Source organism: Sturnira hondurensis, unplaced genomic scaffold (assembly GCF_014824575.4).
Source record: "Sturnira hondurensis isolate 20B ecotype Veracruz unplaced genomic scaffold, ASM1482457v3 Scaffold0011192, whole genome shotgun sequence".
In the NCBI taxonomy this organism is placed as follows: domain Eukaryota; kingdom Metazoa; phylum Chordata; class Mammalia; order Chiroptera; family Phyllostomidae; genus Sturnira; species Sturnira hondurensis.
The window spans coordinates 1,593,443-1,737,621 of record NW_028083823.1 but is presented as its reverse complement, the minus strand read 5'-3'; the positions used below and the strand labels follow the sequence as shown (position 1 = coordinate 1,737,621).

At 38.0% G+C, this 144,179-nt stretch overlaps 1 protein-coding gene and 1 non-coding gene across 2 annotated transcripts; one reads left to right on the top strand and one right to left on the bottom strand.

The window, feature by feature from the left end:
• Positions 1-46,667: 46,667 nt before the first annotated feature.
• On the bottom strand, positions 46,668-120,662 carry OTC (ornithine transcarbamylase). Its single transcript, XM_037059565.1, has 10 exons — positions 120,477-120,662; positions 107,977-108,115; positions 105,298-105,379; positions 99,654-99,741; positions 72,934-73,087; positions 70,758-70,880; positions 63,917-63,970; positions 63,694-63,843; positions 58,405-58,542; positions 46,668-46,852 (listed from the first exon to the last, which is right to left on the bottom strand). Exons 1-10 carry the CDS (start codon positions 120,551-120,553, stop codon positions 46,793-46,795), a joined length of 1,065 nt encoding a protein of 354 aa, XP_036915460.1. The 5' UTR covers positions 120,554-120,662; the 3' UTR covers positions 46,668-46,792.
• LOC118996261 (U6 spliceosomal RNA) lies at positions 97,924-98,030 on the top strand. The gene has a single exon (XR_005068454.1). It is a non-coding gene; the product is annotated as a U6 spliceosomal RNA (small nuclear RNA).
• Positions 120,663-144,179: the final 23,517 nt, after the last annotated feature.

Genomic DNA, 144,179 nt, shown 5'->3' with positions numbered 1-144,179 from the left:
AGCAGGCAAAATGTAACCAGAGACATTGAAATTAAGAACAAACAGAAAGTAAGCAGATGGAAGGGGAGAGGGAAATAATTCAGGAAAGAAGAGAAAGGGTCGTAAATTAGCATGTATAAAGGACCCATGAACAAAGCCAAGAGGGGGTAGAATTGAGGGTGGGAGGTGGGGTGGGTCGGGTGGGGGAAAGTTGTGGTGGGAATATGGAGACAACTGTATTTGGACATTAATACTAAAAAATAAAAATTTGTAAAGCATCTTTCATATCAAATTTTAGCAATCAGTGTTTGGAAAGTCATATTTTGAGGGTTTAAAAAAAACTAACTTCCCAAGATTCTTATTTCATTCCTTCACCACAGCTCTCTTACAGAAGAAACAGGAAATAAAACCCACATCAATTTCCTTTTTTGCTACTGTGGGTACTTTTTAGGACCTCCAAAGCTTAGTGAGAAAGAAATAAGAAACTACTTGTTCTAAATAAGTTTTTAGTTTGTATGTGGATTTTGCAGGCATATACTGGGTCTATGTCTCATTAGCAAGGATAATTAAATGTTAACTAACAACACATTTGTGAATGAATAGTCTTAATTAATTGCATTTATTGATTAACTTTGTTGTTATAGCCAAATGAAATGTCTGCAAGAGCTCTTTAAAGAACTAAAAATGTCATTATGTGGAAGGCATTATTCTATCAGTGAAGGTTTATATTTTAAAACAGAGAGAATTCTCATTTTCTTGGGATGATTTGGTTCAATGGGTTTTGAGTATTTTTTAACCTGAGAACCATTTTAGGAAACGAAATCTTACATGGAAATTCAGTAGATAAAACAAGTTAAAGGCCAGCTGCTTGAGTTGAAGTGAAAAGAGATCATTGAGGTGGAGATGAGGGCAAAGTGGCCATGCCCTGCCTTTGAGTGCACTCCTCATCTCTTTCAGGGTAAGGGCAGGGGAAGAGAATACAGGAGTAACTTTGAGCTCAGGAAATCTATATTGTGTTCCTACTTTTAGTCCTAAATTTTTACAACAGTCCAAAATATTAGTTTACTTGCATAAGCTTACATTTCTATTGAGGGAGGATAATAAATGCTACCATCTACCTGCCATTCAGTGATGATATGTGAACAAAAGGTGATAAATATAGCATGCTTTATTTCTTCCAATGACAGTTTATATAAATATAAAGTGCTTTAGCTTTGTAAAATAAAATTACTACTAATTATTATAAAAGCAAGAGGCCTAAAGAGAAAAAAGAAAACAGAAGTTGGGTGTTGAGCTAAAGAATATTTTAGCAAGAATTCACCCTCTTTATATCTTATGTTATAAAGCTGAAGTGACAAGTGTACAGTTTGTTTTGTTTGTTTGCTTGTTTCAAATTTTTGTCTCTCACACCCGTTTGACCATCAACTGGTGGATGAATAAACAAGTTGTGATATATCCACACAATGGAATATTATTCAGTAATAAAGATAGACTTTTGTTACACACAAAAACATGGTTGAATCTCAACAATATTATACTGAATGAAAGAAGCCTGACACAAAAGACCACATACTCTATGATTTCATTTATGTGACATTTTAGAAAAGACAAATCTAATCCACAGTAAAAGAAAGCAGAGCAGGTTGCCTGGGCTGGTGGTGGGGATTGACTACAATGGGACACAGGGCTCACTGAGGGGTTATGGAAATGCTTTGCATCTTAGTTTGCATCAAATTTACAAGTTTTTAAATTTGTCAAAACACATCAAATGATACACTTAAAGTGGATGCATTTTAGTTTATGTAAACATGTCAATTTAGTTGGTGAATAAGTTTTATTCTTAGTTCTTGGCACTGATGCCAGTGGAAGATGAAATATTATATTAAACTATTCCTGTGCAAGATATAGATTAGTTGGCCCAATTTTATCCCTTGGACACTATTATGTCTGATTCTAGAAGCTTAACTTTAGATATGAGTATTAATACTGTATCTACTTTTATGTTTATTCCTAGTTTCACTTTATCCTCTGGTTTGTTCTTTTACCCCATTTGTAATGCTTATATATTTAATGTTAAGATGCACCCATGCAAATTATGTGGAATCCTTTCTAGTACAAGGTAGAGTACAAATTTTAAAAAGGGAAAGAAAATAAACTTATTTATTTTTATTATAGACAAAAGTGATATGTATTTTCACCTTTCTATACTTACACACATACTTGGTATATACACAGACACACTTATTAACCATTAATAGATTTAGAAAGCCAATGAAGTTGATGGATTTGAGAAGACAGTTCTTAACTGCGATATGACTAAAAAATGAAATTTTTGTTGCTTTCTATGAATACTCTCCTCAAATAGGTATAAATTTAATAAAATATGACTAATAGTTGACACCCTATAGTTCAGAAAGCTGGCAAAAAGTAATTTTAGACAGCTCATTATATATGGTGTGGCTTTAGATATTGATTATTATGTTAATTTTAGCAATAAGAATTAATAGCAATAAGCCCTCCTATGGTATTTAGAAATGCTCAAAATCAGTGTTTATTTCCTGGAATCAAAGCTGTCTCATGGCATCATTGACATGTGTTATTTAAAGGAGATTTGCCATTGAGAAATATGCCCAATATGCCCAAAGAAAAGTAAATAAATGAAGTTTTAGAGAGGTAGCTGATGAAATAAATCTAGGAAGAAACTTTATTTAAGCAGTTTCATTTCCTTTATGTGAAATATACAGTATTTATAAAAGACATATGTCTCTATAAACTAAGAATGAGAAATTTAGGCAAAAACACACAACTCCATTTCAAGGTATAGATGGTGTCCAAATGTGATTGTGATAGGAATGGGCAATGCAAATATGTTTATGAAATTAAAATTACTTTAAAAAAGTTTAAAATTTTCTTAAAATCCACAAAATGGAACTAAATAAAAAGTGAGTAGCACAATATAAAAAGTAGAGCAACAACCATCATCTGTAATTTTTGTATCCATTAAAATTGGCTTTGTTGTAAGTTGAGTACCCTTCTTTAAACTTTTTTATTTTTAAAAAATATTTTTATTTAATTATTGTTTTTTTATTTTTTATTTAATTATTGTTCAAGTACAGTTTTCTGTCCTATATTCCCGCCCTGTCCCCTGACCAGTGCTCCCCACCTCCCTCCCATTTCCACCTCCCACCTTAGTTATTGTCCATGTGTCCTTTAATACTTGTTCATGTGAGTCCATCCCCTTTTCCCCTGTGACTCTCCCCTCTCCCCTCTGGTCCCTGTCAGCCTGTTCCGTATTTAAGTGTCTTTGGTCATATTTTGCTTGCTTGTTTGTTTTGTTGTTTAGTTTCCTGTTAACTGTGATATCATATGGTATTTGTCTTTCACTGCCTGGCTTATTTCCCTTCTTTAAACTTTTTCATAAACACTGATGCATTATTGGCAAGTAAATTAATTTCTTTCTCTTCACTATGAATATTCATAAAGGAATAATACTATCACATAAGCATGTTTTTTCCATAAGTTAGAAAAACTAAAATTAAGTTTCAAATGTTGAAGATTTACAGTAAAACTGTGGCATTAATACAGGTGGGCAAATATATGTTTAGTGTTATGATACAGATAAATAATACAATAACAAATAAATAATAATGCAAGAATAAACTCTGTTTCATGTACTCACAACTGTAAACCTACTTTTGCAAACCCCTATATTATGCCTGCTTTTGACTCTTGCCAAAGTGTTGTCCAGTAACATCAGCATCACCTGTGAACTAGAAATGCAGACTCACATGCCCCGCATGACCTCTTGAATCAGAATCATGTTAACAAAATATCTAGCGAATTTGGATGCAGTTTAGTTTGAGAAGCCCTGTCCTAAACCATCAACATAACCAGTTATTCAAGAAATTGCTAATATGACAACTATCTGTTTTGCCCTAGACTGAGGGATTACCCTGGACTTAGTACTAAAGTGTTAAAGTCTCAGTGCTAAAACCAAGAAAGTCCCAAACAAACCAAGATGAGTTGTTCACTCTTAAATTTCCCAAAGTTTAGCTTTAGATTTGTGGAGGGAAAAAATATGGATGTGGGGAAATTATACTCTGAGTCAACTTCCATTAGTGTTACTTAGCTCTTCTCTCATAATCTATTTTTAAGCATTAAGAAAATAAATTATTCTATAATACATTATCTGTATATTGCACTGTGCGTTCACCACCTAAAGTCAAATCTCCTTCCATCACCATATATTTGACCCCTTTATCCTTTACTACTCCCCATTGCTCCCATTATTACACTCTGGTAACCACCATACCATTGTCTATGTCTATGAGTTTTTATTACTTTTTGTCTTGTTCATTTGTTACTTTCAGTATTATAGAGTTGTATGCTTGAAATATGCATAATTTTATTAACCAATGTCACCCCAAAAATTAATTTAAGAAAGAAAAGAAATGAAATGGGGAACAGCTCTCTTTTCTCTAAGATATTGAGAACTTTCAGCTCCTTAGGTACTCCTGTGAATCAAAACATGGGAACCAGGGTCAAAGTCCTAAGAGGTCAAATCTGTTTGCCTTGTCAGTAAAGTTGCCATAGGGGTAATACACTTGATAATTTACAAGCAAGGAATTTTGTTATATTCCTTCCCTGATTTCACCTTCAGCATTGTTGAACTGCACCTCTGGCCTGTGTGCGATTATTGTAAACTTGCAAAGCCTCTAAGCAAGGCCACCTGGGATACAGCTGTTTGCTCTCATTAGCTGAGAAAACAAGGCTTTGTTTATTCCTTGTGCTGGTGTCAGGGGGACCCTGGTTTAATTCCAACACAGGTCTGGGTGTTGATTTTACACAAAGGGATTAGTTTAGGTAGCTGTGAAAGTTCTAAGGCAGCCTCATAGGAGCCATCTAACTCAACGCTGTGTGATTGGGAAAGCTGGGTGTACAAAATAACATCATAATTTTCCTTTAACACATGTGATTAGCAAAGAATTATGAAGTTAAATCAAGTAAATGAAATGCCAGTTATGCTTTCTCATTTATCACAGGTACTGGCCTGATACATGTCCCTTTTATAAGTGCTGACCCCCTACGAGTGTAAGATGTGTAGTTATCATTGAAGCAGATTCTGCCAGTGCTCTGCCATAGGCTCTCCAACCACTACCATTTTCAATAGCTAGTACTTAAATCTCTAAGTTGGCTGGCTACTCTCAGTCAATTGGAGACTAATTTGCCTGGAAACATAGAAAGTTGGAAGTGCCTGAGAATCTGTATTCCCTTAAAGAAGCCCTTAACCAGTGAATGATAGTGAGGAGAATTAATATTCAAGCTTCCTTGCCCACTACTGAAGATGATTCTTAGATGTGTTTCGTACTGTCTCCATAACTTCCCTATGAGATTGATTCAAAGCAATAGTCTATGGAACTTTGCTTGCTATCACACCCTGTCTTGGCCTCTTTTCCATTTGTCTTGATTCTCCATTTGCCTACTGCTTTTTCATGGAAATAGCTCCTAATAATTTACTTTCACATGAATCCTTGTCTCAAGTTCTACCTTTGGGTCACCTAACCTAAGACAATCATGTTACATAATTTGCAGAGCATCTAACCTTTCCTGTCTCAAAGAGTCAGAGGTCTCTGACATTCACAAACAAATGAATGTGCAAATGGCCCCCAAGCATATGCAAAGGTATTCTACCTTGCTCATGATAAAAGCAATCCAAATTAAAACTGCACATAGATATTTTTCACCTGTCAGAGAGGCAAAAAATTTCAAGGGTTGAAAATTCACTCCATTGGTGATGCTGCAGGGAAACAGGCACTGATCACAGAGCTGGGAGATCTGTAGCTTCTTTGGAGAATTTGTTACATCTTTTAAAAGATGCATATAACCTTTGAACAAGCAACGTCACTTTTTTAAATCTAGCAAAAATACAAGATGACATATATAAAAAAACTATTCATTTCACCACTATTTGTAATAGTAAGAGATTATATATAACCTAAATGTTCCTAAATAGGAGACTGGTTGAATAAACTATGTTATATCTAAACAATGAAGAACAGGTCAGTGTTAAAAAGGAGGATTTCTACATAGTTCTAGAGAGTAATTGCCAGGATATATTATTAAAAGAAACACGAACAGACTTAAAATGTATTCCTTTTACATTCTTTGAGGAACATATTCTAAAGACTAAAAAACCTCAAAGAAATCTTATGATGCACTCAATAGTCTTACTTTTAACAAAAATAATGTTATTCTGAGGCCGTGGTATGTAAATTATGATCAATCAAATTTTAATTATGTTAACTTAATTAGAAATAAATTTTTCACTATAAGAGAAAAGGGATACAAATAAAATCAAATAAGTTACAAATCTTGAAAGCTTACATTTCGTAGACATAATCAGTATAAACCCATAATTTGTTTTTCACTTTCTGAAAGTGTACATATTTTCTAATTCTGTTCACTGAAAAAGTGTAGAGGCAATGAAAATCTGGTAGAAATGAAGACCCCATCACAATTATGGTCTCTAAATAGCATTTGCCACAAAAATAAATCAAATGCCTTAGAGTACTGTTTAGATCCAAGTCTGGAGCAGCAAACGTATAAAAGGAATGGGAGACAATATGTTGTTTTAGAAAGCAAGGAAGGTATCAAAATCTATTGAGGACATGACAAAAAGATTCCTGCTAATAAAAGATAAGACAATTTGAGCATCAAAAGGAATAATAAAGCATACAAAATATAAAAATATCCCCATGAGTTCACAATATTTGAAAAAAAGTGAATTTTTTGGAAGCTATTGAAATATCAATTCATCCTTCTAAAAATTGATTAATAAAGAGAAATAATCAAATATTTATTCTGTTTCCTATATAAGCTATATTTTAGGATAACTACATAGTTGATACACAGCATTTCTAGAACCAGTCATTGAAAGTTCTCAAAATTATTAGGTGGATATCAGTGGGGATCTTTATACTGGAAAGATCAAGCTAACAACACCTGAACCCATTGTCATAATCAAGTCACAGAAGGAAACCATATGATTATTTTCATATAAGCCAAAGAAGATAATTGAGAAAATTTTAATGAAAGAACTATTTAACAAAGTGTGGGAATGGTAAAGGGAAATCAACATGGAGTGAAGTACCTTAGGATTAACATGAGCTGGAGACCATTAACCCTAGGCCTGAAAGGATAAAGAAAGGGAGCAGTTTGTGGTAAACTAAAAAGAGAACTATAGCTATAAGGAAAGAACCCCAATGAGAGCTGTGGCCTGTGATAGAGAAATGTAACCTCTGCCAACTCATGTCAAACCAGCAGGGAGGCAACCAGGGGAGTAAACACCTTGACTTTATAGTCTTCCCATCCTATGATTATAGGCATCTGCCATTGCATAACCAGGAGCCAGAGCACAAAGTCTGTTGGTGCAGTCTATAAAACTCAGCTCCTGGGGCTAGAGAGTAGAATGGAGAAAAATGGAGAGTAGAGCTGGAGGGATAAAAAGAGTATATGTGACACACAGAAATCCTTGCAGCACCAGTCTGATTCCTTTATAGACCTGAACAACAGAGCAGGCTTCATAAGGATGCTCCCAGCATTCAGGATTTCTCAATTTCATTCTCATGTTGAAAACCAATAAGAAGCAGAATGGTGTTGCAATCATTTCCAACAGAGTCTTCAGGATGAAGGCTACAGTGATCCTGCTTGTTCATTCCATTTGCCAGATGGCAGACTGAAACACCTACAGTGAGATTCAAGATTTGGTTAGAATTCTGAACTCCAGGGACTCTAGAGAAGGATAAAACCTGTAACAAATCCAATCTGTCTGGCCCCTTGCAATTCTTTAAGTTGATTGTAAACATTAACCCTCTTGAACCAAATCTTGCTAAAACTCCAAATGCTCCTTCCTTTCTAATACCTCCAGAGCTCTTACTTTTTCTATCCATGAAGAAGCCTACTGATTTTTGTCACTTAATAACTAGGGTACCATTATATACAGTTCAATCATATTGTGAATCGTAAGGATGATTAACAGATATCATATTTCAAATCTGCCTGGTTACTAAAAGTTATTTATAACACCAAAATCAATACTAGTGGTGCTTTTGCTGTCATTTCACAGATATGCACAGAATGGTTAAAAATTTGACTTGCTTACTCTATATGAATGTTCCTAGCAAAGGTTTAACGTGGTGATGTTCTGCCTTCTTGTTTCAGCTCTCATACTATAAACAAGTGTCCTTTTTGAGGTCTATTTAGTGCCACATCTTTCTCATTTTTGTGCTTTTTTGTTGGAGATTTTACTGTTGAAAATGGCCTAAAACATGTAGTGCTGAAGTGCTGGCTAAGCCCTAGAAGGCTGTGATGTAATTTATGGAGAAAATACCTGCACTAAACAAGCTTCATTCAGTCCCGAGTGATAATGTTTTTGGCCATTAGTTCAATGTTAATTAATCAGCAATATATGAAGTCAGGTATCTTTAAACAGAAACACAGATAAAGCAAAGTTATGTATTGATCAGTTAATGAAAATGCTGTGGGCTAAAGGCTTGCAGGAACCTAACCCTGTAATTTTCTTAGGAGCACTAGTTCAGTATTTGCCAACTCAATCTTCATGACTTTATAAAACATAACTACTATAAACAACAAGAATAGACTCCATGAAATACAAGAAAATATCCAACAAAGTAAAAGATGGAATACTTAGATAAAAGGGGAAAACTGGGGCTAATAACCAGCTCCCACTAGCTTACAGAGCTGATTGTGTGCATGTCTTCCCAGTACCACATTCCTTGATGCCACATTGGCAGCTTGAAATTGGCCACTGTAGCCGTATTTACACAGTGAAAATTGTCAAGTCCGGCAAATTAGAGCCAGTTGTTACATTTGCCTGCATAGTGCTGACTATAATTCTTCCTTTCTATAATTTCCCCCCTCAAATTCGTTTTGTTTAAATACAGGGAACACAGTGAAGCTGCCACCAATTATCTATGTTGCCTGTGCCACTGGAGAGAATAAATTCTTAGGTGGATGACTGGAAATGTGTGACAAAATTCTGTGCTTATTGCCTTTGTCTACTAATCCCCATGTGCCTGCCATTGAGGAATAATAGGTTTTTCCCTCATTCCACCTTTAATTTCTCTCATTGAAAAATCTAAGTGGAACCTTGATAACCAATGAATCTGGGAAATACAGTTTCTAGGCTTTCAGTCCTTGTAGTATAAGGGAGAACTTAGAAGGTGGAGATGATACTGAATATCAATAAACCCTATATGACATGAAGGGAAAATAACTCTAGTATTAGTGAATAATATTCAAAATATTTCCTATGTGCCAGATACCATGCTAGGAGATTTCAAGAGATAATGTTCAAACTATGGGTAAAAATCAATAATAGGTTGTGACATTTATTATGGCATGTCCAATGTTATTTTTAATTGAAAAAAGCAGAATAAACCAGAAATAGAGTCTATCACATGTACTATGAGTAAATATTGTTTGTAAAGCTTTTATCTAAGATAGATGGATAAATGTATATCTACTTGTTTACAAAATAAATGCATCTCTTACTATTGATTATAGTTAAAGTTTAAAAACATATCTTTAGAGCAAGAACCAGTAAACCTTTTAAGTGTCAAATAGTAAGTATATTCAACTTTGAAGGCCATGTGGTCTCTCCTGCAACTACTCAACTCTACCTGTGTAGGGTGAAAGCAGTATAGATAATGAGCAAATAAATGGACATGGCTTGTTCCAATAAAACTTCATCTACAAAATCCCAGGCTATATTTTGCAACTCCTAATTTAGAGCAGTGCTTTCTCAAACTATCTGTGGTAAAACACTGGTGTTTTGGTTTTGTTTATTCCTGTCCAGGACAAATATACAGCTTGTACCATATGCAACTCATCCAAGTGAGTTCAACAACACCCAATCTGGCCTAGGCATGGCTCACAAGGTGAGTACAATGATCATGCATTTAAACAATATATAAATGTTAATTTTTATGAAAGATTATAAATACATACTCTCAGTTTGTGTACTTAACTTGTTGCAGACTGCACAAATAGTTCACATAAGAGGGACCAAATGCATGTCCTGGCTGGTGTAGCTCAGTGGATTGAGCACGGGCCTGTGAACCAAAGGATCATGGTTCGATTCCCAGTCAGGGCACATGCCTAGATTGCAGGCTATTTCCCAGCAGGGGACACATGAGAGGCCACCATGCACTGGTGTTTCTCTCCCTTTCTCCTTCCCTCCCCCTCTAAAGATAAATAAATAAAATCTTAATAAAAAAGACTGATTATCAACGTACTAATTAAAGTAGTGCCACTCTTTAAAAAAAAAGAGGGACCAAATGCAGTCTACAAACCACAATTTGAGAAGTTCTGCTTTAGAGAATACAAAGAAATAAAAGATACTGCCATTGTATTTAAGAGATTTATGGGCTAATGGAGACAAGCCTGTTAACAAATAATAATACAAGGTAGAATACAATATGTACTCCAGTACAAAAACTGGTTCATAGCACATGAACTTATTTTTCCCAAACCTGGCCTAGTTATCTGAAATGGCCAATTGTATTTAGTGTGTGTGTGTGTGTGCATGTTAAGGGGGAGGGGAGAGAACAAGATTCCAAAGAAATTATTTAATGTGTACCAACCATTATTAAAACTTTTTATTTGATAATAATCTCTGTGTGTATCAGATTTTTTTGTTTTGAACAATGCTCTGTGAAATTTAAAAGGAAAAATTTCTCTCATAGGCATCATTATGAGCAATTCTTGGAGAATGAAAACTTGGAAAACCTCCAATTCAATTACTGCTGGAACTGCGGCTGACCAACTAGAGACAGAGGCTATTGTTATTTCCACGTCAAATGGCTTGCTTCTCTCTCCAATGAGAACTATTACTCTTCATGTGCTAGTAGTGGGAACCATTTAGGGAATGTGTTAAGATTTATAAATATGTAATATGGTAGATAAGAACCAAATCATAGTGTGGTGGAATCAAATTTCTTGACTTGAGGGTTTCTGGCCATTACTCTCTCCATGCCCTTTAAAATGAACTGTTTTCTTGCTCTTTCCTTTTCTTGCCCTCCACAAAGGGACTTACAATAACAGACTAGCTTGAGAGCTCTGTGCTGGAGAATCACAATAAAATGGTAAAGTCAATTGTATGTACAAAAGTTTCATGGAATCATAAATTGGTGGATATCAATGTGTTGGTTGGAAGGAGAGACATGGGGGAGCAACTGTCCTGTATGGGAGAAGAATAAAAAGGGGAATTGTAATGCATATTTCTGAGGATTGTGTGTTTCAGTTCATAGAGTTGCTAAAATATAAGTTAAAAAAACTTCACCTACTTAAAATTTACTTTTAGTTGTATAGAGTATGCTCTTTTGAAAACAACACCATTTGAGGAATGGTTTTATAACACTAGCATTATCGCCTTTAAACTAGTAATACTAACTACTAACATTTTACTCTGTTCCTTTCCCTCTCAGAGTACACAAAGAATGTTTGAAGCTGGGTCTTCAGAGTCTGTGAGAGCTACTAGGTATTCATTTGGTGAACACCAAACAAACAGAAACAATGTTGAAAGATTCCCATGAATCAGATTTGACACTTTAATTGTGTGGCGGACCCTGGCCAGCAGAGTCTGCCTGTTGTGGCTTAAGGCGAGAATGAATGCACAGGCGACAACAATCCTGTGGAGAAAAAGGGAACAGGCATGACTACTCTCTCAAGGGAAGAGTGCCTATAGGTGCCTCGGCCACTCCCTCAAGAGGCGAGTGCCTCAACCCTTGCCTAGACAGGCTTTTATTGTTTTCCTGGGGTCTTACATTGCAGAAAGATTTATTATCTATTACATAGAATATTATTGTCTACATTTTAGGTACAATCAAGAAAATGAAAATAACATGCAGAGGGGAGTGGCGATGAGCTGATTAGCTCTGTCCTTGGGAAAACTCATACAGGCTTTGGAAATTACCTTGAAGATAGACAATACACGCCCTGGCTGGCGTAGTTCAGTGGATTGAGTGCGGGCCTGTGAACCAGACGATCATGGTTCGATTCCCAGTCAGGGCACATGCCTGGGTTGCATGCCGGTTCCTTGCAGGCTAACTACCAGCAGGGGACGCATGAAAGGCAATCATATATTGATGTTTCTCTCCCTCTCTCCTTCCCCTCTAAAGATAAATAAATAAATAAAATCTTAAAAAAAAAGATAGACAATACACATTCGTTGCTTTAGATCAGGGTGATGGAGTTTTAGCAAGAGCAAGCCATAACAATCTGTTTGCATATTGTAGGCCTGATTCCCACGGGAAAATTCAGTTTGAAGGTCTGGCTTCTGCCTACCACTTTGCTTCCATAGGTTTTCCATACAGAACTGAGTCACATTTGCCAGGCCAAAAGAAAGTGGTCCCTTACATATTTGGGCTATTATAACTTGATTTAATTAAAATCAGGCCATCTTTCCACTTTATAAGAACTTATTGAATGAGGAACAGATAGGTAACATTATTTTAGTTTTACAAATGGGTAAATTTAGGTGCAAGATATTAGATGCTTGCTCCAGGGTCACTTGGTGAATTGGTTCACCTTATTAATTAAATTACAGAGATGACATGAATTTTCAGTATTTTTTTTACCCTAAGAGAATATCCAGATGATTTTGGTAACTGGATCAGCTACAGATATAAGCCTAAGGGTTGGATCTTATCAACCTACTGTTGTTCTAACACTTTCCTCATCCTAGTATCCTGCCATGAACACCAGAAGGCCCCCCAGACACATCACTCTCCAGGAAGGATTATTTGGTACTTTTTTGTGCCTTGAAAATGGCTTGACTTCTGCTTATATCCTCGACCTCAAATCCAGCCTCTCTTCTCCCTACACATTACCCTAGAAGAATCATACCCTCAGCTACTTTAAGTTGGACTGGCATCCGGAGAGATTTCAGATATTGAAAGTTTAGAAAATAAGATTGTTATTTTGCTGTTTTGAAGGGCAAAGACCCAGGAAATATTATTAAGAAGCATTATGCTGAGTGAAATAAGCCAGGCAGTGAAAGACAAATACCATATGATCTCACCTTTAACAGAAACCTAAACAACAAAACAAACAAGCAAGCAAAATATGACCAAAGACACTGAAATAGAGAACAGGCTGACAGTGACCAGAGGGGAGAGGGGAGGTAATTTCAGGGGAAAAGGGGAAGGATTCACAGAAACTAATATAAAGGACACATGGACAACAACTAAGGGAGGTGGAAATGGGAGGGAGGTGGGGAGCATGGGGGGGTGGGGTGGGGGATGGAAAACTGTACTTGAACAATAATTAAATAAAAAATATTTTAAAATATTTTTAAAAAAGACAAGAGTGGGACAGATAAAGGACAGAGTATGAATTTTGGTCAAATTTATTTGTCTCTTCATTACACTATGAAAATAGAAAGTTTAAGATTATTCTTTGTTTAAGATTTTATTTATTTATTTGTTTTTAGAGAGAGGGAAAGGAGGGAGAAAGAGGGAGAGAAGCATTAATTGGTTGCCTCTTGAACACCCCCACCTGGGGACCTGGTCCACAACCGAGGCATGTTCCCTGAATGGGAAGTGAACCAACAACCTTTTGGACCACAAGCTGGCACTCAAGCCACTGAGCCACACCAGCCAGGGCTGAAAGTGTTAGATTATTCTTGATAACATACCCATGAATAAATGGATTAGGGTGGAGTGCTCTAAATAAGTCCTGTCACTAATAAGAGAGGATGATGTCATCAGCCTCTTAAATATTTTGCTTGGGTAACAGATCCATTAGGGAGATATTGTCCCTCTCGCTGCCAGCGGAATACAATTAATGTCATGGAGAAAGCTCAAGGGTAGTGGGGGAACACACATTTTATTTTTAAAAAAACTGTCTAAAACTGAAATGTATGTATTTAATTTTCTCCAGACATGGTTGGCAATTATCTTTTCTTGTCACTGAATTTTTCAGTATGGAGAAAGCCATTGTGTGTCAAGTTCTTTGAGTGATTGATAGCACTGTAACTTGGATGACTCGGGAAGGATTTTTATTCTCTTTAATGTATTATTTTAATAAGTAAATTTAAGGCAGCCTATTCCTCCAGCTTAATTCATTTTGTGACATTCCATTGAGTCCTGGTGGTTTATATAATAAAAGACTGACTTTGTTGGAAGGGTGACCTGCTTGGCCAAAGGAAAGAAAAATCACTGTTGGGCCTAAACTTATTCCTGGCATTCACTCATCTTCCCAAATGCATCAGTACAATCTTATTCATCTTGATCACAAATATAGCAAGAATGAGACCATTGATCTGAGTTAAGAACTTTACCAAACTCTGTTCCTGGTTCTTCCCAGGCAGGAATGTAAAATCACATCTGACAAATAGGTTATAACCCTTTTTTTTAGGTCACAGACCTTTTGAGTATCTGATGAAGCTGCATTGATCCAGGTCCACTAAAATGGGATTCACTATGCAAGAAATTCATTGAGAGAAAGGTTTGTGAGGGAAAATGTGTAGGGAGGCTAGGAAAACCATTAAGTCTGAGAAAGATATCTGATCTGAGCCACTGTAGAGGAAAGGAAAGAAGGTTTGATGGAAGTGCCTTAGACTTCATAGCAGTTTTAAGAGAGTTCTACAAGGGTCTCAGAGTGCCCTACAACCAAAATTGCCTGTTAGAGGAGTCTCACCACTCCCAGGACCATCCCTGCCATGCTCACTCAGTGCCTTGTGATTTTTGGGGGGCTCTCAGTCAAATGCACTGCTGATAGTCAGAAATCTAAGAGAGGCATTTTCATGGCCACCAATCTACCCCTTGCACTGCACAGATCTACTCCACACAAATTCAGGAACAAATCCTGCATGGTTCCCATGAACCTTTCTTCCTGAGGGGAAAACTCAGAAAAGGAAGGCTAGTGGGGTGAATTATAACCCTTGTTGCTGCATTTGGTCTTGGAGCTGCAATTAGTACTCATCCTTTCTCTCCTCTACTATTTATTCCAACTTTCACCCATAGCTATCACTTCTGTAGGTCTGGCTCTACCTTGAGATAAAACCCCATATTTAATTCCTGAGAAGTCTGAGGATGCATCTGCTACATTTGCTCATTCACTGTTATACTTGGGTAAGGGAGTAGTAAATTGATCACATGAGTAACTGCCATTCCTCCCTACTGCCATTATGTAAAAGCAATCATGCTCCCTCCTGATGATCAGCATCAATTACCCTTGCCGTAATTGTGACTCCTTTTCTTGCTTGCTGGTCCCTGGACACAAGGAATCCAAAGTGTCCTGGTGGTGGCCATGGCTTATAGTTCAGTGGGATCTTTTCTGTATCCTCTGGCAAGAGTGTGCCCTCTTTGGGGACAATGACCACCAACCCTGTCATGCCCTGAGTTGATGGGACTGGAAGTATAGGGTCATCATGTGTTAGGTGGAGTCACTTTGACTTCCATGTCCTGGTCTCTGGATCCATGTATTCTTCTTACTGGGGACACAGCACCAGATAGAAGTCTCTGATATAATATATATACTGTGTCCTGAACGGCACATTCTTTTTTAAGAGTGTTGCTTAAAAACTGATGGTTTAGTTACTCCTTTCAAAATCCATCCCAGTGTCCTATGAGGCTAGCTGGCTCTGGATAGTGTGGTATGTGGTACCAACAGTAGATGCTGTAAAAATGGGCGCACTCCCACTCTTTCTTTGCTGTGAAATGGATCCTCTGGTCAGATGCTATGTTATGTGGGATTTCATGCTTGTGGATCAGGCCTTTCATAATGCCCTGGATAGAGGTACAGACTAAGGCTATACTGACAGGAAAGGTGAACCTATACTTGGAATAAGTGTCTATCCCTTTGAGGACAAGCTGCTGACCCTTCCAGGATAGAATGGGCTCAGTGTTGTTGATGACACTATGTAACCAAGAGATAGTTTCATATCTGGAAGTTCGTATGGCTCTCTGTTGCCAACAGGTTGGACATTCAGAGACAGCAATAGCTAGATCAGCTTTGGTAAGTAGTAGTGAATGTCATTAGTCACCAATGTTATAGGCCAAATGTATGTTGGTAACCTGGCCACTTCATGAATATGCCTACCATGCCAGTTCTAGGGTGGCTGATGACAAAGGCTAGCTGCTGAGTCATTTTGTCTACTTGGTTTTTCAGTGCCTCTTATATCATAGATGATTTCAGCTGGACATTTACATGTGATACAAAGATCTTCATATTTTGTATCCATTCCCATGTTTCTATTCACATGTCTTTAACTCAGAACTTCTTGTGTATGATTTTGTAGCCTTCCCTTCCAGATGATTGGACACTGCCCATGAATCTAAATATTCTCACCTCAGACCACTGTTCCTTCCACATGAAATGGGTGACCACATGCCCCACTTCATCTCCAGCCATTGAGAAGATTTTACCTCTGATTGTCATGTAGGGCCAGTCCTGAATGTGGTGTAATGTAGCTGTCATCCATTTTCAGCTTTATCCACACACAGCCCAACCATCTGTAAACCAAACAAGAACTTTATTCTCCTCCTTCAGCTATTTGTATGAGAACCCTCCCCCATATAACTATGGGATTCAAGATTGAAGCTTTGGTGTGGCACTGATAAACCCTTTATGGGTGAAATGGGGATCTGGGCTATCTACGTAAGCAGATAGCTTGTGTCCTCTGATCTTGCCTGGGCCTCATCTTGGAGATACTATTTCCACATTATTATGGACTTATATTAGGGGTCTCTGACTTTACAACTTGACAATTCAGAAAGAATCCAACTCACAATGGATAGCTTCAGTCACATGGTCACTTGGTGCCTGTGGTCAAACGTTCTATATCTACCAGGGCCCAGTAATGTTCTCACCAGGACCTGTTCCTCAAAAGGCATGTAATTTTCCACAGTGGTTTGCATGCCTTTGCTCTAGACTCCCAGGGCCTCCATTGTTTATCTTGCCATAATCTCTGTACTATAGCTTTTCCCACAGAAAAAAAAATGAGTAACATACACATCTAAAATGTGTATAATTTCATGAGGCTTATTGGCTCTCTCAAGTTCATTACTTATACTACAGGGGTGATTAAGAACACCTGTTTTCAGAATTGATTACTCAAATCATTTAGCAAGAACTGACAGCTTTTATTTGAAAAATAAACAATACATCTTTAGAAGACACTATACATTTTGTAAGGATGTATTATAGCCTCTTCATTAAAAAGAGGGGGCCTACATCTTCCTCTTCTTTTTTTAATATATTTTATTGATTATACCATTACAGTTGTTCTATTCCCCCCCTTCATTCCCCTCCACCCGCACACTCCCTTCCCCCACCATTCTCCCCCCCTTAGTTTATAACCACGTGTCTCAAGTTCTTTAGATTCTATATTTCCCCCACTATTCTCGCCCTCTCCCCTATCTATTTTCTACCTACCATCTATGCTATTTTCTGTGCCTTCTCCCCCCTTCTCCCACTCCCACCCCCCTGTTTCTAACCCTCCATGTGTTCTTCATTTCTATGGTTCCACTCCTGATCTAGCTGTCCTCTTGGTTTGCTTTTGTTTTAGGTGTGGTTGTTAATAACTGTGTGTTTGCTGTCCTTTCACTGTTCATATTTTTCATCTTCTTTTTCTTATATAAGTCCCTTTAACATTCCATATAATAAGGGCTTGGTGATGATGAACTCCTTGAACTTGACCTTATCTGAGAAGCACTTTATCTGTCCTTCCATTCTAAATGAAAGTTTTGCTGGATAAAGCAATCTTGGCTGTAGGTCTTTGGATTTCATGACTTAGAATACTTCTTTCCAGCCCCTTCTTGCCTGGAAGGTCCCTTTTGAGAAGTCCGCTGACAGTCTGATGGGTACTCCTTTGCAGGTGACTGTCCCCTTATCTCTTGCTGCTTCTAGGATTCTCTCCTTCATTTTAATCTTGGCTAATGTAATTATGATGTGCCTTGGTGTGTTCCTTCTTGGGTCCAACTTCTTTGGCACTCTCTGAGCTTCCTGGATTTCCTGGAAGTCTATTTTCTTTGCCAGACTGGGGAAGTTCTCCTTTATTATTTGTTCAAATACGTTTTCCACTCGTGGCTGTTTCTTTCCCCCTCTGGTACCCCTATAATCCGGATGTTGGAATGTTTAAAGATGTCCTGGAGGTTCCTAAGCCTCTCCTCATTTTTTTGAATTCTCATTTCTTCATTCCTTTCTGGTGGGATGTTTTGTTCTTTCTTCTGGTCCATTCCATTGATGTGAGTCCCAGTTTCCTTTCCATCACTATTGATTTCCTGGACATCTCCCTTCATTTCAATTAGTTTAGCCTTCATATGTTCCTCTAATTTGTGACTGTGTTCCTCTAATTTGTGACTATAATCTACCAGTTCTGTGAGTATCCTGATAAATAGTGTTTTAAATTGGGCTTCTGAGAGGCTGGCAATCTGTTGGTCACTTAGAGTTATTGGCTCTGGGATTTTGAGTTCTTCTTGCACCATCTTTTGGGCTGTTCGTGCCTGTTCCGTATCAGGATCAGAGCCCTAAAGTGTTCACTAGAACAGGGCAACTAAGTCGCTGGGTTGTGACGTTGTATGTGGGGGCGGGGTCAAAGAGGGAAAATGGCTTCCCTCTGCCGCCTGCTGCCGCGACCCCCACCGGCACCGCAGACACCACCGTCACCAGGCCCAAGGGGTTTGTTCCACTGCACTCGAGCGCGCCACAGCCGTCAGCCCTCCACCACTGGGTTCGCCCCCTGGGGCCTGCGTGGTCCGTCTCACTGTGCGCGAATGTGCAACCGCGGTCAGTCTGCCCCACAGCCCGACTGGTTCCGGGCTGCCTGCGCGTCCAGGTCGGGGGATCTGTCCTGCCAGACCCAGCTCCGCTGCTGGCTCCACCTCTCTTACCGTCCATGTTGAACGGTTCGTAGTTGTCGGACTTCCATATAATTCCGTTTTCTGGTCTTTGGGTGTATCCTAGTTCTCCAGACCTTTGTTGTGTCCAAACTTGGTTGTGGGAGAAGGCACAGTGTTTCCACCCATGCCTCCACCTTGGCGGAAGTCGGCCTACATCTTCTTAATATAATTCACAGTACTATACACATTGTAGATAATCTGAATATGTTGGATGTGTATCCACTAATGATTCAGCCAAAATAGTCCCATTTAGGGGATAGTTTTAGCAGTAGGATTGGGAAGTAGCAATGGCTTCTCAGTTTTGAAGCTCTCTCTTGTCTAGCAGTTTAGTAGATCAGAAATTTCCTGAATCCACCAATTATAAAAGGTTCAGGTGTTCTTTCTTTTCTTTTTTTTTAAATTTTTTATTTAATTCTTGTTCAAGTACAGTTTTCTGTCTTATATTCCCAGCCTTGCCCCCCACCAGTGCTCCTCACCTTCCTCCCATTTTCACCCCCCGCCTTAGTTATTGTCCATGTGTCCGTCATACTTGTTCCTGTGAATCCTTCCGCTTTTCTCCTGTGATTCTCTCCACTCTCCCCTCTGGTCCCTGTCAGCCTGTTCTGTATTTGAGTGTCTTTGGTCATATTTTGCTTGCTTGTTTGTTTTGTTGTTTAGATTCCTGTTAAAAGTAAGATCATATGGTATTTGTCTTTCACCACCTGGCTTATTTCGCTCAGCACAATGCTTTCCAGTTCCATCCATGATGTTGCAAAGGGTAGGAGCTCCTTCTTTCTTTCTGCTGCATAGAATTCCATTGTGTAAATGTACCATCGTTTTTTTGATCCATTCATTTACCGATGGGCATCTAGGTTGCTTCCAGCTCTTGGCTATTGTAAATTGTGCTGCTATGAACATTGGTGTGCATAGGTTCTTTTGGATTGGTGTTTCAAGGTTCTTAGGATATACTCCTAACAGTGGAATTGCTGGGTCAAAAGGCACGTTCATTTTTAGTTTTGTTAGAAAATTCCATACTGTTTTCCATAGTGATTGTACCAGTCTGCAGTCCCACCAACAGTGAACTAGGGTCCCCTTTTCCCCACAACCTCTCCAGCACTTGTTGTTTGTTGCTTTGTTTATGATGGCCATTCTGACTGGTGTAAAGTGGTATGTCATTGTGGTTTTCATTTGCATCTCAGATAGCTAGCGATATTGAGCATCTTTTCACCTGTCTCTGGATCCTTTGTGTGTCCTCCTTGGAGAAGAGTCTGGATATTCTTTCTAATAAAGAAGATGCTTGATTTACTTAATCAAAAAATGTTTTGAAAATGTAATTCCTCTTTGGTAAGTAGTGCCATTGAAGTAGTGTAGTTGGATACATTTCCAAATGCAGATAAAGGATGAATTGGACAACTCATTTAATTCATGTGTTTTAAATTTCCCTACCTTCATTTAATGCTTAAAATCTAAAAGCATTTTTTCATTTTAATTGAGATAAAATTTACATTTTCCAAAGTGCACAAATATTAACAGCTTGTTGAATTTCTACATACACTTCATGTAACCATCTTGAAGCTATAGAACATTTCCAGGAATCCCAGAAATCTTCCTCATGCTCCTTCTCAGTCAGTACCCATCCACATAAAAGTAACCACTATTCAGACTTCTATAACTTTAGGTATATTTTGCCCATCCTTAAACTTTATGAGCTTCTTTATGTCTGACTTGTTCCACTCTGCATTATGTCTGTGAGATTCAGCCATGCTTTTGTGGATGACCATATTTAACTTCATTTATTTTTATTGCTGTGTAGTATTTTATTGAGTTAGTATACTGTAATTTATTGACCTATTCTACTATTAATGGACATTAACTTACATTGTCAGTTTGGGGCAGTCATGAAAAAAAGCTGCCGTGGATTATTTAACATGTCTTCTGGTGGACATAAGCACTTATTTCTCTTGAGTACATATCCAGGAGTGAAATTGCTGGGTTATGGTACACATATATGTTCAGCTTTGTTAGATATTGACAAATAGCCCTGGCTAGTGTGGCTTAGTGGATTGAGTGCTGCTGGACTGCGAACCAAAGGGGTTGCCAGTTCAATTCTTAGCCAGAACACATGCCTGGGTTGCGAGCCAGGTCCCTAGTGGGGGATGTGCAAAAGGCAACCACACATTGATGTTTCTCTCCCTGTGTTTCTCACTCCTTTCCCCTCTCTCTAAAAATAAATTAATAAAATATTTTAAAAGGCATTGCCAAATAATTCTGTAATATAGTTGTACCAGTTTACACTCCCATCAACTACGTATAAGACTTTTAGTTGCCTATCTTACTTTATCCTCACAGACCAGGTTGTGTAATTCCTTTAAATTTCAGCCATTCTGGTGGGAATTTACCACTTTTAAGTAAGACTACCTGAGCTATTATCAGTCAGAAAAAAGGCATGCTACTGCTCTCAGAATCTCTTAGATACTTTGGGGTGGTTTTACCCTGCTAAGATATACAGGGTTGTGATGTGTATGTATTTTTTGACTATTTGTTACAGCATTCTTGATTTTTTGGAAGTGGCCTACAGAACATCAAAATAAAGAGTTTTATAATTACAAAGGCCCTTAGAAAAGCTACTGGAAATAATTACTGGAAACTGAAAATCCAGTCTATTGCCCAAATTGAAGTGGTACAAGAAAGGAAATGACCACTTCAGGGAGCAAAGAAGGGGTTGATTCCCGAGGAAAAAGTGCGTGATATATTTTATACTAGCATTAACTGTCCACTCTTACTCAAATATGTATAAATTCTTCTCAATGACATTTAAAGTATTAATAATTTAGTTATCAAAGAACTTGAACTTTATTAGATTGAAGAAACAGAGATGTGCACACCTGTAAAATTCTGCTGTTACTGAGCTTTTACTGATGACAAAGGAAGGACAAGGAAACCATTAATAATTACAACTAAGTGGTTTGCCTTTTTTGCTCTACTCTCAAGCCTGTGAACAGGAAATACATTTGTTTGGTCTATTAATCTGTAAATCAAGATTTGAAGAAAAGAAATATAGGTCAAGCATCTTCTTTAATCCTTTTCCTTAACTATTCTCACCCTATAAAACTACCTTGATTAGTCTGTGGGGCTCTATTTTGAAAGATATCAAGATAATTAAAAGTGAAAAAAATTAATTGCTTTCCTTGTACCTGATAAGGAAGTAGGGGTCTTTGCCTGTATTATCATATTTATGCTTCACATCAAGTATCTTAAGTTCTTCTCATCCCTGTGAAGCTAAGAGATTATATTTTATTAATGCTGCTTTAAAGATAGAACTATTGAGGCCAAAAGATGACATGGCCTACTCTTTTTTTGCTATAACATTTTTTAAATTGTTGTTCAAGTACAGTTTTCTTTTATATGTTTCATGATAATTTCAAGTTTAGTGTTTATTCTTTATCTTTGACTTCTATTTTTATGTTGATATGAGCAAATATATATATATATAAATTTTTTATTGTTTTTCGATTACACTTGTCCCCATTTCCCCCCAAAACTCTCCCCTGTATTCTTTATCTTTGACTTTTAGATTCAGCTTCCAAGGCTTGTTAGTTTTCTCCTGGATCAAGTGTTTCATTTCTACAACTGCTACTCTACTTCAGGAAACAAAAGAGCCATGAGGCTGGTTTCTGAAATAAATGTATACAGTATCAACAGATCAATATTGATTAAGCACCATGTTCATCCTGTCCCTCTCATGATAAAATGTTCAATGGCTCCTCAGAGCTTGCAGGATAAATTCCAAACTTAGTAGCTTATTGACAAAGGTGCTCCTCCATTTGAAACTAACATAGTTTTCCAAATACACGTACACACAGATCCTCCATTTCAGACAATAGTGGACTATTATTCACTGATCATCACAGAAGAATTCCCACTTCATACACTCCCATTTCACATACTGCTCATTGTACTGACAACTTGAATACCCTTCTGCTTTTTCACTGAATATCCAGATGTTTCCAGTCCTTCAATGATGGAGTGATATTCATCCACTGACATGAAGTCCCATAGGTGGTATTTTCTCCCCATTCTGAAGTACTGTGGCATTTCACAGCTCTGTTAAGCAGACTGAAAATTATTTACATAGTAACAACAGAGTGAAATGTGGCATGGAAAATTCAAAAATAAACTATATGCTCCTATATAAATTGAAAGAGCTCCAAATGTAAGATGACAATATAAATGAACATTTTAATTAGAGAATTAAAGATATACTAGTAGCATTTTAAAGAATGTACTATGTAGTAGACCATGCTCTATATTTTCCTGGAGAAGTACATTTGTTTCTACAAGTAAACTGTATTATTATACTCTATTTACAAATGAGGAATCTGAGGCTTAGAGCTGTTATAGAAATTAGCCAAGGTCATTCAGCTAATAAGAGGAGAAGTAAGATTTAAATAACCCATATTGTTATCCTTTAAGCTATAGTTCACTTAACATGTCATCTCAAGTTCCAGTTGTCTGGGAGAAACACAGGGAGACTAGGGGAAAAACTAATAGGAAAATGAATACAAAGAAGTAGAAGAGGGCACAAATTAACAACGGAGAAATAAAAAGATGGAGTGAAGCGTGAAGTCATTAAAATGTGGCTGAGGATTCTGGAGCTAGATCTGGCAACATTTGTCTTCCAGTGTCTTCCTTTTATAAAAAGATCTATTTTAGATTCATTTTTTCCTGAAGATGAACAATTTTAGATATTTTATTTATTTATTTTTATAGCATTTTTTATTGCTGTTCAAGTACAGTTGTCTCCATGTTTCCCCCACCATTTTTCCCCAACTCCACCCATCCCCACCTCCTACCCTCGATCCTCTCTCTCTTTTGCTTCATCCATGTGTCCTTCATACAGGTTCTTTGATGACCCTTCACCTTTTTCTTCCTATTACCACTCCACCCTCCTTTTGGTTACTATAAGTCTGTTCTTTATTTCAATGTCTCTGGTTATACTTTGCTTGCTTGTTTGCTTTGTTGATTAGGTTCCACTTATAGGTAACATAAACTATTTGTGTTTCACCACCTGGTTTATTTCACTCAGCATAATGCTCTTCAGACCCATCCAAGCTGTTGCAAAGGGAAAGAGCTCCTTCTTTCTTTCTGCTGTAGAGTATTCCACTGTGTAAATGTACCATAGTTTTTTGAGCCACTCATTTACCGATGGGCACTTAGATTGCTTCCAACACTTGGCTATTGTAAATTGTGCTGCTATGAACACTGGAGTGCATAGGTTCATTTGAATTGGTGTTTCAGGATTCTTAGGGTATAATCCCAGCAGTGGAATTGCTAGCTCAAAAGGCACTTCCATATTTAGTTTTCTGAGAAAATTCAATACTATTTCCCCCAGTGGCTACACCAGTCCACATTCCCACCAACAATGTATTAGGGTTCCCTTTTCTCCACAGCCTCACCAGCACTTGTTGTTTGGTGATTTGTTTATGGTGGCCTTTCTGACTGGTGTGAAGTGCTATCTCCCTGTGGTTTTAATTTGCATTAAATTAAAATGCAATGGCTCTGATGGCTAGTGATGCTGAGCATCCTTTCATATGTCTTCGGGCCCTCTGTATGTCCTCCTTGGAGAAATGTCTGTTCAAGTCCTTTGCCCATTTTTTAATTGGGTTGTTTGTCTTCCTGGAGTGGAGTCATGTGAGCTCTTTATATATTTTGGAGAGCAAACCTTTGTCTGAAGTATCATTTGCAAATGTATTTTCCCACATGGTTGGTTCCCTTTCCATTTCTCTAATGTTTTCTTTAACAGTACAGAAGCTTTTCATTTTGATGAGGTCTCATTTTTTTATTCTTTCCTTTATGTCCCTTGCTCTAGGGGATATATTGGTGAAAATATTGCTTCATGGAATATCAGAGATTTTCTTGCCTATGTTCTCCTCTAGAACTTTTATGGTGTCACAACTTATATTTAAGTCTTTTATCCATGTTCAGTTTATTTTTGTGTATGGTGTAGGTTGGTGGTCAAATTTCATTTTTTTTTTTTGCATGTAGCTGTCCAGATCTCCCAACACCACTTGTTGAAGAGGCTATTTTTACTCTATTTTAGGCTTCTGCCCCCTTTGTCCAATATTAATTCACCATAGAGACTTGGGTTTATTTCTGGGCTCTCTATTCTGTCCCATCAATCTATGTGTCTGTTCTTATGCCAGTATCAGACTCTTTTGATTACCATGGCCTTGTAATACAGTTTGATATCAGGTATGGTGATTCTTCCTACTTTGTTCTTCTTTCTCAAAATTGCTGCAGCTATTTGGTGTCATTTGTGGTTCCATGTAAATTTTTTAAATATTCTGTATCTGTGAAATATGACATTGGTATTTTAATAGGGATTGCATTGAATCTGTACATTTGGGTAGTATGGACATTTTGATGATGTTAATTCTTCTAATCCATGAATATAATACATGCTTCAATTTGTTTGTGTTTCTCTTAATTTTTTTCTTCAGTGTTGTATAGTTTTCTGAGTATAGTTCTTTTACCTCCTTGGTTAGGTTTATTCCTAGTACTTTATTTTTCTTGTTGCTATATCAAATGGTATTCCCCCCCCCCCCCGATTTCTGGTTCTGATGTTTCATTATTGGTGTAAAAAAATTCACTTAATTTCTCAGTATTGACTTTTATCCTGATGCTTTGCCAAATTCACTTGTTAGGTCGAGTAGTTTTTTTGGTGGAGTTTATAGGGGTTTTTATGAACACTATCATGTAATCTGCAAACAATGACAGCTTTGGTTCCTCCTGTCCACTTTGGGTGCCTTTTATTTCTCTTTCTTGTCTGATTGCTATGGCTAGGACTTCCAATACTATGTTGAATAGAAGTGGTGAAAGTGGATATCCTTCTCTTTTTCCTGGTCTTACTGGGAAAGCTTTTAGTTTTGCCTGTTGAGTATGATGTTGGCCGTAGGTTTCTTGTATATGGTCTTTATTATGTTGAGGTATGCTCCCTTTACTCCCACTTTGCTTAGTGTTTTTATAATAAATGAGTGATATACTTTATCAAATGCTTTCTCCACATCTATTAATATGATTATGTGATTTTGTCTTTTATTTATGTGATGTATTACATTTATTGATCTGTGAATATTGTACCATCCTTGCATCCCTGGGTGAATTCCACTTGATCATGGTGTATGATCTTTCTGATGTATTGCTGGATTCAGTTTGCCAGTCCTTTGTTGAGGATTTTAGTGTTTATTTCATTAGCAATATTGGCTTGTTGTTTTCTTTCTTTGTTGTGTCTTTGTCTAATTTGGGGATTAGGATAATGTTGAACACATAAAAAGAGTTTAGGAGTCTTCCCTCTTCTTGGTTTTTCTGGAATAGTCTGAGAAGTATAGAAGTTAGTTCTTCCTTAAATATTTTGTAAAATTCTCCTGCGAAACTGTTCATACCAGAGCTTTGTGCACCATGAGATTTTTTATTACTGCTTCAATTTTGCCAGCTGTTCTTGGTCTGTTCAGGCTTTCTGCATCTTCTTGATTCAGTTTTGGAAGATTATATTTTTCTAGAAATTTGTCCATTTTACCCAGGTTTTCAAATTTCTTAGCATATAGTTGTTTGTAGTAATTTCCTAGAATCCTTTGTATATCTGTGGTACTTTCTCTGCTTTCATTTCTGATTGTGTTTATTTGGGTCCTGTCCATTTTTTTCTTGATGAGCCTGCTTAAAAGCTTGTCAATTGTGTTTGTCTTTTCAAGGAAACAGCTCCTACATTTTACTGATCCTTTGGATTGTTCTTTTAGTTTCTGTCATTTAATTCTGCTCTGATCTTTGTTATTTCCTTTCTCCTACTGCTGTGGGCTTTGTTTGTTGTTGTTCCTCCAGTTCTTGTAGATGTAGAGTCAGGTTGTTTACTTGAAATCTTCCTATCTTTTTTAGGTAGGCTTGTATTGCTATGAAGTTCCACTTCAGGACCGCCTTAGCTGTGTCCCATAAGCTTTGGATTGTTGTGAGTTCATTTTCATTTGTTTCCAGAAATTTTTTGACTTCTTCCTTGGTCTTATTCTTAACCCATTCCTTATTTAAAGCATGCTTTTAAATCTCCATGAATTTAAGTGTTTTTTTTTTCCTTGAAGTTGGTTTCTAGTTTCAGGCCCCTGTGGTCCGAGAAAATGCTTGATATGATTTCAATTTTCTTGAAATTGTTGACACTTGTTTTATGTCCTATCATGTAGTCTATCTTTGAAAATGTTCCATGTGCATTTGAAAAGAATGTGTATGTTGTTTCCTTGGGATGAAAAGTTCTATATACATCAGTTAAGTCCATTTGGTGTAGGGTATTGTTCAATACCACAATATCCTTGTTGATATTTTGTTTGGGAGATCTCTCCACTTTTGACATTGCAGTGTTAAAATCCCCTAGGAAAACTGTCTTGCTGTGTATATCTTTCTTGAAGTCTTTTACGATTTTCTTGTATATTTGGTGCTCCTTTCTTGTGTGCATATATGTTTACAATGTTTATGTCTTCTTGATAGATTCTTACTTTGAGTATTATGAAGTGTCCTGGTTTACTTTTTGTGGCTTTTGTTTTGAAGTCTATTTTGTCTGATATAAGTATTGCTACCTTGGCTTTTTTTTTCCTGTCCATTTGCTTGGAATATTTTTTCCAACCCTTCACTTTCAGTCTGTGTAGGTCTTTTGTTCTGAGGTGGGTCTCAGAATAGCAGCATATGTGTGGGTCATGCTTTCTTATCCATTCAGCTACCCTACGTCTTTTTTACATTTACATATAAAGTTATTGTTGATAGGTACTTCTTCCTTGACATTTTATAACCTTTGTATCTGCTGTTTTCTCTCACTATTTTTCTTCCTCTTGTTGAAGCAGTCCCTTTAGCATATCTTGCAGTGCTGGTTTCATAGGGGTATATTCTTTCAGTCTTCTTTTGTCCAGGAAACTCTTTATTTCATGTTCCATTTTAGTTGAGAGCCTTGCTGGATAGAGTAGTCTTTGTTGCATGCCTTTGCTTTTCATTTCTTGGAATATTTCTTGCCATTCACTTCTGGATTGTAGTGTTTCCACTGAGAAGTCAGCTGTTAGCTTTCTCAAGACTCCCTTGTATGTTACTTTCTGTTTTTCCCTTGCTGCCTTTAAAAATCTGTCTTTGTCTTTGAATTTTGCCATTTTAATTGATATGTCTTGCAGTGGGCCTCTTTAGGTTCCTCTTGATTGGGACCCTCTCTGCTTACTGGACTTGTGTGCCTTTTTCTGTCATCAAATCAGAGAAGTTTCTCTGCATTACTTGTTCAAACTGGTTTTCCATCCCTTGCTCTACTTCTCTTCCTTCTGGTATCCCTAGTATACAGATGTTGTTATGTTTCATGTTGTCCTGAATTTCCCTTAACCCCTCCTCATTCTTTTTTAGTTTGTTTTCCTTTGTTTGGGCTTTCTGGGAGTTTTTTTCTACCTTGTCTTCCAGCTTGCTTATTCAATCCTCTACTACATCTAGCCTGCTTTTGACTCCTTCTATTGTATCCTTCAATTCACAAATTATATTCTTCATTTCCTCTTGGCCCTTGTTGATAGTTTCTATGCCCCCTTTCATGCTGATATAGTTTGCAGTGAGCTCATTGTAGTTTCCCTGTAGTTTTTGTTAATGTTAATTCTCAGTGAACTTATTGAGCTTGCTTACAACCATTGTTTTGAACTCAATATCTGATAGTTGACTTGTCTCTATTTCATTTAGCACTCTTTCTGAGGATTCCTCCTTTCCATTCATTTGGGGGTTGTTTCTTTGTTTTCTCATTGTTTGTGAGACTCTTCTTGTTTGCTTCTGCTTCTTAAGTTTATCTATTTTGAGTCCCTGGGTTTGTGGTGTGAACTTCTATGATAGGTGACCTGTGAGACTCAGTGGTGCAGTCTCCTTGATCTCCTGAACTTTGATGTTCTTGGGATGCCCTTTATGCCAGTTATGTTGGCTCAGTAGACGTAATTTGGTTTTGATTGTTGTTGAGTCTTTCTTTGGTGGGTGCTTCTCTCCAGCTGGTTGACTGTGGGGTCACTGCACCCAACATGTCTTGTATGTTGTTGTGTAGGCACTGCCAGAACAAAACCACAAAGCCTAGGAAACAAACCCACATCCACAAACATAGCTCCCTTCCTGCAATTCCACTATAAACAGCAAATGAACCAGTACTAATAAGAGTGAAAAGAGATTGAGATTAAGACTATTATAAGAAAGGAGAGAGATAATCTATAGTATAAAACCTAGTGCCTTAATATGTACAAAATTGATGGACAAGAAATAAATGTTAAAAATCTAAGCAGGAAAGAAAATGTTGCAAATCATGAAGAAGAAAACAGTGAATTTTTATCTTGGTAGCATCTATTATTTACTACTGTTTTTTTTTCTTTTTGGATCCATCTATGGTGGTCAGAAGTTGACCCTGTATGACCTTAAGCAGCCTATTCTGAAACTGCCAGTGATCTGCTGTCTACAGTTGTCTCTTTCAGTTGTTAATTAGTTACTCTGCACTCAGCAGTGAGGCCTAAACCCCATAGGGCAGGGCAGAATTTTTCCTGGAGTCAGGGCTATTGTTTCCCCTCAGGGTGCTGCTGCTAGGAGGGGAGTGATCTGCCTGAGCAGGATGTCTGCTGTTCTAGGGGTGATGACTCAGCACCAGGATCCCATGGCTTCTCTCTGTTTTCTTCCCAAAGCCTCCGTCTCCAGTCTCTCCTCAAGCATCTCTAGTCCGCTCTGCACTCCCTTTTCCAGGGATCTACTCTCTGAGTGACTCTTTCGGTTGTTAATCTAATCACTCCACACTCAGCAGTCAGGCTCAAGCACCACAAGGCAAGGGCAGAGTCCCTCCTGGGGCCAGGGCTATTGTTTCCCCTCAGGCTACTGCCATTCATAGTATTGCAGAATGGATACATGACAGGGACAAGATATTGTTACCCAATGTACTCTGCTCTCTCCTGGGGTCTCTCTGTACTAGATTTGCCTTGGCTCCCACCCTTAGTAATTATGGCTACTCAATGTTAGAGTTTGGTGAAAAGGAAAAGAATTATTTAGTCAAAAGTTATATAGGTTTGGAATGATGGCAGAATGTCATTGTTAAATACTCCAAGTCACTAAAACATCCACAAACACACAAAGTCCTTCCTTCCCCACTTTGCCCAGTCAGGCCAGTCAGGGGTTCCATATCTTGGGGAAAAAATAGAAGTCCATAGCTCAGCTAGTTCCCAGTTCTTCCCAGTAATCCGTGCTCAGCTGGTAGGCCTCCCATAGTTCCCAGCACCATCAGCTGTGTCACCGCCATCTCCAGTTCTTAATACAAAAACACACGGCACCTTCTTATGGCTCCTTTCACTCCTGTCCTTCCTGCAATGTTCTGCATTCTTCCAGTCTGCTCAGAGAGAGTTCTGCATGGTTGCTACATCTTGCTTTCCTGCTTCCTAAGCTGTGTGGTTAGGGGAGCCCCCTCTCTACCCCTAAAACTGCGTGGTTCCCCCCCACATGGCTGCCATGCCTGGGTTTAAATCCTGGGTGAATATTCCTCTGCAACCCCATTTCCAACTATACACACAATCAGCTACATCTGCCAGTGTTCCTGTATTTTTCTAGCCTTTATCGGCTTCCACAGTTAGTCCAGGCAGGCATGGGCCCTTGGTATGGAATGAACTATCTCCAAGCTCTCACCCAAGAGCTATAACCAGAAGGAGCTACCTCCTAGTTATGTCATAGGTCAAAGTCACTCCCATCTCTCTGGCTCAAAACTTGCCACGTATACTTAACATATCTACGAAGCTAGCCAGCTGTTATAGATATGTAAAATAACCACTTTTCCGTATCTGGTATGAAGCTGGCCAACTGTTGATATACAAAATAACTCTTGGTGGCCCTGAACCACATGTCCCATCCCGCAGTCCAGACTTGTGGTGTCGAGGATATCCTATATGTTTATATTTCCTGAACACCCCAAGTTCTGGACCCTGTTACAAATCCGTTTTTGCAGAGAGTTTTGGCTGTACTGCATTACATTATGGGAGTGGTCTGCCTTTACACAATGGCTGCCACAGTCTGGGGGATGACTCAGCACTGGGACTCTGCGGCTACTCTCTCAGCTCTCTCCCCAAAGCTTCCATCCTCAGCCTCTTTTCAGGTGTCTCCAGCCCACTTGGCTCCTGCCTTTCCTGGAGCCCAGGGTAAGTGGCTACAAATGAAAATTTGAGTGTTGGCCCTTTAAATGGCTCTCTGTGTCTCCAGCCACCTGTCCCTGGCAGAGAGCAACCCTGCCACTTTTTGTCACTGTTTTTTATCTGTGTACTTTTTCTGCTCTGGTGCTCTGGGCTGGGAATCCTAGCTTAGAGTTTAGACCCCAATATTCTTCAGGGTTTCCAACTGGTTGCTTAATTATCCCTTTGGCGCTACCACCTGTGAGTGCCTAGCCAGCCCTCTGCAATCTTCACATCACTCCTTGCCAGTCAGTTAGTGCTGACGCTGATTCTTCTGTCTGTCCAAGGTATAAGTTTTCGCTCTCACTATTGCTCAGTTGTTTGTTCTGGGTGATTTCACCACAATTTAGTTGTAATTCCAGATTAGTCCTGGGATGAGATTAGTGTGGCTTCCATTCCCTACTCTTCCATCTTGCCTCCCCCTGTTTTAGATTCTTAAATGGATCAAATTCAGTCAGATATTTGCTTCTTGGCTTTAAAGTTGTGGAAATGCAATTGTCTTGGTTTGTCAATAGTTGAGTAGACTTTGAAAACCAATTCAACTAAACAAATATCTAAAAGATGGATGGATAGACCAGATAACAGTGTATTCATACATGCTAATGTTTATTTTACAATACATTCTACTTATAGCTATCTTTTCAGAATACTCCTAATAGATACATCCTATCAAAGGCTTCCCATTGCATTTGCAATAAAACCAAAATTCTTGCCTTAAGTTCAAAGGCCTAATTACCTTAAATCCTGTTAAACTTTCCAGGCTTATGTGTGTTCCTCTCTTTCTTGCTTACTACACTCTAACTATGTTCATCTTTCTCCAATTCTTTGAAGAAACCAAACCCTTTATCACCTCAGAGCCAACCTGTACACTATTTTCTCTAAATGAAATATTCTTTTTTTCATTTTTATGGAAAAATGGAAAAAAATCACTTAATTATGTAGAGACCAGAAATTAAACACCTTAGTTTCTTTTACTGACCATAGTTGAAGAAGTGTAATTTTTACAATATTCAGTGAGAAGCCTTGAGAGAAGGTAATCTTAGCATTAGTAGTTTGAGAATTAATGCAAAGTTCCATGATGGTTTTACAAGCCTCAGAAGATAGCAAAGAGAAGTTAGAGAACATTTACATTCTATTGACCACATTAAAAGGAATGGTTGGTCAATGGCCAGTAGGACATAAGTTTTTAAAGATAAAGATATATGCTCTTTTTGTTTGTTAATGGAATAAGATCTTCAGTGAAATGTTTTATGACAAGGCTTGTAAATACAAAATGTCTATTATAACTTCTCATAAAATATGTTTATTACAGGAAGTTGTACTTGCTCACTTAAGTGGTAAAATATTTTTGTAATAAGAAATGGAATGAGCTCATTTAAGCAGTAAATGTACATAACAGCCCTACAGTACAACATATAGCTATAAAAGAACTGGCATCACCTCAGACAAACCTGAGATTTAAATCCAATGAAAACCTTGGGTCTTCCAATTATTCTCTTTTTTTAAAAAAAAATTTAATTGTTGATCAAGTACAGTTTTCTGTCTTATATTCTCAGCCCTGCCCCCCCCCCCACCAGTGCTCCCCACCTCCCTCCCATTTCCACTCCCCACCTTAGTTATTGTCCATGTGTCCTTTATACTTGTTCCTGTGAATCCTTCCCCTTTTCTCCTGTGATTCTCTCCACTCTACCTTCTGGTCCCTGTCAGCCTGTTCTGTATTTCAGTGTCTTTGGTGATATTTTGCTTGCTTGTTTGTTTTGTTGTTTAGATTCCTGTTAAAGGTGATATCATATGGTATTTGTCTTTCACCGCCTGGCATATTTCACTCAGCATAATGCTTTCCAGTTCCATTCATGCTGTTGCAAAGGGTAGTAGCTCCTTCTTTCTTTCTGCTGCATAGAATTCCATTGTGTAAATGTATCATAGTTTTTAGATCCATTCATTTACCGATGGGCATCTAGGTTGCTTCCAGCTCTTGGCTATTGTAAATTGTGCTGCTATGAACATTGGTGTGCATAGGTTCTTTTGGATTGGTGCTTCAGGGTTCTTAGGATATACCCCAAACAGTGGAATTGCTAGGTCAAAAGGCACATTCATTTTTAGTTTTCTTTTTTTAAAATATATTTTATTGATTATACCATTACAGTTGTTCTATTCCCCCCCTTCATTCCCCTCCACCTGCACACTCCCTCCCCCACCATGCTCCCCCCCTTAGTTTATAACCACGTGTTTCAAGTTCTTTAGATTCTATATTTCCCCCACTATTCTTGCCCTCCCCCNTAATGTAATTATGATGTGCCTTGGTGTGTTCCTTCTTGGGTCCAACTTCTTTGGCACTCTCTGAGCTTCCTGGATTTCCTGGAAGTCTATTTCCTTTGCCAGACTGGGGAAGTTCTCCTTTATTATTTGTTCAAATAAGTTTTCCACTCGTGGCTGTTTCTTTCCCCCTTCTGGTACCCCTATAGTCCGGATGTTGGAATGTTTAAAGATGTCCTGGAGGTTCCTAAGCCTCTCCTCATTGTTTTGAATTCTCATTTCTTCATTTCTTTCTGGTGGGATTTTTCGTTCTTCCTTCTGGTCCATTCCATTGATTTGAGTCCCATTTTCCTTTCCATCGCTATTGGTTTCCTGGACATCTCCCTTCATTTCAATTAGTTTAGCCTTCATATGTTTCTCTAATTTGTGACTGTAGTCTACCAATTCTGTGAGCATCCTGATAAATAGTGTCTTAAATTGGGCTTCTGAGAGGCTGGCAATTTCCCAGTCACTTAGGGTTATTGGCTCTGGGACTTTGAGTTCCTCTTGCGCCATTTTTTGGGCTGTTCATGCCTGTTAAGTAGCAGGATTGGAGCCCTAGGTTTTCACCAGAGCAGGGCAACTCAGTTGCTGGGTTGTGACGTTGTATGTGGGGGCGGGGTCAAAGAGGGACAATGGCTTCCCTCCGCTGCCTGCTGCCGCGACCCCCACCGGCACCGCAGACACCACTGTCAACGGGCCCATGCGTTTCGTTCCACTGCACTCGAGTGTGCTACCGCTGTCGGCCCTCCACCACTGGGTTCGCCCCCTGGGGCCTGCGTGGTCCATCTCACTGTGCGCAAATGTGCGACCTTGGTCAGTCTGCCCCGCACCCCGACTGGCTTTGGGCTGCCCTCGCGCCTAGCGCCTAGGTCGGGGGATCTGTCCTGCCAGACCCAGCTCCGTTGCTGGTTCCGCCTCTCTTACCGTCCCGTTGAATGGTTCATAGCTGTCAGACTTCCGTATAATTCCGTGTTCTGGTCTTTGGGTGTGTTCTAGTTCTCCAAAACTTTTGTTGTAGTCAAACTTGGTTGTGGGAGAAGGCACAGTGTTTCCACCTATGCCTCCATCTTGGCGGAAGTCCTCCATTTTTAGTTTTCTTAGAAAGTTCCAACCCTGGCTGGTGTAGCTCAGTGGATTGAGCGCGGGCCTGCGAACCACATGATCGAGGTTCGATTCCCAGTCAGGGCACATGCTTGGGTTGCAGGCCAGTTCCCAGAAGGGGATTCACAAGAGGCAACCATACATTGATATTTCTCTCCTTGTCTCCTTCCCTTCCTCTCTAAAGATAAATAAATAAAATCTTAAAAAAAAAAAGAAAGTTCCATACTGTTTTCCATAGTGGTTGTACCAGTCTGCAGTCCCACCAACAGTGAACTAGGGTTCCCCTTTCCCCACAACCCCTCCAGCACTTGTTGTTTGTTGCTTTGTTTATGATGGCCATTCTGACTGGTGTAAAGTGGTATCTCATTGTGGTTTTAACTTGCATCTCTCTGATAGCTAGCGATATTGAGCATCTTTTCATGTGTCTCTGGATCCTCTGTATGTCCTCCTTGGAGAAATGTCTGTTCAAGTCCTTTGCCCATTTTTTAATTGGGTTGCTTCTCTTCTTAGAGTGGACTTGTGTAAGTTTTTTGTACATTTTGGAGATTAAACCTTTGTCTGAGGTATCATTGGCAAATATGTTTTCCCAAATGGTAGTGGGTTATCAGAACTCAACTAAAGTTAGTGTCAATTATTCTCATAAGTTAGAACTCAGTTTTAAGGTCACCTCTGAAACGCTTTCTCTGACTACTGTATTTAAAGCAGCAGCACTCAAATTTTGGAAAATCACATAGTAAAACTACAAAGACCCAGGATATCCCCACTTCGATAAGCCAGGACCTCTACATTATTTATTAGTTCTTAAGGTGATTCTGTTAGTCACCTAAATTTGAGAACAACTGACCCAAATGTCTACCTTTTCTTTTGTCCCTTTATTTTTTATTAGAATGTCATATCTCTTTCCCTCACAGCTCTTATGACATATGGTTGTCTGTCTCCCCTACTAGACCATGAGCACCATGCAGACAGGAATCATGTTTTCCCTGTCCATTACTATATCTCCTAATGCCCAGCACAGTATCTCGCACAAAGCAGGGCCTCCAAACAATAGACGACTTGGTATGCACAGGATGAATAAATGGAGATTTCAGTATAGATTGTATCTATACTTAGTACAACCAACACTTGCTTTATAGAAGTGTTGTAAACTGTTTTATTTCCCACCAGAATCTTTTGGGGGAATGCTATAAATATTGCAGTTAAAATCAGAGTAGAATCAACTATACTAGTTTAATTAGGAATGGGTGTTCCAGAGTTTTTCCCCCTCGGCCTCCCCTGGAACCCTGGATCCCTGGAGGTAGTACAGGGCCTTGTTGGTTCAGTTGGTTCGAAGAGGGTGGAACAAAAATGTTGGTAGGTAGAACTGCTGACACCTTAGCACTAAGGCAGTAGAACCAAGTCATTTTATTCTTCCCTATCACATACAGGCAAATGTTATTTTATTTTATTTTTATTTTTTTTACATATTTTTATTTTTTAAATATATTTTATTGATTATGCTATTACAATTGTCCCATTTCCTGCCTTCCCCCCCTTTAGTTCATGTCCGTGGGTCATACATATAAGTTGCTTTGCTTTTATATTTCCTATACTATTCTTAAACTACCCACGTCTATTTTGTACCTACCATTTACACTTCTTATTCCCTGTACCTTTTTCCTCTCTATCCCTCTCCCATTCACCTGCTGATAACCCTCCATGTGATCTCCATTTGTGTGATTCTGTTCCCGTTCTGGTTGTTTGCTTAGTTAATTTTCATTTGCTTTTGTTTTAGGTTCAGTTGTTAATAGTTGTGAGTTTGTTGTCATTTTACTGTTCGTAGTTTTGATCTTCTCTTTCTTAGATAAGTCCCTTTAACATTCCATATAATAATGGCTTGGTGATGATGAACTCCTTTAACTTGACCTTATCTGGGAAGCACTTTATTTGCCCTTCCATTGTAAATGATAGCTTTGCTGGATAGAGTAATCTTGGCTATAGGTTCATGCCTTTCATGATTTTGAATACATCCTTCCAGCCTCTTCTTGCCTGCAAGGTTTCTTTTGAGAAATCAACTGATAGTCTTACGGGCACTCCTTTGTAGGTAACTCTCTCCTTTTTTTGCTGCTTTTAAGATTATCCCCTTCTTTTTAACCTTGGGTAATGTAATTATGATGTGTCTTGGTGTGTGCTTCCTTGGATCTAACTTCTTTGGGACTCTCTGAGCTTCCTGGACTTCCTAGAAGTCTATTTCCTTTGCCAGATTGGGGAAGTTCTCTTTCATTATGTTTTCAAATAAGTTTTCAATTTCTTGCTTTTCCTCTTGTCCTTCTGATACCCCTCTAATTCAGATACTGGAACATTCAAAGTTGTCCTCGAGGTTCCTCAGCCTCCCCTCATTTTTTGAACTCTTGTTTCTTCATTCTGCTCTGGTTGAATGTTTAGTTCTTCCTTCTGTTTCAAATGTTTCATTTGAGCCCCAGTTCCCTTCCCATCACTGTTGGCTCCCTGTACATTTCCCTTTATTTCACTTTTCATAGCCTTCATTTTTTCCCTCTAATTTGCAGTCATACTCAACCAATTCTGTGAGCTTGCTGATTACCAGTGTTTTGAACTGTGCATCTGATAGGTTGGCTCTCTCTTTGTTGCTTAGTTGTATTTTTCTGGAGCTTTGATCTGTTCTTTTATTTGGGACATTTTTTTGTCTCTGCACACCTGTTATGTAGTAAGGAGTGGAACCTCAGGTATTCATCTGGGCAAGGTAATTGAAGTCACTGTGTTGTGATGCTATCAGTGGAAGAGGGGTCTGAGAGGCCAATGCCACTTGCTCAGCTCTCTGCCAGCTTTCAATCACTTGAGGGCTATCCACAAGCAAATTGGGCCCTTCTGGTGCTGATTCCTGGGTGGGTGGGTTTGGGTACATTCTAGCACCCCGTGGGTCTCACCAATGAACTCTTCTATGAGACTGAGAGTTTCTCCCAATGCCACAACCCTCACAGGTTTTTTCAGTCAATGGTTTTGAGGCTTTATTTCCCCACACTTGGACCCGGGGTTGTGTGGTCTGTCTTGCTTGCCAGTTGTTCCTCCCCGTTTATCTGCATGCACATCTGGGACCACCAGCTCTGGGACTGCCTTGCCTCAAGTCTTCTCTGCCCTGGTTGCCCATCTCTGCCCCTGCTACCGGTCTGGATGAATGTTTCTTCTTTAACTCCTTGGTTGTTGGACTTCCATTCAGTTTGATTTTCTGTCAGCTCTTATTGTTTTTTGTTTTTAAATTTGTTATTGTCCTTCTTTTGGTTGTGCAAGGAAGCACAGTGTGTCTACCTATGCTTCCATCTTTGCTGGAAGTCCTACAGGCAGATTTTAAAAGCCAGATTCACTTATGGATATCCTTGATGAAGCAGTAAAAATTATTAATATTAAATTTCAACCCTTGAGTACACGTCTCTTTAATATTCTGTGTGATAACATGAGAAGTAAGCATTAAGCCTTTGTGTTGCACAAGGAAACATGGTGATTGAAAAGTGCTGTGCAATTCTCTAAGTTGTTGAACTAGCCACTTTTTGTATGGTATACCAGTTTTAATTGAAAACAATTTACATACTATATTATTAGGAATTGGGTATTTGGCAGACGTCTTGAAAGTGAATGAAATGAACCTGTCACTTCAGGAAAGTAACTGATAGCTTTCAAAAGAAAATTAGAATTGTGTAGAATTTTATCTGCTTTACAATACTTAATTTTTTTCTAATGAGATAGGTAGTTGTGTTAGCCATTTCAGCTGCTGTGACAAAATACTGGATAGCTTGTAAACAGCAGACATTTACTTGTCACAGCCTTGGAGGTTAAGAAATCCAATATCAACCCTGGCTTCTATAGCTCAGTGAATGAGCACTGGCCTGCAAACCAAAGACTTACCAGTTTGATTCCCAGTCAGGACACATGCCTGAGTTGTGGGCCAGGTCCCCAATAGGGAGTACATGAGAGGCAGCCACAGATTTATGTTTTTTTCCCTTAGTTTCTCCCCCCCTTCCTCTCTCTAAAAATAAGTAAATAAAATCTTTTAAAAAAAGAAGTCCAAGATCAAGGTGCCAACATGGTAGTGTTCTGGTGAGGACTGCCTTCCTGGTTCACAGCTGGAAACTTCTCACTGTGTCCTCACATGATGGAAATGGCGAAGGAGCTCTGTGGGGTCTCTTTTATAAGGTACTAATTCCATTTATGGGGCCTCTACCCTCATGACCAAAGGCCCCACTTTCTAATAGCATAATCTTTGGGGATTAGGATCTTTGGGGACATATGAATTTTGGGGGACACACAAACATTCAGATCATAGCAGTGGCGATATTAACAAATATAATTTCTTAGAAGATTTTATTTATTTATTTTAAGAGAGAAGGAAGGAAGGGAGAAAGAGAGGGAGAGAAACATAAATGTGCAAGAGAAACATTAATCTGTGGCCTCTCACATACCCCCAACTGGGGACTTGGCCCACAACTTGGGCCTGTGTCCCAACCAGGAATCAATCGGCAACCCTCTGCTCTGTGGAACAACACCCACTCCACTAAGCATGCCAGTCAGGGCACAAATGTGATTTTTATAAATTTGATATAATGTAAATCATTTGGAATTTCTGCATAATTCAGTGGACTAACATTTTCCAAATAACCAATATGGAATCACACCTGGGTAAATGATCTACTCAAAGTGCAAGGTAGACATTAAGTTTAACTTTGTAGAAAAGTTCAGAGATGAGGTTTCAGATTTCACATTGCAACTAATGTTTAAGGAGCTATCAGTTGTGGAGTTTCAGTGTAACATCAAAGAATATCCATGATTATTTGAAAAGCCTATTAAAATAGATCTCCCTTTTCAAATACTTATCTGTGTGAGGCTTGATATTCTTCCTATACTTCAAACCACCTGTGCTCCTGATGGAATGCAAAAGTACATATGAGAATTCAGCTGTCTTCTATCAAGGCAGGTATCAGATGTGCCAAAATATAAAACAGTGTCAGCCACTGCATTTGTTAACTTTATTTGTTTGGGAAAAATATACTTATTTTTCATAAAAATATATTATTTATGTTGACCTATAATGGGTTCACTATTGTCATTTTAGAATTAACCAATAGGCAAGTATTCCTAAAATTTCTCAGTTTTAATTTCTAATATGGTAAATACTGATAAATATATCCCACAGAAATAATGGTTCTGTGAGATCTTCATAATTTATGGGTGTGTAAAGAGGTTCTGAGATGAAAATCTTTGAGAACTGCTGCCTTAAGAACAGTTTCAAAACTTCTTCCTTTGAGCAGTTAGTTCTAGCTTCATACAAAGATGGATAAACCCTGACAATTTTTTTCCTAATCCCTTTCCCTTTTTACCTGCTGGACCCCAAGTCCAACAATTTCCACATGTCTTTGATTTATTTCATATAAATGTACACTCCTGCAATGCGTTGACAAGCAAAGAATGTAGTCACCTTGATTAGATTTTCAGACTTGCTGGCTTCCAGGATGTCTTTTGGCAAAGAGCCAGGTTGATCACCTGGGTAGCACATTCACAAACCAGATAACAGAAAGAGATGGCCTCACTGAAGTATCAGCTTCTGAGTTCTGCCAAATTCAGAAGGCAAGCTATGAGGTGGACATTATAATTTCTATTTTGGAGATAAGAAGGACAGGGTTAGATAGCTGTTATATAGCAGAGGAGGGATGAAATCCAGGCCACAGTGGCTCCAAAGACAGATTAATACTCAGATGATCTGGATTGTGTCAATAGCTTTATGATGGTACTTTATGGATGTGAGGATGAAAACATGTCAAATAAGTCTTTAGAATTGTCTTAGGCCAATGATTCACAAAGCGTGGACCCTGGACCTGTAGCATCAACATCTGGAAATTGTTAGAAACACAGATTCTCAGGCCCTAATACAGAACTACTTACTAGGCAAGAAGTTTTGGGGGAAGCCAGGAAGCCAACACAAAGAGCAGATCAACTAAACAGCTGCAAGAGTTGACAAATTGAAAGGTACTAAAATGTCACAGAAATACAGAACAGGCTGACAGGGACCAGAAGGGAGAGGGGAGAGAATTTCAGGGGAAAAGGGGAAGGATTCACAGGAACAAGTATAAAGGACACATGGACAATGGGAGGGAGGTGGGGAGCACTGGGGGGTGGGGTGGGAAGGGAGTAAAAGACAGAAAACTGTACTTGAACAATAATTAAATTTAAAAAAGAAAAATAAATCAAAAATATTGTGTCAGTTAAATTGTATCTACTCTTCTCTGGGGAAACAAACTGGTCTCATTCCATGCAGTTAATAAATTCCTTGTTATAAATTTGAATATGTGACAGGAAAATAATATTTGTTTTGTATAATGTTCTGCTTCCTTCTAAGAAAAGCTCATCCTGATAACCAGAAAAGTTTTTGCTTGCTATGCACAAGGTTTTCGCCATTTGTCCCCATTTGGCCTTTTACTTCCCTATTCTACCCTTGATGCCTAAAGGATAAGCAGTATAGTACAGACCTCTAAAAAACCTTTTTATGGATCGTCTTAGATCAAATCCCCTTGAAACAGAGCCTGAGGTAGGGATTCTTGTGCAAATAATTTATTGAAGGAGCACTCTTAGGAGAAGGGGAGCAAGGGAAGCAGGTTAGCTGTGGGGAAAGCTAAGGATGTGGTCTCAAACAGAGTTTAACTTTAGCCTGATCCCATGAGGAGCTCTGGTGCATGAATTTCACCACAAAATTGGTCTAGAAGGAAGGAAACCAAGTTTTGGTACACATTTCTATCATTCATTGATTGTGGACTTCCAGTGGTGGAATAAGTGTGAGAGTCTCTTGGGCTAAGTGGTTCCTGGTGGCTGAGGGTAGCTCTTTACAAAAAGAAGTGACTGTGAGCAATTAGCAGCTAACTGTGACAGTCACTAAGGGAATAGGTGAACCCAGGTAAAAGAGATCTGGATGGGGTACCAACAGCATCTACTACATGGATTTCTTTTTGGATCTCTGTTCATATCCCTGGATATCTGTACCCATTCCTGCCTCAGGTATGAACTCTCCTCTCTGTCCCTTAGCCTCACAGAACCATAATTCTAAATGAGGCAATTTCCTATTCCTCACTCAGCCTATGATGTAAATCAAATCATGTTGTTATAGTTGGAGGACCCCAGGTAGTTTGCAGTGGGGTGTTGAATAGATGCATTATCCCTCCATATAGAATACATTTCTATCCTAGAAACATATTGTTGTTATTTCCTATTTCCTTTTCTTGTAAAATGAAAGGGTGGTCTGAATTCTTTCTATATCTTACTCTTACTTAAAAAGCATTGTCCTGTACACCAAAAGGTTGCAGGTTCAATTCCTGGTCAAGGAACATACCTAGGTTTCAGGTTCAATTCCTGGTCAGGGTATATACAGAGGGCAACCAAGTGGTCTCTCTCTCTCTCTCCCCCTCCCTCCCTCCCTACCCCTTTCTCTCTCTGTAAAATTAATTTTTTTAAAGATTTTTATTTATTTATCTTTAGAGGGGAAGGGAAGGAGAGAGGGATAGAAATATCAATGTATGGTTGCCTCTGGTGAGTCCCCTGCTGGGAACTGGCCCACAACCCAGGCATGTGCCCTGACTGGGAATCAAACCGCGATCGTGTGGTTCAAAGGCCCGCGCTCAACCACTGAGCTACACCAGCCAGGGCTGTAAAATTAATTTTAAAATATCCTCAGGTGAGGATTAAGAAAAAGAAACTGAGTCTGGTGTCATCAGTATAAGTAAGACACTATTAAAACTGTAAAAAGATTTAGTCCATATCAGGAAATTCATTTCCATATGATCTGACCAAGATTATTTTATCAATAATTGATATCAATTTTTCTGGACAATTATCAGGGGTTAATTTATTTTAAATACTAAATAATTACAGAGTTGATCTCAAATTCCTGCTTTAATGATCTGTGTCATGTATTTGCCACATAAAGATGGACAGATACTCTTATTTCCATTATGGATTCTTAATGAAACTGTGGCAGAAACTGAGGCAAGACACCAAAACCATCACTGAAGTTTCCCTATATGTCTCCTTTTAATCAAATAAAAGGTGACATTAAAAGATTACTGATTAAAATTGTTAATAATCGGGCCAGCCCTAGTAGATACTGGCCCTTTGTGTGACTTAAAACAAAGCACCTATTGAAATTTATTCTGAAAACTGTTCTCTCTGGGTGGACAAGTTACAAAAACGTCACCCCTTTTTATTTTAATGCTGTTTTCTTTAGCTGCGCAGAAGCTTTTTATTTTGATGAGATCCCATTTGTTTATTCTTTCCTTTATATTCCTTGCTCTAGGGGACATATCAGTAAAAATGTTGCTGCGTGAAATATCTGAAATTTTCCTGCCAATGTTCTCCTCTAGGACTTTAATGGTGTCACGGCTTATATTTAAGTCTTTTATCCACCCTGAATTTATTTTGGTGTATGGTGTAAGTTGGTGCTCGAGTTTCATTTTTTTGCAGGTAGCTGTCCAGTTCTCCAAACACCATTTGTTGAATACCCAGCAATTCCACTGCTAGGATTGTATCCTAAGAACCCTAAAACACCAATCCCAAAGAACATATGCACCCCAATGTTCATAGCAGCACAATTTACAACAGCCAAGAGTTAGAAGCAACCTAGGTGCCCATCGGTAAATGAATGGATCAAAAAAAAATGATGGTACATTTACACAATGGAATTCTATGAAGCAGAGAGAAAGGAGCTCCTACCTTTTGCAACATCATGGATGGAACTGGAAAGCATTATGCTGAGTGAAATAAGCCAGGTGTTGAAGGACAAATACCATATGATCTCACCTTTAACAGGAAGCAAAACAACAAAAGAAACAAGCCAGCAAAATATAACCAAAGACACTGAAATAGAGAACAGGCTGACAGTGACCAGAGGGGAGAGGGGAGGGCATTTCAGGGGAAATAGGGGAGGGATTTAGAGGAACATATATAAAGGATACATGGACAACAACTGAGAAGGGTGGAAATGGGAGGGAGGGGGGAGCATGGGAGGTGGGATGGGATGGGAGTAATAGACAGAAAACTGTACTTGAAAAATAATTAAATAAAAAGTACATTTATATCTAAAAAAAACCAAAAAAAACAAAACGTCACCCCTTCCTCCTGGCTGTAAGGACTATAAGGGGGCACAAGACTTGGTAACTAAAGTACAGACCAGGTTTCAACTTCTACTCATACTTTTCACCTGAGACCTTTGCCCATAGCACAGCTTGCATGTCAATATATAGTATTCCTGGTTGTGGGAGTCTGATCATTGTGACCTGACTGTTTTTTAATTCTTTGATATGACCTTTCATATTTGTCAAAAGACATCAATCCTACAAAATTGCTGAGTGGTATCATATCCCAAAACATGCCTCAACCATCTCCATAATCTAAACATTGATGAGAGCTTCCAAGACAAAAAGGCGCCCTCCCAAAAAAAGAATGTGTTGTGGATATGCTCTCTGTAAGTATTTGTCAGTTGTTTTTATCATGTGAGAAGACTTGTCTTGAAACTTTTGCATTGGACCAAGGGGCCCCTGCCATTTTAACTGAGGTTCTAGTGTTGCTTGCATATGAGGTCTAATGTGGCATTGCCATGCTAATCTGTGCAGATCTTTCTGCCTGGGGATCTTACAAAATCAAATCATTAGCACAATATTCATTAGAAATATCTGACATTGAATTATTTTACTAAAGTTCTTGGAAACTTATCACTGAAGCATACAAACAAAAGATGATTCTTCCCTGACATTGAAATCATTGCAGTGTAATCACTTGATGTTTTTACTTCCATTGTTACAGTGGAAAAAGCCTGGAAGCAAGAAACTCTTTTGCTAGTTATAGTAATAAAATAGATAGGATGTATTGTGTATACCAGAAACCCAACAGTCATTGCTGGAATTTTTGTTAATCTTTGTTGTTGCAGTAGTTACATAGGAAAGAGAATGAGGGTGGAAAGGGTATAAAGAAACAGGAGACTAAAAAAATAGTTTGGAAAAAATTAAGCCTACTTTTTCCTTCCTTGTTTTCTTTATTACTGATATTATAAATAATGTCTTCCTAAGATAAAAAATTAAGAAAGGAAGTATATTCCTACAGATTTGTGTTGAGAAAGGTATTAAATTTCATATACATGAAAAAGAAAGCTCTAGGATTTTTTGAGGTAAAGTGACTATATGTTAGCAAGAAAATGATTATAAGTTTTTTCTTATTGAGGGATGGAGATTATACTTCTACTTGATTCAAAGAATAACTAGTAAAAACATCAGCTCATTACCATGGGGGACCGTTTAGAAAGTGGAAGGATACTCAGGATTATGTCCTTTACATGTAGGCACTTTGAGGTAGAGGCTCAACAGTCCACATGACACTTTCTGGTTAAATCATTCCTATACACTCTGCTGAAGGAAGATAGTCCATTAAACTCCATTCTTTCTTTCTTAAGTGCTCCTTATAAATTACCACAAACACAAAAATCACTTTTGATATTTACTAGGAAAAATGATTTTCCCCTGTAACATTCTAAGCCTTTTTTTCCTACAAAATGTTTTATTGCAAATCTAATGTGTCATTTATGTCTTACTCATTTAAGTCATAGATATCTGCTGAAAAATATCAGCCAACAATCCTGAAAACATTCTTCTAATGGGGGAGGTAGAATGTAAAAGTAATTACTTTTTTGTTCTCTGTAAAATACAATATTTTTTCTCTGTAAAATATATTATTTTAAGTTCCAATTATGTTATTTAAATTTTAACTAAAAGTTTTCTAATTATATCATAATAATTCAACACTTCAAATTTTAGTCACCCACAAGAGACTCTAGCTTTAATTGCAGTATAAAAATCCAGTAGTTTACTGACAGGCACCTAGGTTGCTTCCAACTCTTGGCTATTGTAAATTGTGCTGCTATGAACATTGGGGTACATAGGTTCTTTGGGATTGTTTTTTAGGGTTCTTAGGATACAATCCCAGTAGTGGAACTGCTGGGTCAAATGGCAGGTCCAATTTTAGTTTTCTGAGAAAATTCCATACTGTTTTCCATAATGGTTGTACCAGTCTGCAATCCCACCAACAGTGGACCAGAGTCCCCTTTTCCCCACACCCTCTTCAACATTTGTTGTTTATTGCTTTGTTTATGATAGTCATTCTCACTGGTGTGAAGTGGTATCTCATTGTGGTTTTAATTTGCATCTCTCTGATAGCAAGCATGGGAGGGAGGGGGGAGCACGGAGGTGGGATAGGATGGGAGTAATAGACAGAAAACTGTACTTGAAAAATAATTAAACAAATTTTAAAAAATCCAGTAGTGCAAATTTTATTATCTTGAAGAAAACCTGGAGAAGTATTGGGCTACAATATGGCAAGTAGTAGATTTATGAAAATATCTAGTGTGTGGTGTAAGTAGATGTACAAGAAGCACAGATGTGAAAAATTTGAAGTGCCCCTGCTGAAGAATCTGAACCTACAAAAATGTCACTCTAATGGATCTTACGTTGCTAACTAGGTATCCATGGTTTTACCTATGGATAACCACTGTAAAACCAATGTAAACCTATGTAACCTATGTAAAACCACTGTTCACAAATGTTTCCTTAGTGTTGTAACATTAAGTATTAAGTACAGAAAAGAGATATGTGCTCTAGAAGGACCATCCTTCCCACAAATGACTGGAAAAAACTCCAGAGTTTGGGCAGATTTATAGCTGTTTTCTAAGAACTTCATCATTTGCCTCCACAAGCAAATGTCTGTTTACTTCATTTGCCTGAAAATTGCAATATATCAGTAAGATGGTTCAGGTGGCTTCTTTGTTGGTCCTGGGGAATATGAATGCAGCCCACAGACATACTAGCAGCTGACCTCTCTGGTAAATGTTTAATTACAGATTTGTTTGTGTGATAGATTATTAGGTAAAAAGCATAGATTACATTTAATGATTTACACATTACATATTATGAATGCAGTATTTTATGTTTAGTTGATATAAATATATATGATGATTAACATGATGACAAAATGTAACTCATTAATCATGAATTAGTTAAAATCAAGTCAAGGCATGTATTATGGTGCATCAATACTTAAATTAAGGAGTTCAGGAAAGTTTCAAAATGGCAAAGCAATATCATATTGTTCATCTATATCATGTATCAGAATTTTTTTGTTTCTCTTAGATTCTTTTCTCCTTCCCCCATAAACTGATTCATTCTGCTACAGAGGAACATTGTTTCTCTTTTGACCAGTATCACAGCATTAAAACTTTGGCTTCTGGAGCTGAGGTGAATAATCTGTCAACAGGGACACCATCACAGCCTAGGATGACACAAGAAAGAAAGGGGAAGAAGAAATGGTATTAGCAAGAGTCTGCTTTAGGACCTAAGGGAGAGGAAGTGGGTTGCAGCTTTGAAGGCCTTTGGTAAAATATGTTTTTCCAAGGAAATGATAAGGGGCTATTTCAATCTAATATTTATTTTTACTTAGATAAAGGAAGATCAGGAGGAATCAGACTGACACAAATGTATGCACAAGCACTATACTTACTTAAGCCTCATTCCAGGACTAGTTGAAATGATATATCATGGTGGTAACCATGATTACATTTTCTAGTCATAAGTGAAACCTAGGTATTGCCTAGTTTTAGAGAAATATGATCCCTCCCATCCTCATGTTTACACTGTGGTTTAGTCATTTGTAAGCTAAATTAGATGTGGAATAATACAAGTAAATCATTGGGATAACAAATAATGTCTATCTGAATCTGATTCCTCATGAGAAAATATTTATAGCCAAGAGTACAACTTCCCATTAGGCTGTCAGCCACAAATAGTAATTTTCACTTTCACTTTTCCCAACTTCCACTATAATGGTAATAGTATTAATATCAAACAATGATTGCAAATGTTTATTGAGTGTTATGTGCCAGACTAAGTGCCTTATTATGTGTTAGTGAGTTAAGAAATATTTGCCAAGCTCTATGCTAGGTGCTGTAGTGAGCTAGAGAGAAATATTTATGCATTATCTCATTTAATGCAACAACCTTCTATGGTAGCTTCTATTATTATTTATAGATGAACTCTGTCCTGATAATGACAGATAATACAGAACTGGGTTGGGACCTAGATTTTTCTTACTCCACTCTTAAGAGGTAGTTTCACTATTTTTCGGGTACTTGCTTTCCTTTCCACCATTCTCCATATATGTCCTTAGCCTATATTAGAAATGGAGGTCTTAAATTTAAGAGGTGTTCATTGAGCATATTTATTGAGCAGTTATCATGTGTTGGGCCCTGTGCTGAGTGCTTTCTGTGCACCCTAACATTTAATATCCTTTCCTACCATGTGAGATGATAAGGGATATAAAATACAGATGAGGAAACTGAGGCATAGGTAGTTTCCTGAGTGGTGGTAGTAAGGGATGACTTGTAGCTGCCTGTCCCTAGACCTTGACCACGATGCTCAACTGACTCATCTTATTTAATCCCTGCAATCTTATGAGGTTGTTTCTATTTTTTATGCCCACTTTTATATGAATAAACTGGGCTTTGAGAAATTACAGTACTTGATCAAGATTACAAAGAGAGCCATGATTTTAATCTGATATCCAAAGCCTATGTTCTTGAAAAGGTAATCGATATTGCCTCCAGGCTACAAAAATATATTGAGCACATATTCAGGGTATTTGTCAGGCACCATTCTAGGTATAAAAAAGAACATTAAAGCCAAAAGCAATGCTTTGATGCATTGTTCATTACACAGAGTGGGAGGAGTGGGCAACAAACAAAATATCACATGGTGACAAATATCATTAGAAAATAAAATTTTAAATGTTATAAAAGAGCCTGGGTAACCACTTAAGAGTGGTTGGCCAGGGAAGACCTTATTAAAGGAATGACATTCAAGTTAAGATCTGAATGACATGAAGAAAGTAGAAAGGCCAAACTCTGGTATAAAAAACAGATTCCAGGTAAAACATTTTAAGCTTTTTTATAGATTCCTGGGACCACATTTAAGGCGTGGTTTTGTTCTTAATTGCCATTACATGTATCAAATTTATTTTCAAAAGTAAAATCTTATGAAGTCAAGTTGAAGTAGAGTTTCCAGATTTAACTAAACAAATAAAAGTAGACAGGCAGTTAAATTGGCATTTTGGAAAGCCAACAATTTTTTAAAATTATAAGTATGTTCCAAATGTTGCATGGGACATTAGCTATACTAAACAATTATTTGTTTATCTGAAATTTCATTTTAACTGGATCTCCTTTGTTTTATCTGACTTCTAATATGGAGACTAGTTAGGGATTATAAAATACTGTGAATTATATTTGTATCTGACCATGAGGCTGATAGCAGTGCTTTGAAATGTTAGCTGTTTTCAGGGTCCCTTTAAATTACTTTAGCTCCACAGTAAAATTTGTAGTCAGAGGAAGAAACCCTCCTGATTTTGTGAGTTGTCAGCCTTACTAATTATTAAAAAATATAAAAACAAGCTTTTGGTGAAGGAGAGGGTATATATTTTTTTTTAAAAAAGGCCTCTGCATTATGGAGGGAATGATGTGATTACTAGAGTGTTCTGAAAAACACTGCTGGAAATCACCCAGCATGGAGGCCTTAAAAAGCCTTTGAGTGCTGAAAGAGTACACTTTTACTTTGTAAAAGTTACATGCTTTCAGAACAAGTACTTCGCCCTATTTAGTTATATAACTTAGTATATATCAATCATTATGGACATCTCAGAACTTGAAGGTAGGTTCTATCTTTCTTTCCTCCTTCCAACCTGATTTTAGATGAACTGTGTGAAAATCATTATTTAGACTGTAGTGCTGTTCAATAGAACTTTCTGCCATGACGGAAATGTTCTATGTCTGTTCTGGCAACTATAAACAGTGTACCCACCAGCCAAGTGTGGCTACTGAGCCCTTAAAGTATGGTTAGGAGCTTCTGGCCAAAATGGAGGTGTAGGTAGATATCCTTCACTTCCTTGTACAACCAAAAGAAGGATAACAAGCAATTTAAAAACAAGCAAAAAACAACAACAAACAAACACACACACATACAACACCCCCCAAAAACCCAACCAACCAGAACTACCAGAAAATCAAACTGTACTGAAGTGCAACAACTAAAGAGTTGAAGAAACATTTATCCAGACTAGTAGGAGGGACAGAGATGGGGAGCCAGGGTGGTAAAGATGTGCAAGAAGTACCTGACTGGCAGACTGGGATGGGTGAGTCTACGGCTGGCAGATGGGGTGGTCCTATATTGGGTACCGATAAGCCAGGGAGAACAACTGTGGAATAAGACAGACTGTGCAACCCATGGTTCCAGCATGGGAAACTAGTTTAAAAAAACTGGCCATAAAAATCTATGGAGGTTGTGGCAGTAGGAGAAAATCCCAGTCGCACAGGAGAATACATTGGAGGGGCCCACAGGATCCTAGAATATACATAAGCTCACCCACCTGGGAATCAGCACCTGAGAGGGCACAATCCTCTTGTGGGAAGTGAGGGAAGTGACTGAAAGTGGGGTGAGAGCCAAGTAAGCAACATTGTTCCCTCTCTGACGACTTCTCCACACAGTTCCACAATGAAGTAAAGTGGATTGCCCTGCCATGGAGAATACATAAGGCTCCACCCCTTATAATGTAACAGGTGTGCAGAGACAAAGAAATATGGCCCAAATGAAAGAACAGATCAAAACCCCAGAAAAAAAAAAAACGAAGTGATGAGGAGATAGCGAACCTATTAGATACAGACTTCAAAACACTGGTAATCTGGATGCTCACAGAAATGATTGAGTGTGGTCAAAAAATAGAGGAAGAAGTGAAGGCTGTTAAAAGTGAACTAAAGAAAAATATACAGGGGACCAGCAGTGAAGGGAAGAAAACTGGGACTCAAATCAAAGATTTGGAACAGAAGGAAGACATAAACATTCAACCAGAATAGAATAAAGAAACAAGAATTCAAAAAAATGAAGAGAGGCTTAGGAAACTTTGGTACAACTTTAAACATTCCAACATCTGAATCATAGGGGTGCTAGAAGGAGTACAGGAAGAGCAAGAAATTGAAAACTTATTTGAAAAAATAATGAAGGAGAACTTCCCCAATCTGGCAAAGGAAATAGTCTCCCAGGAAGTCCAGGAACCTCAGAGAATACCTAAGAAGTTGGACCCAAGGAAGCACACACCAAGTCACATCATAATTATATTACCCAAGATTAAAAATAAGGAGAGAATCTTAAAAGCAGGAAAGAAAAGGAGAGAGTTACCTACAAAGGAGTGCCCATAAGACTATCAGCTGATTTCTCAAAAGAACCTTGCAAGCAAGAAGGGGTTTGAAAGAAGTATTTGGAGTCATAAAAGGCAAGGACCTACATCCAAAATTACTCTATCCAACAAAGCTATCATTTAGAATGGAAGGGCATATAAAGTGCTCCCCAGATAAGGTAAAGCTAATGGAGTTGATCATCACAAAGCCCTTTATATTAAATGTTAAAGGGACTTATCTAAGGAAAAGAAGATCAAAACTATGAACAATAAAATGACAACAAACTTACAACTCTTAACAAGCAAACCTAAAAAAAAATGAAGCAAACAAGCAGAACAGGAACAGAATCACAGAAATGGAGATCACATAGAGTGTTATCAGTGGGGTGGGGGCGGAGGGAGAATGGGGGAAAGGTACAAAGAATAAGAAGCATAAATGGTAGGTACAAAATAGACAGGGGAAGGTTAAGAATGTCGTAGGAAATGGAAAAGGCAAAGAATTTATTTGTATTACTTGTGGCCATGAACTAAGGGTGGGAGAATGCTGAAGGGTATTCTCCAGGATGGAGGGGGGTAAAAGGGATGGGGGGGTAAAGGGGAGAAAAAATGGACAACTGTAATAGTGCAACCAGTAAAATATACTTAAAATGTGGTTAGTATGCCTGAAGAATTGAATCTTAAATTTTATTATACTTTAACTAGTAGATGTTTAAATCTAAATACCCACATGTACCTAATAGCTACTGTATCAGATAAGAAAATTCTAGAATGTTCACAGCAGCACAATTTACAAAAACCAAGTGCTGGAAGCAACCTAAGTGCCCATCAGTAAATCAGTGGATGAAAACACTATGGTACACAAATGGGTCAAGATTGAAATTAGGGAAGAAATCAAAAAGTTTCTGGAAACAAATGAAAATGAACTCACAACAACCCAAAACTTATGGGACATGGCCAGGACAGTCCTGAGAGGAAAGTTCATAGCAATACAGGCTTACCTAAAGAAAATAGAAACATTTCAAACAAATAACCTAACCCGACACCTGCAAGAACTCAAAGAACAACAACAAAGACAGCCCAGAGCAAGTACAAGGAAGGAAATAACAAAGATCAGAGCAGAATTAAATGACATAGAGACTAAAAGCACAATTCTAAGGATCAATGAATCCAAGAGTTGGTTTTTTGAAAAGATAAACAAAATAGCCAAGCCTTTAAGTAGGCTCATTAAGAAAAGAAGAGAGAGGACCCAAATAAACACAATCAGAAATGAAAGAGGAGAGATTACAACTGATACCACAGAAATAAAAGGGATTCTAAGGAATTACTATGAAGAACTGTATGCCAATAAATTTGAAAACCTAGGTGAAATGGACAAATTTCTAGAAAAATATAATCTTCCAAAACTCAGTGAAGAAGAAGTAGAAAGCCTGAACAGACCAATAACAACAAATGAAATTGAAACAGTAATCAGAAAACTCCCATCACACAAAAGCCCCGGACCTTATGGTTTCACAGGAGAATTCTACTAAGCATTTAAGGAAGAGCTAACCCCTATTATTCACAGACTATTCTAAAAAATCCAAAATGATGGGAAACTCCCCAACTCTTTTTATGAAGCCAGCATCATCCTAATTCCAAAACCAGATAGAGACACAACAAAGAAAAAAAACTTTAGGCCAATATCGCTGATGAACATAGATGCTAAAATCCTCAACAAAATATTGTCAAATCGCATCCAACAATACATCAAAAAGATCATACACCACGACCAAGTGGGATTCATCCCAGGGATTCAAGGATGGTTCAATATCCGCAAATCAGTAAATGGAATACACCAAAACCACATGGTCATATCAATAGATGCCGAAAAAGCTTTTGATAAGGTACAACACCCATTTATGGTAAAGGTACTCAGCAAAGTGGGAATAGAGGGAGCATTCCTCAATATAATAAAGGTCATATATGAAAGACCTACAGCCAACATCACACTCAATGGGCAAAAACTAAAAGCTTTTCCACTAAGATCAGGAACAAGACAAGGTTGTCCACTTTCACCACTTCTATTTAATAGAGCATTGAAAGTTTTAGCCTCAGCGATTAGGCAAGAAAAGGAAATAAAAGACATTCAAATTGGAAAGGAGGAAACAAAACATTCACTGTTTGCAGATGACATGAAAGTGTACATGGAAAATCCTATAGCCTCTGCCAAAAAACTGCTCAAACTAATAAATGAGTTTGGCAAAACAGCGGGATACAAAGTCAATATCCAGAAATCAAAGGCATTTTTGTATACTAACAATGAATCAGCAGAAGCAGAAATCAAGAAAAAAAATCCCATTCGATATAGCAAATACAAAAATAAAATATCTGGGAATAAATCTAACCAAGGAGGTAAAAGACTTGTATGCAGAAAACTACACAACACTGAAGAAAGAAATCAAGGAAGACACAAACAAATGGAAACATATACCATGTTCATGGATTGGAAGAATTAACATCATCAAAATGTCCATACTACCCAAAGCAATTTACAGATTCAATGCAATACCTATTAAAGTACCAATGGCATATTTCACAGACATAGAACAAACACTTCAGAAATTTATATGGAACTATAAAAGACCCCGAATAGCAGCTGCAATGTTAAGAAAGAAGAACAAAGTAGGAGGGATCACAATACCTGATATCAAACTGTATTACAAGGCCACTGTAATCAAAACAGCCTGGTACTGGCATAAAAACAGGCACATAGACCAATGGAACAGAACAGAGAACCCAGAAATAAACCCAACTCTCTACAGTCAATTAATTTTCGACAAAGGGGGCAGTAACATAAAATGGGGTAAAGATAGCCTCTTTAACAAATGGTGTTGGGAGAACTGGACAGCTACCTGCAAAAAAATGAAACTTGAGCACCAACTTACACCATACACCAAAATAAACTCAAGGTGGGTAAAAGACTTAAATATAAGCTGTGACACCATTAAAGTCCTAGAGGAGAACATTGGCAGGAAAATCTCAGATATTTCATGCAGCAACATTTTTACTGATATGTCCCCTAGAGCAAGGAATATAAAGGAAAGAATAAACAAATGGGATCTCATCAAAATTAAAAGCTTCTGCACAGCTAAAGAAAACACATTAAAATAAAAAGACAACCAACTGTATGGGAAAACATATTTGCCAATGATACCTCAGACAAAGTTTTAACCTCCAATATATACAAAGAACTCACATGACTTCACTCTAAGAAGACAACTAACCCAATTAAAAAATGGGGAAAGGACTTGAACAGACACTTCGCCAAGGAGGACATACAGAGGATCCAGAGACACATAAAGAGATGCTCAATATCGCTTGCTATCAGAGAGATGCAAATTAAAACCACAATGAGACACCACTTTACACTGGTGAGAATGACTATCATAAACAAAGCAATAAACAACAAATGTTGGAGAGGGTGTGGGGAAAAGGGGACTCTGGTCCATTGTTGGTGGGATTGCAGACTGGTACAACCATTATGGAAAACAGTCTGGAATTTTCTCAGAAAAGTAAAATTGGACTTGCCTTTTGACCCAGCAATTCCACTGCTAGGATTGTATCCTAAGAACCCTTAAACACCAATCCCAAAGAACCTATGTACCCCAATGTTCATAGCAGCACAGTTTACAACAGCCAAGAGTTGGAAGCAACCTAGGTGCCCGTCAGTAAATGAATGGATGAAAACACTATGGTACATATACACAATGGAATTTTATGCTGCAGAAAGAAAGAAGGAGCTCCTACCGTTTGCAACATCATGGATGGAACTGGAAAGCATTATGCTGAGTGAAATAAGCCAGGTGTTGAAGGACAAATACCATATGATCTCACCTTTAACAGGAAGCTAAACAACAAAACAAACAAGCCAGCAAAATATCACCAAGGACACTGAAATAGAGAACAGGCTGACAGGGGCCAGAGGGGAGAGGGCAGGAAATTTCAGGGGAAATAGGGGAGGGATTTAGAGGAACCTATATAAAGGATACATGGACAACAACTGAGAAGGGTGAAAATGGGAGGGAGGGGGGATCACAGGGGTGGGCTGGGATGGGAGTAATAGAAAACTGTACTTGAAAAATAATTAAATAAAAAATTTGGGGAAAAAAGAAAAAAATTATGAAAAAAAAACCTATGGTACATTTACACAATGGAATTCTACACAGCAGATAGAAAGAAGGAGCTCCTACCCTTTTTGACAGCATGGATGGAAGTGGAGAGCAGTATGCTAAGTGAAATAAACCAGGCAGTGAGGAAAAAGTATCATATGACCTCACCTTTAACTGGAACATAATCAACAAAAGACAAAACCAAATGAAATATAATCATAGTCATTGAAAATAAGAACAATCTAAAAATAGCAAGCCAGAGGGGAGGGGGGAGGGAACAGAGGGGAGAAGGGTTTTCAGGAACTACTATAAAGGACACATGGACAAAACCAAGAGGGAGGGTGAAAGCAAGGGAGGGAGATAGGTTTGGAGGAGTTGGGGGCGGGGGGAAATACAGACAACTGTAACTGAACAACAATAAAATAATTTCTTAAAAACACAATTCTAGAGGAAAATAAGTATTGTGCCTTTAAAATATCCCAGAAAAATGTAACAAAGAAGTGCCAAGCCTAAATGCCATTCTAAATAAGATGTCTAAGAATAATTTTTGTCTATAAAATAAGAGTTTAGAGTCTACAGTCTCTAAAGTCTCATCCCACTTGAAAATACTATGTTTTTATGAACTGTACAGGCTGCAGGGACCCAATACTCATTTTTAAACCTCCAATGCCTGGCAGAGAATATGGCACACAGTAGATGTTCAGTATATGATTGCTGGAGTGAGCTTAACTCAGTGGAATGTGCAAATTATCTAGCTTAGAACCAGAGTGCAACAAGTGTGTCATCACTTCCTTTCCAGAATCTATGTCAGGCATCACTAGTCAGCAATGCCACTCTTTACAAAACCTCAAGCAAGCTTAGAACCTTCCAAATATAGTACTCAAAGTAGCCTACTGATGGTATCAAGTGTCTAAGTTTAAAAATCGTTTCCCATCTGTATAGCTTGATCTTCTCATTTTATATATGAGGAAATTAGAACCTAGAGAGGTAATAGTTATCTAAGGTGACATAGCTGACTAGTATTAAAGAAATTTATAGAATTTAGGTCTTCTCACCCCCACTCAAGTATTCTTTGTATTTTAGACTCTTGACCTTTATTTTAACATAGCTATGCTTCTTGTTTAAAATATAATTTCCCCTAATAACAGTGGGTACCTCAAGAATTTGGGGGAATGGAGAAATACTTTTAGAACATACAAGGATGGAAAATGGGTAGGCAGAAAATTTCATTGTGTGTATATATATGTGTATGTATATATATGTATATTTATATACTTATATTCTTATAAACATTTCAACCATGTAAATATATTATGTGTTTAATTTTTAAGGTAAATTCAAAGATGTTGTTAAATATGCTCTTTAAAAATTGAGAAAGTACAGAGCTTCTCCATAAATGATATTTTAGAAAGCTTTCTTTTAGTTTCCCCTCTGTCCCCTAAATTTCTAAAAAAACTATTTTAGCAGATTTAGGTTTATTTATTTTTGTAACTCCAATCATATTCTGATAAAGACTAGAGCTTGAGGAAAGTATTTTTTGCTGTGTGGTTTCCTGAGGTATACGGTTGGACAGCTCACGTTTTTTTCAAGCCTTTTCTGAGTAGGCATATTGCCTGAACAATGATCAAAGCATCATTTTTCTTTCTTCATTTTTAAAAAATATTGTCTGTGGATGCTTGCTGTGATCTTGTCTGGTTTATGGTGATTCTATCTTTTATATTCTGTTGTTTGCCCACACAGTTTCTTTTTCATCATCTAGATTTTTGCTCCTCAAATGTGGTCCACAGAAGAGCAGTATCTGCATTACCTGGGTCTTGTTAGAAATGTTAAACCTCGGCCTCCACCTCAGACTCACTGAATCCAAACTTGCACTTTAACAAGATCTTTAGGCAATTCAAATGGACATTAACATTTCAGAAGCACTGATCTATGTGACATAGCATTTGCCAGACAGTCACAATTAGTACCCTGAAGTAAGTGGCAAGCTAGAAGGTAGTTAAAAAAATCATCCTTCTTATTAAATATGACAAGTTTAGGCCTGATATACAACTTTCCATTGCAAAGGAAGTCATTATTGGCTTCCAAACAGTCATAGTGGACCTTGAATTTCTGCTGGTCACTGTATTTGATCAACAATGAAGATGCCAATGATGATAATTATAATAAGAGTATTTATAGTTTATTAGGTGGCATAGTGTTTTATACATATTATTTTAATGTTCACAGTAACTTTATAAATCCTTACTTATAGAATAGATAATTAGCAGATAGTCCTTGCCACCTTGTTTTTCACTACTCTGGAGACTGAAAGCTATAAACTACATTTCCCAGACTACCTAGCAGTTAGGACGAAGACAGGCCACTTACTGCATCTACTTAAGACTTGAAGCCATAAGTGAACTAAATGCAGTGTAAACCTTTCTCTGGGAGACTGGATCTTATAGTGAATATGCAGGTAGAGGTATCTAGTTCAGCTGGGGCAGCTATAATGCAGTATGTAATGTTTAGTTTCAAAGGGCTTAGTTACCAGTTTATGGATTGTTGTGTCAGTGGTGTTTTGGCTATAAAAGTACCACAGTTTTGTTGGGCAATTTTCCTGCCTGTGTTGTTTCTGAATGTGTGGTATCCAAGAATGATTCGCTGCACCCTTTTCCCCCAGATATTCTGGGAGCTGCTTAATGTCTTTCAATAAATTCCTTTCCATTTATCTACCTAGAGTAGACTCCATTGTTTGCCAGTAAGACCTGGCTAATATACTAATTAAGATCAGTTAAGAAAACAAAAATGATGCTACTAAATTATTGCACTTAAGTATTCAGTTTCCCAGTAAACAAGGTGACATTTGGGACATTGTAAAGCAGAGACTTGAGATTAGTATTTCCCAGAATAGCAGTGATGAAGATGAAATTAGTAGCATTATGTTAAAGGGACCAATAATTTTTGTTAGTTTTGCTGCAATTCTGGAAATGTTCCATACCTAAAAGCAAATGTGTCTGTGTGGCCAAAGTCAGGTAGAGAAACAATTATCTAAGCAAGTTATGAAAACAAGAAAGAGAGGAAGAAGGAAATAAGATTACTTTAAATGCTTATTTTGTAGCAGGCACTGAATAAGGGCCTCTATAAACATTAACAAGGGGACTGTAAAATAAGAATTATACAACTTGTAACTGTTGGCTGGCAATGGTGGCTGGTGCTCAGACTGATCAAGAAGAGTAAGAATTTCAATTGAAATAGATAATTTTGGAGTGGGGTTAATTTTACTCAATTAAAATACACTGTAAGTGATATTAAGTAATAATAATCAGTTATGAGCTTTCTAAAAAGAAAACAGATGCCATTTAAGCAAGTAAAGTAGTTGGATAATCTCAGTTGCTAATGGTTTGCAAAAAGGCATGAATGACCTACTTAGGGCCATAGAGAGAACTTCTTATTCTCCATTCCTTATTTCTTGCTTACCATGATTGTCCACTTTCTGTTTTCAGCCTCTGGGAATACTAGTGATCGTGGAGAATAAAACACTTCATCATCCACTTCTTCTGGTTTTCTGGGCAAGCAGTGTAAAAATGTCCAGTCAGAGGCAGCAACTTTAGCAATCTAGGGAAGAGATGGGAATAAGACTGTGTTTTGAGTATTATATGTGGCTATCACATTTGTCTTCTCTAATATTTAACAACACATACAGCCTGGTGTCAGAGATCATTGCAAAGTGAGAGATGAAGCAGCATGCAAAGAGATAAAGAAGGGTGTAAGCTCAAGGCACCCAGGGGAAATGTGTAGGGTACTTTCAACTCTTGGAAATTTATTGTCATTTTTGTATTTGGGAGATCATCACTCTCAATTAAACCACTAACTCAGGTTTCTGGTACTCTGTCTAGGGGGATAGTGGACATTTCAGTAAAGAACTCTACCGGTATATTATGTGGCTGATTTCAAAAGTGGCTGATAGCAAAATACACTGATTATACCACAGTGTATTTTAGAAGTTTCTTTTATGTGATTGTATTGTATGTTGAGCTTATCTCCAAATTATGCTTTTTAGCACTTGAAGCATACTTTATTACCAGTTAAAACAATTTTGTAAAAGAGAACTGAGATAGGAGTGCATTAAACAGGGTTAGGGGCACTGTATTAGATGTTTCATTCTTAATGCAAATGTCCTAATAGTTTTAATATTTCCCAACAGTTAATTCATGAAAGTTGCATTTTCCATCCGTTTCCATTGTTCACTTACAGATTCAAAACTACATTTCATCATAATTTCATACCTCAAAATTACTGCCTTTGTATTTAAAACTTGTCTTACCGCCCATTTTAGGTCTAGGTTCAGAACCTTCTGAGTTTCTAAATAATGGAAAAGTGACAAGGGAAAAGAATAACATTTGAACCTGTTATACATCAGTGAGATTAATGCTCTTCTTGTCTACAGTTCCAGCAATGAGAAAACATTTAAGTTTGTCAAGGAAAGTATGGGGTAAACCACAGAGAATTTAAAAATTCTCCATGCATACAGAGAACATACTGACATTTGTCAGAGGAGAAGTGGTGGGGGAGTTGGGTGAAAAAGGTGAAGGAATTAAGAAAAAGCCCTAATAGACAACAGTATGTTGATTACTGAAAGGAAGGGAGGGATGGGGGGAGGTAGAAGAGGATAAAGGGGCAATAAATGGTGATGGAAGGAGTCTTTACTTGGGGTGGAGAACATACAATACAATATACAGATGATGTATTATAGAATTATACACCTGAAACCTATATAATTTTATTAACCAATGTCACCCCAATAAATTCAATTAAAAAATATCTCCATGAAAATATTTGCCACATATATGACAAGGGATTAGCTATAATTTATAAACAATTCCTATAATGAAGAATAAAAAGCAAAAAATAGAAAATGGGCAGAGGATATGATAGTAGCTTAAAGAAAAAAGCATGGAAGTAGCCAATAAACACAAAAAGATGTTTAACTTCATTAGTAATCAGTGAAATGCAAATTTTAAAAAACATGAGACATCAAATTTTTAAATTAAAAATGTAAATAACTAATGATGGAGAAAGTTTGTAGGGAGTATTAAGTTGTCAATCCTTTTCAGATGGTCAATTTAGCAGCATTTTCTATGTTTTACAATGTATATGGCCATTTTGCCCAGAAATTTTTAGCTAGGGATCTATTCTCCAGTAATACTTTTACATAGAAACAAATGGAGATCACATGGAGGGTTATCGATGGGGAGTGGGAGAGCAGAGAGGGGGAAAAGGTACAGAGAATAAGTAGCATAAATGGTAGGTAGAAAATAGACAGGGGGAGGGTAAGAATAGTATAGGAAATACAGAAGCCAAAGAACTTATCTTATATGTATGATCCATGGACATGAACTAAAGGAAGGGAATGTGGGTGGGAGGGGGTATGCAGGGCAGAGGGGAGTGAAGGGAGGGAAATGGGACAACTGTAATAGCATAATAAATAAAATATATTTTAAAAAAGAAAGATGTATAATGCTATTCATTGTAGTATTGTTTGTAAAGGACACATGCACGAAGCCAAAGCAGGGTAGGATCAAGGGATGGAAATGGGAATGGGTGGGGTGGGGGAAGTGATGGGAGGAAAATGGAGACTACTATACTTGAACAACAATAAAAAATGTGGAAAAAAACAAAATGCAGGACTTCTGGTCAAGATGGAAGTGTAGGTGGAAATACTGTACCTCCTTGCACAACCAAATTTAAGGACAACAAAGATTTAGAAGCAAAAACACAGCCAAGACAGACAGAAAATTGGGCTGTCCCAAAGTCCAACAACAACGATCCATTCATCCAGACTGGTAAGAGGGGTGGAGTCAGTAGCTGGGGGAAAGGGGTCATGGCAGGAAAAAGCGGTGGCTGCCAGACCGATCCAGGCACTTAGGTGGCAGTTGGCAGATCCGAGGCATGGGGTGGCAATGGGCGGACCCAGTGAGGGAGCAAGGTGGCTGGCTGACCATGGTCACAAATTCACGTGCACATAAACCAGGCAGAAAAACGGACAATGAGACAGACCATGCAACCCAGGGCCCCAGCAATGGGAATTAAAGCCTAAAAGCACCGATTAGAAAAACTTTCGGGGGTTGAGGTGCCAGGAGAGGCTCTCAGCCTCACAGGAGAGTTCATTAGAGAGATCCACAGGGTCCTAGAATGTACACAAGCCCACCCACCCAGGAACCAGCACCAGAAGGGCCCAATTTGCTTGTGGGAAGCAGCAGAGGGTACCCAAAGCTGAGAGAGAGCAGAACAAATGCCATTGCTCCCTCTCTGACCCTGCCCCCACATACAGCTTCACAGCCCAACAATGTGGATTGGCCCACCCTAGTGAACACCTAAGGCTCTGTCCCTCATAACTAAGAGGTGCAAACAGACCAAAACATTATGACTCAAGCAGAAGAACAGCTCAAAGCCCCAGAGCCGATACTTCTAAGTGACAAAGAGATAGCCAACCTATCAGATGCACAGTTCAAAATACTGGTGATCCGGATGCTCACAGAACTGGTTGATTTTATTCGCAAATTAGATGAAAAAATGGAAGCCACACTAAGTGAAATGAAACAAAATGCACAGGGAACCAATAGTGATGGGAAGAAAACTGGGACTCAAATCAATGGAGTGGACCAGAAGGAAGAAATAAACAACCAAACAGAAAAGAAGGAAGAAACAAGAATTCAAAAAAAAATGAGGAGAGGCTTAGGAACCTCCAGGACAACTTTCAACATTCCAACATCCAAATTATAGGGGTAACAGAAGGGAAAGAGGAATAGCAACAAGTGGAAAACTTATTTGAGCAAATAATAAAGGAGAACTTCCCCAATCTGGCAAAGGAAATAGACTTCCAGGAAGTCCAGGAAGCTCAGAGTCCCAAAGAAGGTGGACCCAAAGAGGAACACACCAAGGCACATTATAATTGCATTAGCCAAGATTAAAATGAAGTAGAGAATTCTAGAAGCAGTAAGAGATAAGGGGCCAGTCGCCTACAAAGGAGTTCTCATCAGACTGTCAGCTGATTTTTCAAAAGAGACCTTACAGGCAAGAAAGGGCTGGAAAGAAGTATTCCAAGTCATGAAATCCAAAGACCTACATCCAAGATTGCTCTATCCAGCGAAGCTTTCATTTAGAATGGAAGGGCCGATAAAGTGCTTCTCAGATAAGGTCAAGTTCAAGGAGTTCATCATCACCAAGCCCTTATTATATGAAATGTTCAAGGGACTTATCTAAGAAAAAGGAGTTAAAAATATGAACAGTGAAAGGACAGCAAACTCACAGTTATTAACAACCACACCTAAAACAAAAGCAAACTAAGAGGACAGCTAGATCAGGAGTGGAACCATAGAAATGAAGATCATATGGAGGGTTAGCAACCGGGGAGTGGGAAGAGGAGAAGGGGGGAGAAGGTACAGAGAATAAGTAGCATAGATGGTAGGTAGAAAATAGATGGGGGGAAAGAGTAGTGTGGGAAATGTAGAAGCTAAAGAACTTATGACACATGGACATGAACTAAAGGTGGGGGAATAGGGTGGAGGGGGTGTGCAGGGTGGAGGGGAATGAAGAGGGGGAATGGGACAACTGTAATGGCATAATCAATAAAATATTTTTTTAAAAAGGCATTAGCCTAATTTTTTACCAGGAAGCATTTTAAGTGAATTATAGTCCATTCATACTTTGGAACTTTATGCAACCATTTAAAATAATGAAAAACATCCAAATGAATGCATAAGTGAAAAATGCACGAAGCCATGCACGAATGCATGATAAATCAATAGTTGTGTGTTTAGGAATATGTAAATACACAGAAAAGTTTGGCAAAGAGACACATCAGACTGAAAAACACTGGCTGCCTCTGGGAATAGTCACTCTTAAGGGGAGGAGGAAGGACATTTTCACTTTTTACTTCTCAAACTTTATTCTATTGACATATATACAAAAGGAGCTTATATTTATATAATATTCTACCAATAAATTATCTACTATAATTACTTAATCCCTTTCTCCACCAAAACAGGTTACTCTGTTGACAAAATCCCAATGTACACCTGACTTTTAGAGTTTTCCTCCAGGACAGTGGTTTTCAATGTGTGACCCTTGATCAGAGGCATTGCATCACCTGGAAACTTGGTAGGAATGCAAATCTTGGGTCTCACCCTTAAACTACTGATTCATTATCCCCAGGAGTGAGGTCCTTCCAGCTGTATATTAACATCTCCTCCAGACAATTCTAATGCATGCTCAACATTAAGCATTGCTTCAGATATTCATGAAAGGCATTACAATAGATAGGAGTCCCCTGGGAATGCCCTGGAGGAAGTTAGCAAAACTCAAGTGGACTTGTGTCCCTAGAAAACAGTCAAGGACTGGCCTGAAGAACATAATTATGGAGCATTACTTAGAGAAGAAATCATAAGAAACTCTGTGCAACAGAAGTAACCTTATGTCTCTAAACATATAAAGTGTAAATCATTTTGGAGCGTCCATTGCTGTGAGAGAGAAAAGTTAGCTTCTTTCTTCTGCGTGGGTTTCAAATTCCTTCAGCCAGGACAGAAGTGTCTTTCTAAAGGTTATAGCTAATCTTCAGGGGTAGAGAATTCCTTAGGGGATATAGTCAGTGGGTCCTCCATAGGGAATGAAAGAACAGTCTATTCTTCCTAAAGTGAATGAGTGATTAGATGGTTCTGGCCTTTATGAATAGACTTAATGAACCTTCAGAAAGGCATCACTTTGTACCTTCATTGTAATCTGGTAACCTTGGAAAGCCTGGAGACGAGTTTTCTTCTCTTCTTCTTGTCCCATGCTTATCCAAGTGTCTGTAATTAATACATTGCCTCCACGAGCCGCTTCCAATGGATCATTCGTCAGTAACAGCTTAGTATTGTTCTAAAATACACAAGCATGCCAGTTAAATGTGGGACAGATAAAGGCAATAACAATATTACATATAGGAACATACCTCCTTGGCATACCACTCTGCCAACTTGATTACACTGGGATCTGGCTCATAACCCTGCAGGGGGAAGAATGTAACTGTTATTTAGGTAACTTTATCCTATATGCTTTCTTACATAAGGATTATATTATTTTCAACAAAATTCCCACTCTTCTTACCCTTCAACGCTTCAAGTTGTAGTGCAAACAGAAAGGGTCAGGCCAGCTTCCCAACCTGCCAGACTGCCAGTTTGTAAACTTCCCAACCATGACCCAGTCAGGCCAGTTTTCCAACCCACTGGGCTACTCATGACTCAGTTGTCCTGACTCACTTTGTAGCCCACTGCTTAATCAAAACTCTCTTCCACCGAGAACAATAGACATCTGATGCCAGCCATAATCGCTGCTGGTCAGAATGACCTTCCTATACCTGGGAACAGCCTGGTCCCTTACCTTACCCATCCCTACTCACATCCTGAAACACTGAGGCAACTGCCCAGAAGAACAAGAGACTAACCCTTCCCCCATTCCCGTACAAAACATGCACTTTTTCTTTAAAAAGCCCCATTCCTTCCTCTTCCCAGGGCTACAGTCAGTTTAGACTCAATCCACCTATAATCTCAGCATAAAATAAAGGCACTTGGATCAGATTATCCTGCTTCTCCTGACTCTATCTCTCTCACATTTCTAACACAACCATGTTCAGCAGTATATATTTACATCTTGATCAAACCTTAATAGTGCATTGGCATTGAAAAAGATAACCAATTGCCTTATTTTCTTTTATTGTTTTGGCCTCTTTAGTCATAAAGCCCAAGAGACTAGGGTGCTTTTTAGCTCTTGGTTGTACCACTTCTTATTCCTCTAATAACTTAAGAGGATCATATAAGTAATTGTACAACCTTATGCATTTTTGTCTCAGTCTTTCCACAAGCTGTTTTTTTTTTAAATGCTCTTTTGTCTGAAATGCTTTTCCATACCCACTCTGTGTGGATAACACTTTCCGGTCTCAGCTCAAATATTTCCTACTCAGAAAAATCCTCCATGAAACCCTCAGAAAAAGCCAACTAAATACTAACAGCCTACACACACATATTCTTTTGCACTCACCAACAAGAGTTCTGAGTGCTGGGCACTTGCTCCAAAATGGCACTTACACAGCAAGCACACTGTTTTTGCTACAATATATTTGTTTGGGATGGTTTGGTGAGAGAAGAGTGACTTGAGTGAGGTAAGCAAGGTGCCTAGGGCACGAAATCTAAGGAGGCACTCACTGTCAGAATCCTGCAAATACAAATTTTGCACCATAAGGTATCTGACTTGCTCACCCTAGCCTCAACTCCAGGTGAAAGGACATTATAAGAGCAGCTAAAACCCTCATGCTATTCTAGACCCCCAAGGTGGCCCCTCTCCTTCCATCCTCCCCTTGCAATCTGTTCTGTACATTATAACAACAATTGTTTTCTCTGAAGCCTTCAATGTTTACTATTTGTTTCTTAAGTCAAAGCTGATTAAGAGTATCAAGGCTCCCCACTGACATCCCCTGCTTCTGTCTGTTTTAATTTTTCCCAACATCTTGCTGTATGAAAGCCTACCATATTGACATCCCTGCACATGTCTAGCCCTTTTCTGCCACCATAGCCTTTGTCATCTCCTTGGTGTCTTCAAAGGAACATGTCAGCTCCTCCTTTGTCAAAACTCCAGCCCAGCTTCAACACACCCTCCATATAGAAGTCTTGTCTGTCCAAACACCATAATCATTCTCACTTTTTCCTTCATGCTTCTCATCTTCCTAAATTCTTAGCTTGATTATGAGTTGGTTTTTATAAATTCTCAGTAGGTCATTGTGGTGGACACTGTGATGTGCCACCCAGATTCACATTTATGAATAAAGGACTTATTCCCCAGCGGCTGGGAATGTTGCTGAAAGATGTCTTTCAGCTCTCACCCTTCTTTTGGCACTGCCTCAGCTGCAGGGAGCTGATGCACCCAAGGTCACATACATTTACAGCACAAGCTACTTTCCATGAGTGGTTGACAGGAGGGTATGAAAACCACACCCCCTCCTCCTACCTCAGAACAGCTCTGAATAGACATCTCAGATCTAGAACTCTCCATAAAGTCAGCAGAAGCATTTGTTGGGCCTGCATCAAAGCTTGGTTTCTCCCTCTGCTCACTCCTGCTTCCTTTACCTCCCTTGCACAGGTGTTGATCCCAAGGTCATGCCCTAATAAACATCGTATGGGATAAATTCTGTCTCAGAGTCTGCTTCCCAGGAATCTCAACTTTTGAAATGTATGTTTGACTTTATTCATTCAAAATTGTTTTTATTTGCGCATGATTGTCTACCATAATTCCTTCTCTCATTACAAAATTCTTGAGGAAAGAAACTATTCAGGCCTGGCTGAGTGGCTTGGTTGGTTGGCGCATCACCTCATATACCAAAAAGTTTCAGGTTCAATTCCTGGTTGTGGGTTTGATCTCCACTCATGTACAGGAGGCAACTAATTGATGTTTCTCTTTCACATAGATGTTTTTCTCTCTCCCTTCCTCTGTCTCTAAAACCAATCAACAGATCCTAGGATAAGGATTAAAAAAACTATTCAGATGTTTATGATGATGGCTACAGAAATTTTAGTAGCTTTACTACACCTTAAGCAGCCATACATTTTGGAATTTTGTTTATTGGGATCTGGGGAAGGTAATTAATAAAGGTTTGGTAATTGGGTAACTAATGTTGTGATCATTCATACTGGTACACATAAATGAAAAGACTCGGCTATAATCTCATGTGTTCCTGCCCTGAAAATTGAGCCTTCTTTTTGAAGAGCAGGTTTTTGTATTCCCTAAGTATAATTATTCTTAGAAAAGGAATCAATAAATATCTAGTGAATCAATGGAGAGGTTTGGAAATTAGAAAAGCATCTAACTTTGCATGCACTGGGCCATGACTGAGAATACAAAGTGAAATTCTTTATTCACATCTCAGCTTTCAATAATAAATCACTCATTGGTTTTTACATAAATGTTAAAACCAGAGGAGGAAGATGATTAACAAACCCATTTCAGTCTCAATATCCACTTAGAATGATGTTAAAAATCATTACCATCAATAGTTTATGGAGTAATTTTACAATCAAGGACAAAATTATGTTTTCTTGAACATGTAAGTTATTCTTGGTTGAAGTATGGGAAAATAGATTAATTATGGCCTTGGAAACTTTTTAGTGCTTCTTAAATTTATGATAAATCACCTGGCTCTATCTTTAAAGAAAATAGGTCTACTTATAAATTGATAGAACAACTTCTACACTATCAGACTTTCCAGAAGACATTTTAGAACTCCTACTCCCACTAAGAATTAACCAGGTTTTGGTACACTTTATCATTTAAATGAGTTTCTGCATAAAAACAATGCTGAAATTACTCTTTAACATTGGGATTTTTTCCTTTGATGCTAATAAAACATCTTTGACATGCAATAAAATGTTTAAATCATATTTCTCCAACAAAATAAATCCTTTCCAAAAACATCTTATAGCAAGGAACAATTACTGTTAATGTATGTTTTATCTGTAGAAACTAACTGTAGTAATAGTTCACATTAATACAGCATTTCCTCAAACTAGATTTGTAGCGAGAGTACTAATTCTTTCCATAAAGTGAAGAAGCACCACCTTAAGCACATGCCAAATCTGACCCTTATTTCAGTTCAAGCTGAACAGAAGAGAATTATCTGTTGTAAGAATTATCTCTCTGAGTCCCAAAAGTTTATTATAATAGGGTGACCACTTTTTTCTTCTATGGCAAGTGTATTAGGCAGAATAGTGTCCTCCAAAAACTTAATTCCCACCCAGAATCTCAGAATGTTACCTTATTTAGAAGTAGGGTCTTTGCAAATGTCATTAGTTAAGATGAGGTCATACTGGATCAGGATGGGCCTAACTTTAATATGTCTTCGTAAAAGAGGGGCATTTTTAAAGAGAAACACAGACAGAAATGGAAGGAGATGGAGGCAGAGGTTGAAGAAATGCAACCACAAACCAAGGAATACCTGGGGCCACCAGAATTAGGAAGAGACAAGGAAAGATCCTTCTCTAGAGGCTTCAAAAAGAGTATGGCCCTGCCAGCACTTTGATTTTGGACTTCTAGTCTCTAGGATAAACAGTGAAACAATAAATTTCTGTTGTTTTAAGCCACCAACATTGTGATAATTTGTTAGCCCCTGTGAATTAAGGCAGCAGAGTGCATTGAGTCAAACTGATCCAGCAAGAACACTAGGAAAAAACATTTTGTTTTATTTTGCTTTGTTTTGGCAGAATGTAGCAGACAATGGTGATGCTCTACTCAGATGCCATCAGAAGGTCCTTTTTTGTAGTCTTTGCTCCCTCTTCCCATTTCAGTGTGCTGTTCACATGAGAACTTACTCTTTGTCAAAAAATGACCCTCTAGCTACCAGCTGCTTTTCTTGCCAGAAGTGGCAGGATATTTGTCACCCCATGTCTCCTTGCTGCACTTGACCAAAGACTGGTTCAAAGGATCAAAGTATGAAAGCCCAATTCTCTTCCCCCAGGCTGGAATAACTCAGGGGTATAATTTATACTCCAGAGCACCTGTGGGATCAAGCTGATGATCCGTTTGTGAGACTGTGCCTGACATAGCACTAAGGTGACCAAATTATCCTGGTTTGCTTGGGACTATCTCAGTTTTAGTGCTGACAGTCCCATGTCCCCAGAAATCCCTACACTTGGGCAAACCAGAATGGTTGGTCACTATAAATGGGATTGTTGCTTAGGTTCTTCCCTTTCTGTGTTTTGCTATCCCTATTACCCTACAGGTTTTCCTTAAGAGTACTTCCTTAATAAATCACTTATATATAAATCTTCATGGGGGTCTCCTTGTGGAGAACCTGGCCCAAGACATTGGTAGAGGGTGGGGGTGAATACTGAGTGCTTGAACACCTCAAAAACTGGAATATTTCCTGTTGGAAAAAATGCAGCTATTAATCCACATTTTGAAATTCAAATTACCAGTGGTTGACAAACATCTCAAACTCAAGAAGCAAAAGCTGGGAGGAATTTTCATTCCTCAAATATTTACCTCTGTATATCTTAGCTTATCAGAGTAAAACACAGCAGTGAATATTGAGATAATAGCAAACACATGCTTGATTAAAAACATACTGGTGCACAATAATTGTGACTAGTTATCAATAATGAGATGTTCAATTCTATCTTTTACTTTCTTTTTTAATGGTTTCTTTTTAGGGGAAGTTTCCTTTCATAAGACTCCTAATAGAATATTAGTATTCAGTAAAAACATAATGGGGGAAACAATTCAGTGGAGATGGGATTTTTAAAAAGATTTTGTGGGAACCCTTCAGGATTGCTTTGTGTTTGAGTCTATTGTAGAGTTAATTTTTATCCTCTAAAAGGCCTATTTATTTTGAATGAAGCTGCAAGTATCTTAATCTAGGGCTTGTCCTAGGGGAATCTGCACTTTTTATTTTAGTATATTTAATAATGCTTTTATGTTATTATGTAGGAAAACACTCACATGTTAAGAAATTCAAACCATATGAAAGGATATACTGTGAAAAGAAAGTCTTCCTCCTACCTCTATTCTTTAACCTCCCAGTTTCCCTTCTCAGAGCAACAACTACAGTATATTACCAGTTCATTATGTCTCAGAAGGGTTACTTTAGACCTCTGAAAGAAGTCCTGCTTCCTGTGAATTCTATGAGAGATTAGCAGTAATGTAGAAAGTATGTGGGGATCAGGTTCACAGCCATGTGGGACTGAAATTTTAAAACCTTATGAATCCCTCAAGGTGAGCTTGAAGAACTAAGCTGGTACAAATGCCATCACTGTGACTTTCACATTATATTGACATTTTTTCTATCACAGTCAACCGTTGTCCAAAAATACTATATGGAAAATTCCAGAAATAAATGACAGATATGTTTTCAATTGTGTGCTATTCTGAACAGTATGATGAAATTTCATACCATCTCTCATCTCATCCAGGATGTGAATCATCCCTTCATTTAGCATATCCATGCTGTATGCACTGCCTGCCCTTACCCACTTTACAGCTGTCTTGGTTACCAGATCAGCTGTTGAGGTATTGCAGTGCTTATGTTCAAGTAGTCCTTATTTTACTTAGTAAAGTCTTATTCACCTCACTTCATCACATCATGTAGGTATTTTACTATCTCACATTGTCATAACAAGGGGGAGTGCAGCACAATAATGTATTCAGAGAGAGACCACATTCACATAACTTATATTACAGGATATTGTTATAATTGTTCTATTCTACTATTAGTTATTGTTGTTAATCTTTTACTGGGCCTAATTTATAAATTAAACTTTATCATAGGTATATGTACAGGAAAAAACAGTGCATATAGAGTTCAGTATTCTCTGCAGTATCAAGCATTTACTGGGGGTCTTGGAATGTATTCCCCATGGATAAGGGAGGACAATTGTACTAGAAAAATGACAGCATTCTTCCCATGCCTTGTGAGTTCTATGCTGTCTGGATTTTATAGCTTTCTTCAGCCTTTGTAGTACCAATGCACAAGGATGCCAATCATCACAATGGCTGGTTTCAGGGCACTTGAGGGGATCATTCAGACATGCTTTTATGTAGGATGAAAGGTACCAGTCACAACTACATCTTTTTGTAGAGATGGGAAAGTGGGCACTGAAGAAGCCAAATAGCTATAACAGTAGGGCTGGTAATATAACCTAAATTTTGTGGCCTCACTGTGCTCTTGAATGGTGGAGAGGTTTGCTTCACTGGCTAACCACATCTGGGGATGATTTAAAGGGGAGGAATTTTAAGGCACAAAGTTTCCCTACCTTTGGAGTAGCTGCCTGAATGTGCATTCCGAATTTTGCTGCACTCATCATGATGGAGTGCAGGATGTTGTTCCCATCCCCAATCCAGCTGAGAGTAAGGCCTTTCAGAGAGCCATAGTGTTCCTAGAAGGCAAGAATGGAAGAAATTATACATAGGAAGGAATCCACTATGTGAAACAATTATTAGGGTTACAATAAAAGAAACCATCTTCATTCCAATTTTAAGGCTTTGTTGGAATGATTCAACTATTTTTTGCATTATACAGAGCAATTAAATAACATGAATGTACAATCACAAAATAATAGCAAAATGTCCTCATATCTTAAACCAAGATATCATATGAATTCACATGAACACTCATATTTTCAAACTTTCAAATGTTAAGCTTTATTGTATTCATTCATTTATTAAACAAATTAAACACCATCTGTGTCCACTTTCCTTGGCCCTGGAGATGTAACAATGAGCAAAAGAGAAAATAAATTCCTACCTTTATGGATTTTACATTTGTTAGTATAAGAAAAGAGAAATACAATATACCTGGAACAGTGTAGCATGGTAGTTGAGTATGTTCCCAAGTATATAAAGTTGAAAAACATGCCCATTAATACTCAGCTGTTTACAGATATAGAGATGTGTAGCTAAAGTATAAACACATGCCTAGGAATTATAAATATAGACATCAGGATAATAATTTCCTTGTGGTTTGGAAAGAAATGAGATCAGGGAGAGTTATGCAGTCAGCTTTAATTCTATCCCTAATATTTTACTCAAAAACAAAAAAAATTCTAAATTAAGATTTGACAAAACTATATGATTGGCATGTATTTGTTTTCTTTTTCATGAAGTAGCTATAGGTTTTATATATTTTTATGTTTATAAAAAAGTTAAATACTAAGCAATTTGGAAATCACAGGACTAGGTGGCTAAGCCAGGATTTAAATCCAGGTCCATCTGATTTAGATTCCATGTTCTTTTTTTAAAATATTTTATTTATTTATTTTTAGAGAGAGGGGGAAGGGAGGGAGAAAGAGGAGAAGAGAAACATCAATGTGTGGTTGGCTCTCATGTGCCCCCTACTGGGGACCTGGCCCACAACCCAGGCATGTGCCCTGACTGGGAGTTGAACCAGTGACCCTCTGGCCCACACTCAATCCACTGAGCCACACCAGCCAGGGCAGATTCCATATTCTTAATAAGTTGCTCTTTAGTTATTCAACTCTCACTCTGAGGATTTCCTATTTGAAGGCATTGCACCAGGTCCTGCGGGGGACAATATGATGAATAGGACATTTTACTGTGCCTGAATGAGTTTATAATCTAGTAATGATAAAGCCCCAGGACAAAGCATTAAGTTATCTGGTGTATATGTAAAGCCACATCCCCAAATAACCACTTGGTATCTAATATCATTGTGTTATACTCTCTGCATACATCTTATCCTCATCACCAATGAGTTTCATTTTGAGTTTAATCTCACATTTATGTGTGTACCTTATTCAGTGAGGCATGATATAGACCTATCTAGTTTTCCTGTCTCCCAAGAATAGTTCATAGACACCAAAATCATGGTTTTCAGGATTCGCAGTGGCAAAACTATGTAGATCGGCTGCGGCAAAACAAAGAAGATAAATCTTTCAAAGTTAGTTATTCAAGTTCCTAATTTGGCATACCTGGCTAAATGTGAGCCTCAATGCTATATATTCTGCATGTTCTTAACTCTGGTTTTAAATAATCAGTATTAAAATGATAGAAATTTGTCTTCTCAGAAGATAATTTTATATTTGACCATTTTGAATATGCAAAGCATACTCCACCAGTCTTCACTCCCAAGCCACAAAACCTGATATGTGGAGGATACACAAAGCTTTTCCATTCTGTATGCTCCAGCATTCCCTATTCATCCATTGTGTTATATAGGGCACCAGAAAGCAAAAGGATTGAAAAAACAGGGGATGATAGAGGGGCTTAAAGAGGTTGGAAATCAGGTTAAGAACAAAAGGCTCTTATAATATGCCATGTTCCTTGAATATCTAGTATACAAACATGCTATAAGTCTTTGCCAAGATAATATTTAAAAACAAAACAATACCATCATTGAAATGGTTCCATTTAGAGCTCGTCAAGAACTATTAATTGATTTTGCTCTTGTATAAAGCAAGGAAATAAGCCAACCTGGAGTGTAAGGTAATCAGCCAGGATCTGGATAGGATGGTACAAATCTGACAGCCCATTGACAATGGGGATCGATGCTTCTTTAGCCAGGATGTCCAGATCTGATTGTTTATATACTCGAGCCAACACTGCATCTGTCATGCTAGATAACACACTACAGCAATTCAAGACAAGATAATTTAAGTTAAATATACTTTATAATTCATTCTTTAATACAGAATTTTAAGCAGTAATAAGAAATACTGATAAATTATAATTTTCAGTAAGTTACAACTACCTATCAACACAACAGATTTAAAAGCTGATGATAAACATATAGTCACTACAGAAGCCAAATGTTGTTCCACTGACATCTTAAACAGTGACCGCTGATTTTACTATTTTTTTCAGAGATAAAAAATCAATTGCGAGCCTCACAGTCATAATAATGAATTATAATTAATATGTAGCAGTTGGTGAAGGCAAAAGGAACAAGACCCAAATCAAGATATACTGAGAAATATTAATGACCTGGCATGTAGCTAATTTTCTTTTATATTATCCCACAGAAAAATATACATTTTTACTATAAAATTGAAAGTACCAGTGTGGCACCCATGGAGGTGCACACACATTGCCTTACAAAAGAAAACCTTCTGGGAAGAGTGCCATTAACTCAAAGTCCCCAGCTTCTATACCTTCAGAATCCACTTCAGCATTCCTTCCAAGGCCCCACTCTCCCCAGGCTGTTCCCACCAATGACTGAGCATGGTGGAGGCACCAGAGCTGGGCCATTCTGCCTGACACAGGATTTTTCTGTTGGGTAGTCTGGTGGCGCTCTTCATCAGCCTGGCTGAGAATTTCTGAGGTTCAATGTGTCTGAGGTTCTTTTATCCTTCCTTCTTCCTTTCTCCTCTCCTTTCACTGAGGTCAGACCTGCATCACCCTTTGAAGGCTCTCCCTACCTACTGCTGCTTTCTCTCTCCTTAATCTTTTATAGTTGTTTCCCCAAATACATCTCTTGTATATCTCATTCCATCCAGTGAACTTAAACTGACACAGACAGCAATGAGCCTGAGAAGGCATTCAGCCCTTGCCCCTGCACTGCATAACTACCAGCATCTCCGAAAAAGACAGAAAGTGTTCAACATCATGCAACACACACACATACACAAAAATCTACCAAGAAAGCAACACACATCAAATCATGGCCACAAATTGAAACGATTCATAGAAAGATGGATATTACTGTTCTCATATCATAGCTGAAGGACCTGAGACACAGAGAGCTTAAGTAATTTGCCCTGGATCACAGATAATTAATTTAGAGGAGCTCATATTCAAGTCAGTTTAACTCATAAGTCCATATTCTTACTATTACAACACATGGCCTCAAATTTTCAGATGACAAAAACTCTGAAAGGAGAGTCTTGGATCCAGATTTGAAATTCTCTCCATATGTCAGAATAATGGTTGTCCCTCAGCTAAAGCTTCAGCCTTATAAAAATAGCAAGAATGTCCATTTGTTTAAAATATTTGTTTCTTATTATTTAAGGGAAACACCCAAAACAAAGGCTTTAATTATTTTAATCTTAAGGAACTATTCTTTTTATTTTTAATTATTCCTTTATTATTTTTATTGACAGTATTGCAGATGTCCTCATACCCTGCCCTTTGCCTACCTCTTCCCAGCCCCCAGCCCCCAGCCCTCCTTCCCTCTGGCCATCACTACATTGTCTGTGTCCATGGATCATGCATATATGTTTTTTGGTTAATCAGGCAAAAAAATTTGGAAATACTCTCATGGTAGTTGTTATATTAAATATAGAGTCATGATTATAAGATATCCAGTAGTCTTGGGTTCAAATCTGGTTTTGTCACTTACTAGTTATGTGACTTTGGACATGTTATTTAATTTGTCTATGATTTAGTTTCTTCATCTGTAAAACCATAATAACGATATCTATTCTACTAGGCTATTGTTAAAATCATCACTAGGCATATAAAATGAATAGTGTGATGCCTTATTCATAGTAAGAGATAAAAATAGTAGATAATATTATTGTGTCAAGAAATGGAAAAAACAAAAGCTAGTATTATTTAGTAAGGTCTTCATAAGTTTGTATTTTAATTATATACGGGGTGGGGGAAAAGTAGGTTTATAGTTGTGAGTATGTGAAACACAGTTTATTCTTGTATTATTATTTACTAACTATTGTATTATTTTTCATTTAAACAACTGTACACCTACTTTTGCCCCACCCTATGTATTTTGAAAATTAGTCCCTCTTATATATCTGAGACATAATATTTACTTGATCTGTAGAAAATTGTTGGTGCTTATAAAATTCGAGGACCCCTAAATAAACTCCTCACTCCCAGGGATTAAATAATCAAATATTAAAAAGCATATTTGTATAATAACATTTCCTAGACTAATATTTTTTTAAACTTTCATTGCTTTCTCATACCCATAGTTCTCCAATTTTCAGATTTTATGGATCAGCAATATTTTCGAAAACAGATGAAGATCAACACAAGATTCCCACCTTTTTATTTGGTAATTAAGAACATGAGAAACAAGCACATAAATACATATATTATGTTAGTCTTTCCACTTAATAAAAGGACATTTTGATACCAAAAAAAGATGTGAATGACCTAACCTCAAAAAGTAATACTTGAAATTGAATCAATTCAGCTTTATAAAATTCACTATATTGTTTTTTTTTCTTATTTGACCACTTCTGATGGAATTTCCCATGACAGGACATCAATGGAGAGGTCAGGACTTGGGAACCACTGCTCTGAACTGTATAAGCACATTGTATACTAAAGCATGAAAGTGAATAAAAGAGACACTTTATAGTTTCTCTGGCAGAACAGGTGATGTTTAATGGTTGACTGAAACAAGGGTTTTCAAATTTTGCTGCACATGAAAGTTACCTCAAGAGTTTTTAAAACTGTAATATATTTTTCCTGTTTTTAAAACTCTTGATGCCCAGGCCATAATTTTTATCAATTACATCAGAAAAATAGACTCTCTAGTGATGGGCCCCAAGGATCAGTGTTTTTTAAAACTTTCCGGGAGATTCCAATGTGCAGCCAAGGTTGAGAATTAAAGCAAGCACCTTGCTCCTCAGATCAACCACCCTCATCACCACCTGGGAGCCTATTAGAACTATAGAATTACAGGCCCTACCCAGAATATGATTTACAGAATCATTTTCTGCATTTTAACATGGTTTTCAGGTGGTTCATTTGTATATTAAAGTTTTAAACTTCCAATAAAGAGAGAATGGAGGCTTCCATATTTTCTAAAGTACCATTCATTTTTTGGTAGAATTCTAACCAGGACCTGCCCCTCAGATATCAAGAGATGACAGCCCCAAAAAACAGAAGACTTTTTCCATAATCTCATTGGCAGGCAGTGCTTTCCAGTTCCATTGAGTGAATGGGCATCTCAAATCCTAAAAAATGAATGATCCACTAAATTCCATTACGGTCTCCTCTTTAGAGTGATCAGCTAAACTGACTTATGGATGCCCCAAGGCAATGGTTTCCAAATTTATGGGCCATGTCCCTGGTTGGGGGTATGCAGGAGGCCATGGGTCAATGTTTCTCTTGAACATCAATGTTTCTCTCCCTCTCTTTCTCCCTACCTTCACCTCTCTATAAAAAAATTAAAGTAAAATCTTAAAATAAAATTAAGTGAAGAACTACTAAACTACAGAGGTCCAAACTCCTAAAATAGGGTAGAGTCTCAGTCTTTTTACTTTTCCTAACTTCCCCAAGTAACTCAGATAAGCTTCCAAACTTTGAGAACCACTGTCCTAAGCCATAGGCTGTCATCTTAAATTTTTTAAAAATCTTTATTCTTTCTTCAAGATCTTAAAAATTATCTTCTCAGTAGAGATATACTTATGCTTCATACTATAGAATGCAGGTTTTTAGCTCTACTATGGAAAAATAATGTGGATGGAGGTAAATATCCCAATAAGGTCTACAATTATAATCAATTATCAATTCCTTATTTCAGAAGAATTGGTTAATTTTATGATACCTACAATCCTATGAGAGAGAGAGAGAGAGAGGTAGAGGAGTGTTTGACCCTGAAGGGCTTCTTTAAATAGTATCACTTCTTAAAGTGTACACAAGTAGGATAAAAAATCTAGAATAACTATTGTAGTTGACTTTCTGGCATCTCAGTTAGAAAAACAAATTTGACTTCTATCATAGTTTCTTACAGCTAGGCCATGAGCTGTCAACCTCTTATGGTTTTCATGAACTTTACAATGTGTTGTCAAGTCTTGCTAGATTTAGTATACATCATATGTAAATATTATCTTAACCTCGTCAATGAGAAAACCAATGTCTTTGAAAACCTTGAAGGAATTAGAGCAAGGTTAGAAAAGAATGAAGAAAGATGAGGCTGCATCAGAGGGAGATGCAGGAAGCCCAAATGGAAAAAGCAATGCTCTGCACACATGAGTTTCTCAAGAAGATTGAAAAAGGACATGTAATTCTTTCCCTTGAACAATCCCAAGAGCTCTTGAAGCAAAGGGGCAAAAACACAAGCAAGCATTTACTTGCCCTCTTTATAATGTGCATTTGGTATCCCTGGAAGCTCTATAGTATAATTTCATGAGAGAGTGTCTGGCCTGCTTTATTGAGATTGCCTGACACTGCCTAGGACAGAGGTCTCCACCTCAACTGCATATTAGTATTACCTATGGAGCTGCAAAAAAAAAAAATCCTGATTCAATATTCTGCCCTTTGGAAGGTTAAATAAGAAGTTATGGGAAGGGATTCACATCAATATTTCAAAGCTCCTCAAGTTAATACAATATAAAGACAAGGCTGAGAACTATTGTTCTAGAAAATGGAAAGAGGGGAGAGGAGAGAGAAAGGGAAAGAGAGAGAGAGAGAGAAAGGTAGGAGGAGAGAGGAATAGTCTGCCATTAGAACAATGGATCAACGTAGAGGAGAAAATTCTTGGCAGTTGGTGAAATCCCATACTATAACTTAAAGTAAGGGATAACAACGTGATGATGTGTTTTACTGGAAAGGATGAGATCTTATACACTTACAAAAGAACTGTTTTCCTTTTATTTCGGTCACTACCAATGGCAGTGCCTTACAAGCAGCAGTAGCTACAATCTTTCCCTCCTCAACACTTGTAAGCATTTCTAGCGCCCAGAGTTTGGTCTTAATACTGTTCTATAAAACAAAACAAAACAAAGCAAAACAAAACAAAACAAAACACCCTAAAACCATTAGAGGGTAGCCAATTCCATGTCCTTGGCAGGATAAAATCAGCATATGTCCATAACACCCTATTGTTGCCAGGAACCAAAAGAAATTTTTTAAATGGCAGGGGCAGTGCTAAAAGAAAAAAAAGACTCAATTTAAAGGAAATATCATTGTCCAGTTGTGATCATTTATAGTAATAAATATTATTAAATGAGATAAGGCATGCTTGTAAAAGACCATGATGCTCATAAGAAAAAAGTAACAATAAGAAAATGTACAAAACTATAATTCTAAGATCAAAGAAGGATGACTGTTACCATGCACATTTAAGTTTATTTACTTAAAGTAAGAAAGTGTTTATATATAACTGTATAAATACAGATATTTGGGGGGATTGTTAAATATATTTCTGTTTATCAAGTATAGATGTGTGCCATTTTCAATCTGTGTAAATTACAAAGAATTAACATAACTTATAGGCTAAATAGTCCTAGAAGTAGTAGGAACTGCCACAGATTGATAGGCCATATTAACATTTGTGGTCATATATAGAGTGAAGTAGAAAAGGAGTCGAGCAGTTAACTAGCACCAGTTACCATGTATAATTTTCAATTATAAAGATAATACAGGAGGAGTTAAGATGGCGACAGAGTAGCACGGAGGGAACCCAGCTCTCCTGCACCTGGTAGAAAATCCAGGTGGATCTACTGAAGAACAACATAATCAACCAACAATTCCCCAACATTTATGAAAATAAGAGACCAGAGAGTGTGACAGAGGAACCAGACATCTGCAGGTCAGCGAGGACTCCAGAAGGCAAGTGAGGACAAAAGCAGCTGAGCCCGCAGCCTCCTTGGAGGCAGGCTGCGCCCACGTGGACAACTTCCGCCAAGTACGGTGGAGAAGCTGTGGGCGACCTGGGCTGGCGCCTAGTGGCATCAGTGGGAAACAGAGGCCCTGGTCTGGGTCCAGTGTCAGTGCCAGGGCACCTGTGGCGGAGGGAACTCTGGAAGGCCGGCACCCGGTGGGTGTACAACAGACTCTGTGGGAGCCGTGGGCCCACTACAGGGTCTGTGGAAGAGAACTGACTCCCTCCCTTCCCATCTAGGCAAGGCTGGGTAATACTGGGCAGAGACCTGTGGGCTTAAGGTTACCTAAAGGGTGGCAGGAGCAGAGGGCCATGTTCAACTGCGGACTCTGTGGTCGACAGCCCGCCAGCCCACCACCCCGCCAGCCGGGGGATTTGAGAAGGACACTGTCCTTGCCACTCTTTTGGGATTGGGCTGGGCTGAGAGGCAGGCTTTGTGGAGAAGTCTGTATTGGAAAGTGAACTGAGGTGTTCTGCAACAGCAACTTGCCTCACGGCCCAACCAGCCCAGCAGCCATCCAGGGGAGGGGCGGGAACACCTGGGTTCCGCCACGGGACTGAGAAGGACAGTGCCAGATACCGCGGGACTCAAGCAGCCTGCGGGGGGTGCGGGCACCCACATCCCAATCCTGTAGCCTGGCTCACCTGCATACCAGCCCACAGAGAGGTCCTGCTGCAACCAGAAAAATTGGTTTGGACAGTTTGAAACCAACAAAGAAAGGGTTTTGTTGGTTGTTTTTTTTTTTAACTTCTTTTCTTTTTTTAAAATTTTTAAAGTTATTTATTTATTTATTTATATTTAGAGCAGAAGGAGAGAGGGAGAGAAACATCAGTGTATGGTTGCCTTTCATGCGTTCCCTGCTGGTAGTTGGCCTGCAAGGAACCGGCTTGCAACCCACGCATGTGCCCTGACTGGGAATCGAACCACGATCCTCTGGTTTGCAGGCCAGCGCTCAATCCACTGAGCTACACCAGACAGGGCTCAACTTCTTTTCTAAGTAGTCTTATATTTTTTAAACTGTATTGTTGCTCTACCTTTCAATACTTTGTCCCTCATTTTTTTCTTTTTGTCCAGTTTTAGTCCTTCCTTTCTTCCCAAACTTTTCACTTATTCTTCCTTTCTCCTGACTGTGTGTGTGTGTGTGTGTGTGTGTGTGTGTGTGTGTGTGTTGGATTGTTTGTTTGCATGTTGCTTAGTTTTCTTTTAGGTGTATTATTATTTTTTTGTATTATTCTCACTTCTTTTTTTATTTTAATAGTATCTTTGTATTCCTCCTCTTTCTGTACAGATTTCTTAGTCCTGGCTGGTTATATTGTACTATTTGACAGGTTTCCACTTCTCTTTCCTCCACAGTGTATTGCTAATATTCTATACTTCACACCACTTCCTTTCCTTTGGCATACTGCCCAAGCTCTATCACCCCCATTCAGACAGATCACATAGAGTCTGTTACGTGAATGTTGCTCTAATATTATTGTAAATAATTGCTATTCTATACCATGGTAAATACTTCATAACACATCTCTTGGACCTTAGACCACCTTACAGGTTCCTGAATTCTATTACTGTAGTGATTAACTCTATTTGCTCACACGCTACACCTAGTTACTATCCTTTACTCTCACCTTACCTCAAAATCTGACCACCCCCAACCACACTGCTTCCTGATACAACTAACAAACCTCCCCTTCCCAACAGGAGAATTATCTCCTGTCCATCCTTTCTTAAAAGTGGCAAGCTGGGTCGAAGAGCATGGTTAACGCTATATATAGCCTAAAGATTGTCTATTTCTTCTCTACTGAGTGTGACTATAAATAACATAAAATACTCTTCTGCTATCATAAACCATTTTGCCTCCCCCTCCAACTGATCACACACGCACAATAAAGAAAGAAGTAGGTAGAAGTGGAGAACACCAAGATACCCACAAGAGACTGCACCACTGAATCTCACAGGATTCCTACCACAGAAGTTCACACCATAAACCCAGGGAACCAGAACAGATCAATTTAAGAAGCTGAGGCCAACAAGAAGAGTACCACAAACAATGGGAAGACAAAGAAACAATCCCCAAATGAAAGAAAAGGAGAAAGTCTCAGAAAGAATATTAGATGAAATAGAGGCAAGTCAACTATCAGATATTGAATTCAAAGCACTGGTTATCAGGAAATTCAAGGAGCTTACAATGAGCTACCAGAAGGCAAGCTCCCCTGTAGCTCCCCTTGTAGCTACAGGGGAGCTACAATGAACTCTCCGCAACCTATATCAACATGAAAAAGGAAATAGAAACCATCAGCAAAGGCCAAGAGGAAATGAAGAATACAATTTCTGAACTGAAGAACACAGTAGAAGGGATGAAGAGTAGGATCGATGAGGCAGAAGACCGCATAAGTGAGCTAGAGGACAGGGTAAAAACAATCTCCTAGACAGACCAGGTAATGGAAAAGAGAATCAGAGAGAATGAGGAGGGTTTAAGAGAAATGCAAGACAATATGAAATGCAATAATATCCCAATAATAGGAATACCAGAAAGAGAAGAAGAAGAACAAGAAATAGAAAATCTACTTGAAGGAGTAATAACAGAAATTTTTCATAATTTGATGAGAGTTAAAGTCACACGAATCCAGGAATCACAGAGAGTCCCAATCAGGTGGACCCAAAGAGGCCTACTGCAAGGCACATCATCATTAAAATGGCAAAACTCCAGGCAAAGAGAGAATCCTAAAGGCAGCAAGGGAGAAAAAGGAAGTAACATACAAGGGGGTCCCAATAAGGTTGGCTACTGACTTCTCAATGGAAACATTCCAAGCAAGAAGAGAATGGCAAGAAATATTCCAAGTAGTGAGAACCAGAGGCCTACAACCAGGCCTACTTTACCCAGCAAAGCTCTCAATCAAGATAGAAGGCCAAAGAAAGAGCTTCCAAGACAAAAGAAGTGTAAAAGAATACACCTCCACCAAACCAGTTCTACAAGAATTACTAAAAGGGCTGCTTTAAGGAAAGGAAGGAACCGAGAGAGACAGAGAGGAACACAGGTACATAAATGGCAATGAATAAGTACCTTTCAATAATAACCTTAAATGTAAATGGATCAAATGCACCAATTAAAAGACATAGAATAGCTGAATGGATAAGAAAGTATGACCCACACATATGCTGCCTACAAGAGACCCACCTCAGGTCACAAGACCACCACAGACTAAAAGTGAAAGGATGGAAACAAATTTTCCAAGCAAATGGACAAGAAAAAAAAAGCCAGGGTAGCAATTCTCATATCAGACAAAATAGACTTCAAAAACAGGGCCATAAAGAGAGACCCAGAAGGTCACTTCATAATACTTAAGGGAAAAATCCACCAAGAAGACATTAATATCGTAAATATATATGCACCCAACATGGGAGCACCCCAATATATAAAGAAAATCCTAGAGAACCACAAGAAAGTTATTGAGAGCAACACAATTATAGTAGGGGATTTTAAAACCCCACTGTCAAAAATGGACAGATCTTCCAAACAAAATATCAACAAAGATATACCTGCACTAAACAACACCCTAGATGAAATGGACCTAATTGATATATACAGAGCCCTCCATCCCAAAGAAGCTAAATACACATTCTTTTCAAATGCACATGGGACATTTTCAAACATAGACCACATGATAGGACATAAAACAAGTCTCAACAAATTCAGGAAAATAGAAATTATATCAAGCATTTTCTCTGATCACAAGGGACTGAAATTGGAAACTAATCCCACAGGAAAAAACCCAAAACACCCAAAATCATGGAGACTGAATGGTTTGCTATTAAACAATGAATGGGTCAAGATTGAAATTAGGGAAGAAATCAAAAAGTTTCTGGAAACAAATGAAAATGAACTCACAACAAACCAAAACTTATGGGACACAGTGAAGGCAGTCCTGAGAGGGAAGTTCATAGCAATACAGGCTTACCTAGAGAATATAGAATTATTTCAGACAAACAACCTACCCAATGCCTGCAAGAACTCGAGGAACAACAACAAAGACAGCCCAGAGCAAGAAGAAGGAAGGAAATAACAAAGATCAGAGCAGAATTAAATGACATAGAGACTGAAAGCACGATTCTAAGGATCAATGAATCCAGGAGTTGGTTTTTTGAAAAGATAAACAAAATATACAAACCTTTAAGTAGGCTCATCAAGAAAAGAAGAGAGAGGACCCAAATAAACACAATCAGAAATGAAAGAGAAGAGATTACAACTGATACCACAGAAATAGAAGGGATTCTAAGGAATTACTATGAAGAACTTTATGCTAAGAACTTTGAAAACCTAGGTGAAATGGACAAATTTCTAGAAAAATATTATCTTCCAAACTCAATGAAAAAGAAGCAGAAAACGTGAACAGGCCAATAACAGCAGATGAAATTGAAGCAGTAATAAAAAAACTCCCATCATACAAAAGCCCTGAACCAGATGATTTCACAGGAGAATTCTACAAAGCTTTTAAAGAAGACCTAACCCCTATTCTTCACAGACTATTGCAAAAAATCCAAAAGGAGGGAAAACTCCCCAACTCTTTTTATGAAGCCAGCATCATCCTAATTCCAAAGCCAGATAGAGACACAACAAAGAAAGAAAACTTCAGGCCATTATCGCTGATGAACATAGACGCTAAAATCCTCAACAAAATACTGGCAAATCGCATCCAACAATACATCAAAAAGATCGTACACCTCAACCAAGTAGGATTCATCCCAGGATGCAAGGATGGTTCAATATTCATAAATCAGTAAATGTAATACATCACATAAACAATGGCAAAGACAAAAACCACATGATCATATTAATAGATGCAAAAAAAGCTTTAGATAAGGTACAACACCCATTTATGATAAAGGTTCTCTGAAAAATGGGGAGAGAGGGAGCATTCCTCAATATAATAAAGGCCATATATGAAAGACCTACAGCCAACATCATACTCAATGGGCAAAAACTAAGAGTTTTTCCACTAGGATCAGGAACAAGACAAGGTTGTCCACTTTCACCACTTCCATTCAATATAGTATTGGAAGTTCTAGCCACAGCAATTAGACAAGAAAAGGAAATAAAAGGCATCCAAATCAGAAAGGACGAAACAAAACTGGCATTGTTTGCAGATGACATGATAGTGTACATGGAAAATCCTATAGCCTCTACCAAAAAACTGCTCGAACTAATAAATGAATTTGGCAAAACAGCGGGATACAAAGTCAATATCCAGAAATCAAAGGCATTTCTGTATACTAACAATGAAACAGCAGAAGCAGAAATCAAGAAAAACATCCCATTCGATATAGCAAAAACAAAAATAAAATATCTGAGAATAAACCTAACCAAGGAGGTAAAAGACCTGTATATAGAAAACTACACAACACTGAAGAAAGAAATCAAGGGAGACACAAACAAATGGAAACATATACTGTGTTCATGGATTGGAAGAATTAACATTATCAAAATGTCCATACTACCCAAAGCAATTTACAGATTCAATGCAATACCTATCAAAGTACCAATGGCATATTTCACAGACATAGAACAAACACTGCAAAAATTTATATGGAACCATAAAAGACCCCAAATAGCAGCCACAATGTTGAGAAAGAAGAACAAAGTAGGAGGAATCACAATACCTGATACCAAACTGTATTACAAGGCCACTGTAATCAAAACAGGCTGGTATTGGCATAAAAACAGGTACATAGACCAATGGAATAGAACAGAGAGCCCAGAAATAAACCCAAATCTCTACAGTCAATTAATTTTCGACAAAGGGGGCAGTAACATAAAATGGAGTAAACATAGTCTCTTCAACAAATGGTGCTGGGAGAACTGGACAGCTACATGCAAAAAAATGAAACTTGAGCACCAATTTACACCATACACCAAAATAAATTCACGGTGGATAAAAGACTTAAACATAAGCCGTGAAACCATTAAAGCCCTAGAGGAGAGCATTGGCAGGAAAATCTCAGATACTCCACGGAGCGATATTTTTACTGACACGTCCCCTAGAGCAAGGGACATAAAGGAAAGAATAAACAAATGGAATCTCATCAAAATTAAAAGCTTCTGCATGGCTAAGGAAAACAGTATCAAGATAAAAAGAGAAGCAACTGTTTGGGAAAACATATTTGCCAATGATACCTCAGACAAAGGTTTAATCTCCAAAATATACAAAGAACTCACACGACTCCACTCAAAGAAGATGAGTAACCCAATTAAAAAATGAGCAAAGGACTTGAACAGACACTTCTCCAAGGAGGACATACAGAGGATCCAGAGACACATGAAAAGATGCTTGATATCGCTAGCTATCAGCGAGATGCAAATTAAAACCACAATGAGATACCACTTTACACCAGTCAGAATGGGTATCATAAACTAAGAAATAAACAACAAGTGCTGGAGAGGTTGTGGGGAAAAAGGGACTCTGGTTCACTGTTGGTGGGATTGCAGACTGGTACAACCAATGTGGACAACAGTATGGAATTTTCTAACAAAACTAAAAATGAACGTGCCTTTTGACCCAGCAATTCCAGTCTTAGGAGTATATTCTAAGAACCCTGAAGCACCAATCCAAAAGAACCTATGAACACCAATGTTCATAGCAGCACAATTTACCATAACCAAGAATTGGAAGCAACCTATATGCCCATCGGTAAATGACTGGATCAAAAACTATGGTACATTTACACAACGGAATTCTATGCAGCAGAAAGAAAGAAGGAGCTCCTACCCTTTGCAACATCATGGATGGAACTGGAAAGCATTCTGCTGAGTGAAATAAGCCAGGCGGTGAAAGACAAATACCATATGATCTCACCGTTAACAGGAATCTAAACAACAAAACAAACAAGCAAGCAAAATATGACCAAAGACACTGAAATACAGAACAGGCTGACAGAGACCAGAGGGGAGAGGGAAGAGAATCAAAGGGGAAAAGGGGAATGATTTACAGGAACTAGTATAAAGGACACAGACAATAACTAAGGTGGGGGGTGGAAATGGGAGGGAGGTGGGGAGCACTGGGGGGGGAGGGCAGGGAATATAAGACAGAAAACTGTACTTGAACAAGAATTAAATAAAATAAATAAATAAAGATAATACAGCCATTTAATTTAAAGTTTCACATGTAATTTATCACCTTAGGAATGAGACTTCTTGATAACCCAACTAAGTGTAGTGTAATACCATTGAAAAAAAGAATATATTTTAAAATATTTAAATTACGGCAGGTTAATTTATCATGAAAATATTACAATGCTTCATGTACTGCCACAGATTAAAATAAATAAAAGTTAAAGAATACGTCAAATTTTAATTTCTTTTGAAAACTCCGAATTTATGTGAAGAACAGGAATAAGGATCTTATAGTAGACAGGATAATTCCTCTCCCCCAAAATGTGCATGTCCTAATCCCCAGAACTCATGAATATGTTACTTTATACAGTACAAAGGGTTTTGCAGAAGTGATTAAATTAAGGATCTTGAGATAAGGAGATTATCCTGAGGTAGGCCCAATATAATTACAAGAGTGCTTATAAGAGATAGACAGCATGTCAGAGACAAGAGAAGATGCTAGCTATGCTCCTGGCTTTGAAGGAGGAAGAATGGAAACACAAGCAAAAGAATGTAGGCAGCCTCTAAAGGATGGAAAGGGCAAGAAATTGGATTCTCCTCAGGAGTCTCCAGGAGGAACACATCCCTGTGGGCTAATTTTAGACCTCTGACATCCACAATCTGTTATTTTAAGTCATTAATTTTGTGGTAATTTGTTAAGGCAGCAATAAGAAATCAAAATAGAGCCTACAATAAAAGTGAAAACTATGCGACAAAAATATTTAGCCTAGTGGCCAGCAGCTTGAGTTTCATTCATCTTGAACTTAGCAACCAGTTCCCTAAACCCAATCAAACTTAAGTGGTCAGCAATCCACTTAATTTGCATTCCTAGCCTCTGGAGATGATTGTTTTCCTTCTAGTCTGGCAAATTACATACACAAACCCTGAAAATGCATAAAAATTGTCTCTTATAGAATTCCAGACAACCCAGTAATGTATAGAAGTTTAAATTCCAGAACTATGTAAGGATAAGAATAAAAGTAGGGATAAGAATATAAAATAATATGATATTGTTTAAATATCATATTAAATCTATGTAACAGCATTATGCCCAGTTTTGTTGTTAAATATTAATCAGCTCTGTATTCAAAGTGACAAATTATGTATATCTTTTCCTTTTTTAAACATGTTTAAAGCATTCAAGGAAATCTAAAATGTTAGGCTTGTGATTGAGCTAAATGTTAAGCATTTGATTAAATTTGCAATCAGTGTTTAAAAGGCTGAGCCAACTTGTTTTGTTCATTTAATATGTATTTGATTTATTGGTTGGGTAAGTAGTATGTGAATATTTAAAGCAATCATTGAGACTTGAACATGCATCAGAACCACCAGGAGAACTTGTTAGAACACAGCCAGTCACATTTCTGATTCAGTAGCCAACCAGTCACGTTTCTGATTCAGTAGGTCTGATTTGGGGCCCCAAAGAATTTGCATTTCTTTTTTTTAAGATTTTATTTATTTATCTCTAGAGGGGAAGGGAAGGGGAGAGGGAGAGAAATACTAATGTATGGTTGCCTCTCATGTGTCCCCTTCTGGTCACTGGCCTGCAACCCAGGCATGTGTCCTGGACCGCGATCTTTTGGTTTGCAGGCCTGTGCTCAATCCACTGAGCTACACCAGCCAGGGCAGAATTTGCATTTCTAACAGGTGCTGATTATGCTGCTGGTTTGGAGAGCATAGTTTAAAAACCACTGAGGAATGATTGCTATTTTATGTTTACAGGAATACTAAATGTTTGATATAGTCATAAGACTAACAGATTGGACTACTGAAAAGAAGGTACAGAGTAGAGAATATTCCTATAGACACAAAAAAGCCCTCAGGTATTAAAGCAGCTATGGGAAAAAGGTATCACTACAGAGCTTAATAGAAAGTACCACTACGATCCTCCTTCAGTCACTGAAAGTGAAGGTGAAGTGAAATCAGTGGTGTGGGCGAAGAGGAACATCTTTCAGGTAGTTTCCACATTGGAATCACTTAGGGAAACAGAGGTATTAAAGACCTTTAAGTAGACCATTAGTTCATGTTACTCTGTCAATGATATTGCTTTCTACTTTATGTTAAAAGTTGATATGAATCATGGAGAAATCACCATTCTTATTTTTCTTCTTTCAGGCTACTAAACATCTTTAAATATAAAAAGCCTTTTCACCAAAAAAATAACAAACCTGTAAGTAGAGCTGGACTTACAGGCACATTAACTGTAATCTGGGCTTTCTGTGGTTCTGTATCAATTTAAAACCCTTCCTTTAAACATTATAAGAGGGATGTTATATGTGCTAGAAATGAAAAGTTGATAAGTGAAAAATACTCTCTGGCTCTATAATGACTTTTCCTTTGGTCTCTTTTCATTCCCATTGATATATAAAGTTCCATTTGCCTTCCAGTGGATTTCTGAAATTTTGCAGACAATGTTAGATATCTGTCCACAATGGTAACAAAACAGCTTTTGGAAAATCCAGATTACCCAAATTTAAAATTTGTCACACATATCAGTTTCCTCTGGATGTTTAATAGCCAATGTTAGGATTAAAAATAATTAACAAGTTAAAAATTTATTCACCTTAGTTTTGCCTAAAAGTTTAAAATGTGTTCGATCTTTGTCCCATCATGTCTTTTGCTGCTCTTTAGAAAAAAGAGAAGCATGGCATAGGACTTTAGATGGAAAGATGGTTCAGGAGATAAAATGTTAACATTCATTATTTTTAGATGACGGCACTATTGGTGGTTCTGTCTACATTTTAAAAACATCTTTTAGTATTTTCTACCAAAAGCAGTATTGTTGTAATAATCAGAAAAACATATTATTCACAAAACATACTTTTGATAGTAAGTGAAGATAGACTAGGGCTTCTTAGAGCAATGGCTAATTCTTGGCCTTGGTGAAGAAATGTGCAAGATGAGTTTGGAATATGATGCCATATCAAAAAGCAAGGAAACTAATGAGGACTAATAGAGTTATGTCAAAATGACCCAGCAGCCAAACTAGAATATAGAACACATTGGCTAAATATAGGACAATTTGAGCATCAAAAAGAATAATTACAATGATCCATTCATTTACCAATGGGTATGTTGGGTTACTTCCAGCACTTGGCTCTTGTAAATTGTGCTGCTATGAACATTGGGGTGCATAGGTTCATTTGGATTGGTGTTTCAGAATTCTTAGGATATAATCCTAGCAGTGGAATTGCTGGGTCAAAAGGCAGTTCCATTTTTAGTGTTTTGAGGAAATTTCATACTGTTTTGCACAGTGGTTGTACCAGTCTGCAATCCCACCAACAGTGAACTAGGGTCCCCTTTCCCCACAACCTCTCCAACACTTGTTGTCTGTTGCTGTGTTTATGATGGCCATTCTGACCAGTGTGAAGTGGTATCTCATTGTGATTTTAATTTGCGTCTCTCTGATGGCTAGAGATTAAAAAAAACTATGGTACATTTACTCAATGGGATACTACACAGCAGAAAGAAAGAAGGAGCTCCTATCCTTCAAAATAGCATGTATGAAACTGGAGGACATTATACTAAGTGAAGTAAGCCAGGCAGTGAAAGACAAATGCCATATGATCTCAGCTATAAGTGAAACCTAATTAACAAAACAAATACATAAGCAAAATATAACCAGAAACATTTAAATAAAGAACAAACCGACAGTAATCAAAGGGGAGGGTGGAGGGAAAGGGTAATCAAGGAACATGTTTAAAGGACCCATGGACAAAGCCAAAGGGGGAAAGGATGGAGCATGGGAAGTGGGAGAAGGTGGGGCAGGGGAAAGTGGTATTGGGAAAATAGAGACAACTGTTCTTGAACAACAATAAAAAATAAAATTAAACTAAAAAAACCATAACTACAATGAACTGGAAACTTAAATATGTTAAAATACATGGATTTCTAAAGATAGTAAAAAAAGAACATTGAGAAGAGTTATAGCAAGACCATTTTCAACTAAATTTAAAAGTGAATTCTTGTGACAACATGGATGGAACTGGAGAGCATTATACTAAGTAAAATAAGACAGGTGGTGAGGGACAAATACTGTATGATCTCACCTTTTACTGGAACCTAATCAACAAAAGAAAAAAGCAAACAGAATATAACCAGAGACATTGAAATTAAGACAATCTAACAATAGTCAGAGGGGAGGAGGGAGGGGATGGTGGGGGGAAGGGTTGTCAGGAACTACTATAAAGGGCACATGGACAAAACCAAGGGGGAGGGTGGAAGCAAGGTAAGAAGGTAGGATTAGCTGGGGTTGGGGGGAGTGGTGGGGGGAAAATGCAGACAACTCTGATTGAACAACATAAAGTAATTTAAAAAACTTAAATGAAGAATAAAAAAATTCAGAGATAGGAAATGATGGTGCCCATTCCCAAGTTTCACCTTCAATCTGGGCTTGGTTATTACCATCTTACTGATTTGTTTGATTTTCTTATTCTCAGCTTTTACCAAAACAGATCAAATAAACCCAAAGGAAGAATCACTATATTGACCATACTGGATTTTTGCCTTATATTCTGATTCAGGAATTTTGGATTCTATGGAAATATAAAGGATATATCATTTAATATATTTACCATGACTTTTCTTTGTTTATAATGACAACTTTTAATTTTTCTTTTGACAAGTCTTTTTTAAAAAGCAAATATTTAGTTTAATTTGGTTTATATATGACTCAAAATTGCATGTTATAATTAGTATTGTTATTAAAACTATATTTTAGAACTATTTAATATTCATAGCAAAATTAAGGGGAAGATACAGAGGCTTCCCATATGCTTCCTGTCTCTACACATAATTATTTATTTAAAACCTGTTTAAGAATCCTAGTTTCCTTCTCCCCACCCTCACCGCCGCTCTGTCTCTATATAGAAAACCTGTAGAAAAAAAAAGAAAAAAAAGGAAAAAAGTGAATTCTTAGTCAGTTTGTATAAACTATCATCAGAATAGTCAAACTGCATAAAATGGAACAAGATAGTTCAGTATGTAAAGAGTGCCCTGATACTGGATTTTTTCACTTAGGCTCAAGGACAATTTCAAAGGAATGGTGTGGAGTTATAAAAAACAAGTTGATCTAAGTAATTCTTAAAGATCTTCCAACCTCAAATTTCTATTATTCTTTGGTATTTTGTCCTTTGGTTTAAGATCAAACTTGTTTAGGAATTAACTAAAATACCCAGTGGCCAAAAAAAAAAAATACAAAGCAACACACACAAAAAAAACACCATATATAAATTCTTCCCCCATGGACCCAAAAGGCCTGCTGCATAGTCTCTATGGTTGACTGAAAAGATATTTAAAAACAAAACAAAACAAAACAAACAAATAAAAACATAATAGTATGCTGGACCAGGTCATAAGAGCAGATGTGGATATTGATGGGATAGACAATCACACAGCAATCCTGATTCTCTTAGAGGTACTTGAGTTGTTCCTAAACTATTGGAACTTAGTGAACGGTTTCAAAAGGCAAAGACAAAGGCAAACAGATGTTACATTCTCATACGGTCTTATCATGTATTCTTCCCTTTGTCCCATTCTGCCTTAAATAAGGCCATGTGCCCTTTAAATTACAGTTTGTTATCAATGGGATCTCTTATCAGTAGAACACCTGACTAGCAAACAGTTGGAGGGATTTTTGGCTGTGCATAATGATACCATTGAGAACTCTGTAATCATTAAAAAGCATATTTCCTATTTTTCATTTTTTTAATCAAAGCAGGCCAAGGCCCTAGAGGAGACATGGATGTTTATCCCCAATGTAAACTAGTAAAGTAATAAACTTCCTGACAGTCTCCCTCTAGGAGAATACTCCAGCACTTTGATATCTCTACTCAGGTTATAATTTTAGTTATATCGATGTAGGAATGACAAAAAAAGATAATGGCTTTAGCAAACCTAGATGGTCTCCTCTCAAATGGCTTGGTGTTAGAAGAAGCCCAAGGATGTTGAATGAAATTGCTGGGTACAATTTATTCACAAAGCTTCTATAATACCCAGGTTATTTTTTGTAAAGAATTTATTTATTTATTTATTTATTTATTTATTTATTTATAGAGAGAGGGGAAGGAAGGGAGAAAGAGAGGGAGAGAAACATCAATGTGCGGTTGCCTCTTGCATGGCCCCTACTGGGGACCTGGCTCCAAACCCAGTCATGCATCCTGACTGGGAATCGAACCAGCACCCCCCTGGTTTGTAGGCTAGTGCTCAGCTCAATCCACTGAGCCATACCAGCCAGGGCTAGCCAGGCTATTTTGACTTAGATATTACTTCCTATCTTTGAGGACCTTGAAGATAAATGGGTAGGGCACAATGGCATTCAGAATAACCTACTGAAAATGTGCCTTAGGAAATTTAGGTTTGTGTCCATGTAAGCCACGAGACCACAGAGATGGCCAGACTTCAGTCAGAGCTCATCCTGAGATTGAGTTAGGCCACCACCAATTCAACCAACATTACTTGAATTTCTTCTGTTTGTCTGCTCTTCACAAGCATGATCTCATTTATCCTCATATAACTCACTGAGATAAGTATTTCTGTCTCCATTTTACTGCTGAGAAACCTAAGACTCAGAAGCAAGGGGTCCAGACCACAGGGTCAATGTAATAGAAGCTCTGAATTAAACTGAAGCCTGAGCCTGCATAAGAGCCCCTGTCCTTTACATTATGGCAAACTGCCTCTAAACTATTACTATATCACATTTCATGCTGGGAGGGGCTTCCTTTTGTTACCATTTACCCAAGGACATACAACTACCATGCCTGCTAGCTTCTTAGTGACCTCTGTAAAAATCATGGAGATGCCATGTTTCCTATTAGATACCAACTATGTACCTAGTTAGGTGTATATTTCCCACCAGATGCCATTATTTTAAAATATTTTACTAAGAAAACTAAGAAAGGTTGTTTTTTCATGTTAATGCCACTGCTATAAATATCTTAATAACAACATTATAGGTTTTAAAACATTTCTTTCCATGTAACAGTGGTTCATTCTTTCTCTTGAGGACCATGACTCATCCACAAATCCCTCTATAATTTCCATTATTTGAGTTACCAGAATGACAATGATTTGAAACCTTTCATGTCATTACAGGAGCATGTGCATATGTGGTTTATAGTGGTTGAATGATATCCCCTAAATTTATGTTCACCTGAAAAGTCAGAATGTGACCTTGTTTTGAAGTAGGATATTTGCAGATATAACTAAGATGAGGTCATACTGGAGAAGTGTGGTCCCTGAATCCAATGACTGGCACCCTGATAAGAGGAGAGGATATGTAGAGACATACAGAAAGAAGCCCAAGTGAAGATGGAGGCAGAGTTTGCAGTGATGCATGTATAAGCCAATGAATGCCAAGGTTGGAAGCAACCAGAAAGTAGGAAAAGGCAAGGTAGGATTCTTCCCTAGAGCCTTCAGAGTGAGCATGGCACTACTGACACATTGAATTTAGACTTCTAGCCTCCAGAACTGTGAAAGAATAAATTTCTGTTGCTGTAAGTCACCAAGTCTGGATAATTTGTAGCTCTAGAAAACTAACAGTGGTTTGTGCTAATTTCCTTTTCTACTAGTTTTACATTCACAGAACACACTTTAACAATCACTAAGTAAATCATATTTATAAGGAAAGTAAGCAGAGTAGAACATTACATTATTTGGTTTTATATGGAGCTTTTCATACACCTGGTTCCTGAAGCTGCATTATGAAGTAGCATATTAAAGTGAAAATGACTGCGAAGCCATTATGCACCTTTCAATAGTGGACTCAGAGCATTAGGCATGAACAGTTGCTATTATGGAAGAAACAGAAAGCCTTGATACTGGAGTGATAACGTCTGCCTGCTGTTCCTAAGTTCCATCAACTTTAAACTTCAAAAAAATAAGTGATCTGAGTCATGCTAAGGTATCACTTCTGGGGTCACATCTGAAAAAAACAAGCCCAGAGCAAGAAAAATATAGAATATCCAACTCTTAACCACAGAGAATTAACAACATCTGAAGATACCATCAAATCTGAAGCAAATTTAATTGAATATATATGTATATATTTTGTGTCTTCTGATATGTTATGGCATGGGAAAGAGTTGCTAAGAGAGGCTTTTCAAAAGAGGAAAGTGAGCAATGGTTGATTCTATCTGGTGGAAGTCTGTCCCTACAGGGACCCACACTGAGTTGAAGACAAAATTCCAATCTTAAAATGGTCCTCTCATGGGTGTAGGATACACTGCCTTACCAGTTAAAGTATGTAGAGGTAAAGGAAACTTAGAAAAATCAAAAAAAGAGATGAAAGCCCTACTGTGGAAGGAAGGAAGGAAGGAAGGAAGGAAGGAAGGAAGGAAGGAAGGAAGGAAGGAAGGAAGGAAGGAAGGGGAGGAGGGAGGAAGAAGGAAAGGAGAGGGAGAGAGAGGTCCAATAGTCTGCTTGCAAGCTTGGCCCTTGGCTAATCTCTGGGAACTTGGACTTTGGGAGGGTTTCCACCATTCCTAGAAATAATGATGGATCACTGCCTAAAATGTTTGTATAAACACTATGGATTATGCTGGATGCCTGCTTTCTTTTGGGAATCTAGAATTTCAGTTCATGTGAGGCAGAAGTTGCCTATATGACCAGCCCCCAGTAAAAATCCTGGACACTGAGTAAAGACCGGTAAACAATGTTTCACACGTGTTGCCACTACTCATTGCTGGAGGATTTAAGAATGCCCTGTGTGTCTCCACTTGGAGAGGACCCTTGTGCCTGATCTTCCCTGGACTTGGCCCCATGTGCCTTTTTCTTTTGCTGACTTTGCTTTGCATTCCTTATTATGTAATGAATCTTAGCCATGCATAGGACCATATGCTGAATCCTGTGAGTCCTAATGAATCATCAAACCTGCGGGTGGTCTTGGAGAGCTCTGACACACCAGCTTCTCCACAACAGCAGCCCACAGTTGCATCTCAGTGCTCCTACTCTCTCCACTAGCACCCTCATATTACACAATATTTTCAAGAGTGGACAGCTTTTATTATTTTTATCAAGAAAGAAAAGAGCAACAGATTCTATTTTGAATGTGTATTTAAGATTTTTACTCCTTGATCTGATTTTGTTTCCTCCTTTTGGTGCTTGTGACAAAACCAACTCATAAGGGTAATTTTTTCCTTAATCTATGCATTTAAAATATGTTTATTAGTAGACTTTAAAACATTGCCAGCTGTCCTTCTGTTCCTGAATACATCAAGCTTGCCTTAACCTTTTGTACCAGCCACTTTTTCTGTCCACAATGCTCTTCCCACAGCTTTGCATACCTGGCTATGCCAGTGAGTTCTCAACCTAACTGTCACCTCCTCACAGAAGCCTTCCCTGATCACCCAATTTAAAATAGTCCTCACCCCACCCACAGTTCACCTTGCTTTACCTTCATCATACCACTCATTTCAACCTGCGACTCTATTCATACTTCGTTTATTTTTCTGGTGAAAGTCTCCTCCTTCTGGAATATAATTTCCACTAAAACAAGGTTTTTGTTGGATTTTATCACCATCTTATTCTCAGTGCTAAAACAATGCCTGGAAGAAAAACTAGGCATTTAATAAATGTTTTTGAATAAATGAATAATCAAATCATTTGACTAAATAAGAGAGATACGTTGCAAATTGTACTTAATAGCTTTCAGGAAACTAGCCCAATTTTGCCTTTTTTTTCCTGTCACCACATTCACTGTATTCCCTCGCCCATGTTCTTTTTTCACCAATGGCCAGTCACTTTTATATTCCACCAGGCCCCCCAAACTGCCAGACAGGCAGATGGAGAAGCAACACCATCAATCATTGTCAAGTGTGCACTCTTCTCTTGATTTGAAAGTGAGAACACTGTTATTTAAACATCGTCCAATCTCTTTGCATCTTACAAAGTTTAACTTCCACAAAAAGCAAGAAGGCAATTGCTATGGATTGAACAGTGTATATTGGCAGAGTACATACTATTGATTCACTTCCTTCCTTTCCCTGTTCAATTGGTTCTGTGAAAGGCAGTGGGTTTCTCTTGTCTTTATCAATTTAGATTTATTGAATTTCTGAATCTCAGCTATGTCTTGTTTGTCAGGTATATTGGCAGATTAAGTAGTAATGGAGTACATAAAAGAAAGTTAGATTTCCACAATGGCTACTCTACTCCACTTTCTGACACTTCCATCTCCCAGTGCAGCTTCATCTGATATTGCCTTATTCTCCTTGCATCCTGACAACTTCCTCCTGCCCTTCCTTAACTGTACCTGTCCTCAAGTTTCAGCCTTCTGCAATTTTTCCACAGTGAAACTCTGCAGTTCATTTTCTGCCAATGAGCTTATACTTCTATTTCTCCAGATTTCAACTTCACCCAAATGTTTATCTCCAATGGTCTGTGGCCAATTGTATTTGGATATTCAACCTTTAATGAAATATGTCCAATACCTAATCTATCACCTTCTCCCCAAAGCAAAAACTTATTTTATCTTCTCTCTTCTAATATATACATACATATTTTAATAATAACTATCTGAAATCATTCGGTCTTCAAAATCAATGTAACCTTCATAATAAGTTAGCATGAAACCATACAAATAGCTTATTACCTGTGTCTTTTTTACCATCCCCTTCACTAATGCACTAGCATAAATTGACAGCACAAGAGCCCAGAATTACAATACAACCTCCCAACTCAGGGTCTCTCAAAGTGTGGTCCAGCCACCCTTGCAGCAGAATCATTTGAGGAGCTTGTTAATATATAGATGCCCAGACACCATCTGAACCCTAACCTGCAGAATTAGAAATTTTCTCTCAACCTCCTATGTCTACCCCAATCCAATTTAGTCTGTAACTGTCTACACGTGGTTTACATTAGGATGCCCCTCTGTTTAAGGACTACCTATTTGTATCTAGTACATTTGCATGCAAATATAGCTAATACATTTGCATAAATTGAGCATATAAAGTTAACCTTAAGGATCAGAGCTCCCTCACATTTTAAAAAAGGTAATTAAAACGCAAAGAAATTTTCACCTATGGAGGTTACAGAGTAGGTAAGTGGCAAAGCTTGGATTGGATCTCTGCTTGTGACTTTCAAGCAATGAAGAAAAGAGTTAACATAGCAGACCTGACTTCTATCCTTTGATAGCCCTGGGATGGCATCTGGGAATTTTTATTTGGACAGGGTTTCCACTATTTCCCGGACTGCTAAGAGTTACTCACTGTGTCTAAAATGTTTTTTACAGACAATATGGTTTAAAGCAAACACCTGCTTTCCTTCTGGGAGTCTGGGATTTGGGTACATGTCAAACAGAGGATGCTATGTGACCATCCCCCAGTAAAAACCCTGAGCACTGAATCTCTAAGGAGCTTTCCTGGTTGGCAACATTTCACACGTGTTGTGACAACTTGTTATTGAGGGAATTAAGCATGTCTCGAGTGCCTCCACTGGGAAAAGACACTTGCAAGCTTGCACCCGATTTCCTTTGGACTTTGCTACCTGTGTCTTTTCCCTTCATTGCTTGTGACTGGTATACTCTCACATTAATAAATCATAGTCATGAGTATGACTATATAGTGAGTCCTATGAATCCTACCGGTGAATCATCAAATATGAGGGTGGTCTTGGGGAACTCATGACCCAGAAAACAATTATTTCCATAACATATTTTATTGAGTGTCTCTTGGGATGTTTAAAAGAGGCAGTAGGAGTAGTCAAAACAAGATAACCTGAAGAAAAAGCAGCATGATCTAAATGCTGACTTAGGTGCTCGCTTCGGCAGTACATATACTAAAATTGGAACAACACAGAGAAGATTAGCATGGCCCCTGTGCAAGAATGACATGTAAATTCATGAAGTGTTTCATATTTTTAGGACTGTGTGTGTTTTGGGGTGTTTAAAGGACTTTAGGATCTTAATGAAGACATTAAGTCATTATTCTAAGTCTGTTTCTCAGGATCTGGGTAGAGCTCCTCCAACTAAGGACTTGCAGTGTGCATTGTGTGCAAAGCAAGCACAAAAAGAACATGTTTGTATTCATCCTCAGCTTTCAACCTGTGCTTAGCTACTTGTCTCTTGCTTGCTTTTGGGGTCCTGCCCTCTTCACTGATTTCTGGGCCCTGACCTCTTTCTGGCTGCCAAGCTGCACTCCTTGACTATTTATCGAATGCTCAGCTGTTCCTCCCACTATACCCTTTTCCAGCTACTGGTTCACAAAGACTCATTCACTATCATTGACTTGGTCCTATATGGAGGATCCCCACCAAAACTCTATTCTGACTGAGTCCCTAGCTTCATCTCTTGACTGGCTTGTAATATTTGCTCTTGAATAAAGCATATTTCCCTTTTGTGAAAGGAGAATTACTAGACAAATATAATTCCAGTCAGTGCCAGCATATTTGGAAGAAACACTCATTTATGTTTATTTACTCTTTTTGTCCAACACTTCTTTTTTTATAAATTAAAAAAGATTTTGTTTATTTATTTTTAGAGAGAGGGGAGAGGAGAGATAAAGAGAGGGACAGAAAAAAAATCACTAGTCTTCCATATCAAGGGTAAAATATCTAAACAAAGACATTTGCTCTGTATTTCTCAACCAGACATGACATAATGGTGGGAGTATTGCATGGGGAATCAGGGGGCCTGTGTTTCAAACTTTAACTGTAATCTAGTTGTTATGAGCCTTTTCCCACCTCTATTTTCATCTGGGTAGCGGTGAGCTACTAGAACTTGCCAATAGAATGTGAGTGGAAGTAAATGTGTCACTTCCCTGCTAAGGTGGCTTTGAAGCAAGTACCCTTTCTCTATGCTCTCTTCCCCTAGGTCCTGGCTGGATGTTGACACCCAGGGTGACCTTAGAGACCACATGTTTAGGACTGTAGAGCCTCTCTCATCTGGAGTCTCTCAATGGCTACATAAATAATCAGCCTTTTCCTCTCATCAGTCAGAAACATTTGCACTATTTTAAGTCACTGACATTTTGAAAGTTTTTGTTATAGTAGCTAGAATGTCCCTAATTAAGTTTTTCCCCTCTTTATGCCAGTCTGTTTGGGTTGTTATCAGGATTAAATGAGTTAGAACAATGCTAACATATAATAAATACTCAATAAATGTTAGCTATTAATATTATTACCTGCTTCAATGCTAACTAGTTATGAGGCACTGAACATGTCAATTTCCCTGGACCTTCATTTCTTCCATTGTAAAATATAGGAGTCATGCTTGATGATTCCTAAATTACCCTAAATTTGAAGTTTTATAATAACAAGCCTCTTCAAACTGCTAAGAAAAATAAAAGTTATCTCCACTTACAGAAAGTGGCCAGAAGATGAGGTAGAGTCATTCAGAATATCAAGTAAAGAGGAAAAGAAGAAAAACAGACAACAGCACATAGGACACTGAGAGAAAAAAATACATTATTAAAAGAAAAGCATATTTTGTTTTTGAGATATATCCATCAGTTTTGAGATAAGTTTTGAAGAGAAGATTTACAAACCGGGCTGTGTCCGTGAGACTTTCATTCACACCCAAGTGAATATCTTGTGTGGTAAGAAAACAAGGGTGACCTCCCAGAAGTGAAAAGCCTATAATAAAAGAGAAAACAAAAAGCATTTTGAAAAAAAGCACTAAAGTAGGTAATAACAATTATTATGAACTGGCACTATGGGGGCAGGGATTTTCACTAATGTATCACTCTCAAGAACCTAGAATAAATAATGGAATATAGTAAGAACTCAACAAACACTTGTTGAATGAATTTAGGAGGGATTTTGACTCTGGAGAGAAGACCCATTCTTTTCACTTGCAAACTTCTAATTTTGTTAACAGAAAGAGCAACATGTTCAGTTATATGTGAAGTGAACTAATGGGATTTAGTGATGATTATAATCACTAATCATTCTTTCTGGGTACTTCATCTGTTTATAAGCAGGAAAAGTCACCTAAATAAATATGAATACTGTGAATTCATCAATAAAGTATTGTGTGCCTACTATGTATCTAACATAGGGATAAATGTCATAGAGGGTTGGAGTCTATGGAAGAACATTTCACACAAAGTTTAAGACCTCCTGGCAAGTCTGCTCCAAGTCACAGTCTTACTTTGACTAAAAGTCATTTTGCTGCAGTAACCCAGGATTAGATTTTTACCTTTTCATTTTCCTCTGTGTGCTATAAAGAAGAGACACATCAAACCTGTACTTATGAGGTGGGGGGGGGAGAGATGAGTTACAGAAAGTGTTAAGTGAGAGTCAAAGCCTTCAGACTCTAAAAAGGAATTTCCGTCTGCAATTTGGTCACTGATCCAAAAGCAGCCTCAGATCCCATTCCAAAAGCACAGATCAAGTATTCACCAGTTTATCAGACCTGGGTGGCAGTAACTGATTCAGGAGGATGTCAGATGTTTTGAGAAGTCATCAGGAGCTGCCATTTCTAAGGAAAGGAAGGCAGAGGGACAGGTCTCTACTCCCCCTTTTACATTTATCCAGAGAAGTCTGCTTTTATCTGTTTCGTTTGTTTCTGCATTCACATCAGTTATTTTTGAACAAAGGGTTTCTTCTGTTAATATCTTAATTTATGTCTGGGAAAATAACAATACATCTTACTTTGCTCTTTCTTTTTCTCACAGACCCCTGGAAGCTTTGGAAGAAGGGGTATAAAAGAATTCATGCACTGGAAATCTGAGGGCTCTGAAGGCCCTTGCTGGTAAAACTAATGCAGTCATTAACCTCTCTGATCTTCACTTTCCTACCTGCACAATAGTATACTGGTTTTTATATTGTCACGTTTGTAAAAGTGATGAATTTGGAATAGCTTGGAAGACATCAGCTTCTGTTTCACCTTGAAAGTCAAATGCCAATGTTAAGTAATGAAAAGAATCATCTCTTAGGAGGCTCTGTGCATTTTTCTATCAGCTACTGCACTTATTGAGATTAATAAATGTATCCATCTATCCTCTCAATTAAGTTACAATGCAAGAATATAATCATCAGCAAACACACATGGTTTGCCAGGCAGGTGTAAACAAAGAGTGGGTAAGAAATAAATGATCTACATTTGCACACAGTGACATTGATACATTTCTCAAACCTAATGCTGAGCAAAATAAGCCAGGCACCAAAGAGCATATGCTGAATGATTCCGTTTATATAATGTAGAAAACAGGCAAAACTAATCTGCGATGTTTGAAGCCAGGGTAATGGTAACCCTAGGGTGGGAGTAGTAGCAATTGGAAGGACATACAAGGGATGACTCTGATTGCTGTTCATGTTCTGTTTCTCTATCTGGTATTACAAGGATGTGTTCATTGTAAGAATTAATTGATCTATATGCTTTGTGATTTGCATGTTTTCTATAGGTGTGTTACACTTTAATAAAACATCACATGAGCAATCAATATGGCCTAAGTTAGATGGACAATTTTATTCTGTCCCTTGGGATAAGCAGAAATACTGCTATATCTCTGCAACTCAGGCTTTGGATAGAATCCTCAAGGACTTCTCCTGTGAGGATCACCTCATCCTAGAGTTTGGCACAAACCAGGACAGTAATACACAGTTTTAACTACATCCCATTTTTATTCTAAGTACCAAAGTAAAAGGTTTTGATGAAAATTTGCACCAAGGGACAACTATTAAGATGCACATGTACACAACAGAAAAGCTCTACCATGTTCTTGGTTGAGGTTTACCATTTCTGTAAGCATTTAAAGCAGCTACTTACTCTGACTGATTCTCCTAGTGTTGAGCTTAGCAGAATGCCATATGCCAATTAGGACCTAGTGTATTTATTGAGGATAATGATGAATACTCTGTGAACCATATCTTTTATGGTCTTATCTTCCTTTTCTCATGTATTTGCTGTTACAGTTTGCAATTTTGTGCAGGTGTCAGAGCCCTTCTTTACAGATGGCCATCATTCAACAAAATGCTTAATACCACCTGTAGAAAAAATTTTACTGGAATAAAACATGACTATCACATGTCTAAATTAAATTAGATACTGACAAAATACATTTAATAATGGCTTCCAATCCTGCATCTGCCATTTATTAGCTATGTGTCTGTGGGCTATTTGCTGAACCTGTTTCAGCCTGTTTTCCTCAACAGGCTCACCCTTGTAGACTCATCATGAGCACCAAATGAGATAATTCATGTAATTAATGTACAGTACTTGACACAGGGTCTTCAGGCAAAGGCTTATTAAATATTTGCTCTTGGGTTTTATTAATAGCTTAACAAATGCATTATATGTGAACAGTAAAACTGATCACTTATTTGGGGGTATTTAATAGCAAAAATAACATCTGAACAGAGAAAAGTGGTAGGAAACACCATCACCTAAGAAGAATTAGGTTTAAAAAACTTAAAATTGATTTAGCATAATGCTCTCCAGTTCCATCCATGCTATTGAGAAGGGTAGGAGCTCCTTCTTTCTCTCTGCTGTGTAGCATTCCACTGTGTAAATGTACCATAGTTTTATGATCCATTCATTTACTGGTGGGCACCTAGGTTGCTTCCAGCACTTGGCTATTATAAATTGTGCTGCTATGAACATTGGGGTGCAGAGGTTCTTTTGGATTGGTGTTTTGGGGTTCTTAAGGTATAATCCCAGCTATTTGATCTCACCTATAAGTGGAAATTAATCAACAAAACAAACAAGCAAGCAAAATATAAACAGAAACCTTAAATTAAAGAACAAACTAATAGTAACCAGAGGAGAGGGAGCAGAGGCATAATGGGGGAAAATACAGGAAAGTCCATCAAGGAACATGTACAAAGGACACATGGACAAAGTCAAAAGGGGTAGGTTCGAGGGTGGGAGGTGGGGATTGGTGGGGCGGGGGCTGTGGTGGGGGTGGAAATGAAGACAACTGTACTTGAAAAATAGTTAAAAAAAAGAAAAAATTTTAAATTGAGAAATTTCTATATATTAATAAATTCTTCTTTTTAAAAGATTTTATTTATTTATCTTTAGAGAGGAAAGGAAGTAGAGAAGGATCAATGTATGGTTGTCTCTCGTGAGTTCCCTGCTGGGAACTGGCCTGCAACCCAGGCATGTGCCCTGACTGGGAATCGAACCGCGATCGTGTGGTTCGCAGGCCCATGCTCAATCCACTGAGCTACACCAGCCAGGGCTAATTAATTCTTTTATAACTTCAAAAAACACTCCGCATACTTATGATAAAAAATGATAACAAAATTCTGCCCAACTCATGGAAAATCCATGTTGAAAGGATGCAGAATTTGATAATTACTAACTGGTTTATACAGTATTTATTTATTTTTATTTAATGGCAGATGTCCCCATGATCTCTTAAAGGAGCCAACTCTAAAGAACAAAGTATTCTCACCTGTTTTCTTTCTATAACTTCAAAGATTAGGTGACACCTTATGTTTCCCTTCTTTCTCCTTTCTTCTTCCAGGGGACAATGGGAATGCATTAATAAGAACAGTGGACTTGGCATCTGAACCCTGATGCTATTTGTGTTAATTGAGTGAACTTAGGAAGTCACTTAATCCTTTTGAACTTCATTTTGTTATATATTTTAACTTCATTACTAATCATTACAAGGCAAGAATCACAAGAAGCAAATGTTTGCTTCTAAGCCCTAGAAAGCTCTGATGCTTGTAAGTGGGATATTTCAAGAATCAACCAATGTGTTTTTGTTTGTGGTGCTTCCTCCTTGATTCTACCCATTTGCCCATTTGGGCAGTTATATTGTTTATTTAAGGAAGTTCTGATAGACCAGAAATGCAGAGAGAAAGAAAAGAAGCAATGTGTGGCTTATAACTTTCAAAGGAGACTTTTTGAAACTTCATACAGAGATAAGCATTTGAGAAAAAAATAAATTTTTGTTTTAACAGCCTAGGATTCCAGCTACAAACAATAGATTTGAAAGAATACATGGATAGTCATAGTGATATTTTTTCTCCTACTTTATCACTGGGCCTCCAATACTGGGAAATGGAAAGGGAAGAAGAGGAGCAAAGGATAAACATTAATTAGTGGGTCTTGGACACTGTAAATTCCTGTCTGTGCCCCAGGCCAAGTACTTCAGGTTGGGGAGCATAATGGAAATTTTAGAAGTGCTTGGGGAATCCCAGAGCTGAGAACACCTGTGTCATGCTTTTAAGAGAGATCTCGAGGCAAAAAATGCAGAACTCCCTGGAACCCAGTGTGAGCAAAGAACAATATAGTAGAGAGAGCCTTGTAGTATCTCTGTGCCCAGTGTGGTGTGGAGAGCTGCCAAGAGATTGAGAGAGCCAAACTACGATTATATTTGAGGTCTTGTGATCAGAATGAAGTAAACTCCACAGTGAATGGGAGAGAGCCAATGTCCAATGGGGATACAGAAATCTCAACAAACTCCAGCATTAACCTTTCATGACCAGATACTCCTAGCCCTAGATGTCTTGAGATTCACATACTTTTTAAAAATATTTTATTTATTTATCTTTAGAGGGGAAGGGAAGGAGAGAAGGAGAGAAATATCAATGTATGGTTGCCTCTCGTGAGTCCCCTGCTGGGAACTGGCCTACAACCCAGGCATGTGTCCTGACTGGGAATCTAACCGTGATCGTGTGGTTCGCAGGCCCGCGCTCAATCCACTGAGCCACACCAGCCAGGGCAACATACTTTTTAGGAATTAATCATGACTATAATGTAAGGGATAGGAGACTCTAAATTCACAAAACAACCCCTGGAATGACTGAGGATTGCCTAATATTGCAGAAATTAGGTTTCCACCAAACAGCAAAATTGGTATGAATAAGATAAAGTACTTTATATGTCAGAAAAATACACATTTCTTGACCATATGAGTTTGAGGCATGAGAATTTGTGCCTACTTACATTTTGTAGTTAACATGAAGTGCTATTTGGGACTTCTATTCAAGTCCTCATTGAATTCCTATAGATGAAGCTAATCTTTCTGCTTTCAGCTTCTACAAGAATTGGAAAGGGCATTGAGAAGTTTGCACTGCTGCTGCCAGAGACAGTATTTTCCCTCTGCAGTTCCTGAAGATAAAGACATACTCCCCTAGGAGAGTATGTCTCTCCCACCCTACACTGGGCTACTCTTCTCAGGTCCTCACCCTCCAGCCCCTTCAACACAAGGATGAGTTTATTAGTGGACTCACCTGTTTCTGTAGACAATCTTGTTCGAGTACTTCTTTTTTCAAAAATCATACTTAAAGCCTTGCCTTGCAATAAAGGCAAATACTGAAAATCAAGGACAAGGATACAATTAAGATGAAAAATATTCCATATCAAGGATTATATTTCAAAATTTATTCTTTACATTATCAAAATATAGAATAATTAATCACTGCTTCCAAATAAGTATTCAAATGTCACTTAAAAAGTGAAGTTAAATCTCAGATATTCCATGCAGCAATATTTTTACTGATACGTCCGCTAGAGCAAGGGACATAAAGGAAAGAATAAACAAATGGAATCTCATCAAAATTAAAAGCTTCTGCATGGCTCAGGAAAACAGTATCAAGATAAAAAGAGAAGCAACAGCTTGGGAAAACATATTTGCCAATGATACCTCAGACAAAGGTTTAATCTCCAAAATACACGAAGAACTCACTCGACTCCACTCAAAGAAGACAAGCAACCCAATTAAAAAATGAGCAAAGGACTTGAACAGACACTTCTCCAAGGAGGACATACATAGGATCCAGAGACACATGAAAAGATGCTCCATATTGCTAGCTATCAGCGAGATGCAAATTAAAACCACAATGAGATACCACTTTACACCAGTCCGAATGGCTATCATAAACAAAGAAATAAACAACAAGTGCTGGAGAGGTTGTGGGGAAAAGGGGACCCTAGTTCACTATTGGTGGGATTGCAGACTGGTACAACCACTATGAAAAGCAGTATGGAATTTTCTAACAAAACTAAAAATGAATGTGCCTTTTGACCCAGCAATTCCAGTCTTAGGAGTATATTCTAAGAACCCTGAAGCACCAATCCAAAAGAACCTATGCACCCCAATGTTCATAGCAGCACAATTTACAATAGCCAAAAGTTGGAAGCAACCTAAATGCCCATCACTAAATGACTGGATCAGAAAGCTATGGTACATTTACACAATGGAATTCTATGCTGCAGAAAGGAAGAAGGAGCTCCTACCATTTGCAACATTATGGATGGAACTGGAAAGCATTCTGCTGAGTGAAATAAGCCAGGCGGTGAAAGACAAATACCATATGATATCACCTTAAGAGGAATCTAAACAACAAAACAAACAAGCAAGCAAAATATGACCAATGACACTCAAATACGGAACAGGCTGACAGGGTCCAAGAGGGGAGAGGGGAGAGAATCACAGGGGAAAAGGGGATGGACTCACATGAACAAGTAAAAAGGACACATGGACAATAACTAAGGTGGGGGGCGGAAATGGGAGGGAGGTGGGGAGCACTTGGGAGGGGGCAGGGCTGGGAATATAAGACAGAAACCTGTACTTCAACAAGAATTAAATAAAAAAAACTAAAAAAGGTGAAGTTAAAGGTTTTTTTTTTTTTCATTTTCTATACAAATGGGGAAAGGGAACAGGAACTCCCACAGATTATTGACATATAATTAGAAAGTATTATTAGTTGCTTTGGGTTCAGTCTGAATACTTGTTCAAATTATATTAATATTTCACACTGGAACCACCTTCTTACTTAAATCCATGTAAATTCCCATCAGTGTTCAATGACCTTGAAGTTGCTAGGTTTGGAAATGTTTTCTCAGCTAAGAACATGCTACCTTGTCACAAAATGGGGCACTAAGGCTCCTAAAGATGAAACCTCAGAGTGTCAGCTACACTTTCATTATGCATCCTCACAGGAGTGCGAAGGATTTGTTTCTAAATGTCATGTGGAAACAATCTGGAGTGTTTGGTGTGGGGTGGGGCTCTTCTTCCTTCCTTTTCTATAGATGGACTTTCCTGATAGGATGAAGTCTGGAACAAATAGATTTCTGCCAGTTAAACATCCTCACACACAATGTAAAGAATAAAGGACTGGTATCTTGGGGGACCATTTCTACTTATTTCAGATCTTCTAAAGAAATACCATGCCATCACAGTTGCAGTCACTCTGTTTTCAGCATGTTTGTAGGAACTTGAAGAGCTCATGAACTAGATAAGAAAATCAAGGTTGTGTCAAACTTTCTCAACCTGTAACCAACTTTTAAAAAAAGTTTTTAAACAAGCTTGGAATACAAAAATGGTTTCACAATTAAGCAATCTAAATGAAGCCACTGTATTAATTAAGTGTGTTGCAAACATAAATTGCTCAAAATGCTGAATAATGATTACAGCTAAGCACCATATCCCATTTTTCTCCTACTTGGTTACCATTTAATTGTTTTTTTACTAATCTTAATTTTTAAAACACTGTCACATCATTGTAAATTTTTGACATTATCCTAATGATCATATATCTGATACTCATTCACAATCAAAATTTGTAGAAAATATATATCATCCTTATTTTTAACTTGATAGAAAACGCACAGAGAAAAGAAAGGAGTATAAAAATAAAATCTTTCCAGAGGATGATTCTTTAAGTTCTGATCCAGTTAATAATGAATTTCAACATTCCAAATGTAAGAAATGCAATGATTTGTCATTGAATAACTTATTTTATGCTTTTTATATTTCTGTACACTCAGTGATAATCAATTACCTTGACTATGTGGTTTCATTTCTTGCTACTGTTTAGGGGTTTTAATGTTTTCTTTTGCCTCTTTCCCTGTAAGGCTGATTTGTAAAAAGCTGATTGGTGGTAATGGAAGGTGAAAATGCTACATACCTCTCCTTTCTGTTTTATCCTAAATTTCAAATCTGCTGATAGCCATAGCATATACTTAATTTCTTCTCCTGTGAAGTCCTTTAGAGTGAGGAGGTCACGACCCTTGAGCTGTACTTTATTTTGTAGTGGTTGTCCACATCTAAAAAAAGAAAGAAAAAAGAAATATATATTTAAGAAAAATCACATCCTGTGATGACTCATTGTTTTATTCTTGAAACAGAACAGTAAATCATATGTAGCCTCATGTGTCTCTGCAAAGTGCAAATGCACTGGAATTGATATGGCTGTGGTTGACATTTAGATATTCTGTATTTTGATTGTTGATAGAAAAAATTTAAAGAGAGAAATTGAATTCTTATTTGCTGCAAATAGCCATATGAATGGCTTTGTCACTTACTAGTTGTGCAACTTTGGATAACTTAACTGCTCCCTTATAGGATTTGTTGTTACAATAAAATAATTTATTACATGGAAATCAGACAGTGTTGGGCATATAATAAGCATTTGATAAATTTTAGCTATTACTATTGAAACCATTAGATATTTCAATCAGAATTTGTAATATACATACAATAGAAAACAAGGTCATTCTTTTTCCCCCTACTGCCCTTCAAATCTATTCAAGATTTGTTCTTTTCACTTGTCCCTGGTCAAATACAATGGACCTGGTGGCTTTTGTAGTAACTTTCGGGGAGGGGCGAGTCCTCTGCTTGCTTGATTCCCTCAAAGAGTCTCAGTAGAATGATGTGTAATAATAATGATTTTTCAACTTTAAGAGATGTACTGCAAATTAATACCTTTTGCCTTCCAGCTCAAGCCTAACTCAAGCTGGCCTCCTCTATAAGCAGAAGAGAGATCACAAGCTGTTCCCTCTGCTTTTCTGCCATCAGTTCATTCATGTAAAGTCGACAGAAGGCAAGGAGTTAAGGGCCAGGAAAACTCTGGTTCTGTTTTAGCAATCTAGCATTGGTGTAGATGCCTGAGTCTGACACTTTCTGTCATAGGATGCTTTTCAGTGTCCCTTGGAGTACTCTCTAATCTGGGAATTGTGCACAGCAATCCTTGATGATGGATAATTACATCTCCTTTGCTATCCAAGAGTCTACCTCTAGACTCTTCCTGCTGACATCTCCCCACCTCCTCAGTAGTCCCTTGGTCATGATGTGAAATACTACCATGCTAGGTGTCTTGGGTGTTCCATGTTGGTCCAGGAGAAGTCCTTCATGTTCTATGCTCTTACAAGAGTCAGGGTCCTCCCAGTATAGACTCCTCTCTTTTTCTGCCATAAAACAGCTAGCCACCCAGTTCCTCTTACTTAAGATTTCCCAGGTAGGGGCCTGAGATTAGTACATTGTGTTTACAAGCTCTCCCATTGATTGATGCCATTGGAGCCACTGTCTCTAGGCTTGAGATGAGGAAAGAATACCCCTCTCTATGGCATGCACCATACACTTCAAAAATATTCTTCTAACCTACTACATGTTTCTTGGTTTCTGCATACATTTTAGAAGCTGTAGGAAGTCACGGATGCATTGCAAAACAAACTCTTAAGTATATTCTTTGCAAGTCCTGTTTTAGTGATCTGGCATCTCATTTTGGAATGAAGGAAGAATCAGCACCTATTGGGCCTGGGCAGAAACTGAGACAAACAGTCCTATTTTAACATTCTGTTATATTGTGATGACAGTAATTGTTATTTGGGATGATCAGTATATAAAATGGACAGCATGTATTCTTTCAGTATTCCCAGTGTTATTTCTACTTAACAATAATTAGTGCTATATATCATTAGAAATTATGAATAACCAAGGGCAAATTGTGGTTATTCAATTAACTTTAACTTTACTAAAAGTAGAACTGTCACAAAATGATCATGCTTAAATTCCAGCCTAAGCACAGAGCTTGGGCTACTTGAGATAAAAAATGAATTCTCTGGTGGGATTTATTTATATCCTTTTGCAATGGTGATAATAAGATAATAGGTAAGAAAATAATAAATTCACACAATTTGTTGTTTATATTGCATGATGTGAAATAACTTTAAGCAGATGAATAATTCTTTAAATACCCACCTTTCTGGCAGAGTTGATTTGTTCATTTATTATTATTTGTTCATTTATTATTCAATAGGTAAGTAGATTTTTTTCAGTAGACCTTTTGTGAGATTAAGCCCTTCAAAGATTTGACTCATTAAGGAAACTAACTTCCATAATGTTGGCTTGTGGGTTAGTTGGCTAATGGTTGATGGAGTGATTTAATAGAAGGTTCTAATGACATATTCAACTCCAATAGAAATCAGTGTTTTCAACTTGTGTGTGAATCAAAATTTTGGTTCACATTTCTATTTCAAAGATGAACCATTTTTTAAACTTTTAAAATATGTGACTGATATATTCTCCAAATGGAAATTTCTTTAAAGCATCAGTCCTCAGTTTTTTTACTACAGACCCCTCATATTTAAGAAATTTGAAATGGATCTACAATACATACATATTAGTTTATATTATATATGTTAGTATCCTAATAGGTTATGTACATAACAAAACACAAATTAAAATAAATAAATAATTAAAAGTTTAGACTAAGAAGAACCAAATATTTGAAAACTAAATTGTAAATATGAAAATTCTGCTAGTTAAAGAAATTTCTAGAATAGACCTTCATTTTTTTCCTTCTATGGGAACCCTAGCGAAAAGCTTACAAAATGGTGTCCAAGATCTGAACAGTAGTAGTCAGAGATTTAATAACTTTAGAGACATGGCATGAGGCAGAAAATTTGTTTTTACATATGTAATTTGGTTATGTGTGTGGTTCTGATAACATTAATTAATGATAGATGTTAAGCAATACTTAGACTATAAAAGTACTGCTATTACTGACAAGCAAACCATTTGACTGATATTCATACATTTCTTAGGGTCAACTGGATTTGTTTGCTGAGGGTCTGCAAACAGGTTTAACGTGTCTGCCCAGAATGGAGGGATGGCAGCTTCATCTTTCCAAATTCACATTTAGGGCAATTTTGAAAATATTTCTTTCTTCTGGAATAAAGTCCAAGCAACATCAAATCATAGAAAATAAACTCTCTTGATTCTGTGTCTTACAATAATACATTAATATTCCTTTGCTTAACACTTCCTCCAATATTATTTTAAAAGGGGGAAACACTTTGCTAGAAAGCTCTGCTCCCCAGGATTCAAGAATTTGGGAATCATCACTATAGCTGTTGAGCTCGTATCTATCAACAACAGGAAGACAACCTATGTGCTAATTTTGAGACTTTACTTTTTGCCTGGAGCTCAAGCAATATTTTTTCTGGTTATTTTGGATCCCATAAAAGCTGAGTCTCCGAACTTCCACACTTAAGAGATTCAATGCCCTCTTCCAATCTCAGTCCCTGTAGGGTTTTGTTTTATCTATTCCCTTCTGAATAATCACAGGACTACATGTTTCATTTAAGAAAATATTATAGATCTTAAAATTGTGTTGTTGAATCACAGAGAAAAAGAATTAGAAGTAAAAATTTTGCAGGAAACTGAACTATTTTCTCCCTTTTCCATGTAGGGAAATCAGAAAATAATGGTGAAAGAGGAGGCCCAACAACACCTTCAGCTACTTCAGAAAAGCTACAACCCTGCCCTGGCCTGGTAGGTCAGTTGGTTGAAACGTTGTCCTGATACCAAGATTGTGTGTTTGATCCCCAGTCAGGGCACATAGAAGAATCAACCAGTGAATGCACAAATACATGGAACAACAAATTTGATGTCTTTTTCTCTCTCTCCCATCCCCTCTCTAAAAATCAAAAAATAAAAATGCTTTTAAAAGTTCCAGTGTCTGGCCCTTATTATTACCCTAATAGAAGACAAATTAGGGTTTTCCCAAATTTGTTCTTACACACTTCAAGAAGTTTCTAAGTTGGAGGTGTGGTTAGATGTTGTAGACTGCTCTGCCTGGTTCTAGGAATTGTATCTCGACTCCTTGTGGCTAAGGGGAAGGGACGACCTTTGGAATGTGAACCACCGGAGACAAAGCTTGTCTCTGGTAGCAAACGCTGACTCAGTTTCCTCTCCCTGCCCCCAAAGTTTTGTCGGAAGTCAATGACAGACAGGTAAGACCCCTCACAGCGGGGGGCAACCTAAGCCAGACTCGATCACTTGGGAGGCCTTCATGGAAGGACTCTGGGGGGCTGCAACAGGGAGCAATGGACTCTTGCCCCCCCACCCCCAACTTTGATAAAGCCTGAGTTCCCATGTTCTCTGGGAGAAGTGCTTCCTGGCTCTAATCCCCTTAAGCTTGAATACCTATTGGGGGGAGGTGCAGCTCCTTGCCTTGCTAGAGTGTGTCCTGGGGAAAATCTGGCATTACAAAGACTTCTTGATAAACCTGTGAAATCTGCTCTGCTAGGAGTGCTTTCACTTATATGTTAAGGGTTTGAGCAAGAAACCCTAAAACTCTGTTTCTGACAGACTCTGAGTCATCCTAAGCCCTCAGATTTCTTTGAAATGTTATCTACTGTTTGATCCTTGCCGCCCTGTATTCCTGTGTAGTACAACCCAATAAAAGCCCCTGGAGGAGGGAGCCCAAGGCCTTTTTCCCCTGAGAAACTGGCCACTGCTCATGGCCTTTTTCCTCTGGGAAAATGGCCACTTCTCATCCCCAAGCAGATCACATCATATCTGTCATGATTACTCTCATCCATGGCAGCTGGGGGGACTTACGAGGAAAGTCGCCCCCACAGTTAGAGTTCATTTTAGGGCTAAGGTTAATGTTTTGCTGTTGAGATCACATTATGAGATTGCTTTTTTATTTTCACATTGACAGATTTGAGTTTAAAAGTAGAAAAAAAAAGACACAAACATCCTTCATGAATCTTCCTTTTTGTCCAGACCTTTCATTTTCAAATTTATGTAGCAACAGAAACTTTATTTCAAATTCTTTTTCTTAGACTACAAGTGCTCAGAAGAATATCTCTTTGTGACTCTAGTCACAAAATAACAGCAGCTGATAATGTTGCCCTCATTCTTGCTGCCCTGGAATTGCACCTCCAATAAATGTTAGCAGAAAAACTTTTTATTTCAGACAGTTCTGGTTTTGAACTGTAGTGTGGGACTGTAAATAACCATTAAATCTGAATAATCAATGGGGAAAATTACAATTATTCTGTGACTTTTAAAATGTCAAAACATTAAAAAGTCTGTTATTTTCAGTGTAAATACATGGGGGAAATTAAAAGGATAGTAAAACACATAAATAGAGAGTACACTGTAATTTAAAATATTAGAAAGATTGAGAATTATAGTGTTTTATTTCTTTGTAAAGACTGTCAAGTAGTTCCAATACTGCATGCCATCTCCTTATTGTATAACTTAAGATACCAAGCAAACATCTTTTCTATGCTTTGGCAAATTGTCATATTCCTAAGTCTGAATCAACTTCCATCATTTATCCTTTGCATTTTCAATGTTGTGAAATATCACTGGGAATTCCTTTATTTATTTGTTTTATATTTTATTTACTTTTAGAGAGAGAGGAAGGGAGGGATAAAGAGAGGGAGAGAAATATCAATGTGTGGTTGCTTCTCACACACCCAGGGGACCTGGGGACCTAGCCCACAACCCAGGCATGTGCCCTGACTAGGAATCGAACTGGTGCCCCTTTGGTTCACAGGCTGGCACTCAGTCCACTGAGCCACACCAGCAATGGCCCCATTGTAAGATTCTTACAAGCCAGTCTTTCTCTCCTCTGAGTTATCAAGATGGGCTTTTTGTCTTCCTTAGGCTGGAGGCTTAAATACCACCTCCTATAAGATTTCTTCCATGACTATACTTCGTAGTCTCCACTTTGTCTTCATTTTGTTCATAATACTGATCACAACAATTTTTAAATATATATGTATGTTTCTGTTTATTGCTTACTTTTTTATCTTCCCATTGGATTATATGATCCATGATGTCAGGGTTGCTGACATCATGGGCTTGTTATATTCATTAATATTTATGCAGTGCTTATTGAAATGGCTGGGATATAATAGGCATTCAATAAACATTTCTTAAGTAAATGGCTGAATTAATGTCTCTGGGGCAAAAGTAAATCAATTTAAATAAGAAAGTCAGCATATTTCCAGGAATTAACTTATAGATTTGTCGTGATGGATTTTCAATGCTATGACCAAGATCCGATGATAGAAGAACCCCAAATGCTCCAAAACAGAATTAATGTTGAGGTAAGAACAAGTATAGGTCTAGTGTTTTGCTGAAGCTGAAGTCCCCTAGGGCTCAACCACTCTAGTACAGTGCTTGCATTACTGAGAATAATGGTTAGCCATATGCATGTGAAACAAGGAAGTTTTAACCTTGGATCCTAACTGCAACATTCTGAGTCAAGTGCAAAAACCTGGAAAACTGATGAGAGGACATGATGGGACAAGTTTTTGCCCATGGAAGCATGAGGGCCAAATCCAAAGTACCTTGGTAGTGAACTATACCACTATTTGATTCTCTCTGTCCACTAACTTCTTTTGGACATAATAAGCCTCCAGGATTCTTGGGGACAAAAAGGGTTAGAATGTCGTACTGGCATGCGAGGGCTTCAGTGATTAACTAGGAAACTTAAAAAAATTGCATCTTAAGTGGTAAAGGGGGTCATACTGTTTACACAGCTGAAAAATCATTACAGTAGTTACCACCTTTCTCAATTCTATCTAAGAGGTGGGGCAGGAAATGTTTGCTTGGGAAAAAGAGCTGTGTTTTATAGATACCAGGAGCTAACCAGGAAAATTTATCACTAGAAGGAAAGCAAACACAATGGTTTCAGTTTAAATTCCTATCCTGTTTACTATCTCCTCATAGCACCCCACCTTCACTCCAAAATGAGACTGCCACACCTCTTTCCTAAACTCCTTAAGCTGTCACAGGGGAGGGGGTTTAGCAGGGTCTAGATGAGAGAAGGTGAAGGGAATTAGCCAAAGAATATATATGCATGACCCATGGACCCAGACAGTAGTCAGTGTGGTGAGGGCCTGAGGGAAGAGTGGGGAGGTCAGGGGAGTTGGGCAAAGGCAGGGAAAATGGGGCCATCTGTAATAGTGTAAACAAATAAAAATAAAGTATAATAAATTATAATAAAGTAGAAGAGCTGTACAGTTTCACCAGGCTGAAATGCCTCCACCAAAGGCCCCCCTTTTTTCTTATTCTTTATCAAGTAGTTCTTACTTTCTAGTGATAAACTCACACTGGAAGTAGCCAAGTAAAACCACTGGCATAAATGGTTATTAAATTCTCCTAGATACCCCATGCTGCAGTTGGAGGAAGCCTAATTTGGTTCAGGAGCATCCAAACCAGGGCCAGAGTTACTATTTTATTGTTTCCATAAAATACATGGTCTTCTTGTACTTAAATGTGTCTCCTTGGTAAATCAGACCTAAATCACATTATCATTCTTTAGCCAACACATAATAAGGAAGATACAGTATTGTAGAAAACAATGGGAACCACGTACAGATTTTTTGGCAAAACCATTATTGTCATTACAACCTGATCAAAACCAGAATTTTGAAAAAGGCAAGACTAGTTCCTTACATTAATTTTATCCTTTGAAAAAATAATTATAATGATTTCTCAACCCCAAATCACTGAATGCTAAGAAGTTAAGCCAAGGCAATAGTAGATCCTTGTGTTAGCTTTACCCAAATACCTTCCCAGCTAGAAAATGGAAGAGTATTCTCTATTGGAAGAATGAACCTTTTATTGCTATAGTCTACATTTTCAACTCTGGTAAATTGTTTGGAGCTTGGGAGGAGACCTGGATATGTTCCCTTGTATAATTGCATTTTGTTGGAAGAAAAAGTGCTTGATTCAAGTAAAATGTGGTCAGTCAGAAACAGGCTTTGCCAGAATAGGGAAAAATTCAGTGTCAAATGATATTTTGATCACTGTAGAGAATTTGAGGTAAAGACTTTAGCTTCTGGAGGCATAAGAGAGAGCCAAAGGTTCCTAATACTGAGGTTTTGGTGTTACTTTAACGTTGGAGATGGATACAACAGTTAAGGCTTATTTTCTTTTTTTTTTAAACATTTTATTTATTTTTAGAGAGAGGGGAAGGGAAGGAGAAAGAGTGGGAGAGAAACATCAGTGATGGTTGCCTCTCATGTGTCCCCTTTTCAGGACCTGGCCTGCAACCCAGGCATGTGTCCTGACTGGGAATCGAACCGCGATCCTCTGGTTCACAGGCCTGCACTCAATCCACTGAGCTACACCAGCCAGGGCTAAGGCTTATTTTCTTTGTTGTTGTTGTTGCTGCTGCTGCTGTTACTGAGATACTTTGGCTCTACCTAAAGGGATATTGTACAAGGGTACACTGGCCAACTTGATCAATCTGGAAGGATCAAAGTAATAAGAGCAGTATAATGGATAGAAAATTGGTTTTGAATTCAAGTTCTAGTTCTAGTTCAACTATGACCTTTGCAATTGAGGCCATCTTTGGCCTCAATTTCTCATCTGAAAAACTAAGAAAACGTACTAAAAGTCAGTGGTTCTTTATGTCTTTGTCTTCTACAACATTTATAAGCACAAGATTTCCTATGGACTATACTGGAGTCATCAAATTCTCAGAGGCCTAACTTTAATTCTATCCCTTTCTTTCTAAAAAGGTGTATTACAATGCATACAAAGGACAGTGCCTTTGTTTTCACAAAACTCTTAAATCTGACCTTACTGATTTGATCCTACTGAATCAGATCTTACTGAATCTGATTTGAGAAAAGCAAAAAAAATTTTCTAAACTTATTTTATGATTAACAACAATAACAATAATTTATTAATAGAAATGTACTTGAAAACTTTCTCACTGTTGCCACATAATCACATGTGGTATAAATTACTGCTGATAGCTGGGTGACTATGATTTTTAGAATATCTTAGACTGTCAATATTCTAAAACTGTGAAATTTCCCCCCATCTGAAAATTGAAGAGTTAGATAATGTTTTACTTTGTGCTGACCTACTATGAAAGGGTTGGAAACATAAAACTGATGAAAATCTGTAGCTGTCTCTACTTTTACCTTGGTTAAATTACTACATTACTAAAAATAACAAACTGGAAATAAAACCCAAATTCTACTGTTGACCAAGGGGAACATTTAAACATCATTTCATTCCTGTTCTCATGCCCTGTATAGTTTTCTGAAGTCAAGAAATATGTTTTCTTAAAGGCATTCATTTTTAGTTATGAAAGAAAATGTGATAATCAAAGAGGATTGTTTTTTCTCTTCTATGCAAAAACATAGATGGACTGTAATCACTTCATCTGTATCCACATATGTAGCTGAGCATGAGCGTGGGATGAAGGGAACATAATGAGTTATGTAAGCCCTCAGAGAGGTCTGGAATGAAATACCTGAAAACCAGTCACCTTCAGCTCCAATCCATAACCTCTACAGAATTGGGTGGCTTAGCTCAATATTCTCTGAAGAAATTTCTATTTGTGAGATAAAATTGAATTGCACTTACAAAGTGGTCTTTTCTGATAAAAAAGAAATTTTTAGTGGTTTCTTTAAAAGATATAAGTGGTTTCCATAATAGGCAAGAAATCATAGGAAACTGTGTATTATCCAAACACAGCCAGGCTCTAGAGCCTCATTTGTGAGATGAAAAGACTATGGATTTGGTGTTTTTGGTGGTCTTGGTGTCTGATCTTATCAATTTTGTAAAAATGATAATAATAATTGACTAAAAATGATTGATCCAGGAGCCAGCATGGATGGCTTTAGCTTCACTTAAGCTATTATTTTGTCATGTTTATGGTGACATGGCTTCTCACTTCAAAACTGTGCAGTCCCTGTTTTGTGGCATTGTGAAACGCCAACTACATGTTTCCCGTAACTCTCTAGTAGTAAACTTATTTGGTAGGTTTCGTAATAAGGGCCTTCCATTTTTCCCAGGAGAGATGTGGGGGCTGTCAACTATTTGTTGAAGGCTGAAAATCAAAGTAAAAGCACAATACAGGCCGAGACAACAGGGAGCTTTTCTCTGTTGTTAAGGGGTCATCAAAGACCATAGGTCTTATTGGAGATTGGCAATTCTGAATTTATCTAGCTGGCAGCTAGTGTGGCCAACTAAAAAAAGTAGAAGAGGTTAAATTTTAAAAAAGTAGAAGAGGAAAATACCCATGGTACATGAGAATGACACCATTTCAATATTATCCAATTTTTCAATAGATACTCATGCTCTTAACTTCCTAATAACATGGGCGATTTGATGCTTTCACATTTTCAAATGGCATACTTTTGCCTCAGTCCTCATTCACTATGACAAATGGCTAGCCAGGATTTTCAGAATTGTAGTCTGGTATAGCTGGATATAGACAATAGAATATTAGTAAATATCAAAATGTCCAAATATTTTGAAGAGGTTTTGCAAAAAATTATAATAATTACTTTTAAAAATCAGTAATCACTGTACTTTGCAAAGAATATATATTTAAGCTCCAAGCTTTGGTATTATTTATTCAGTTGATTGTCTTCAGCTCAGTGATGACTCTGTTAAAAACTATGGAATAAAATTTCATCACATTTTTATCTGATGTAACTCAGTGAGATGGAATAATAAAATAATGAACATCTGTCTGTCACTTTATAGTTTTCTCACATGTTATATCACTGATTATCAGTAGCCTTCACTTCATGTGTCTGGAATGAAATATCTTATTTACCACTGTATCTCCATCACCTTGCCTAGGGTGTGGCACAAAGTATGTGATCAATATGTATAGTAAATGAATGATTGAACTACTCTGTGGTAGAAGCAGAACAGGTATTACTCACTTCTCCATTTTATAGGTGAATCAACATCACAGAAAAGTTAAGTTACTTGCTCAAAAGCATAGCCAGCAAGTGGTGGTGCCAGACCTTGAACATGGTTCTTGAGACTCCAAAACCTGAGCTTCCCTCCAGATTCTTGTATATATGGTCTAATTCTGAAAGTAATTGGTAAACCCCATAATCTCTCTGGACTTCATTTAATTTATCTGTATAAAGAGAAGGCATTATTCTATTGCTCTGAGGTACCACTTAAGTCTACTATTATGGAATTAATTTACACTATCTTTTATAATGAAATCCTGTCTTCTGAGAGTTTTATATTAACCAAAGAAGTGATGTAGTCCAGAGAGCTCAGAGTTGTGAGGTGGCCCAGAGAAGGGAGGCCGAGGGCCACTGTCATAAGGTCACTTCCTAACAGTGAGAAGAAACTTCAGACTAGAACCATTCTCCTTTACAAAGTCAGTGAAGTTGTTTTGAGGTTGGTTTAGGTTGTAAAGAGGCCCAGAAAAATTATGTCTGACTTTTAGATGCTCTAATTACTCTAGAAGTTTTCTAGCAACAAAGTCCATATTTATGACCTTGCTTACACAGTTAGCTCACCACCTTCCCCACAGACATACTATGCACCATTTCCTACCACATGCTCCATGGCTCTAAGCTGGATGTAGCTTTTATAATGAATTCAGTGGAGACAGCCTACTTTGCACATGCTACCAAGAATTTCAAGGACAGATATCAAATTTGGATTTTATTTAATTTATTTTTATTTTTTAAATATTTTATTTATTTTTAGAGAGGAGATGAAGAAAGAAAGGGAGAGAAACATCAATGCATGAAAGATACATTAATCAGGCCCTGGCTGGCGTAGCTCAGTGGATTGAGCTCGGGCCTGCAAACCAGACGATCGCGGTTCGATTCCCAGCCAGGGCACATGCCTGGGTTGCACGCGGTTCCTTGCAGGCTAACTACCAGCAGGGGATGCACAAAAGGCAACCATACATTGATGTTTCTCTCCCTCTCTCCTTCCCCTCTAAAGATACATAAATAAATAAAATCTTAAAAAAAATAAAATTAACTTTAAAATTAAAAAAAAAGATACATTAATCAGTTGCCTCTCACACACCACCAACTGAGGACCTAACCCGCAAACCAGGCATGTGCCCTCTGACCGGGAGTCGAACTGGCCGCCTTTCAGTCCCTAGGCTGGTGCTCAGTCCACTGAGCCACAAAAGCCAGGGTTTACATTTTTTTATTATTAAAAATCATTCTTCACATCACACATAAGGCTCCAAGTAATTAATTCCTATACCCTGGACTTATTCATTGTTTTCAAGAAAAACCACTGAACACAAAGCTGAAGGCCCTGTGTAAATTAGTTCCTCTAATTTTCTTCAGCCAGTTGCTCATTCAAAATATACACAAACAGAAGATGTCAAGAACTATGCCTGATATACCTGCTCTGGTTAGTCACCCCAATCCCCAGAACACAGTGAAATCTGATTACGGAGGACTGAGCAATGAAAGCTCAGCTGGAGTTAGAGACAGCTGTCTCTAAGGGTCAAACCTGGCATTACATTCTGCAGAAAGAGGACTTTTAAGGCTGCATTACTCTATGGAATAGATAAATTTCATTTATCACCATGGTTCCTAAATCACACTGAAATCTCTGGCCATCATGACTTACCGAAAATTTCGAACCACAGAACTGTGACCATTTCTAAGAGCTGCATTGTTCAACAGGATCCTCAAATTAAACAGCATCTTCTTTTGCTAGTGAAAAGAATGATTCTATGCTCTTGAAAATGCCTCACCAAAGTAGTCAGTGGGGTTCACCTAAAAGCTAAGAATGCTTTTGATTGCACTGAGAGAGCAAAGGTAATATTAACCTTCAACTACCTTATCAAATTCCCCGGTTTAGAGATACTGCAGGGCAGGGTTCAGGGGTATTTGAACTTTAAGCCAAGCTTCAGCACTGTATATTTTTTTAGAATGGATCCTGAATCTTTTGGTGCACAGACTCCTCATTTTTCATAATGTATTTATGCTGCCACATACTTGTACAAAATCAATTGACAAGTACTCATTGAGCATATAATATATGCAAGGAAATGCAGTGCTAGCTGCTGTGAAGGCACATAGAAATAACTCATTCAGAAATGTAAACTGGCAGTGCCAAACCCCAGATGTAGATGTGACAGCCCTGAGTATTTCCAGTGATATCACCATCCTATCTTTAATTCCCAGCCTTGACACAAAAACAAATAGAAAGAAGTGCCCTGGAAGCTTTTAGTTTTAGCTTTTAAATTTTATTATTATTATTATTATTATTATTATTACTATTATTTGGCAAGAAGCTGGGGTGAGAATAGAGGTATAGTAAAAAGGTGTCAGTCCTAGAGCTCCCACTGTGTTTTGCACATAGTAGGTCTTCGATAAATCAGTAGCTGCTTATTAATTCTAGCAGGAACTCAGAATCAGTAGAAGTGGGAAGGGTGGTTCCATATGTTTCTATAGCAGCTTCTCCAGATCACTAAGGGGCCATCCAAAGTTTCATATTCATTCATTTACCCACACTTATAGATCAGATATTTTAAAAATCTATTTTGTGTCAGGTATTGGGTTAGGCTAGAATTTCAGAGGAGGAAGATGAGCTCACCTTTACAGAGTTTATAGTTCGATAAGGGTGACAAAATTTGTAACTAAATATCCCTAACACAATCCCATAGATGTCCAAATGAAGTGCTACCATATCATATGAAACAGGGAATGCCCTAAGCTGGGAAGGACAGGAGACAGGGGAAGAAGGAAAGCGATGGGGGCTGCCTCTGTTGGTCAACTTGTTTGACTTCAGCAAACCCAGGTAAGCACTTGCTAGATGTTTATATAACACAAGAGAAGTATTATTTAAAAACAAACTATGGCCACTTCAGGGTCAGGGATGGTTATGATGCCATCATTCATATCAGCAGGGAAATAAATCCTGGCACTATTCCCTTCTACTTATGGAGAATGATGTAGAATAAAGAATGAGAAAGACCAAAATTTCCAAATCTCTGCCAAATCTTCTGTTTTGGAAAGAATATTCCAAGAAGAGGCAAGTGTTTACAAAGCTGTGGAGGTAACAAAGTACAGAGTGAATGCTTTAAGTGGGAGAACAGGTCAATACTTTCTTTGAAAAGATCATAAAGCATCTTGGAAGAGGCAAAATGGGCCAGTTGTTGGATAGAGTTCAGAAAGCGAAATTGGTCTATGTAATACAGGGAAAGAAACTGAATGTTTGCAGGGAAACCAAGGGAGAAGATGTCAAACTGCATGCTAATATAAAGTCCATATCTTTAATCAACTATGTTACTTACACAGACAATTCATGTGAGCAATGTATGGGGAGAAATCAAGAAGTGTGTGCAGCATTGTGGTAGAGAATGTGAGCAGCACTTGTGAGATGTCAAAGTAACTTATAAACCCTCATAATTCTATAAAGGTAGGCACTCAGTGCACCAGAGGGATTAAAAGAAAACCTTAAACCACCCATCACCCCGAGATATTGGAAGAGAAATGCTACTCCACAAATGGAATGAGGGTAAAGGCAATTTCACTGAACCTCAGAAGACAATATATCTCAACTGACATCTGGGTCACATGTGGAAAAGCAACTTATGGGGTTTTCATTCATCTTCTCACTCCACGACTCCTCTAATTCCTATTCAACTACCTGGTTTGGCTCTCTATCAAGTTCCCTTTCTCCATTCAGCCCTCCATTCACTCATTTTTCTCTGCTGCCAACAACTGTGCAGCCACAATAGGCCGGGTCCCTGTACTGGGTGCACTCTTGATGAGTCCTTTCCTAGGTGTAGTTCACCATTTGGAATGACTCCACAGTACAACTTCTGTATCTATCCCCTGACCCTATGTGTTCTAACCAAGGAGTAGGGACTTGTTTCCTGCTCCCTTGCTTCAGGCCCCATGGGACCTTCCAGCTTGGTTTGATCCTCATCCAGCTTTCAGCATTGAGGGTGGGAGTAGGAATTAGATGGGGTCCCTGGAGAAGGTGAAACTAATCCTTGATGAACTGAGAAAAATAAGGTAATTGTCAAATTGGAGGGACCTATAAAGGATATTACAGCAAAGGAAGGAACTTGTGAGTAGACCCAAAAGAAAGAAACAAATAGTGTGTGGGGTAGTGACAAGTGATTCACAATTGGAAGTGTGGATCAACCCCATTACTGACCATTAAATGAAGCCATACTACCACCAAACAAATTATAAAAAACATAAAACTATGAGTGTCTATGTGTCATCCATATCCCTTCTGCATTTGGTCTTCTTCTACATATCTGCCACTTCTTAATGCAACAACCCATGGCTGTCCACCTGAGGATAAAATCCCTATACTCCTCACCCTTGTGTGGGCAACCATGATATGTGTTTTACTCACTCTCCCAAAAGTCTCCAGTGGGACTGAGCCTCAATTGCCCAAGGTAGAAACCTGCTCATCACTGTGCCCTTATTAGCTGTCTTCCCTCCAAAGTGTCATTTCTCTCACTGCCCTACCAGTACTCCCTGGGATCATCTTCCACATAAACTAAATCCCTTTCACAATGTCTGCTTCTATGGGAGCTCAATCTTTGCCCAGTTCTCCCTTATCAACAAGTTTTCAGTGTTCTGCTTCTTGTTCTCTTCTCTCGGCCCCTCTTATCTCTGATTCGGTAACTGAGCTTTCAGTGTCAACATCTTTGTCCCCCATATCATAAGGAACCCCCCCTCTCAGATTTAGTCTTTGTTACCTTGCAACTGGTGGTGTGCTGGTAAATTTCTAATAAGCAGCTCTTCCAAAAAAAAAAAAAAAAGAAAAAAGGTTTTGATTTGTGGCCCTGACTGATTTGTCTTGTGTAAATGTTCCTACCATGCCATGGTCAGCTTTAAGCTACCACAGTGACATCACTTAATACAGAGTTGGGAAGAGAAGTATAAGGTTGGCTCTTGCAAGCTATTGTGAGCTGGCTTCAGTATACCACTGCCTACAACCTGCATCCTAAAAGGAGGATTTTTTCAAGATTTGAAAAGGAATATTGGAGTCAGATTGTTGAAGGATTTAGAAAGCCATATTATGGAGTTAAGAATTTACTCTAAAGTCAAAGGAAGATTATTAAAATTTTAGAGCTGGAGCAGACAAGAGGACATATATCAGTATCTGCATTGCGTTTTGAAAACACTAATCCAGCACCATTGTGTAAGAAGTATAGTGGGGGGGGTGGTGGAAACAAGGAGATACAAATTACTGTGTTATAATGGCCTGAGTACATACTGGGGCTGTGGAAATAGAAAACGGGATGGGTGCAAGAGAGATTTAGGGATTAGAATCCACCTATCAGAAGAACAGTTGATTAGATGTTGAGGGGAGATGAAGGAGTTAATGAGTCTCTAGGATTGTAAATTTGTGCTACCACATTTGAGTCTAAAATTCCAAATAGCCAAACTGGGGATATAAACATTTTGAGTTTCCTGACATTTAAAGTTTATGAGTATCATGTATGAATTTGTAATATTTCTTTGAAATTGTTACTGGGCCTCCCTAGTGAAATCTAAGCACTGAGGAAGAACCAATGTAATGTAAAGAATTATGAGAGGGATGTTTGAAGTTCAAATGTGACCTCTGGTTGGGTTCTTAACTCATGGTGAACTTGTCTAAGTCACTTGACTCCTCTAACATCCTCAGAGTACTCATCCCTTTAACTAAAGGTATTATAAAATGAGCTATTACATTGCTTGGTAAACTTCAAAATGTTAACCAAGCAGAAGATACAGTGTCTAAGAGCCTCGTCATAGCTATTGCCAAGGATCTATCACAAATTTGAGTTCTGTGCAAATAAGACACATGGCTGTTATTGTAGTGAGAAGCTCTGCTTATCTCAGAATGTTACTAATTACGTAAATATTTTTATAGCTGGTTGTCTAGAATCTTTAAGACCCCAAGAAACCACAGCATTTACATGCAGTACATACTTTAGTTAAAAGCTCTGTGAGACTGTTGCTGGTGATCTATCTTTCCCTGGATATGAACAAAGAAGTACATATCCCTGTCTCAGACCAGTAGCCATACATACTGTGACCATGAAAAGAAGCAGCCTTAGAATGAAGCTGTGTGGTTTGGCAGAGTGGAAGAAGGATGAAACCTGGTCGTGTATGACATCATTTAGTTGCAAAGTCAACTAACCTCATGACCTTCCTTACCCCTGGAAACCTTGTTATGTAAAATAATAAATGTCCTTTTTCTTTAAGTCACTCTGAATTGGATATTTTATTACTTGCAACCAAATGCATGCTGATACATTATTTGGGTTAGGTTTTTGAAGGTTTATTTCTCATTTAACAGGTAGAGAATGATGTCTTTTCAAAGTTGTGTTTCTAGTTCAGGACCTATTGTTTATTCATTGAATAACCTTTGGCAAGTCAGTTTCCTTATTGTAAATGGAAACAATATTCTTATTCTCTCCTTTATTTTTATATTTTGGTTAAATTAATGTATTGATATGTTGTCTTTTATTTTTTCAGGCTGGATTATATGTTAGATATATATTTAACTTTAGAAGAAACTGCCAAAATATTTTCCAGAATGGCCATATCATTTTACAGTTCTCCCAGGAATACATGAGGGCTCCAGTTGCTCTGAATCCTTGTCAGCACTTGGAATTATCAACATTTTTCTTCGCTGCCATCCAAATAGGTATGTAGTCATTTCTAATTGTGGTTTTAGTTTACATTTCCTTTGAGGCTAATGATTTTAAGCATCTTTCTGTGCTTATTTGCCATTCATATATCTTCTTTGGTGAAGTACCTAATAAATCTTTTCACAAATTTATTTTTAACTGAGCCACTTGTTTTATTGTTTAATTTTGAGAACTCTTTATATATTCTAGATACAAGACCATTATTAGATGTGTACTTTGTAAATATTTTCTCCCAGTCTGTAGCTTGTCTTTTCACCCTCTTGATAGTGGCTTTTGTAGAGCAAAGGTTTTTAATTTTGATTTGTTCAACTTACCACTTTTTCTTTTTATGGATTACCATGTTAATGTTATATCTATGAACTCTTTGCCTAACGAAGGTCACAATAATTTCCTGTTGTTTTCTAAAAGTTTTATAGCCTTACAAGATTAATATTAAGTTTGTTCAAAGTATAGGATTAGGTTGAGATTTTTTTGTGGGGATATATGGATGTCCAATTTTCTTTTGTTTAAGAGCCCTTTATATCCTAGGTCATATAAAATTTGCTGAAGAATCCACAAAATTATTTTGTGCCAATGTCATTCAACTGCTTCAGAAACTGTAAACTTGTATCTTATTGTAAGGATGTATTATTATGTGGCTTGGATCTGCATGGAAATTGCCAAAAGGAAATAAGTTAGAATCATGATAGTAAAGTAAATCACCCATGAGTTGGCTACTAATTTCCTTTCCACTTGTACATATGTCACCCACAGAACTCTAGTTTACAGATAATCTGAAAATTAATTTTTAATTAACAGATGGTAATTGGACTTTGTAGAACCCCTCTGCACCCCTTTTTCCACTATAGCCTTTCCTTTGAGGCATTAGAAGAAGGTAAAACAGGGTCTTACATGAAGGCTGAAATTCTGAATAAGAGCATAAAATGCCGACCATCAAATTCAAATGCAATCTCTCTTCTCTTGTCATAAAAACTGCATTTTTGTTGAAGTCACTCTTCTGTTAAACATTTACTCTGGCAGTTATTGATTTTAAGTGGAGGCTAGACTTTTTCAGAGCTTAGGGACAAAAATCTCAAGTTTTCATACATGGTGCTTTTTATTTTGTGATCTGGTAAATTTTGGCATTATAAGACAAGATTATGAAATGCACACACAATTTATGAAGTAGAAAAAGGATAAACAAATATGGTTAATAATCTGAACTTTAGTGTCAGAGCCCGATGAGGTGCAAAAGGTGATGTTATCTTTCATGGTGCCCTTTTATTTGCTCAAGCTCCCATCCAGAATTCGAGTCATCTCTTCCCCCGTAAGCTGATTCCAATTCCTCCCCTGGGTAGCACAGAGGTCAAGCTGTGTGTAAAGGTGATTTATTAGCTGACCAAAGGTTATCAAGCATTAAGCAAACAGGGAGCTCACAGAGTTTCAAGGTTCACCAGTGTCTCAATGATCATCCCTTTTGCCCCTTAGTATTGCCAGATAATTTTAGAATCTGAATAATATGGGAACCCTATGAGGCTATCGTCATTGTTTCCTACTGACCAGGGCTTGTCCAGAAGCACCATCTCAATACTAATGTCCATAACAATATTCTCCCCTTGAGCCCAGTACACATATCTTGATGTCCTTGAAATCATTGCTTGGTGAATTCCCTCCCTGCCCATTTCTAGTTCTTGAAGATACCTTTAATTATCTTTGCCATTGGTTCCTCTGTCAAGAAACCAATTGGGAAGTCCCCTTGATCTGTTCAGGATTGTTTTATTCAGCCTCACCTGCTAAGTCTTCTGTCCTCATCTTAAGCTACTAGCTAGACACAGTCTTCTTCTCTTAACAAACTGGTAACAAACAATTCTGTGCACTATGAGCATGGGACCTGCCCAGGGCCCAGAAGATAGACTATGAGAATTGTGTCCCAAACAAGAGAGAAATGAGCCCATTTCCTGGAGCTTTGTTGACCCTTTGGACTCTGCATCATGGAAATTGGACAGTCATGATTACCAATTTCATCCTCCAATTAACATCCTCCTTAGGTGTTAATGATGGATTCCCAGATCATCCTCAATTGTTACCCAGTGTATTACCATCAAAGAATAAGCGAAACACCTGGAAGACATATAAGGAAAATTAATCCAAAGATTTGGGGAGTCAGTTAAGGTTGGAGATCAATTTATTGTCAGCAAATTCATCCACCTCTTTAAGTCCCAGTTTCCTCTTATGGTTTTTCTTACAGCAGTTATCTCATGGCTTTATTGTGAAGATGAAATGTGATCATGAATAAGAGTACTGTAGCACAGTAGCTGGCTCCGTGTTCAATAAATGTTAGCTTTTCTTAGTTACTAGCATCAGTACATATAATGAGAACCCCAACCCCATCCCAGGTAGTTGTTGGCTTATTATAGTCACTTTTCCAGAAATAAAGTTGTTCAGGCACCCTGAATTATTCCCCCCATCACTGTTTTCTAAACCAGTGATTTTCAACCCTTTTCATCTCATGGCTCACATAAACTAATTAGTAAAATTCTGCAGCACACCCCCCAAAAGTATATGTTTTGCCAAAATGACAATAGGTATAACTTTCACACCAGATAGCTATTGTTGTGTTGGCTGTTGTCATTTTATTTACTTGACAATGTAAGTGGGAAATGGTCAGTGCACCTGACTAAATAGTCAGGTATTGCATGTTTTAAAAATTCCTGTGGCACAGCAGTGTGCCTCTTGCATCACACTGGTTGAAAATTGCTGCTCTAAACCAATCAAAAATAAGAAAAAAGTTTCTCAGTGAGAAACTGTAATTTTTTTCTCTCATTTTCCTTTTCTCCCTAAATGATGAGAAAACCAGGGACTTTATTCTCAGTACTTCAACTGCTTAACTTCTTAAGTTTCTAATCTTTTATCTGCTACTATTTTCCATCTGTAACCCCGCCATGCTAACCAACCTATCTTATTTGAGCTGGAAATGAGATAAAGTAATTAATGATTGCTAAGTGCTTTGAAAATACAAAGGACCCTATAGATGTCATGGGTCATTATTGCCTTCCAGTATAAGGAAATAGTATAATAAAAAGAGATCATAAAATATCTTTGCTATTATGGCCACTACTCTTTTTGACAGTTAAAATTTACAGTTACAGCCTGTTTGTTCAAAGCAATGAAGGACATGAAAACAATCCAGTCATTTTCTTTTTCCATTTTTATTTTATCCTGACCCAAGGATTTTTTTTTATTGCTTTTAGGGATAGAGGTAGGGAGAGAGGAGGGGAAAGAGAAACAACGATGTGAGAGAGAAGCATCTATCAGTTGCCTCCCGTATGTGTCCATACCAGGAATCAAACCTGCAACTTGGGTATGTGCCCCTTCGCTTAGAGGATGGTACTCCAACCAACTAACCCACACTGGCCAGGGCAATCCAGTCATTTTCTAAAGTAGGTAGCGGCTGATCAATTGAAAACAAAATTACTCTGGAGACATCAGCAATACATTTTGTGAACCATGAGAGAATAACTCATCATGATCACCTTCAGTTTCTAATGACATCTCTGACTCTTCACCCACCCACAAGATCTTTTCCTGCAATGAATATGCTATTCATATCTCTTCTGCACAAAACAGTTTATATCACTACCAGGTGTTTGTTTTTATGCATCATGAATCATAGCAGCAGGACTGTGGACAGGGAGAATAAATAATCCAAGTAACCTTGCATTAGGCAGGGGAAAAAGTGTAAATGCATTATTGAGTTTAGAAAAAACTTTCTGATCAACTTAAAAGCTATTTGCTAGTTTTCCTATTATAATTGCAAATGGGACAGCATTTAAAACTTCCTAGGTGTAACTGCCATACCTGGAAGCCCACCTATTTCTTTGTGGTTGGGGAAGCCTGAGAATGTTAGTAAAATTTCACAAATGATTAAGACATATGACCCTGGCTGGTGTGGCTCAATGGATTGAGCACTGCCTGTGAAGCAAAGGGTCGTTGGTTCAATTCCTAGTCAGGGCACATGCCTGAGTTGTGGCCTGGTCCCCAGTGGAGAATGTGCAAGAAGCAACCACATATTGATGTTTCTCTTTCTGTCTTTCTCCCTTCCACTGTGTCTAAAAATAAATAAATAAAGCCTTTAAAAAAATCTATAAAAGACATGTGGAGGGATGCAAAAAATGGGTTTCTTTTTTTACAGTCATCCCAATTTTTCCCCTTTGCCTCCTCCTCCCAGGAGCTGCCTGCTGGCAATCCCCCACCATTGTTCATGTCCATGGGTCATGCACATAGGTTATTTGGCTACTTCATTTCCTATACTGTACTTTACATCCCTATGGCTATTCTTTAACTATCTGATCGTACTTTTTAAACAAATATTTTATTTATTTATTTTTAGAGAGAGGGGGAGAGAGAAAGAAAGGGAGAGAAACATCAATGTGTGGTTGCCTCTCACATGCCCCCCCTCACCCACACTGGGGACCTGGCCTGCAACCTAGGCATGTACCCTGACTAGGAATTGAACCAGAGACCATTTGCTTCAAAGTCTGGCACTCAATCCACTGTGCCACACCAGCCAGGACCTGATTGTACTTCTTAATCGCCTCACCTCTTCATCCATTCCCCTACCTATCCCTCCCATCTGACTACAATGAAAACATTCTCCTTATCCATGATTATGTCTCTGTTCTACTTGTTTGCTTAGTTTGTTTTTAAGATTCAATTGTTGATAGACATGTATTTATTGCCATTTCATTGTTCATAATTTTGATTTTTTTCTTAAGTAAGTCCCTTTAACATTTTGTATAATAATAGTTTGTCGATGATGAACTCCTTTAGTTTTTTCTTGTCTGGGAAGCTCTTTATCTGCCTTTTGATTCTAAATGATAGCTTTGCTGGAGAGAGCAATCTTGGCTGTTGGTCTTTATTCTTGCTGCTATTAGGATTCTGTCTTTATGTTTAACCTTTGGCATTTTAACCTTGGAATGGGCCTCTTTCTTTGACTGGATCTTCTTTTTTTAAGGTTTTATATTATTTATTTATCTCTAGAGGAGAAGGGAAGGAGAGAGGGAGAGAAATATCAATTTATGGTTGCCTCTGGTGTATCCCCTACCTAGACCTGGCCTGCAACCCAGGCATGTGCCCTGACTGGGAATCGAACCACGATCCTTTGGTTTGCAGGCCTGCACTCAATCCACTGAGCTACACCAGCCAGGGCAACTGGATCTTTTTTATGCTGTTGAGGTCCTCACTAAATTCCTTGAGCATCCTTATAACCAGTGTTTTGAATGCTGACTCTGATAGATTGCTTATTGTAGGGGACTGGTTTGTCTTGGCCTGGCAAATGTGACTCAACTCTGTATGGAAAACCTACAGAAGCGAAGTGGTGGGCAGGAGCCATACCTTCAAACTGAGTTTTCCCATGGGAATCGGGCCTAGAAAATGAATACTGATTGTTATGGCTTGCTCTTGCTAAAACTCCATCACCCTGATCTAAAACAACAAATGTGTATTGTCTATCTTCAAGGTAATTTCCAAAGCCTGTATGAGTTTTCCCAAGGACAGAGCTTATCAGCTCATCACCTTGCCCCTATGCATGTTATTTTCATTTCCTTGATTGTACCTAAAATGTAAACAGTAATATTCTATGTAATAGATAATAAATCCTTCTTTGATGTAAGACCTGAGGAAAACAATAAAAGCCTGTCTAGGCAAGGGTCGAGGCGCTCCCCTCTTGAGAGAGTAGCTGAGACATCCATAGGCACTCTGCCCCTGAAAGAGTAGTCATGCTGTTCCCTTTTTCTCCACAGGATTGTTGTCGCCTGTGCACTCATTCTCGTTGCCAGCCACACAACAGGCAGACTCTACTGGCTGGAGTCCACCACAGCTTATCTCTTTTGTTTAGCTCCTTTTCTGGACTTTTGATTGATTCTTTCATTTGGCCCATGTTTCTTTGTCTCCTTGTTTTGGCAGCATCTCTGTGTTTGTTTCTATGTACTAGGTCGAGATGCTATAACTCCACTATGACTCCATGTCTTGATAGTATGGTCTAATGTAGGTGTCCTGTAGGGTCCATTGGCATAGCCTGTCCTATCCCCCAAGCTGGGTACTTAAGATACACCCTTCACATCAGCTGAGTATACCCTCCTATGGTAGTTGAATCTTGGTTGCTATTGGCAGATCAATGGGAGGAATTTATACAGACAAGTCAACTACAAGGACTGGCTGTGACCACTGATCACCAAACCCTGCCTTCCATGGAGGATCAGCTGTGCAGGGGCAGGGTGGAGGCACCCTGACCTGGTCTGTAGCTGTCCACTGAGTGCCCAAGCCCTGGTGCAAGCCACAGTCAGCCCCTATTGGTGTTTTGTCTGGGGCCACCCTGTCTGATCTATAAATCAATCTGAGATGGCTGCTACTTGTGCTGGGTTTGGCGATTTCATGGTGAAGCCAAGCTGTGAATCTAGGCTAGTTGCTTCTTGTGCCACACCTGGGGCCACTTAGCAAGAGATATGGGGGATGGGGGCTCTAAGGCTGGCTGTTGCTTTTTTGAGAGTATTTAGGAAGTTGTGAAGCATGAGCTAAGACCAGTCATTTATATGAAAAAGCAGCTTGGGTGATCCATAAGTTGAGTGGGACAAAGTCTCTGGGGATCTCCAGGGTGAGGCAAATAGTGTTAGCCAGGTTGATGGAGTCTCAGATATGGCACAAGCCTACCAGCTCTGTGGCTCTGTTGTGGGAGGGTTCAGAAAAGGGACATTGGCATTTGCCCACATTTCTGTCTGGAAGAAAGCTGTCCCTGAGCACTTGCCTTGATGTCGGACATTTCAGTTTCTCCCTGTAAGCCACTGGTGCCTTTTAAGCCGCTACCCAGGTGCTGGAGCTCAGAGGGACTGAGTCTGAGTAAGCTCGTGTGTGTGTTCTTTAAGAGGAACTGCTTGGAACTCCAGAAGTTTCTTCCACTGACTCAATCCCCATTGGTTTTTGCGGTCAGTTATGGGGCTTCCAGCACTTGGCTATTATAAATTGTGCTGCTATGAACATCCTGGTGCATAGGTTCTTTTGGATTGGTGTTTCAGGGTTCTTAGGATATAATCCCAGCAGTGGAATTACCAGGTCAAAAAGGTGGGAGGGGATACTGGGTGGGGGCGGGGAGAGGAAAGGGTTTTCAGGAACAACTGTAAAGGACACATGGACAAAACCAAAGGGGGATGGGATTAGGGGAGGGAAGTGGGAATGGCTGGGCAGGGGGAAAATGCAGACAACTGTATGTGAACAACAATAAAAAAAGAAAAAAGAAAAAAAAAGAAGGTATGGGGCTTATCTTCATGGCACTGGAATCATGGGCTGGGGGGCCTGGTGTGAGACTGGGACTCCTTGCTCCCAAGATACGCCTTCCAAAATTTTATCCACCACATAAGGATGTGGGGCCAGCCCATTTTGCATCTTTACCTCTCCTACCAGTCTGGATGGATGTGGGTTTCCTTAATTCTACAATTGTAAGACTTCCATTCAATTTGATTTCTGATGGTTCTGAGTAATGGTTGTTCTATATTTTTGTTGGAATTTTGATATGCTTGTGTGAAAAGGTGGGCTGTGTTTACCTATGCCACCATCTTAACCGGAAGTCAGAATTGGGTTTCTATTAGAAGTTCTGATCATATTTACAACCCAGAATTTAGGGTTGTTTTAAAAAACAAACTCATACAGAGGTGTTCAACAATTTTGAAATCGACCACAATTCTGTGCTATTTTTTTTCATTCCAACACTGCTGTCTGATATGACAAAGTAATGTTGGCACCTGACACTATCCCTTAACTTTATTAAGTGAGTATAATTAAGAGTTATTTGCATTCAATTATTTGCTTATCTGCTTCTTTGATTGTGCTTTCTCTTTTCATCAATACCAATTTTAGCTTCATTTAATCGAAGTGGTGAAATAATTAGGTAGATAAGAGATTTAAAATAAAACTGATGCACCAACCCTGATAAGACCCTAAGGTATCCTAGAATATTAACTTCCTTTATCACTGTTCTTCCTAAGGTTCACCTTGATTTTTATATGCATTTTAACATGGGGGGTGATTACTAAGAAAGTCATGAAAGTCAACATTAACTGTCAAAAGGCAATTAAGGTTAACATGCTTCAATATTTAATATTATGGGAGGAACACCACATCTATGACTTGCTGACATATGTAGAAGTTTCATATAGAGTGAAAACCTGGGTCCAAATAATCATTTAATAGTATTCATTAGAGAAAAGGAAAGATCTTAGAATATGCAATTATTAAGCTTTTAATGTAAGTATAGTACCTTCTTTACTAAATTCTTGAGAGGTCTGAGATTATATAGTGCTAGATGTAGATTGACCCTGAATATCTTAGTCCAATTCTGTCCTCCAGAGGACCAGGGAGATACAGTGACCTTCTCAAAATGAGGTAGGGAGAGAAAGATGAGAGAGAGGGAAAGATGAGAGAGAGAGAGAGAGACAGACAGACAGAGAGACAGAGACAGAGAGACAGAGAGAGAAAGAAAGAAAGAGAAAGAGAGAGTGGGTGCACAAGTGAGTGAGAAATAGAAAAAGGCTTCTGGACTTATAGTAAGAGCTCTTTCCATTACATATTGACAGAAAATGGAGGGGGTATTTCATGGCACAGTATCCAGAACTCCCTCCAGTTCCCATTTTGTGACTCTTGGTGTAGCATCTTAGTATACAAATATTCCCTCCCTCTCTTCACCTCCTTCACAGCCAGGTTATGGGCACCAGATCCAGCACATGATCTCAACTGGGGCTTTGAATCTTGAAGGACTAAAGAAAAAGAGTCAGTGAGATGAGATGCACAGTGCTGATTCACCAGCATTTCTGATTGTGCCACAGTGATTAGTCCCAGTGGTGGTTGTGGACTAAGTCAGCAGCAACATCCTTACACAATCTCCTGCTGCATTGTCTCCCTACTTTCTCCCCTTTGACTAAGCATTCCTTTCCAGATTTTCTGTTAATTCTTTACATTCCTTGATGACTTCACACTAAATCATTTTTTCCTGAAAAACCCTGACTGATTCAGAAATTGGTACAACAAAATGAACTGCAGGCAACTGACTTTCAAGAAAAAGTGATAAAACCAGGGATTGGTTGACTGACATTAAAATGCCCTCCTATAATACAGTGGTGAAATAGCTGATTGAACAATTGCTTATGGTCCCCTGGCATGCCGATTGAGAGAGTATGATTTAAAGAGAATAGTGTGAAGGGCATGAGGAGTTCAGTGACATCCAATGAGGTAGCTGTTTCTTGTAATGAATAGCTAAATGGTGAAAAAATCACTGTGTTGTGGCCATTCAAGGCCTGACAGGTTCTTGGTATTTGTGCAGACAGAAGAATATTCATGGAGCTGTTGGATGTCTGGCATGCATTTATTTAAGGGTTGGCGAGCCATACATACTGTAAGCCGCATGTTCCCCTGCATGTCTCTGCGTGGCACACTTTGTGGCCCTTGCTCCCCAGTGTGGCACCCAGCAGAGAGCCCCTAGCCTCTCTTTAAATACTAGGACAAAACAAAGCTGGCTTCAAGCCAAAAATCACATAACATAGCATAATTCTGTGCATGTGAACCCACTTCATGTTATGGCAACAGTTTATCAGACCCAGTCTCAATGTTATAAGAACACTACTTGCCAGGCTCATTCAAGGTTATAGGAACAATGCTCCCCTTAGTTCCCCAGATACTTGGGTGAAGAAGCCAGACTGCCTCCACTTACCATATAGTCATCTATCTCAGCAAATCTGGGATGGCCAAAGACAAATTCAGACTTTAGTTTGATCCTGTGTGCTGATGAATTACAGTATCAGTGGTATTCACATTCTGGCAGGTTTCTTGGGCGCGTATTGTGGCATTATGGGGGTTAGACTAAAAGCTGAAAAAATTGACATGGCAATATATGAGAGGATTCAGAGGACCCTAAGAATGCTGAACCCTTAATTCTCATTGAATCTCCCTTGCCAAGCTCAAGAAATCTCCCCTAGTTTGTCTGATGAAACTGTTCTTCCCTTGAGTGAAGATGCTCTTTTACCTGAAGGAGTTACCTTGCAAGATGAAGTCAGTTCTCTTCATCTTCCTCCCTTCTCTACCAGTTTTCAAGATTGTCTGAATTCCACATAACCCTGGGATGGAGGTAGCAATGACAAAGTCAAAAGCCAGAGAAGGTCAAAGAATTCCTAGATCTCTAGTTTATATTGGAAAAATTCTGGGATGTGTGTATGGGAACAGAGTATAAGGATGCTTGATAAAAGATGAGAAATGTAATTTTAGATTGGTCTGGGTACAACAATTTAAGACTCACTGCAGATTGAGCAGCCATATTGAGTGTGAGGGATGAAGAAGAAAATGCTCCGAGTGGAAAAAACTTTAAGCAGTATCCTTCACTGGCATTTTACCAAGGGAGAGAGAAGACTTGATGCATGGATCTAAACCAAGTCATGAACAATGGCTAGTGGCTTGGCCAGATGATTAGGGATATAGAAGGAACAAGATTAAAGACTGGAGACAAGGAGTTTTCAAGAAAAATGCAAGTGAACTTCTCAAAGAATAAGAATGTTGATCTCCCTTGTGAATGCACATGAAAAGAGACACCATGTGTAAGAATCTCTTATGTCTCTCTCATTTATTACTCCATCCATTATAAAAAATGTTATGCTACATTTTAGGGACATAAATGTAGATGTTTCCTATATACATAGGAGCTGGAAAATACCAACACTGTATTGATAGAAATGTTCAAGGAAGTTTAGGTATTAACAGCCTAATACGTAGGTGTTCTGTCAGGGAAACATTGATTAGGGCATTTTATTGGGTGGGCTTATATATTTTTTGGCTTCCTAACATTTGAACCTTCAAGTAGATTTGAGGATCTTAGTCCTACTCTCTTGTATAAAGATCTAGAGAGATAATGGTATCTTCCTAAGAACAGGAAATGGAGAAAGGAAATGAGGGAGAGAAGATAAGAGAACTGGAAATAAAAAAACAAATCTACTCTTATCTAGTAGCCTTTCTGTTGCACAGTAATAAAGGAAATTTAGGGAATCATCTGTTAATGGAGATTTGTCTTTTTTAGAAGGAACAGAGAACTGTCTTGTTTTTTAAATTTTTTTATTGATGTAATAATGGTTAATAACATTATATATTTTAGGTGTGCAACATTATAATTTAATATCTCTATACTCTATTGTGTGCTCACCACCAAAATCTAGTTTCCTTTCATTACCATATATTTGACCTGCCTTATTTCTGAACTCTTTCTTAATATTGACAAATCCTCAGATGTGAGTCTTGAAAGAAAGCAGCAGCCCAGTTTCCACTAGGGAAGCCAAAGGCAATAGTCTTTGTTTCCAGACCTTGGCAAAGAGGGCAAACTAGTAGGTGAACTAGCCTCAGCTAATTGGATGTTTCCTCCACTTCAGGACTTTGCTCTTGAGAATGTGACTAAAAAATGATGGGACAATGAGATTAGAAGCATGGTGAAAGCAGTGGCTACCTACATCCAGCAGTGGTGTCTTAGCCAGATTGTCCCTGCTGGGTAGCCTTCCTCAAGCTCTGCATTTTTATGAACCTTATTCTCTATTATTTCCACTGACTCTGTGCACAACCTGATAGTTTCAGTGCTAGATATCTACCTAGGGAAGCTGATTTATATGGACTACCTCAATGAGCTCTCATATCTTCTAGCTTCTGGTGGGATTTGGCCATTGGAATCCCACCTGGAGAATGGAGGGAATAGTGAATTCAGAATATTTATTCTAATGGTTTCCCATGAAGTCATGTTGGGTTGGCTGTTGTTCAACAGAAATTCACTGTTCCTCTCAAGGTGGCCTACACTGTACATCTCTCTCTCTCTTCTTCTGTGTTCTAATAAACTCTTCATCCCTTCATCTCTTTGAGGCAAGGGATAGTAACTGCTCCACTGGTGTTAATACTGAGTCCTTGCACGATGCCTTGTTGCTGCCATAATCCCCTTCCAACCCCCTGAAATTAGTTTCTTTGTAAGTAAACCCCTCCCAAATTATCCTAATAGGAGAGTGTCATCTCTTTGTCAGAAAACTTACTGATATGCCTTCAAGTGCATTTATTTTCTGTTTAACTTCATGCCAAAGAAACCCAATGAACTTAGCATTCTAAGAGGAGGAGAAAGAAAAAAACAAAACCCCAGAGTTGGGATCAAAGGTGAAATATTCAGTGAAAGGTAATAAATGACACAGAACACAGCCAAGAGGCCCTATCGGGAAAAAGTCACCCATGGGAAAGCGCACATAAAAAATAGCTTGAAATCTACTTAGAGAGTCTTCAAGCCTGGTTTCCAGTCACAAAATGGCAATGGCTACCAGCTGAATGTGAGAGGGAGCTTCTGTTCACAGACATACAATTACTGAACAGTCAGGCCATTTATTTTTGTGTCCAAATAGTCATTAAGCCCTCCCTCATTCCCTCCCAGTTCATATGGTATTTTGCACAAAGTAAAGTGTACATAGGTTTTTCTAAATGTCTCCTCCACAGTTTTCTTCACTGTCAGAGCAACACAGTTGCATCATAGAATGCTGGAATGCTGGAACACAAGAAAGCTATTAATCTGGCTCCATCTAGATGTACCAAGTCTAACTGCAGGGCTGTCTCCAGTGTCATTAAAGGAGCATGTACAAAATAATACACTTTTAAAAACACAGACCATAAAACAAGGAATGGGAACTAAAATTATAAGAAAAAATAATCAGTAAAGAGCTTACTGAAATCTAGGCACTACTGATTTTATACACATGATCTTATTTAAATCACACAACCCTGAAAATTAGGAGTTATTATCCTAATTTAACAGATGAGAATTTAGAGGCAAAGAGTAAGCAACTTTCCTAGATTACTCAGATAATAAGTGGTAAGGCCAGAATTCTAAATCATGCTACCCCACAATACATATATAAGACAAAATAGACTAAAGATAAAGGCCATAACAGGAGACAAAGAAGGTCAGTACATAATACTAAAGAGAATATAACTGTTATAAAAATGTATGCATCCAACATAGGAGCACCTAAATATATAAAGAAAATCTTGGTGTACATCAAGGGAGAAATTGACAGCAATATAGTTATAATAGAGTATTTTAACACCCCACTGATATCAACAGATAAATATTCCTGACAAAAGAAATAAAAAAGGCAACAGCAAACTTTAATGGCATGCTGGACCCGATAGAATTAATTGATATTTACAGAACACTTTATCTCAAAGTATCAGAATATACATTCTTCTCAAGTGCACATAAAACAGTCTCAAAGATAGACCACATGTTAGGACACCAAAAAAGTCTTCATAAATTTGAGAAGTTTAAAATCATATCTAGTATTTTCTCTGACTACAATGGTATGAAACTAGAAGTCAATTACAATAAAAAAAACCTGGAAAACTTTCAAACACATGGAGGCTAAACAACATGTTATTAAACAATGAATGGGTTAACAATGAGATCAAGGAAGAAGTAAAATATTACCTGAAAATAAATGAAAATGAACACACAATGACCAAAAATCTATGGAACATAGCAAAAGCAGTCTTGAGAGGGAATTTCGTAGCATTACAGGCCTACCTCAAGAAGCAAGAAATATCTCAAAACAATCTAACTCTTATTCAACAGAGCACTGGAAGTACTAGCCACAGCAGTCAGATAAGAAGAAGAAATAAAAGCCATATAAATTAGAATTAGAGGCAGTAAAACTGTCATTATTCACAGGTGACATGATATTGTATATAGAAAACTCTAGAGTCCCCACCAAAAATCTACTTGCTCTAATACATGAATTTAGCAAAGTAGCAGGATACAAAATTAATATTCAGAAATAGGTGGAATTTTTATACACCAACAATGAACTATCACAAAGAGAAAGTAAAAAAACAATCCCATTTACTATTGCAACCAAAAAGAATAAGGTACCTAGGAATAAATTTAACCAAGGAGGTAAAACACTTGTAGTTGGAAACTTATAAGATACTGAAGAAAAAAATTGAGGAAGATATACATAAATGAAATATATGCCATGTTCATGAATAGGGAAAATTAGCATCATTAAAATATCCATGCTACCCAGAGCAATCTACAACTTCAATACAATTTCTATTAAAATACTAATGGCATACCTTACAGATTTAGAACAAATATTCAAAAAATTTATATGGAAACAAAAAAGACCCCAAATGTCTTCGGCAATCTTGAGAAAGAAGAACAAAGTTGGAGCTATTACACTACCAGATATCAAGCTATACTAAAAGGCCAGTAATCAAAACTATGGTATTGGCATATGAACAGACATAGATCAATGGAACAAAATAGAGAGCACAGAAAGAAATCCACACCTTCATAGTTAATTAATATTTGACAGAGGATGCAAGAACATATGATGAGGTAAAGACAGTCTCTTTAATAAATGGTGTTGGGAAAATAGGACAGATACATGCAAAAAAATAAAACTAGACCCCAGCTTACACCATACACAAGAATAAACTCAAAATAGATTAAGACTTAAATGTAAATTGCAAAACCATAAAAATCCTAGAAGAAAACATAGGCAGTAAAATTTCAGAAATTTCTTGTAGCAATGTTTTTTGTCAATATATCTCCTACGGCAAGGGAAACAAAGGAAAAATAAACAAATGGGACACTACATGAAATTAAAAATCTTTTGCACAGCAAAAGAAACCATCAACAAAATGAAAAGGGAACCCTCTAAATGGGAGAACATATTCACCAATGATACATTCAATAAGGGGCTAATTTCCAAAATACATAAAGAACTTATACAACTCCACACCAAGACAAACAACTCAATTAAAAAATGGGCAAAGGACCTGAATAGACACTTCTCCTAAGAGAACATGCAGAGGGCCCAGAGACACATGATGCTTCATGTCACTAATCACGAGAGTTTTGAAAATTAAAACCACAATGAGATATCTCTTTGTGCCCATCAGAATAGCCATCATCAATAAATCAACAAACAACAAGTACTGGGAGGATGTGGAGAAAAGGGAACCCTTGTGCACTGTTGGTTGGAATGCAGATTAGTGCAGACACTGTGGAAAACAGTATGGAGTTTCCTCAAAAAAATTAAAAATGGAACTGCTTTATGACCCAGCAATCCCACTTCTGGGAATATATCTGAAGAAACCTGAAACACTGCTTTGAAAGAATATATGCATCCATATGTTCATTACAGCATTATTTACAATAGCCAAAATCTGGAAACAGCCCAAGTGCCCATCAGTAGATGAGTGGATAAAAAGGCTGTGGTACATTCACACAATGAAATACTACTTGGCCATAAAATGAAAAAGGAAATCTTCCCTTTTGCGACAGCATGGATGGACCTGGAGATTATTATGTTAAGTAAAATAAACCAGACAGAGAAAGACAAATACCATATAATCTCACTTATATGTGGAATCTAATGACCAAAATAGACTGATGAACAAAACAGAAACAGGCATGGATACATGGAACAGACTGACAGCTGTCAGAAGGGAGGGGTGTTGGGTAGCTGGATGAAAGAAGGTGAAGGGATTATGTAAAAAACTATGTAGATAGATAGATAGATAGATAGATAGATAGATAGATAAACATTGACACAGACCACAGTGTGGTGATAGCCAGAAGAAAATGGAGATGGAGATGGGGGGAGGTGAACGGGGGCAAAGAGGGATAAATGGAGATTGAAAGAGACTTTGCTTTGGGCAATGGGTACACACTGCAGTGTGCAGATGATATTTTGGTGAGTTGTACACTTGAAACCTGTGTGGTTTTGTGAACCAATGTCACCCCAATTATATATATATAATTATAATATTATATTATACAATATATTATATATATAATATACAATATTATATATAATATATAATGTTATATATAATATATAATATTATATATAATTCATATTGCCAATTTGCCTTTTTAAAAGGGCATGCCTTTTAAAATTCCCACAGACTGTGAATAAATGTGTTTATGTCTCCTGCTAACTAGACTGGGCAGTTTTTTGGTCATTGCCAATGTAATAGGCAAAATAAATAAGTAAATTTTATTGTTTGACTTTCACTTTTAATAGTGGAGTTAATTGTCTTTTCAGTGTTGAAAATTTCCACTTTGAGGGGGTACAGACTCCTTATTTTTGTTTGTTGATTTTTTTTGGTTGGATTCTTTTTATTATTTATTTTGCCTTTTCTCTTCTTTAAAATTTGAAGAAGGCAGGCTATAGGCTGAGAAAAAGTATTCTTTTAAAATAAATACCCCTGGCTTTGGATGTTTGTATTCCTAGTTCATATATCCTGGATCTGTACTATAAAAATTTAGAAATCCAAAAAGCCATTAGAATCTGATTTGTAAATTTGGATGCTTATGGGACTTCACAGTGGAGTTTTTAAAGTGGAGACACACCTGTTTATCTGATTCCAAATAGAGAAGTATACAGTGATAACAGTTGCATTTTAATGGACCTAAAAAAAAAAAGCCTTGGAAGTTTTGTTGAATGCTATCAAAAAAGGAAGTAAAAAGCATAATACATCAAATGTCTTTCTTGTTCATACGTGCCTCAATTTCTAGTTGACACAAAATACTCCAGAAATGAGTATCAACTAGAATTAATAGGGGAAATTGCCAAGAGTTGCACATGTTGACTTCTGTATATGAACATGATTTCCTGAGAAGAATATGAGTGGTAGGCTGTGGATGAGGGGGCTATCAAATGAGTCATAAAATTATATCCTTTTGAACTCTCTGCCTTCTCCAACATGAGGGAGGTGACTCCACAGGCTGATACTATTTGGTTACAGGGATTGTGGCTGATGTACTTACCACTCACTGAATGCCATAGGCACTACAACATTTCCTAGCCCCACTGCAGTACACAGGAGCACAGAACACTGGATCTGGCCAATGGGTTGTGAGAAGGAGTCACATGTTACCTCTGGCCTGAAACACTAAATTTCCTGCTCCCTTACTCTCTTTTCCTCTTACAGCAACCAAAGAGGTCAGGATCACATATGGTACAGCTACAAGATAGTTGACCCTCCATCAGTAGCCTGAGCCCTTGCTGTCCAACATTGGATATGTAGCATAAGTAAGAAACTTTTTGTTTGTGTTATGCATTGCGATCGGGGTGTTATTTGTATCACAGCATAACTTGGTTATGCTGATGAATACAATGAATGTAGCCAACTCTGCCTTATTATTAACAGCTAATACTGTTGAGGGCTACTCTACTGCAGGTACCAAGCTATAAATTCTACATGAATTAGCTGGTATCTTATAACAACATTCTCAGATAGACAATAATATCCTACATATACATCATATATACCATACACGTGTGTATATATCTACCATACTCATATATATCATGCACACATGTATATATACATACACATGTATGTATATATACATACATGATATATATGGGTATGTATATACACATGCATATGCATGCACATACGTATGTATATATGTTGCAGACCCTGTCCCGCAGAGTCTGCCTGTTGTGGAATGCACAGGTGACAACAATCCTGTGTGGAAAAAGGGAACAGATACGACTACTCTCTCAAGGGGAGAGTGCCTATGGATATCTCGGCCACTCCCTCAAGAGGGGAGCACCCCGACCCTTGCCTAGACAGGCTTTTACTGTTTTCCTGGGGTTTTACATCAGAGAAAGATTTATTATCTATTACATAGAATATCATTGTCTACATTCTAGGTACAGTCAAGGAAATGAAAATAACATGCAGAGGGGAATGAGGATGAGCTCATTAGCTCTGTCCTTGGGAGAACTCATACAGGCTTTGGATATTACCTTGAAGGTAGACAATGCATATTTGTTGTTTTAGACCAGGGTGATGGAATTTTAGCAAGAGCAAGCCATAACAATCTGTATGCATTTTCTCGGCCTGATTCTCAGGGGGAAACTCGGTTTGAAGATCTGGCTCCTGCCCACCACTTCGCTTCTGTAGGTTTTCCGTACAGAGCTGAGTCACATTTGCCAGGCCAAGACAAACTGGTCCCATATATATATATACACATATATGATATATATCAGTAGTATAAAGGAGACTTTCTTCCTTTACTCTGGTTATGCAAAAAGTAGTGTTCTTCCTTCTGTCTAAGGCCATTCCTTCCACTCAAGATTGGGATGCCATCTCTCTCCCTTACTGTATTGATTATTCTTCACTCTCCTAAATTTGTGTTTTCTCTCCTTTCATTCAGTTTACTCCTCAAAGTCCTCAAGCTTAACAGATGTCCTCCACCCCTTCCCTTCCTCCTCTGATTACTATCTCTGTCTCTCCTAGACCATCTCCATCCATCTCCTGTCTCCAAAACGTTCACCCTCAATTCTTTCTCTTAGCTTCTCCCACTGACTACTCCAATATTGTTTCCTCCTCCAGAACTCTACTAAATGGAATTTTTCATTGCCACTAATGATCTCTGCATTCCTAGATTCAGTGGTCATTTAGTTTTTACCTTACTTGATATCTCAGCATCACATGAATACAAATGACCATAGCCACCTTGTAGAAACCCTATTCTGTAGGCTGTCCCTCTCTGGTCAATCGACCTCCTTTTCAGCTTCAGTATCTGTTGCTGAGCCATTAAATTTGGGCCT

What these genes read in the sequence shown, in the direction of transcription:
- OTC (XM_037059565.1), bottom strand. Translation starts at nt 120,553, where the DNA reads ATGCTGTTTAATTTGAGGATCCTGTTGAACAATGCAGCTCTTAGAAAT. An exon ending in AGTCTCACGGACACAGCCCG is followed by an intron (nt 73,088 to 99,653) that starts GTTTGTAAATCT and finishes GAATTGCTGTAG; the next exon opens with TGTGTTATCTAGCATGACAG. An exon ending in CAGAGTGGTATGCCAAGGAG is followed by an intron (nt 63,844 to 63,916) that starts GTATGTTCCTAT and finishes TGTGTATTTTAG; the next exon opens with AACAATACTAAGCTGTTACT.